The sequence below is a fragment of the Spea bombifrons genome, chromosome 5, assembly GCF_027358695.1.
Source record: "Spea bombifrons isolate aSpeBom1 chromosome 5, aSpeBom1.2.pri, whole genome shotgun sequence".
Classification (NCBI taxonomy): Eukaryota; Metazoa; Chordata; class Amphibia; order Anura; family Pelobatidae; genus Spea; species Spea bombifrons.
This window is the reverse complement of record NC_071091.1, coordinates 52,013,800-52,135,695: the sequence shown is the minus strand read 5'-3', so window position 1 is coordinate 52,135,695 and position 121,896 is coordinate 52,013,800. Positions and strand designations below refer to the sequence as shown.

General features: G+C 39.1%; 3 protein-coding genes across 6 annotated transcripts in view; 1 reads left to right on the top strand and 2 right to left on the bottom strand.

Moving 5' to 3' along the window:
• Positions 1 to 608: 608 nt before the first annotated feature.
• LOC128496662 (MARVEL domain-containing protein 3-like) lies at positions 609 to 51,062 on the bottom strand. 4 transcript variants are annotated; one of them, XM_053466393.1, is made up of 4 exons: positions 50,915 to 51,062; positions 48,301 to 48,555; positions 46,685 to 46,857; positions 609 to 1,581 (listed from the first exon to the last, which is right to left on the bottom strand). In XM_053466393.1, exons 2-4 carry the CDS (start codon positions 48,480 to 48,482, stop codon positions 896 to 898), a joined length of 1,041 nt encoding a protein of 346 aa, XP_053322368.1. In that variant the 5' UTR covers positions 48,483 to 48,555; positions 50,915 to 51,062; the 3' UTR covers positions 609 to 895. The 4 variants fall into 4 exon arrangements, with proteins under 4 accessions (XP_053322368.1, XP_053322367.1, XP_053322369.1 ...); XM_053466392.1 differs by lacking the exon at positions 609 to 1,581 and adding an exon at positions 38,309 to 39,281; XM_053466394.1 differs by lacking the exon at positions 609 to 1,581 and adding an exon at positions 38,309 to 39,281 and having other exon boundaries at positions 48,301 to 48,552.
• A 23,807-nt stretch (positions 51,063 to 74,869) lies between these two features.
• Positions 74,870 to 100,802, top strand: LOC128496663 (cytochrome c oxidase subunit 4 isoform 1, mitochondrial-like). Its single transcript, XM_053466397.1, has 5 exons — positions 74,870 to 74,927; positions 82,075 to 82,171; positions 85,547 to 85,717; positions 86,387 to 86,521; positions 100,620 to 100,802. The coding sequence occupies exons 2-5, from the start codon at positions 82,075 to 82,077 to the stop codon at positions 100,751 to 100,753; spliced, it is 537 nt and encodes a 178-aa protein (XP_053322372.1). The 5' UTR covers positions 74,870 to 74,927; the 3' UTR covers positions 100,754 to 100,802.
• Positions 100,803 to 117,721: 16,919 nt separating this feature from the next.
• BCL2 (BCL2 apoptosis regulator) overlaps positions 117,722 to 121,896 on the bottom strand; it is a 64,315-nt gene continuing 60,140 nt past the window's right edge. The window contains exon 4 of the mRNA XM_053466680.1: positions 117,722 to 117,898. Within this exon, the coding sequence (XP_053322655.1) occupies positions 117,764 to 117,898 (135 nt within the window). The 3' untranslated portion in view covers positions 117,722 to 117,763. The remainder of the gene's footprint in view (positions 117,899 to 121,896) is intronic.

Genomic DNA, 121,896 nt, shown 5'->3' with positions numbered 1-121,896 from the left:
CATGCAAATATCCCATTTACAATAATGCTTTAGCACCTCCATCTGTCAGACATTTGTAATACATAGGGCCAGTGCTTGACCTAATGGCACCCGAGTCAAAAACACATTGACTAAATCCACCTTTTTGTCACTATTATGTTTTTTCACAATGTGTGTTTACAATTTAATTTATAAATACACTCTCTGCATTACCTTACTGTTTCATCTAAAAGCTACTGTGAGTTTTAAAGTCTGTAGAACATAGTGGTACACTCATGTGCACCAAAAATTCTGCCCTTAGAAAGAAAGACATCAGGGATAAAAGAGGGGGCACATGGATATGGGTCCCAGTAGGATGATTTGCCCCTAGTAAAGGGATCCAAGGGGTGCCACCATTTCGGCCTGGTCTCTGTAGGAAGAACACATGACTGCTAGCATCTCCCTTGTTGCTGAGACTAGCTGTGGTTACACACTTTATGTTCACAGTGTGCATTGTTTTAAGAAACTGAACATACACAACTAGCAGAGATTGTGGACATTCTTGTAGATCTTTTATGGTAAGTAATTCTTATGACATAAATATACATAGCGTCATGACTGGAGTTCTCATTCAGAGCTCAACAAGAAAATTATTTTTTACTGACTTTATTTGAAAAAGACATACATTTCACACTATGTAAAAATAGTTTATATATTTACAAGTATTTACACATGATTACATATGGGTATTAAAAAACCTTTACCTATAAGCAGCTAAAAATGTTGTAAGCCTCAATTAAAAGAAATGTTATTCTATGATATTGTATATGTATATGAGATTGTATAACACACACATATAATAAAATGAGAAATTCTTTCATGTAACACCGGCAGTATGGATATAACGCAAAATGACACAATTGTTTGTTATAGTGTATTATACCAGTGTGCTGGGATGAAACCTATGAGAATCTAATTCTTCCCGTGATCGGACCCTGGGTTCATTTTGGTTGCAGGGTTCAGGAGGACATTCATAATGCAGATGATTTTCCTTAAAGTCGCGCACAGTTCTGATATAGAGACCACACAATACTGTGCTAGGAAGGTACAAGCAAGCAGCAATCAGGCCAAATATAGCAACAGCTGCATCCCCTCCCTGCACCTCACAGTTCATCCAGGTGTAGCCACGGCCCGCATAAACTCTCTCTCTAGCCTTGCAGATTTCGGTGGCGTTTACCTGCTTAATAAAGTGCAGATAAAGTCCGACTGCAACAACGTACGCCAGGAACGCAAGAGCGTCAAAAATCAGTTCTGCAAAGAGGATTCGCACAGAGACACTGTGTAATGGTTTAGCCCCCAAAATCAGGAATAAAATAGTGAATGCACACAGCAGCATGCTGAAAGCCACTCCGCCATAAACTCCTGGTGCCCTCAGCTGAGTGTATTGCATGTCCATCTCCCGCACTTGCTGTAGCTCATTGCCTTCAAAAGGACTGTATGCGGAATCGATACTGAACGTACTAAAGCCAGCTGCGGATGTGTATCCAGTAATAACTGCGTAAGATGCTACAACACAGATCAACACCAACACCCCGGCGGTGATTTCCACAAACTGCAAGACTCCTGCAAGAAGAAAACAAAAGATGGTTAATATTTTTTTTTGCTAACTGAAAAACATGAGACAAAAAAGTAAGAAAGAAAATGAAGGGAAGAAAAGATTTGTTTTAAGAACATGTGGTAGTACACGAGTGCAGTTTTAGGTTAGATGGTAAAGTCTTATCGCTAGAAATACTGCTTGACATAAATGGGTAAACAGTGACAGCAAGAACTGAACAAGGAAACAAAAAGAAAAGGAAAACTGGGATATCCACAATGTGCCTTATGTGATGAAAAGCTTATAATCAGAATATAAGCTGGACCTAGCATTCAGAAATGTCACATCTACACACCAGCGCCATTCACAGAAACATGGACTATGACGGCACTTAAAACCCTTAAGCCCATCTAGCCAGGCCATGCATTTCTGGGCTGCAACATCTTACAAAGAAGAACCACTTTTAAGATATATTTTATAATACGACATACAGATGAAATTTCACTCAAAAATACACAAACCTAGTTTATATCTCAAATGCATGTTAAAAGGGTAAATGTTATTGTGACAGAATGATCTGTCATACAGGGGCCCAAGGTAGTCAGAGATGGCTCCAGCCTGGCTGCCAAAAGGGCAGGAACTCCATTGTTTAATTAATCCCATCAATAGGATTGCTGACTGGGGATTAAAGGTTGGGTTGAATACATGTCTCTGTTAATTTATGTTAATGAAGTTCTGTGGCTATATCAGTCTATGTTTTACTACAATAAACTGTTCATTCCTGCTGTACTCAGTTCAAGGTAGTTGTGTCTACTTATTGGGTACACATAGCAGGGTTCCAAGGTGCGCATGCTGGCTGGTGCTGGAAGTGATTCCGGGGACAAGAGGAGGATACATGTGGGTGATCTCTGGGAGTTACTACAGCTCTCTTGGTGAACCCGTTACAGTTATCAATATAAGGGGTCTTTTAATTTTGACTTTGGCATTCTTGGCAAGCCGTTACAACAAAGCTGTCTGTATCCATGACAGTGGCCCTTATCACCGTATTTGCTTGATTATAAGACGACCCTGAATATAAGACCACCCTGTAGGAAAAACGTTTTACCAGTAAATGTTAATTCATGTAAACTATGTAAACTAATTGTTTTTAATAAAAGCTATGATTGAGAAGAATTTTTTGTTTTTAATTCCTTTTATTTTCCTGCCCCCGTTATCCACATCTGCCCCCAGGCTTGTCACTCTGCCCCATATGCCACTGTGCCCCATGATATGCCTTTTAACCCTCTATATGCCATTGTGCCCCATGAGATGCCTTTTGACCCCCTATGTGCCACTCTGCCTCTAGAAATGCCTTATACCCCTATATGCCACTCTGGCATTTAGGAGGTTAAAAGGCATATTATGGGGCAGAGTGGCATATAGGGAGGTTTAAAGCATTTCAGGAGGCAGAGTGACATTAAGGGGGTTAAAAGGCATTTCTTAGAGCAATCTGCCTACAGAAATGCCTTATGCCTCCCATTTAACCCCTCCCCCAAAAAACTTACCGGTGCTTCTGACTCCCTCTGCAGCCGGAAGAAGGTGCGGTTAGCAGCGGGGGTTGCCGTGCGGATCGCAAGGGAGCGGTATCCGGGGTCTTTAACAGACCTCTGGCTCCCTTGAGTGATTTTAAGCCGGGTTCAAGGGAGATCCTTGAACCAGCTTAAAATCACTCAATCACCGTCCGAGGTCCGGGACGTACCTCCTGGGGCAGACCACATCTGCTTGCGGCAGGTTCCTGGTCCCGGTCACCAGCGCGGGCAGCGTGTTCTTCACTCCCGCGTCCATGCGGGGAGCCGGGGAACACGTCGGCGACGCGGTCCGGGTCCCCATGAAGGGGGCGGCTCTCTGGCATGCCTCCCTAAGTTCTCCTCCTCCTGCTAACTGTATGCAGGAGGGAGGGGGAGGAGTAGGGACAGAGGCTTCCCATGGAGGGGCGGCACCTCTGGTGCCGTCCCATAGGAAAGAGGTGGTTGGGGCGGTACGGAGGGTGGAGATCCAGACGTGACGTCGGACGCCACATCTGGAATCTCTATAAAAACCCCAAGCTCCCTTATGTCGGTGCTCAGATATTCTGAGACGCTCTGTACCCTACACAGCGTCCCCAGTTCTGTGCTCCTTAACCTGTTTGCATCCTGTTTAACCCTATCTGTTGCCTGACCATTGCCTGTGACCTGACTACGCTATATTTGATTGCTGCCTGAACCTGATCTCTGCCTGTGACCTGATTACGCTATTGATTGCCGCTTGAACCTGATCCCTGCCTGTGACCTGACTACGTTATTTGTGTGCTGCCTCTACCTGATTTATTTTCATCGTGCCCTATCTCCACTACTCTGGACTGTTTCTCTTACCTCCTGTAGTCCTGCATTCTGGGCTCCTTCTACCCTGCTAATACAGACACCAGCAAGTGTCTGACATCTATAGACATTCACATTTTAATTATAATCTACCCAATATCCATCACCAATTAAAATTATGCACTCGCTAGCATAATGTATAATTGCAGAAATTATATCCACCCCGCATATACCATTCATGGATCGAGAAGAGATGTACACAATCAACCCTAAAACCCTATACAAGGGCAATAGTCTTATCTGGGACCCTCCTATAAACTTAAGCCATCTTAGTATCTTTTACTTCTAGATATCAATGCTACTTCTCAAGATATTTAAAATGTATCAATACTGTAGCATGACAATACATGTATTTAACAATAACATTTCAAATTAATGAAGAAAATGTCAATTTTTCATTCAGCCCTGCTGGGGCCAAAGTTTTCAGTTGTACAATCCAAAATGTCTCTCGCTGTAATAAGGTTTTACCTCTATCACCCCCTCTTCGGGATTCGGGGACATGGTCAATCGCTATAAAGCGAAGAGAAGACAACGGATGTTTCTTATCAAGGAAATGTTTAGCCACAGGTTTGTCAGAGACCCCATCCCTATATGCTACTCTGATGCTTGACCGGTGTCCTCTGATTCTTTCTCCCAGTGTGCTTTCCGTCTTGCCGATATAAGCCAATCCACACGGACATGATATTTTGTATATCACATATGTCATTTTACAGGTGATTCTGTGTCTAATTTTAAAGGCTTTCCCTGTGTGTGGATGGGCAAATGTCTTGCTTGGTGTCATATGACTACATGTCACGCATCCCAGGCATCTTACACTGCCATAGTTATCATGTTTCTTATTTTTAGTGGTGTAACTGTTCACTGGATCTACAGGGACCAACAAATCACGCACATTTTTATTCCGCCTATAGCTAATCACTGGTTTCTGACGAAACAAATATGTATATGTATAGATAGATAGATAGATAGATAGATAGATAGAGAGTCTTCTATATCTACTTATTTGTTATTTCATTTTTTTACTCTGTTAAATTATACCTATTATTACTTTATAAAAGTTATGAGCAGATGTCAGATTGTTGTGACTTGGGTTTTTATGTTTGCTATTCCTTCTCTTTTCCATCTTCTTACTTACCTTTATATTCAAATGCTTCCTCTGACACAACCCCCTCCAGCCAGTCAAGCACACTTTTATAACATGTTTACAAATAAAATAGGGAACAAATTGTGGTTTAGTTGAAAAATGTTAATAGAACATGATTATTTTATTGGTTACTCTAAGCCACATAATATTATTTAGCCATAGCAAAATTAATGTCCATTCCCAAGTTATTGTAATGTGCCATTATGTTTCCTAAACTGCAATCATTATCCACACCTTTCTTCAGCATTATCTAAATTAAAGAACTACATGAGAAGTAACTTTGATATAGAGAGTCATGTTTATGTAAAACCAGCGATTTGTAAAGCTTTATGGTAGACTTTTGGATTTTATGCATTTTATTTGTAAGAATAATGCCATCTATTGGCTGCAGGGGCTAATATTTATACATATCTTCAGCAGGGTATGATATTAATATATATATCGGCAGCATGGTCTAATATTTATATATATATCAGCAGCAGCATATAATTTTAATATACATATATCTTCAGCAGTGTATAATATTAATATATATCGGCAGCAGGGTATGATATTAAGGAATGAAAAATAACTGCCAGTTCAGCTGTTATTTTTAAATCATATTTCAATCAAGGTCTTTACTTCAAAGAGATAAATACATATTTTGTAGTTAAAAATGCATGTCTAACGCATATATATATATATATATATATATATATATATATATATATATACATATATATATATATATATATCCCTGTCCCCCCATGTGCCCCCCCCCCCAAATATGAAAGCTGGAAACGACACTGATTTGAAAAGTTAAATGCTAGACTCCTGTCAGTAGCCACTGGTTAAATAATTCTTCTAATGACTGCCAGGATACCCGAAGCTTTACATAACATTCACTGCATCTTATCAGGTCCCATGGATTTGTGTGTTTTTACTTTGTAGATTTTACTATTCCGTTATGAACACACATGTTTTACATGTCTCCCTATTCCTCTTTTATAACGTCCCTTCATCTTCCTCTGAAGAAATCGCAGAAGTATTTTTTAAGGCAGTTGGCTAGATCTTCATCCTCATTTATATAACTCCCTTCATTTGTCTTTACTCTAATTATCCTTTACTGACATTTTCTCATTTTGCTCATATATATATATATATATATATATATATATATATATATATATATATATATAACCTTTCTTTTTAAACCTAATATTTATCTAAAAAAAATCACACTTTCTTATTAATCTGTCAATGTTCTCCTTGGTGTTTGTTTTAGCACATACAATAACAAGTTTGGACCCCCTAAAACATAGCTTTTTTTATTTTACATTTTAAAAACCAGTTACAGTTTGGTGTAAACATTCAGTGCTACTATGGCAGCTATTATGATGTCATCGGTAAGCTTGGGAGTCAAGGCACTGTGATGACATTGTGCCATTCTGTTTTTGGCACCGTTATAACTCTTGTGTGAGAGAGCTGGAGCTATTTCAGAAGATCCCTACTGCTATGGATTCTTTAAAAACAGAGGGGAGTTCAGTGGTTGACCCATTTTGGGAGTTTCTGGACCCCACAGACAATATCCGTGAGTTGTTTCTGAAGCTGAATCACCTGTTTTTCTGGGGAAAGTTAACCCACGTGGAGGTGAAGTGGAATCGGAGGATGATTACGGCTGCTGGGCTTTGTCGCTATGACAAAAGCAGAAATTTGTGCACTATACATCTTAGTGAGCCCCTGCTGAGTTTGAGGCCGAGGAGAGATCTGGAGCAAACTCTGCTTCATGAGATGATCCACGCCCTTCTGATGATCACAGAGAAGGATGCTTCCCATGGACCAGAGTTCCACAGCCACATGGACCGAATAAACAATCTAACTGGAGCCAAGATTTCTATCTACCATGACTTTTACGAGGAAATGGCTCAGTGCAGAAGGTCCAGGCAGCGCTGTGACAAGAACTCAATCCAGAAAAATAGGAAGAGGATTTCTCGTGAAGAAAGCAGTGGCCACGGAGGGCCAGCCAAGAGGCCTCGTATAGTTTAACTAATTATTAATACTAATAGATAATAATACGAATTTGATAACATCATATATATGTATCAATAAATGATGATTGAAACCATAAAATATCTGTGTTTTCTGCTACAGTCGTCATAATTTCCACAGGATGAAGAACGTGATGATTTTGTTAGTATTATGATGCACATCTACTCCTGTTTATAGACAAATGTTTCACAAATATATTAATCTTACTACTAGAAACCTATTAGACATCTCTCCACCTATCACTCAGTCGCATCACTAATATGTGAATGGAAACCACAGTTTTGATGTCATATCATTTACAATATTTTTACAAAATGTGGTGTAGCAATGCATCATCATGACAAATCTGTGTCATACCTCACATGACATCACGTGATTTCCTATTATGTGAAATCTATGTAACCTTAGAGTTGCTAGGTCCTCTATGACAGGTGAAAACTCAAATGCGCATGTTCTTGTTTTTTCATCTTATACCCGTGCTTGTGATATTTAAAGAATAAAGCTAAACGAAATTGGGCGGACTTAGATTTTTTTCTTACTACCATATCCAGTATGTAGAAGAGATGGGTATCCACAAGACAAGCTCCTCAACTCTAAGAGCAGCAGAACATCAGCCACTGAAAGTGTTTGGCAATCAGCAGCACTGTGATCAGCAATTGGCAACAATGTATTTCATGGCAGTATGCATCAATCCTTCTATATAACGGTTCACTCACAGAGAATGATGTGGAGGATAGTATCTCGTGATATGCAGCATAAGGAAAAAACTACAAAGCTTGCAACTGGGGAAGTTCGTAAAACACAATATTTATTAGAATATGCTGTACAGCATGTACTCATTGTACAGGGATTATCTTTTTTGTGCAGATCATGCACAGCGTCCACAAGAAATCACCAAAATGTGTTCATTTGCATCTCCATATTATGTAAATACCCCACACGTAGGTCAGTGAATGATATTTGGAAGCTACAGGGCGCACGAGATAACATGCTCATCTTACTATGGGGCGGCACACAGCATAGGGAAGGGTAGAAACACATAAAATAAAGAATTAAATGCCATAACATACTGAATAAAATACAACTTATGTAAAAACGACACATTAATAAATCTGCAAGTCTTTCCCTCTTTTAGTTCACCCCGTTACTCCCATCACCAGCCACTTCTTTCAGAGACCTTTTCCCCAAAGGAGGAGTATTTTAATACCAAGTACTTGAGCGCCTACCCAGCTTGTGGCCGGATATCCTCAGGGAAGTCCCGGTAGACCCCCTGGTCCTTGTTACAATTCCCAATACCGTTTCAGTATAAAACGTCACGGTGATGAGTTACTATTAATGCGCTCTCATGTTCTAGATTTATTATTTTCCTTTGCCAGTCAGATATGTCAGGAATCTCCTCTGCTGCACAGTCTGTGTGCCTTATTAATAGATATAACATGGTCATTGAATTTCTGGCCCCTGGTTGTGTATGATACACTGGATTTGCTCGATTATAAGACGACCTGATAATAAGACAACCCCACAAAATTTGAATATCAATCTAGGAAAAAAGAAAAAGCCTGAATATAAGACTACCCTAGACCTTAGATTGTAAGCTCGTTTGAGCAGGGCCCTCCTCACCTGTTGCCTCTGTAAGTCAAATTGTTATGTTACATACTACTTGTTATATCCTGTCTACCCATTGTACAGCGCTATGGAATATGATGGTGCCACTAAAGAAAACAATAAATTATAATATTGAAATTTTTTTTACTAGTAAATATGAATTTACATGTAAACTATTTTTTCATATTTACTAAAAACTATTATTGAGAAAAATGCATTTCTTGCTTTTATTTCCTTTTTCTATGCCAATGTGCCAGCAAGTTATCCACACCTGCCCCCAGTTATGCACATCTGCCCTAGGCTTGCCACCCTGCCCCAGATATGCCACTCTGCCCCCCAGATATGCCACTCTGCCCCTAGATATACCTTAAACCCCCTTTATGCCACTCTGCCCCTAGATATGCCTTATACCTCCTAATATCCCACTCTTTCCCCCAGATATGCCAGTTTGCCACCACTATGCCTCTTTTCCCCCCAGATATGCCTTATACCCCCTGACATGCCACTTTCCCCCCCAGACTTACCAATCCGTGACCGAAAGTTTTTCTGGTACCTAAATAATAGATCCACTACACTTCTCTCTTGTTATGATGCGTTAGTGTGTAGTGGGGAGTTGAAGATGCGTTCAATACCAAGAAATTACACAATTATTCTAGACTCGATGACCGAATAATTGGAATTTTAATAAAGACAAGGCGAATATTTGCTTGACTTTCTTTACTGTCACCTTAGCAGCAAAGTTAAAAATAGAACATTGGTAACCAATCATAAAACAGTCCAACAGTATAAACTTGGATGCAGCCCCTCCTACTTCCTCTTTCTGCAATCTGCGAACCATGGAACGGAAGACGAAACAGGTAAGAACCATCTGAAGAAACTTGATCGGAGCATCAAATTGAAACCCTGGACATCAGGTAAAACTGGAACCAGGAGATCCCACACAATGGTTTAGACTGAAAAAAGAAGAGAGACACGTGACAGCATCCGAATGCCATAAGCATAAAATAATCAATATACCAAGAAAAATAAAATATATATATATATATATATATATAAATATAGCGAAGGTATAAACATTTCACCAATAAGTAATAATACAGGCAAAATATATTTAAGAACACTGAAGAAAAAAGGGTGGGAGGGAGGGAAATATTCGCCTCCTGTCTTTATTAAAATTCCAATTATTCGGTCATCGAGTCTAGAATAATTGTGTAATTTTATTGCAAGACAGGAGGCTCATATTTGCTTTTTTAACGTCGGGCCAATAAAGGCAATACAGCCGAAGATAAGGGCCGAAAATAAAAGGACCGAAAAGTGGATGCGCGTGACCAATCAGCTGTGTGGAGAATGTCGGAGAGAGAAGCTCCGGCGAAGAAAGCACCCGAGGCCGCTGCACCTCGGACAGAATGAGCCCCAAAATGAAGATCAATACCCGCCAGCGTGAGAAGCCAACGAATCCATCTCGCCAAAGTAGGAGAAGAAACCGGAAGAAAAGGATTAGAATAAGAAATTAAAAGTTGAGAAGCTGAAACGGGACGCAGAGGACGAGTAACAGCAAGGTAAGTCTGAAGACATCTAGCGATACAAAGTTTGGGATCCTCGGAGAGGTAAGGATAAGAAATAGAAGTCGAAGAAGTTTTCGTACGTCTACGAATAGAAAAAATGACTCCTTCAGGAGAAAAAGAAATTGCTCCAACCTCCAAAGCCCTAACATCTGACACACGACGAAAAGAGAGTAAACAAAGTAACAAGGTAAGTTTTGCCGATAATTGACGTAAAGTCAAAGAATCATTATCGGGCCATTGACGCAAAAAATCAAGGAGAATGGAAACATCCCAGAAGGAATCGTATTTAGCAGTCGGAGGTCGTCGTAAACGAATACCTCTGAGAAGACGACAAACTAAAGGATCCTTTCCAATGGGCCCTTCCTTGGATCCGACATGACCACTGGAAATGGCCGAACGGGACAAATTAATAGAACTATAAGATTTACCAGAAGAAAACATGTCTGCCAAAAAATTTAATATGAAAGCTACAGGGGCAGAATGGGGATCAGTCTGTCGTCCCACACACCAAGCAGACCAGGACTTCCATGCGGCTCTATAAGCCTGGTGTGTACCCGGAGCCCAAGAGTCTCTGAGCAAGTCTCTAGCGTCCTGCGATAATCCCTGGACAGGGTGAAATCCCCGGAAATCGTCCAAGCAACCAAGGAGAGACGGCCTTCGATAATCAGAGGATGGGATTGACCTTCTGGTCCCCTGAGAAGAGATGGGAAAAGAGGGAGAGCTAGAGGATCCTGGATCGACATTTCCAGAAGAGCTGGAAACCAAGGCTGGGAGCGCCACAATGGAGTCACTAGGACGAGAGATATTCGCGTCCTGAGGAGGTGTTGGATGACTCTGGGAATGAGAGAAAAAGGAGGGAAAGCATAAGCTCCCGATGGTGGCCAAATTTGTAAGAAAGCATCCGTAGCTAGAGCATCCGGATCTGGAAGCCAACTGAAAAAATTTGGAGTCTGATGGTTTATGCGGGATGCAAAAAGATCCAGCGTAAGAGGACCTCTGAGGGAATCGAGGGAACGAAAGACACTTCTGTGGAGCATCCAATCGCTGGCATCTCGCCAATTCCTGGAAAACCAATCTGCGGTTTGGTTCTCCACTCCCGGAACATATTCTGCCAACAGGGATATGTTTCTTTCGAAACAAAATTGATAAATTTGTTTCGTAATCTCCGTCAGACCTTTGGAACGAGTTCCTCCCAAACGATTTATGTAGCGGACTGCTGAAAAATTGTCCATAAGTAAGAGAAGACAGCAGTCCGAGCGGTCTTTTGCCAGACTGCGAATGGCGAAGGATCCTGCGATCAGTTCTAGATGATTTATGTGTAAAGTACTCTCCTCTCGAGACCATCGACCTCCCGTGGCCTCCGTGAATGATCTCGCTCCCCAACCTAGCATGCTGGCGTCGGATTCTAGAACGAAATCCGGTTGAGCGCCGAAAATCGCCCGGCCGTTCCAGGCTTGCATGTGGAACAGCCACCACTGGAGTTCTTGACGTACCTCTGTAGTGAGATGAACCGGTTGGTCGTAAGATGGTATCCGTCTGAGGTAGGATGCTTTCAGTCGTTGGAGCGCTCTGTAGTACAAAGGACCCGGGAAGATCGCTTGGATCGAAGAAGAGAGGAGGCCCACCATACGAGAAAGTCTCCGTAAGGGGCAAAAATCGATGCGCAAAAGAGCGCGAATCTCCTTCTTGATGTTGGCAATCTTGGATTTTGGAAGGCAAAGAAGAGCGGACACAGAATCGATGTCGAATCCTAGGAAACAAATTTTTTGAGTCGGAATCAACTCTGATTTCTGCATGTTGACCAGGAAACCCAAAAGATGAAGAGTCTCTATGACAAATGAGGTTTGGGATTGGAGAAGTCCTGGATGTTGGGAAAACAGGAGGATATCGTCTAAATAGATTATGGATCTTATGCCCCTGGATCTGAAGAAAGCCATTACTGGCTTGAGGAGCTTGGTAAAGCACCAAGGGGCTGAACTGAGGCCGAAAGGAAGGCAATTGAATTGCCATAATTGATGATTCCAATGGAACTGAAGGAATTGGCGGTGATGAGGATGAATGGGGACCGACAGATATGCATCCTTCAGATCGAGACGAGTGAACCAGTCGTCTGTTTTCATGAGGTCTCTCAATAGATGAATGCCCTCCATCTTGAAATGATGGTAGGCCACGAACTTGTTGAGAGCCCGTAAGTTGATAACCGGGCGGAGATCGCCTGTGCGTTTCTTGACCAGAAAAATTGAGCTGACAAAAACGGGAGGACCGAAGACTCGTTCTATGGCCCCTTTGTCTAGCAGCAACGATAACTCGTTGTCTATGAGGTCGGAAGCAGAAGTGGGTCTGAAAACCGGAGCAGGAGGCTGATCTTGTAGGGGAGGAGAAACAAAATCTATTAGATAACCCCTTACCGTATGAAGAACCCAAGGATCCGAAGTGATCTCCTGCCAATAATGGTAGGAACGGGATATTCTGCCTGCTACCTGTGGAAGAGAAGCATGATGATGAGACACAGTACTTACCGGAATTGAAGCGGCCTCTGGAAGATGGTGTAGAACCTCTCCCTCTGTAGCCACCACGGGTGTAGGAAGCACGTGGACGGTATGATCCTCTGTAGAAAGAGGTATTCTGTTGCTGGAAATTCCTGGAGCCTGTGGGTGTGAAGCGGCTGGAGACACGGCCCCTCTGTCGTCCAGCCCTGGCGGAAAAACGGGTGTCTGGGTTGAAGACCTTGCGCATGGAAGACTTGGCTTTTGTCCATGATGTCATGACAGAAACATATCTGTTTAATTCTTTCACGAAAGTATCGCCAAATAAGAGTCCATTGGCAGAAGAGCCCAACTCTTTGGAGCCTAGTTCCGCTAGGCGAGGATCCATTCTGAGCAGTGCCGCCTTTCTACGTTCGGTGGAAATAGCCACATTTGCATTGCCTAGCAGGCAAACGACCCTGAGGGCCCAGTCTCTGATAAGTCGAGGATCTAGTATAGAATCTTGAAGAAGGGCACGGTCCGCCAAAGATAAAATTTGAGTAATGGGACCCACTATATCCAACAGTTTATCCTGCGTGGATTTCAGGCCTTGTTCCAATCCTTTACGTGGGTCACGACCTCTCTGGGAGAGGAGAGAAACCACATTCTGGTCAAATTCAGGAGTGACCGTTACTTTTCCCGGAATGATCGGGCGAGGACATTCTGCTCTTAATTTGTTACGCACCTCCTTATCTAATGGTTTGCGTAGCCATCGTTGTAGGTATAAACTCAGGTGTTCTGGAGGTGCCCATTCTGTAGCCTTAGGATGGCGCATGTTGGATGGCTCAAATAAAATAACCCCTGCAGGGTCATGCACTGGAGTATCAGCAGAAGCGGTTTGGCATAATAAAGACGTCTCATTAGTAGACTTCTGCTGGGGCTCACCCACGGTCGACTCACGTATATATTGTGAGTGACGATCTCTGGACGTAGCCAGAAAATCTGAGTGCTGCGAGTCATCCGAAGATGTCGCTTTCCATTCATCGAGGAGTTGAAGAACACCCCCGGAATTAACGTCCTCGAGCTCTAATGATTGAGATCTGTCCTGAAGCAACTTGGGACGTTTTGCAGGACCTTTGCCTTTGCCGGCAGTTATACTATTCCCTTTCCAGGGACGTTTTGATGTATGGGATACTTCAGATTTTTCTGAATCACCATCAGATATTTCCTGCGGTAGAGAGGGATCTAATGGAGCAGGAGCAGGAGCAGCATGTGCCATTTTAGCTATGAGAGACTCCATGGAGGAAGAGAATTTGGCTTCTAACCATGACAAAATAAAGTCCTGAGAAGGACTAGGATCCTCAGACATAATGTAGAATTAACTAAAGAGTCACAGACTTCCAAATAAAAACAAATTTATAATAAGCAAAATATACTGCTGTGATACGGCAATGAAAGGGTTGTTACAGGATGAGCCTGTCGATAATGTCAGGGAAACACTGAGCAAAATTCCAGTATAGAAAAACAAAGTCTCACCGGAGTAAACTTTTTTTTTTTTTTTTTTTTTTTAAATTGAAGAGAGCCTATACACTGAGGCACTGTCCGGAAGGTAAATAACTCCTCCGGTAGCTGAAACGAGGCGTAGGAGCTCAATAACAGCGCTGAACACGAGGAGAAGAACCTGCACGTCTGAATCCTAAACTACAACTGCGCGGCAACGTTGCCGAGTAAAGAGAAAAACAAAATGGCGCCCGAAGTCTCGCGAGACGAGAACGAGCTGAGAAGATGGCGGCCGCAATAGAAAAAACGGCAAACGGTACAAACGGTAATACCAAAGGAAAAAGGAGTAGACGAGAAAGAAAAACACACTGCTGAGGAGCCAGAGACAAGCTCCCAGCAAAGGATAAAGGTAAGGAAGGACCAAGAGGGGCAAATAATAAAGAAACGAAATGAGGAAAAACGGGAAAGTGTAAAATAAGTGTCTCACAAAAATATATATAGACAAAGGGAGGAAACCCATAATAAAATAGACAGACAAAAAACGGGATATAAGCAGAATAATAAAACGGAATATACAATTAATCCAATAAATCTGAATCACACAGAAATATAATGTAATAGGGCTGACCTGACTTCATGGTGAGCAGCAAAGAAAGAGGAAGTAGGAGGGGCTGCATCCAAGTTTATACTGTTGGACTGTTTTATGATTGGTTACCAATGTTCTATTTTTAACTTTGCTGCTAAGGTGACAGTAAAGAAAGTCAAGCAAATATGAGCCTCCTGTCTTGCAATAAAATTCTAACTAACATGGGTCACCACCACTAATGGTCATGAAGTAATTACCTAGCGGAGAGGAGGACAGCATACTGCACAGCACATTTTTACACGCAACTAAATAAATAACATGAGATGTTGTACAATTGATATAGTGTTTCATTTGAATTCTTTTTGGATCTACAACATTTATCTACCACAACAAAAGGGCAACAATTACAAATGTTATGGCCACATGAAAACAGGCCAGGAGCTGACGCTTTATAAGGATTACCTGTAAAAAAGTGGGAGAGATCATGTCAGCCAAAATTCAAGCTGTTGGCGGTGCAAAGGGAGTTCCTTTTTCAATAACCTGCTATAAGTAGCGTCCAATTTTATCTCCCCAAGGTGTCTTTTTTAATAGTTTTGATTGGTTAAACTCCTTGCTACATCGTGTAGAAAATATAACAGCACCTGACATTGTATCAGATAAGTAAACAAGCCTCTGATTTGCATTAGGAAGATCATCCCAGGATTTTTGATCAGCTAGATCAACAGCCTTCATTATATCGCTATTCCTATAGCCTCTGGACAAAAGTATGCATTCTAGATCATTAGCCTACATTTAATACATTGATTTGTCACTGCAGTGTGTGTGCATGTGTGTTAGTGTCAAGTATATGCGTGTGTGCGTTAGGGTTGGTTGTGGTAGTGTGAGTGTCTGTGTACATGCACTGTGCAAATGTCTGACTGTGTGTGTCTTGGTGTCAGGGTCCGCAACTCCGGACCCGACATAGCTACTCACCCGAGTACCCGCGGGTACTGATTCCCGCGACACGTCTCCGGCTTCTTCCTCCTCTGCCAGCATGCCTGCCACTAGGCGCGCGCACGCCTTCAACAAACTTTATGTGTCCTCAAATGGAGACGCCGGGGACCGCGCACGGATGATGTCACGGTTGGGGGCAAGGTTCCCCCAGGCGGCAAGTTTAAAATCCAGCATAGCTCAGAGCTCAGTGATTGTTTTCCTATTGAGCTTCCTGTGCGGTTTTCTTGATCTCCTAGTGTTATCTTGTGTACCGAACCTGGCTTTTCCTCGACTCTGCTGCCCTCCGTTACCCGACCCTTGGCTACTAAACTGCGTTCCCGATTTTCCTGGTTTCCTGACTCTGGCTTCCGATTTTGACCTCGTTGCTCTCCATTATCCTGACCTGTTAGTGTGAGTGCCCCTCCCAAAGTCAGACTTTGGATCCACCCTTGCTCCAGCCAAGAATATTCTCTTGCCTACCCACCCACCTTATACTCCCCTATATGTATATGCTTGGCCCCCAGACTTACCAATGATCCCCAGACTTGCCCCCCATGCTTCAGACTCCCTGGTGTCTAGTGGGCCAACCGGTGAACGTTTGGGTTAAGCGCGTCTCTGCTGCTACCCGGCACTCCCACCAGGGCTTTGACAGAGTACCGGCAGATCAAGTCACGCTGGCACTCAGTTATTGTCAGGGTCCGTTCTCCAGACCCTGACGCAGTGACTCACCGGAGTACCCGCGGCTCGCGGGTACCAGGTCCTGCACGGCAGCTCCGGTCCTCCCTGTCTCCTCTGCATCCCTCATGGCACCAGCATGCGCGCCCTCACTCAACTTTATGCGTCCCCACTCGGAAACGGCTGAACGCGCTTCAGTGACGTCACACCAGGGTGTGTGGCGTTCTTCAAGCGGCAAGTTTAAAACTGAGCAATAAGCTATGCCCAATTATTGTGCTACCTATACTTACCTTGTTCCTTTGCGATATTTCGTGTTCCTGTGTACCAGACCCTGCTATTTCGTAGCGCTAAAGGTGAAAAAAAGTTGAAAACCAGTGTAAGGAGCAAAGATAAAGTAATAACAAAGTATCTAAGCCAAGGTCCACTAAGGGGCGCTCGTGTATTCCATTCGATATAAATGGGAAAAAAATAAAAACGAAAACAGAAAAAATATATAGTGTAGGTGTACAGATCAATGTAATCCACCCAATGTATCCCGAATTTTCCACTCACAATATTGCTGTGTTGGTAAATGCGTAACAAAGGTCAACCTCAGGATCCACGTATGAAGTTTATGTTAGGAGACAAAAGAGAGAACCAAGGGGATCCCATAGTGTGGTACTGTTTCAAACGTAGGGAACGCAAAAGTTAGAAATGTACTTACACTTAGAAAAGTTTGTATATGCCCGTAATCCCTGGTCACAGTGTGGTCCCGGTGTGGTCCCGGTTGTGTGTTCCTCAGCCCCGGGAGTGTGCAGTGTGTATCAGACAGTGACTATGGCTGTCCACACCATCGATATAGTAAAAAATCTATTTTTTATTTCTAATTAACAATAAGCTGAATCTATATAGGATACAGTAAATAGCTTAAAGACCAAAAGAAAAGTTATTTTTTAAAACCATGTATAGGTCCTGGTAAAATGTAATAGAATAGTCCAAAAAAGTAACTCAACGCGTTTCGCCAGTTCCGGCTTCATCAGGAGTGTCGATCGTGGTCTTTGGAAGTTCTTTTATGTGTGTACGGCGCCATCTTTGTGCCGTCTGTGTCCCTGCGTCTGACGTCAGTACGCTCTACTTCCAGGATTCATTCATTTTTCGTACGGCGATTCTTCTCAATGTGGAAGTGGTCATTGGTGAGTGTTTCAGCATTTTTTATTTAGCGGGACAGAGAGAGCCGATCGTGGATTTTTAGCAATGTGTGCCGTAAGGCAAATATGAAGAATAGACAGGAAAAAGGACTGCTGATCCCTATATGTGAAGACAGTGTGTAAATAAATAAATGAATCGCTCGGAATTAAACAAGTTCCGTTCTACATGTACTGTCATTTATATATCTGTAGGATTCCGCTGTAAATATATTTATTGAGTGTTTTTATGTGGTATTGACTCATGAATACAAATGAATAAAAAATAATGAATAAAACATAATAACAAAAAAAAAAAAATTGCTTTATGAACATGATGATCATTATTGTGTAGGCAAAAAGGCACTAAGACAGGCAAGGGTGTAGTGCCAAATGAGGGTTTAAATATCCCTCCAACAATACAGATCCTCCTACCCTCCTAAATAGGGGGAGGAGGAAAAAATGATAAATGTCACTTTAAGAGTGACATGAATATTCATTAGCTTAGCCGTTCGCGCATGCGCATACGGCTCTCACGACGTCAAGATCCCTCAAACTCCCCGCAACGGAACGAGCAGGGAGCCGACCGCGCGGGCTGCGTCTTGGCGTCCATGCCGGCGGCAGCGCAACGGAAGCGGTCACAATACGTAAGGCCCGTTATATGTCCTAGGAAGTGATCTGTTTTTTTAGGGAGAGGGCCACACATCTTGCAATGTCCACATTTGTGGAAGCCCTTTGGTTTAGTGGCTAAAAATGTATGTGGATTAGTGTTGATATTTTGTTTGGGTAGTACACTGGGGGCAAGTATCGTCTTTAGGGAACCAGTTTTTTTGAAAATAATTTGAGGTTTGTTGGGCAAAACTCTACCAAGAATCTCATCGTTTTTCAATATATGCCAATGTTTGTCCAAAATCTTTTTGATTTGGTTGGCTTGCGTGTTATATTTTGTAAAGAATGAGAAGCTGTAGTCCTTCTGTATATTTAGATTTTTACTTTTATGTTCAAGGAGTTGTTGTCTATTGATTTCTTGCACTTGTTGTAGGCCACTCTTTAGTTTTTCTGTTGGATATTGTTTTTCGATGAATTTTTTCGTTATCTCATCTGCTTTTATCCTGAAATCCTCATCTTTTGAGCAATTCCTTCTGATTCTCATGAGTTGCCCTTTAGGTATGTTATTAAGCCACTGTGGGTGGTGGCAACTGGCGTAGTGGATGTACCCTTTCTTATCGGTGGGTTTTGTATAGTTTCTTGACATGATCTTATTATTTTCTACAAATAGTTCCACATCCAGGAATTCAATCTGTGTGTTTTGAATGTTAGAGGTAAACCTAAGGTTAAAATGATTGTTATTTATATGTTGTATGAAATTCTGTAGTCCTTCCTCTGTTCCCTTCCAGATGATGAGGATATCGTCTATATATCTCCTCCAGAGCACCAGGTCTGCACCGTGAGGACTATTATTCCATACTGATTCATTCTCCCACTCAGCTACAAACAGGTTCGCGTAGCTGGGTGCAAACCTGGTGCCCATTGCTGTGCCACATAATTGTAGGTAAAAATTATCCTCAAACCAAAAATAGTTATATTTGAGGATATAATCTATACATTCAAGGATGAAGGATTTTTGTTTAGGGTCCATGTTCATATCTCTAGACAGGGTGTTATCTATTTCCTCTATACCTTGTTCGTGGTTTATGACAGTATACAAGGAGGATACATCCATGGTGGCCCATAGCCATCATGGGGACCACTGTATATCTTTAAGGATATGTAGTAAGTGTGTGGTGTCTTTTAAGTATGCTGGGATCTTGGGGACATATTTTTGTAGGAAATGATCTACATATTCCGACGTATTACATGTTAGGGAGTCCAGCCCGCTGATGATAGGTCTGCCGGGAAGTTCCTTAAGGTTCTTGTGTATTTTAGGGAGGAAATAGAACACTGGTAGTTTGGGATGTTGTCTTTTTAAATAATTATACTCTTTTTTATTTAGAATTCCCGAATTTAGACCTTCCTCTAGTATCCCATATAGTGTTCTACTAAAATCGTTAGTTGGGTCCTTGCTTAATTTTTTATATGTGGTAGTCTCCTCCAATATTCTATTGGCTTCTTTAATGTAATATGTCCGGTCCATAATAAACGTGGCTCCCCCTTTATCAGCTTGTTTAACTACTATATCGTGTTTCTCCTTAATGTTACGTATGGCCAGCTGTTCGTCTTTGCTGAGGTTAAATGATTTGTGTTTTTGTGTCAGTTTTTCCATGTCCTTTATAACTAAGTCCGTAAAGACCCCAATATTTAGATTTAGGTTTAAGGTTGGTGTGGGAGAATTGATCCTGGGTTATTTTGTTCATAGTGCCTCTGTCGTCGGTTGATTTCTCTGATTTACAGAAAAATCTCTTAACAGTTAATTTTCTTAGGTATTTCTGAGTGTCTAAAAATAATTCAAATTGATTAGGACCTTTGGCCGGAGCAAATTTGAAGCCTTTCTAAGAAGGCAGATTTCATTTTGTTCTAATTGTATCTGAGATATGTTTATGATTCCTTCTTCCTCTGGTATTAGTGTCTGCTGGCATTTATTCTCCTTTCCTCTACCCCTCTGACCTCTTGTTCTCTTTGATACCTTCTCTTTTTCCATGGACTTTGTTCTAATGGGATATAACGGTTCCTTAGTTCTATTGCTTCCCTCCGTGATGGGATATCTTTTCTATTTGTGCCACCCTTTCGGGATGGCTCCCTGTCTGAAAAAGCTTGCTCTTGCTCTATGTTTCTATTTGGTCTAGTGAGGCTTTCCTCTGGTTCTGATTGTGAGGGTGGGGTGGGGGCAGATCTATATTGTTCATGTTGTATTTTCTGTCGTGCAGGTGAGGTAGGAACGGTTCTAAAGTGTTCATGTTGTGTTCTGGGACGTATAGGTGAGTGAAAATTGGTTCTATAGTTTTCATACTGTGTCTTCCTATTAAATTGAGTTTTTGTGTTGTATTTGGGTATTTCCTGACGCTGCTTATGTTCATCATATATCCTGTGTACCAGACCTGTCTATTCTTTGACGCTGCTTAACTACCGTCATATCCTGTGTACCAGACATTGTTTACGTCCCGTGATTGCCTGTATACCAAAACCGGCTTGCTACCGACTCCACTTTTTGGGCCTTGCCTGCTTCATACCTCGCTCTGAATTCTGTGTCCTACATACCAGACTCCACTATTTCCCTACTCCTGCCGTGCCCCTGACAGTTATAGAAGCCCCGGCAGAAGTGCTGGGCAGCAACGGAGGTTGTCTGCGCACATCGTGCAGACGTCTACTGGCTGCCAGGGAGGAGGATCCAGGTTCCCTGCAGCACTGAATCTTAGTCTTATAGTCAGACCTCTATTTGAAGAAGGATTATAAAATTACCTTGAATATAAGACGATGGGTATTTTTCAGAGAATTTGCTCTGAAGAAAACCTTGTCTTATAATCGAGCAAATATGGTATGTATCGAATCCCAATTAAGTTTTATTGGCAAAAGCAAAGGGCTGTTGTGAATCATGAAAATTAATTTGAGAGGAATTTTTTTTTTTATTACTTTATTACTTTTTATTACTTTATATAGTGGTGTCAGATTCTGCTTCGCTGTGAAAAGGGTAGACAGGACAAAACCTCAGGTCCTGTGCCTCTAGGGGGCCCGATGCGACCCCTGCGACCCCAGCCAGAGAAAAAGCTGCAGGAGCAGTGACAGGTAAGCGGGGACGGGAGGTGGGATGTATGTATATGTGTTTGTATATATTGTGAGATAGGTCTGGGATCGCCCCTCGCTGAGGTCCAGGGACAAGTGCCTGTTTTCATTCAAACCAGGCAAACAGCAGTAAGTTCGTGCAATCTGACAAAGGGTCAGGTATATTAGAAAGGTTGCAAAGACAAAAGAAATATAACAACACAGCAACAAAAGAAATACCTTGCCTGTCCGACACTTACTATACAAGGGATGTCCCTCACTACCAGCTGGAGAGCTTCTCTCTGCCTACTTAACATAATATGTCCAGCAACCTTTACTCACATGTCTCTCCCACAGACCGGCTTTCTGTGTCCACAGCCAGAGAGCTACCTGCCCTCCTGGCTTCCCTTTTATATCCACCCTCTCATTTACCTAAATTAATCACCTAGCAGGTGGAAGACTCTGGTGTTACTTCACATAGGAAAGGAGAAACATACCTCCCTTCCACCACCAATCCTACATGAATGTCACAATATGTACAGTATTAGACATTAATGGCTGTGTGTTGAGTAAATTTAAGAGGACAGCAAATTTACACTGTTATACAGGCTGTACACTAGTTTAAATTGTTGCAGAGAGGGGTGTACTCACTTTTGTGAGTGTGTGAGCATTGATGTGTACTTGTGTGTGTGTGTGTGTGTGTGTGTGAGCATCGATGTGTACTTGTGTGTGTGAAAGCATAGATGTGTACTTGTGTGTGTGTGAGCATGGATGTGTACTTGTCTGTGTGTGAGCATGGATGTGTACTTGTGTGTGTGTGTGTGAAACCATGGATATGTACCTGTGTGTGCTAGAGAGCATGGTTGTGTAATTGTGTGTGAGCATGGATGTGTAAGTGGGATATGATCGGGTGTGTGTTAGTGAGTTTCTATGTATAAGAATCCCATATGTTTGTGTCAATTATAAGGCAAATATTAGGTATATAGAAGGTATACATTGCTGTTTCAAAGTCTTGCATTATTTTCACAGTTATGCTGGCTTGTAAAGGTAATCACAAAAACATAATAAATGGACTGGATTGTTTATATTTTTGGAAAGCAGACAATTTGGGGTATTTCACTAGGAGCACTTAGCTGTAGTTTTACAGCCATTATATTATTGTTTTTTTTTTCAAAAACTCTTGCACAGGGATTATGGTTTTTTTGTGCAGATCTTGCACAGTCAGCACAAGAAATCACCAAAATGCGTTCAGTTCTTTTGGAGACCTTTTTTCCCCAAAGGAGAAGTAATTTAATACCAAGATCTTGAGGGCTGTTAGACCTCCTGGTTCTTGTTACAATTTACAATACCATTTCATCATAAGACGTCACAGTGATGAGTTGCTTTTAATGTCCTCTCATGCTCTAGATTGATTATTACCGTTTGCTAGTAAGATGTAACAGACATTTCTTCTGCTGTACAGTTTGTGTATCTTATTAGGAGATATAACATGGTCATTTGTGGCCCCTGGTTTATATAATTATCCAAGGTGTTGTTCCCATCCTAACATTGAACGGCTGGAGTGATTGGCCAGAGATCCTTATTCAATGACAAAAAAAAATGTGCAATTAAAAGGGGGCAAGATGAGAAGTTGAGTGGTATATCTGCAAAAAAGAATAGAGGTGGTGTAACCCACCACAGTGAGTGGAGCAAATAAGCAAATAAGGAGATATAGCTTACCCCTTTGGGGTTAAAGGATGGGGGTACATCCAGATCAGAATCCGGGATGTACATAAAAGAAACAAATAATAGTGCAAACTGTGTGCGACACAAATTAATGCAATAAAAGTAATGGGCTAGAACACTCACATGAGTGGAGCCAATGTGACTGGCTCCAATCGCAATCGCTATGTGTGATTTGGGATCACACACCCATCTGTTGGTGAAGATCTAATCCAGAGCCCCCACTCTGGTGTGGATTACGCTGTGCTTCCCCTTTAATACCAGTGTAAATGTAGCTAGCAGCAGGAAAAATAATGGATCCAGTAGGGGATGAGTCTTTAAATGGTACTGTGCAAAACTGAGCAATATGTGCAGAGGATGCAGTATGTGCCAGTAATGCTAAATGTGCAAAATATGCAAACCGCAGTATTTATTTTAAACACAATATAACAAATAAAAACACATAATCCAAATGCAACGCTCAAGTGAAAAATAGTCCCCCCTGTGATCCTCCAATAACGTGTTTCGCCTTGGGGCTTACTCAGATTGGTGGGAATTTGTCCAGGAATTTGGCTACTGAGGCACGGCAGATATGGCATGGGGAACGATGTCACTTTCACTTTTAGATGAACAAAGCAATTTAAAAAAACAAAAAACAAATATATATTCTAAATGAATGACAAGAATATATTTTAGAAACAAAGGATTCAACAGGAGCAATTCAAATTCTTCTAAAATATGAATTTCCATGAAATTTTTAAATCACTATACAATAAAGAGAAAAAGCAACAATAATCAATATAACCATCAGAACCAACTAGAAAGTTACAAATCAATAATAAATAAATGAAAAGTTAAATGAATGCAAATACAGTGTAACAACAAAAACAATATACTCAGTGAACATTTAAACCTGGGAATTAATCTGAATATTAATTTTATTGTAGTTTTGTGTTAGTTTATTTGGAGAATTAAGACCCAGCGGGCCAACAAAGTACTTCTCTTACAATCCCAGCCAACTCATCACAGACGATGATAGAATAGGATGTTAGGAAGGTGAGGTCATTTTATACCATTCTGATGTACGATTACAGGTTCCTGATCATGAACTGCCTTGTGACCTCATATATCAATACAAGAAAAACATACATCAGTACCTATAGCAAATATTACTTCATAACAAAAGCCTGACAGCCCCCACACCTCGGAACGATTGCCGAGCAAATGCTAGGATTAATTGACAATAAGAATATCGCGCATATATTATGCATTTGCAAGAAGGACATCAGAAAAGCTTAAAATGACTAATCAGCTATCACATGTATTAAAGAGTTAATTTGCCAAAATTCCACTAGATAGATACGAAAGCAGCCTTACATGATGCAAACCTGGGCAACTGTATTTACATCTTCTAGGTTAATCCTACTGGACCAACGTTAATAAAAGTTTGATGATAGTAGAACATACAAATGGTTCTTATCAGTCTTAATGTGTAAACTATATATAGATCACACACTCGTTTCATTAGTCAAAGCGAAGGGCTGTTGTGAGTAATGGCATTTTATTAGAGAGCTTTTATAACCCTAGTGAGCTTCCTTTCCCCATACATTCAGGGCTGGCCCAAGGCATTAAGCCGCCTGGGGCGAAGTTTAAAATGCCACCCCCCCCCATTATCTACCCTTCCTCTGCCCCCCCCCATGATCTACCTTATCTCTCCCTCACTATTATCTACCCTATCCCCACCCACATTGTACTTACCTTTCAGCACTCCTGCGGCGAATCTCCCTGCTTGGTCTCGGTGCCGGCTTGTAATGCCGAGTGCCAGAAATGATGTCATCTTCCGGCGCTCAGCATTACAAGCAAAGACCGAGCTAGAGGGCTCGCAGAGGAGAGAGCGGCGCCAAGCGGGTACTGACAACTTGGTAAGCGAAAACCACTCGGCGCCCCTCTCTCTTTTTTTTAAAAAAAAAAAGGGCTTGGGGTGGCAAAGTTGATGCCTGGAGCAGTTGCCCCACTCTGCTTCACTGAAGGGCCGGCCCTTCATACATTCATATACCCATATATTCTGTTCATATATTCATAGGACACTTGTATGCATCAGGTATGTGAAGGTACAGTCACTACATTCTGGGGACATTATATTTATTTATATAGTGCCTGCAGATTCTGTAGCGCTGTTACAATCAGTGGAATAAATTTAAAATCACATAAAAAAAGAAGAGGACCTTACTCTTGCATTACTGCACACATACTGGTAAATAAATCTTCCTTTATGACCTTACATGTATGAAGAGTTTATGAAGAAGGGTCACATTCTTCTTCTGCACTACCATGGATTTCTTTTTGCAATGCTTTGTTCCACCACTTTTACTGTAGTGGTTCATTTGTCTGACACTCTCATGTGCCAAATGCATGTGGCACAAACTGGTCATGGAAGGCTTCCATCCAGAATGTAAATAATATTCTCATCTATATAGTAGTTAGGAGTGGGTGTGCAAGACCAAAATAGGCAAGGTGAGAAATTAGTGGAACCAGGAGGACAGAGCTACTGTAGATGCTCCCAGGCACGGTCATCAGATGTGCCATTATGTTTCCTAAACTGCAATCATTATTCACACCTTTCTTCAGCATTATCTAAATTAAAGAACTACATGTGAGATTAGCTTTGATATAGAGAGTCATGTTTATGTAAAACCAGCTATTTGTATAGCTTTATGGTAGACTTTTGGATTTTTCCAATCCATTTTATTTGTAAGAATAATGCCATCTATTGGCTGCAGGGGCTAATATTTATACATATCTTCAGCAGGGTATGATATTAATATATATCAGCAGCAGGTGCTAATATTTATATATATATCAGCAGCAGCGTATAATATTAATATATATATCGGCAGCAGGGTCTAATATTAAGGAATGAAAAATAACTGCCAGTTCAGTTGTTATTTTTAAATCATATCTCAATCAAGGTCTTTACTTCAAAGAGATAAGTACATATTTTGTATGTAAAAATGCATGTCTAATGCATATATATATATATATATACAAACCAAAGGGAGCGGCTGCACACTCAGAGAATTTATTAATATACACAGGCTTTTATTTGCCCAGGTGCTCCAAAAATAGCCAGATATATGAAACCAAAGAAAAAATGGGCACTCACGGGTCTTTGCAGTAAAGTGCATTAAGCACAATTTTATTTCAACCAGCACAGCCAACGTTTCGGACCACCTCCGGTCCTTTCTCAAGGCAAGTGCTGTGTGGCAAAGTGAAACAATTTATGCAGTGCAGTGATTAATGTGATAAACAACAGGAGTGGCTTACCCCACCTCTCAAACGATCATCATGTGGGAATGAAGACTGGAATCACCAGAACAGCATGTGCATATCCCCAGTTAAACATGGTGTGTACCTAGTAAAACATCCCCATGCAACACGCGGAACCTATAACCGTTCCGTTCAATACATTGAATTTCCTTTGGTCATGTGAAATAATATAAATAAAAGAAAAACTTCTCAGTGAAATAGCAATTAAATAGTGCATATAGAATGAAAATGTGTATGTTTAAAAAATACATAGTACCATACCCCAAGAATCTGTAATGGACAAAATTTAGCGAAGGCAGAGACTTCTGCAGGCTGCAAAGAAGTATTATGCATGCAATAAATAAAAACGGAACATATAGGGATTTCATAAGTGCCGCAAGCAAAAGTCCATAAAAAGGTATGATGCTCCATTTCATCGAGTATCCAAAAATGAGGAAAAAGAAACATGTTCATTTAGTCCCATTGGTGTGAGGGTGTTGAGAGTCTTGATCCAAAAGGTCTCGCGTTGAAGCAATAGCTTAGCCCTGTCACCTCCTCTTCTCAAGGGGGGGACCATATCAATGGCTACAAAGCGTAAAGAGCTCAAGTGATGTTTCTCACTCAAAAAATGTTTAGCCACTGGCTTATCAGTTGTTCCATCTCGGAACGCTGTATTGATAGCTGATCGGTGTCCCCGAATTCTGTCCCGTAGTGTCAAGTCCGTTTTTCCAATATAGCAGAGGCCACACGGGCATGTGATTTTATATACAACAAACTCTGATTTACAAGTGATATGATGATTAATGTCAAACTGCTTATTCGTATGTGGATGTTGAAATGATTTCGTTTGAGTCATGTGGCCGCAGGTAACGCAACCACTGCATTTATAGCACCCTTTTCGAGCCGGAAGTTTAGCCAACCAATTAGTGTCATAACAGTGAATAGGATCAGAGGAAACTACCATGTCTCTAATGCTTTTGCCTTTCGAATAGCTCATCTTCGGTCGCCTTTTAAATGATAAAGGAAGGCTTCTATCGTTTGTTACCAGATTCCAGTTGGATTTGATGCCATCTGAGATATCCTTTGAAGCCATGGTATATCGCATATTGTATGTCAATCTATCAGAGTTTTTTTGTCCGATAATATTAGTAGAGATATTATCCTGGCCCATGGTCTTTCTAGCTCTAGTTAAACATTTTCTTAGTAAATTCTGCTCATATCCACGATGTAGGAATTTGCTCTCCATCTCACTTAATTGTTGTTCCGTGTTGTCAATATTGGAATTATTTCGCAATACCCGCAGGAATTGTGCATAGGGGATGGCCTTAAACACATGTGGAGGATGACAGCTTTGTCTGTGGAGTAATGTATTTCGATCAGTAGGTTTTTTAAATAATGAAAAATTTAGTTGACGTTCAGAGATGGAGATCCTCAAATCAAGAAAATTAATAAAATCCATATTGCATTCTGATGTCATCAGAATAGGCGTGGGGAGTGAATTAATTTGGTCAACGGTCTCCAGAAATGACTGTTTGGTGCCCTTCCAAATTATGAGGCAGTCATCGATGTAGCGTTTGTACAACAAGGCTTGATCACCCAAGATATCCATCAAGTAGTCTTCTTCAAAACGATGCATATATGCATTAGCATAAGAGGGTGCCATAGATGCTCCCATAGCTGTTCCAGTGCGCTGTACGTAGAATTTATGTTCAAATTTAAAGTAATTCAAAGAAAGAGTAAGGTGTAAAAGTTCCAACAAAAACTCAACTGGCGGACCCTTGTACAGTGGATTATTGGTGATAAGTTGCTTGACAGCTTGCATGCCCAGGTCATGGGGAATCACTGTGTATAAACTGGTAACGTCCATCGTCGCCAGTTGAATTTCACCTTCTGGTAGAGATGTATTTTTGAGTATTTGTATTAATGCTTGGCTATCACGCAAGTGACTCCTGGTGTTTTGGATCGCATCTTGTAGATGGTAATCTATCCATTTACCTAATGGCTCAAGAAGTCCACCTTTTGCAGATACTATGGGTCGGCCTGGTGGCTTATGTGCATTCTTGTGAAGTTTTGGTAACGTATACAGTACTGGAATACGAGGAAAGTCTTGAGTCAGAAAATTGGCTTCATCTGGAGTCAAATAACCAGCTTCTTGCCCTCGCTGAATCACTATTTTAATCATAGCTGAAAATTTCTCCGTTGGATTATACGTGAGTGTCTCATATGTTTCTGGATTCGAGAGTTGGCTTATAATTTCATCCCTGTAATCTGTATAGTTAAGGACCGCAATCCCACCACCCTTGTCAGCGGGGCGAATTACAATCTCTGGGTCAGTGGATAAAGTAGTCAATGCCTGTTTTTGTGAAATGGTTAAATTAAAATGAGTTTTACGTTGATTCCAGGGGTAATTCTCCAATTGAGTTTCTTGAACCCTCTGGAATGTGGTGAGAGAAATATTATTTGAAATAGGATCAAAAGTGCTTCTGAGTTTGAACGGATGATTCAAAATATCAGTCGTAATTTTTTTCTTATGAAAAAATTCTTTCAATCGTAGTTGTCGTCCAAATTTATACTGTTCAACCTGCCAGTCAAATTTCTTGATATAGTTAGTAGGTATGAAATTCAGACCATATGACAGCACTTCACGTTCACTTGTAGAAAGGGAGCGATTAGAAAGATTAAAGACAGGAATTATCTCCTCGTGGATGGTTTTGTCTTTATTGGTTGATTGCCTTTTTTGCCCTCGCCTAGGTTTCCTTCTGGAGGTTCTCCTAGGGTATCCTGGCGTGTTTTTCTGGTACTCTTTATATATCCCTGTCCTTCGCCTAAAAAAGAGGTTGGAGTAATAGTGGTATTTTCTAGTCCACGGCTCGCTTGGTTCTTCTTATTAGTACCCTCTGTGTCTGAGGCTGAGGTTGAATCAACAGAACTCTGATCCACCGTGAATTGGTTTGGTCTCCTAATTTTATATGGGTATTGACGAAATCTTCGAGCTGGTGAAGGATTCTCCATTTTATTCCCTAACCAACGATATACTCTGTGTCTATCATAATCTTCATTCACTTTGGAAAGCTTCTGTCTTTTAAACCTTAGTAGATCACTGCGATAGGAATCCAGTTGTTGTTGTAGAGTGGTTATGGTAGTTGCATCAAATTTGGTGATAATATCCATTTGTGCGGTCTCAAAGTCTAAGAGTTGTTTACGAACTTGCTGTAATTCCTCTTGTACATCCTCCATGATGATTACCATCAAATCTAGGGAACATTTGTTAAGTAATGCTATCCATTTTCTACACACCTCAGGTTTATGTCGTCCGAGTGTGGGAACATTGTGTATCCGAAATCCCCTTGGAATCCTCTTTGCTCGATAATAATCCGACAAAAAAAGACCATGCATATCCAGATCTATTTCTCTCTTTTTTAGTCTGTTTAGCTCTTGTGACACATCTTTTTCTGTAGTTGTGGAAGGGTAATCCGTATTAGTAGTCTGCCATAGTACCCTAGCCACCTGTTCTTCAGTAATTAATAGAGTCTCTGCATAGTCAAGATGAGCTCCAGCCCGTTGTTCAAAATCTTCCATCATGTGGTATGGTCCAGGTCGTAGAGGTAGAGTAAAGGGTCTCCAGAGGTGCTGTTTATCTTTAAGCCAAAAAAAGAGAGAAATAGATCTGGATATGCATGGTCTTTTTTTGTCGGATTATTATCGAGCAAAGAGGATTCCAAGGGGATTTCGGATACACAATGTTCCCACACTCGGACGACATAAACCTGAGGTGTGTAGAAAATGGATAGCATTACTTAACAAATGTTCCCTAGATTTGATGGTAATCATCATGGAGGATGTACAAGAGGAATTACAGCAAGTTCGTAAACAACTCTTAGACTTTGAGACCGCACAAATGGATATTATCACCAAATTTGATGCAACTACCATAACCACTCTACAACAACAACTGGATTCCTATCGCAGTGATCTACTAAGGTTTAAAAGACAGAAGCTTTCCAAAGTGAATGAAGATTATGATAGACACAGAGTATATCGTTGGTTAGGGAATAAAATGGAGAATCCTTCACCAGCTCGAAGATTTCGTCAATACCCATATAAAATTAGGAGACCAAACCAATTCACGGTGGATCAGAGTTCTGTTGATTCAACCTCAGCCTCAGACACAGAGGGTACTAATAAGAAGAACCAAGCGAGCCGTGGACTAGAAAATACCACTATTACTCCAACCTCTTTTTTAGGCGAAGGACAGGGATATATAAAGAGTACCAGAAAAACACGCCAGGATACCCTAGGAGAACCTCCAGAAGGAAACCTAGGCGAGGGCAAAAAAGGCAATCAACCAATAAAGACAAAACCATCCACGAGGAGATAATTCCTGTCTTTAATCTTTCTAATCGCTCCCTTTCTACAAGTGAACGTGAAGTGCTGTCATATGGTCTGAATTTCATACCTACTAACTATATCAAGAAATTTGACTGGCAGGTTGAACAGTATAAATTTGGACGACAACTACGATTGAAAGAATTTTTTCATAAGAAAAAAATTACGACTGATATTTTGAATCATCCGTTCAAACTCAGAAGCACTTTTGATCCTATTTCAAATAATATTTCTCTCACCACATTCCAGAGGGTTCAAGAAACTCAATTGGAGAATTACCCCTGGAATCAACGTAAAACTCATTTTAATTTAACCATTTCACAAAAACAGGCATTGACTACTTTATCCACTGACCCAGAGATTGTAATTCGCCCCGCTGACAAGGGTGGTGGGATTGCGGTCCTTAACTATACAGATTACAGGGATGAAATTATAAGCCAACTCTCGAATCCAGAAACATATGAGACACTCACGTATAATCCAACGGAGAAATTTTCAGCTATGATTAAAATAGTGATTCAGCGAGGGCAAGAAGCTGGTTATTTGACTCCAGATGAAGCCAATTTTCTGACTCAAGACTTTCCTCGTATTCCAGTACTGTATACGTTACCAAAACTTCACAAGAATGCACATAAGCCACCAGGCCGACCCATAGTATCTGCAAAAGGTGGACTTCTTGAGCCATTAGGTAAATGGATAGATTACCATCTACAAGATGCGATCCAAAACACCAGGAGTCACTTGCGTGATAGCCAAGCATTAATACAAATACTCAAAAATACATCTCTACCAGAAGGTGAAATTCAACTGGCGACGATGGACGTTACCAGTTTATACACAGTGATTCCCCATGACCTGGGCATGCAAGCTGTCAAGCAACTTATCACCAATAATCCACTGTACAAGGGTCCGCCAGTTGAGTTTTTGTTGGAACTTTTACACCTTACTCTTTCTTTGAATTACTTTAAATTTGAACATAAATTCTACGTACAGCGCACTGGAACAGCTATGGGAGCATCTATGGCACCCTCTTATGCTAATGCATATATGCATCGTTTTGAAGAAGACTACTTGATGGATATCTTGGGTGATCAAGCCTTGTTGTACAAACGCTACATCGATGACTGCCTCATAATTTGGAAGGGCACCAAACAGTCATTTCTGGAGACCGTTGACCAAATTAATTCACTCCCCACGCCTATTCTGATGACATCAGAATGCAATATGGATTTTATTAATTTTCTTGATTTGAGGATCTCCATCTCTGAACGTCAACTAAATTTTTCATTATTTAAAAAACCTACTGATCGAAATACATTACTCCACAGACAAAGCTGTCATCCTCCACATGTGTTTAAGGCCATCCCCTATGCACAATTCCTGCGGGTATTGCGAAATAATTCTAATATTGACAACACGGAACAACAATTAAGTGAGATGGAGAGCAAATTCCTACATCGTGGATATGAGCAGAATTTACTAAGAAAATGTTTAACTAGAGCTAGAAAGACCATGGGCCAGGATAATATCTCTACTAATATTATCGGACAAAAAAACTCTGATAGATTGACATACAATATGCGATATACCATGGCTTCAAAGGATATCTCAGATGGCATCAAATCCAACTGGAATCTGGTAACAAACGATAGAAGCCTTCCTTTATCATTTAAAAAGCGACCGAAGATGAGCTATTCGAAAGGCAAAAGCATTAGAGACATGGTAGTTTCCTCTGATCCTATTCACTGTTATGACACTAATTGGTTGGCTAAACTTCCGGCTCGAAAAGGGTGCTATAAATGCAGTGGTTGCGTTACCTGCGGCCACATGACTCAAACGAAATCATTTCAACATCCACATACGAATAAGCAGTTTGACATTAATCATCATATCACTTGTAAATCAGAGTTTGTTGTATATAAAATCACATGCCCGTGTGGCCTCTGCTATATTGGAAAAACGGACTTGACACTACGGGACAGAATTCGGGGACACCGATCAGCTATCAATACAGCGTTCCGAGATGGAACAACTGATAAGCCAGTGGCTAAACATTTTTTGAGTGAGAAACATCACTTGAGCTCTTTACGCTTTGTAGCCATTGATATGGTCCCCCCCTTGAGAAGAGGAGGTGACAGGGCTAAGCTATTGCTTCAACGCGAGACCTTTTGGATCAAGACTCTCAACACCCTCACACCAATGGGACTAAATGAACATGTTTCTTTTTCCTCATTTTTGGATACTCGATGAAATGGAGCATCATACCTTTTTATGGACTTTTGCTTGCGGCACTTATGAAATCCCTATGTGTTCCGTTTTTATTTATTGCATGCATAATACTTCTTTGCAGCCTGCAGAAGTCTCTGCCTTCGCTAAATTTTGTCCATTACAGATTCTTGGGGTATGGTACTATGTATTTTTTAAACATACACATTTTCATTCTATATGCACTATTTAATTGCTATTTCACTGAGAAGTTTTTCTTTTATTTATATTATTTCACATGACCAAAGGAAATTCAATGTATTGAACGGAACGGTTATAGGTTCCGCGTGTTGCATGGGGATGTTTTACTAGGTACACACCATGTTTAACTGGGGATATGCACATGCTGTTCTGGTGATTCCAGTCTTCATTCCCACATGATGATCGTTTGAGAGGTGGGGTAAGCCACTCCTGTTGTTTATCACATTAATCACTGCACTGCATAAATTGTTTCACTTTGCCACACAGCACTTGCCTTGAGAAAGGACCGGAGGTGGTCCGAAACGTTGGCTGTGCTGGTTGAAATAAAATTGTGCTTAATGCACTTTACTGCAAAGACCCGTGAGTGCCCATTTTTTCTTTGGTTTCATATATATATATATATATATATATATGTATATATATATATATATATATACATAGTGTACATGTAGCATTTTATAATTGCCCCTCCTACTTTCATCCCTGTCCCCCCATGTGCCCCCCCCAAATATGAAAGCTGGAGGCGACATTGATTTGAAAAGGTAAATGCTAGACAGGTTATAACAACAGCTTCTCCTTGGTCTATTATCTTAGTGACCCAGTCAAAAAATAAATTAGGTTACTTTCACAAAAAGAAGCAGTAAACCCGAACTGTTTCTGACCTTGCAAACCATGTACATTGAGAGAATTAAAATCCTATCCTTTAACATGGTTTCCATTCATTTCCCAAATAATGATGTTCTGGTGTATAGTTGACCAAGTCTTCCCTGCAGCCCTTTTGTAAAGTGGTTCTACAGTTGTCAACTACTCCTGTCAGTAGCCACTGGTTAAATAATTCTTCTGACATTTTCTCCTTTTCCTCATATTATATCTAAAAAAATCACCCTTTCTTATTAACCTGTCAATGTTTTTAGCACATATAACAACAACTTTGGACCCCTTAAACCTAGCTTTTTATTTTTATTTTAAAAAAAACTGCTTACAGTTTGGTGTAAACATTCAGTGCTACTATGGCAGCTACTATGATGTCATCGGTAAGCTTGGGAATCAAGGCACTGTGATGACATTGTGCTATTCTGTTGTTGGCACCGTTATAACTCTTGTGTGAGAGAGCTGTAGCTATTTCAGAAGATCCCTACTGTTATGGATGCTTTAAAAACAGAGGGGAGTTCAGTGGTTGACCCATTTTGGGAGTTTCTGGACCCCAAGGACAATATCCGTGAGTTGTTTTTGAAGCTGAATCACCTGTTTTTCTGGGGAAAGTTAACCCACGTGGAGGTGAAGTGGAATCGGAGGATGATTACGGCTGCTGGGCTTTGTCGTTATGACAAAAGCAGAAATTTGTGTACCATACACCTTAGTGAACCCCTGCTGAGTTTGAGGCCGAGGAGAGATCTGGAGGAAACGCTTCTTCATGAGATGATCCACGCCCTTCTGATGATCACAGAGAAGGATGCTTCCCATGGACCAGAGTTCCACAGCCACATGGACCGAATAAACAACCTAACTGGAGCCAAGATTTCTATCTACCATGACTTTTACGAGGAAATGGCTCAGTGCAGAAGGTCCAGGCAGCGCTGTGACAAGAACCAGCAAAATAGGAAGAGGATTTCTCGTGAAGAAAGCAGTGGCCACGGAGGGCCAACTAAGAGGCCTCGTATAGATAATTAATAATTAATAATAATTGATAAGAATTTAATAACATCACATCTATGTATCAATAAATGATGATTGCATTGATAAAATATCTGTGTTTTCTGCTACAGTCGTCACAATTTCCACAGGATGAAGAACATGATGATTTTGTATTATGATGCACAGCTACTCCTGGTTGTAGACAAATGTTTCACCAATGTACTTATTTAATTACTGTGAACCAGAATCCGTATTATGTGATATATTTTATCGTCAGAGTTGCACGGTCTTGTGCCTTAGTTCTTGATGACAGGTTTATTTCCTTCGCAAACTTGAGTGCCATTGTGGCAAACAACGGTTGAATGGTCCAAACAATGTATGGTACCAACAAAGGTTCAGTTAGGGTTTGCCGTTATAAAGAATCTACAGTTTTGTTTGTAGATTTTTGCGCCTTAACTCTTCAGCAATTTTCCTCTTTAGTAAATTTGAAAACTCAAAAGCACTTGTTTTAGTTTTTCATCTTAAAATATCTGCGCATGTAATATGTAGAGAATAATGCTATACACAACCTAATGGGGTTTCTTGTATTAAAAAAATGTACTGCAGTGTGTTTGTGAAAATGGGGGAAAAAAATACTGGCACTTTTTATCTGGCGGTAAATATCTGCAGAAGCAGATGCTTAAAAATAATCTTTGTTAACAAATTTAAATTTTTTTAATCCTTTTTATATATTTTTGTTATGCGGTTATGGATTTTTCTTACTACTATAGCCAGTATGTAGAGAGGATAGGTATTCATAATACAAGCTCTGCACAACCCCCGCACCCCAACAGATTATCAGCCACTGAAAGTATTTGGTAATCAACAGCAATCGGCAACAACGTATTTTATGGTAAAATGTATCGATCCTTCTATACAATGCTTCACTCACACACAGTTACCCCTCTCTCCTTTAGTTTTATGGCACGAATTATATTTTGGTTTGTTTCAGAAAAATGAAGACTTTTTTTTTTTTTTTAGTATGAAAATAATTTTAAAAAGTCTTATCAATTAAGGAAACAAAATACATTTTCTACATAGAAGCTATAATAACTATACAGTGCTAGGGCAAGTGGCAAATGTGTGTGTTTATATACAGTATATATACACTAAAGAACTTGTCTTAATTTTAATATATTTTGGTAGGTATAGTAAGAGTTTCACAAATGATAATCTTCCCCAAAAGCATGTGTGTTTGTTAGCATGTATGTGTACGTGTGTTAGCATGAGTGTGTAGTTGTAAATGTGTGGTAGTATAAATGTCCATATGTAAACTGGACTGGAAAGTCTCGGTCAGTTGCATTCCCGTTCATTTGATTTGATTGGATGCTTTAAGCTTTAAACTGTCTAACAGACACAGGCACTACACACATGCATACACTCTGACTTCACGTTGCATCCTGTCTCACAAGTCTCTACGTGCCAAATAGGCTTGAAGATCCTGGCGCATTAACATTGAGCCTTGAGTTTTCCCTACAGAAAATCATTCAGCCCCTACACTATCTCTGATACACATGTACCAAATGATGGGAAGTGACCAGAAGACTTGTGCACGGCAAGCCAAAATGATTCAGATTAAATGTTTGTTTTGTTTTTGTTGCATTCTTTCTCAGATAACTACTTTAGTTTTTACATTTGAGAAAAAAAACATTTGGGGGGAGTTTTTTTAAGTTCTTTATAATTTATTTTACGTTCTTTTTTTATGAAGGGTAAACACCCTGCTGCGCAGTAACAACACTTAAAGAATACAATCCACACTGAGGTGATATCTTAAAAATCTTAGGGTTCACTTGCTAGTGGTGATTTATCGTTATTATTACTTAGTGCTGTGCAGGAACAGTGTTTTAAGATGCAACCTCTAGAAACATCTCCCAAACTCCATCCGTAAGAAGAGAAAGCAGATGTCCATTTACTGAAATGTCTTACATTATAAGGGTGCCAATACATTTTATAAATATACATTAATGAGTACAAGTTATAAAGGGGGCTATGATTGTACAAGCGCAATCATCCAGTAAAGTAGGTGGAACATCAGTATCAAAGGCTCATCTCTGAAGGAATTTGGGTTTTGGGTTGTAACTTTTCTTGTACTCCTATAAGAGCCCTAAAATCAAACCAATGAAACTTTATTGAGTGTGGTCTATTAATCGTTCTGACCAAGCTGATCATTTAACAGATTACATGGTTACATTGGTACAGTTTCCTTGACTGATTAGGCCTACATGCCACTGCCCACCACCCACATTTTCCTACTAAATGATGACACCAGACACTGGAAGTTTTGGGTAGGGAGTTGGGCACAGCTTTATTATTTCACTTCCTAGGCCCGTTGCCAATACTTTCCAAACACCCTGCCAGCTGCCAACCCTTCAAACACTGTGAACACCCCACCAAGCACACTTCCGGACCAACAGCTCTCTGTGCTACAACTCTGCGCTGGCCAGGCAACTTTGACTGTGACTAAAGTACAACAGATACACAACAACAAGCAAGACTTATCTGCAAACATGTCCTATGGAATCTGCCCAATACTGTTGTGGCAAAACACCTCTTAATAGTAGATGAAAGTTGAGTGAGCCTGTGTGGGCTCATGTCCAATTACTTGGTCGTTAAGAGAAGAGAACCTGAGCCGCAATGACAAAGTTAGTTAAAATACTTCCTCCTCTAATCTTATTGAGGCACACTCTGGCTCACTTTGAAATAACGTAATTGGATGTATTTATAGTTATTTTGAATATTTTAGCTTTAATGTATTTAATGTTTTTCATTTTATGTACTAACATTACATCTGCTTTTTGTAAAGTTTTAATCACATGATTTCATGCAAATATCCCATTTACAATAATGCTTTAGCACCTCCATCTATCAGACATTTGTAATACATAGGGCCAGTGCTTGACCTAATGGCACCCGAGTCAAAAACACATTGACTAAATCCACCTTTTTGTCACTATTATGTTTTTTCACAATGTGTGTTTACAATTTAATTTATAAATACACTCTCTGCATTACCTTACTGTTTCATCTAAAAGCTACTGTGAGTTTTAAAGTCTGTAGAACATAGTGGTACACTCATGTGCACCAAAAATTCTGCCCTTAGAAAGAAAGACATCAGGGATAAAAGAGGGGGCACATGGATATGGGTCCCAGTAGGATGATTTGCCCCTAGTAAAGGGATCCAAGGGGTGCCACCATTTTGGCCTGGTCTCTGTAGGAAGAACACATGACTGCTAGCATCTCCCTTGTTGCTGAGACTAGCTGTGGTTACACACTTTATGTTCACAGTGTGCATTGTTTTAAGAAACTGAACATACACAACTAGCAGAGATTGTGGACATTCTTGTAGATCTTTTATGGTAAGTAATTCTTATGACATAAATATACATAGCGTCATGACTGGAGTTCTCATTCAGAGCTCAACAAGAAAATTATTTTTTACTGACTTTATTTGAAAAAGACATACATTTCACACTATGTAAAAATAGTTTATATATTTACAAGTATTTACACATGATTACATATGGGTATTAAAAAACCTTTACCTATAAGCAGCTAAAAATGTTGTAAGCCTCAATTAAAAGAAATGTTATTCTATGATATTGTATATGTATATGAGATTGTATAACACACACATATAATAAAATGAGAAATTCTTTCATGTAACACCGGCAGTATGGATATAACGCAAAATGACACAATTGTTTGTTATAGTGTATTATACCAGTGTGCTGGGATGAAACCTATGAGAATCTAATTCTTCCCGTGATCGGACCCTGGGTTCATTTTGGTTGCAGGGTTCAGGAGGACATTCAAAATGCAGATGATTTTTCTTAAAGTCGCGCACAGTTCTGATATAGAGACCACACAATACTGTGCTAGGAAGGTACAAGCAAGCAGCAATCAGGCCAAATATAGCAACAGCTGCATCCCCTCCCTGCACCTCACAGTTCATCCAGGTGTAGCCACGGCCCGCATAAACTCTCTCTCTAGCCTTGCAGATTTCGGTGGCGTTTACCTGCTTAATAAAGTGCAGATAAAGTCCGACTGCAACAACATACGCCAGGAACGCAAGAGCGTCAAAAATCAGTTCTGCAAAGAGGATTCGCACAGAGACACTGTGTAATGGTTTAGCCCCCAAAATCAGGAATAAAATAGTGAATGCACACAGCAGCATGCTGAAAGCCACTCCGCCATAAACTCCTGGTGCCCTCAGCTGAGTGTATTGCATGTCCATCTCCCGCACTTGCTGTAGCTCATTGCCTTCAAAAGGACTGTATGCGGAATCGATACTGAACGTACTAAAGCCAGCTGCGGATGTGTATCCAGTAATAACTGCGTAAGATGCTACAACACAGATCAACACCAACACCCCAGCGGTGATTTCCACAAACTGCAAGACTCCTGCAAGAAGAAAACAAAAGATGGTTAATATTTTTTTTTCTAACTGAAAAACATGAGACAAAAAAGTAAGAAAGAAAATGAAGGGAAGAAAAGATTTGTTTTAAGAACATGTGGTAGTACACGAGTGCAGTTTTAGGTTAGATGGTAAAGTCTTATCGCTAGAAATACTGCTTGACATAAATGGGTAAACAATGACAGCAAGAACTGAACAAGGAAACAAAAAGAAAAGGAAAACTGGGATATCCGCAATGTGCCTTATGTGATGAAAAGCTTATAATCAGAATATAAGCTGGACCTAGCATTCAGAAATGTCACATCTACACACCAGCGCCATTCACAGAAACATGGACTATGACGGCACTTAAAACCCTTCAGCCCATCTAGTCAGGCCATGCGTTTCTGGGCTGCAACATCTTACAAAGAACCATATTTTGATATTTTATAATACGACGTACAGATAAAATATCTCACTCAAAAATACACAAACCTAGTTTATATCTCAAATGCATGTTAAAAGGATAAATGTTATCAATACAAGGGGTCTGTTCATTTTCACTTTGGCATTCTTGGCAAGCAGTTACAACAAAGCTGTGTGTATTCGTGACAGTGGTCCTTATTAAATGGTGATATGTCACTAAAATAATACATATGACACACTGTGTACATCAGGTGTAGTGCTTTCTAGTGACAAAGCAAAAACAAAATTGCATATTTGTGAATATACACATTGGTTTGAGAATGCAGGAGTATTCCACCTTAGTTGAGTTTGGTCAGTCCAGTCAACCTTCCACTCAATAGACCACTCTTCGTAACCAAGACTCAGTTTTTTTAAGTGATTGTTGCTTCAGTAAACTCCAAGAATTTCAGGGACATTGGTCCATCTGCATTCCTAGGTTTAGAATAAGGGGATCTGGGTTTCTACGTTTCTATATATTAACCATACCTAGGAACTTCTGGAGGAGAGAGAGGGGGCGATGAGCGGTCGCTCATGAAGTTTTCAGCAACCGCTCGGTCCTTCTCAGTCTCCTCCGGGAGACCTCTAGTTTGTTCGCGGTGACGGCATGTCATGCTGAGCGCCGGAATATGGCGTCATATGAGACATAGGCCTTACGCTCCCACTGCAGGACTTTTGGAAGGTAAGTGAAAGGGGGAGGGTAGATGAAATGATTGCGTGAATGAATTATGTGAATGAAAGTGTGAATTAGTGAGTGACTGTAAAATTGTGTGTAACATAGATGTATAATTGATTTGTGGAAAGGCAAAGATGGCACAAGCAGGGTGTTTATGGGACAAAGATGGCATAGGACAAAGTTTGGGGACAAAGTTGACTCATGCTGGACTGTTTGGGGACAAAGCTGGCAAGTCCTATGTGTGTTATCTGGGTGCTGGTAAGGTTCTATGTGGGCAGTGTGGACGCCAGGGCTGGCTTTGGTTTGTGTAATTTAGGGGGTTTTATCTATACCTTTAATACTGAGTTTACATGTGATTTCCAGTTGATCTATACCTGCAATGCTGGGCTTGTGTGTTCTGCGGATCTATACCTGCAGCGCTAGATTTTCATACATTATTATTGTATTACCTGCAAATACAGGATTTGTATGTCTGATTCTTTGCCTTCAGTTCACATATGAATTTTAATTGATCTATACATGCAAAGCTGGGTTTGTGTGTTAATGTGTTGATCTATACCTGCTATGCTATCTTTCAATACATTATTTATGTATACCTGCAAATATAAGGTTTGCATGTCTTACTAAGTTGCAAGTGCTGTTTTATGTGTTGTTTATTTTGTCTCTACCTATTTGTTGGTGTAGGAGTAAAAGGGAGTGATTGCATGCTAGGGAGCGTGGAGCGGGGCTCAAGGAAATGCTTGTGTAGGGTCCAATTTTTTTCAATATAAAATGTATTGGCAGCAGGGGCTAATATTTATATATATATATATTGGCAGCAGGATCATATATATTGTACAGCAGAGGCTAATATTAATATATATCAGCAGCAGGGGCTAATATTAAATAAACTGCCAGTTCAGCTACGCACACACAGACGCATATACATACACATATACACTGCCCTTACACACATATACACCGGTCAGGCATAACATTATGACCACCTGCCTAATAGGTCTCCCTTTTGCCACGAAAACATCTCTGACCCGTCAAGGCAGGGACTCCACTAGACCTCCGAAGGAGGCAGATCCTTTAAGTCCTGTAAGTTGGGAGGTGGGCCTCCACTGATCGAACTTGTTTGTCCACAGCTCCTCCATTGGATTGAGAACTGGGGAATTTGGAGGCCAAGTCAACGCCTTGAACTCGTTGTGTTCCTCTAACCATTCTTGAGCTATTTTTTGCTTTGTGGCAGGACGCATTATTCTGTTGAAAGAGGCCACTGCTCGCTTGCCTTCTTCCCATAGTGCACCCTGGTGCCCTGTGTTTTCCATGTAAGCGATGCACACGCACCCTGCTATCCACGTAAAAGAAAATGGGATTCATCAGGCCAGGCCACTTTCTTATGGCACCCTGACTGGACTGCGGCTACACAGTCCCATACGCAACAGAGATATCAGCCATGACATACTGATAGTATGGTGGTGAAAGCACTAACCGGGAGGCTCAGTGATCACATCTGTGTCAAATATTAAAACACATTCTGAGATTCTGGCCTCTCACCCTGAGGTTAGAGTGCAAGCACATTTGTATAAACAAGCTAGAACAAATGCAGCTTCATGAAAACATTTTACTATGCAATAACTAGAATAGTGTCCCCATCAGATTTGTACGCTTCTTCTGTAGGTGGATACTAAAGTAGAGAGTAAATGCGTATCAGTCAGCGAGTATGTGTACCTTCCCAGTATGCATACAAGAAGGCATTTACCATTACCCAAGGGAAGACAGTATAGATGGGATCCGAAGGGTCTGAAATTCTTTATATAAACCGATAAGCAGAGGTCATTATATAAAGGACTACAGCATACACTAATGTTGTACAACTTTTTAATATGGAGGCTTCCATACCATTCCAGTTGTTAACTTGTTTTACTTACAACAAGCTACTGCCTACCACAGTATGCAAGAACACACACAACTGCACCTACTTTATAATGACGAAACACAAAGTTCCTATGTGCTTTTCAGGCAGAATTAAAGTTAAATTGAGAACTATTTGTGTAAAAAATATAAATATTAGGGCTGCTAGGGGAAAGGCATGTGAATCACACCCCATGCAGTGGCCTGGCGCATAACACTCAGGTAAATTAGTTTAAAAGTGGAAGTCCTTCTTTGGGACCCAAATCCATCTCTCCATGTTATTTTATCTCTTTAAATTGCCCCTCTCTCCCATTAATTGGAGCACCATCCATTTACCACAAATTTGCATTTAAATACATAAATTGTTTCTGTACAACTAAAACAATATTTTTATTGGTTAAAACATACATAAAACATTGGCACAACACCAAAGTTACTAAAATTGACATGTACACAGAAAATGAGTAGGCAAAATAGCCAATACTTGTAAAATATCCAAATGCACAACTATGATTATCATCAAACAGAAATCAAACTGTGAGATCAGAACAACAGAGAATGTAATTGGATCTCAAATTTTGAGGTAGAGATACAGAATGACATATTGGTGAAAACGCTTATATTTAAACATCAGGACATAATAAAAGCTTGTGATGAACTGATAAACTATTAGATCCCTCAGTTGAGGTATGGTAAATAAATCCTCACAAGGTATGGCTAGCACATAGTAATCCAGATCTTCTGGGGTACAATTCCAATGCTAATGTCTTTTGCTGGCTGCATCATGGTTCTCTACAGATTGTATGCCATAGCTAATTATCAGACACACAAATCATGCAAGTGGCACGTTTACAGTCCCCAACTGTACCACTTCCAGACTTGTGATACATAGCCAAGCTTCATATTAACACAGTAAACTTCATATTAATACCCATATATTTTCATCACACAATCAAGCAAAGTGAAGCGAAATTAAATACTGCAAAGTTTGTGTCATTACAGCAGGACATTGTGGTTTATTCACTAAAACCAATAGCTTTTTGTAAGTATAAGGCATTCTTCCATGTTTCTATGCAGTCCCTTTCGGGACAGGAATGCATAGTGCACCTTTAAAGTACTGCATATGTGGATTGGCTTTACTAATGAGCCTCTTAGGAAGAATTAACTCCAGCTCATTCCCGAATAGCAGCTAGTGATGCTAAGTGTCATGATGTAACGTCACATCCTGCTGCTCAACCACATAAGCTTCGTATTTTACAAGGGAGATGCAAAGGTTTTTTTTTTAAAAAACAAAAAAACCTGCAGAACCAGTCAGCAGGGAGACCATTTATCTCCTAAACTGGCCCGGCACCTGAAAGTAGCAAACCCTTCCATTTGCCACCTAGGATGATGCTATAAACCCTAGGGCGGTACTTGCTAACAATTTCGATAAAAGTAAGAGTTATGTTTAAGAAGCGATTCTGGTACAAAGTTTGCATAAAGTGGCCATTTCAAATTAATGAACCCCTTTCTACTGGCATTCCTGTCAATCCAGCCATTCGCAAAGATTCTGAATTTAGAGGACTAGTTTTAGCGGCGTCATTCTTAAACATGAGCCCCACCACCACAGCACTTGCCGTGTACGATACAACCAGCATAGCAGCAAATACGCACACAGCAACTTCTGTCCCAAGTATTTCACAGCTCACAGAGTTATAGCCGTGACGATTGTAGAGAGACTCCCTTTTTTTGCACAACTCTGAGCCATTGATCTGCTTGATAAAGTGAATGTACAAACCAATGCATATAATATATATTAGCGCAGACATCACATTCAGGACTTCTTCAGCTAGCAGTACCTTCTTGTTCCGCCTGACACTTGCCATGCAATTGGCAACCAGGAATGACAAGGTCATACTGAGCAGGAGAAGGCTGATGCCAACAGCAAAGTAAACAGTGGGCATCTTCATCCTACTGTACTCCATATCCAGCTGTGTTATTTGGCTCACTTCGTCCCCCTGAAATCCACTCATGGCATAGCCCATGCTGTAATAGTAAGAATTGGCAAATCCCCCAATGCTGGAAAACCCGGCTGAAGCACTTTGGGTAGAAGACGCACATATCAAGACCAGTAGATTTAGAAATATCTCCACCAACTGCAGCATACCTGTGGAAACCCAAAAGCAACAAAGGCAATTATATGAGAACTACCAGCAGACTGACATGCTACAGGAAATATAGTTTGTATTTTTCTATTTTATGGATTTTTACACGTACGGGAACAGATCTCTAAATAGAGATTCTGTTAATAGCACCACAGATCAAAAGTGATATACAGGCACGGAATGGGCAAATGCCCAGTGTGCCCACTATCCATCACTCCCCATACTCACCCGATCTGCTACTCCAGCAGCAGATCAAGTGGTGCAGTGTGTGGTAAACCCCTGGGCATGTCTGGCACCACGCTGTGTTAGTATAAAAATGTAGTTCATGCATTCATGTTCAGACACACGCATCTAGCCATTGGCTGTAGTTACGTTATCGGACGGCCACCGCCCTTAGAGTGCTAAGAAAGCTTTCCTATAATACATAAATGCTTTTGGATTACTATGAGATGGCCTAGCTACTCAAAAGTATCAAATCGCAGATTACAATTGACAAACACCAAGAACACACAAAAAAGGAACTACACAATAGCAATAGCTATACAGCTTAAAATAAATGGTGTATTAAATACCAACATAAGCTTTCCATCAGAGCTGAAATCTTACTTTGTTTCAAACAGAATCTCCGGGTCACACGGCTTTTCTGAGTTTAGTCATGCTCACTACTCTCCCAGGTACTGCACACTCACGCCTGCTCTCATTTTGCACCCCTTTAAAGTCTAAACCGTGATGAGTCATGCCCCCCTGCCACTTTTCTTGCTACACACTATTATATGCCTCCTATAAAGACCAGGAAAAATGAAACTCTAGATAGTCATTCCTGAGATGTTCCTAGTCATGACAACTATGTGTTTGCTGACATTCTTTACGATTACATTACCAGTGTGGATTTTTGAAATAACATTGGTTCTGGAAAGTTTGTTTTATGGTACCAACTGCAAAACGAATTCCACGTTAATTTTGAAATATAGTTTCCATTTAGACATTCCGAGTAGTAGGTCAGGAGACATGCAATGACCAGGGACAATATTCTCAATCAAGATAATCTACCTTAGAGAAAGATGTCAGCCTCACTAAGGCATATTAAAAAAATGAAAAAAAGGAACCATAACTGAACTTCTCTCTATGCCAAAACTTTTGTCACGGATCCCCCCTGGAATTTTTTTTTATGTAGATGAGCTAGCTAGGCCTTGATTGTTTCACATGTAAGCCAATCATTTTGCATATTTACAAAAACTCCTATTTTACAGAATTTTTTTTTATTCTTGACTGGATTATGACAGGCACAAATAATTTTTTGTGGGTTTTCTTTTTTTTTTTTTTTTTTTTTACAGAGTTATGCAAATGAAAACCATACTTTTATCATTAGCTTTGCCATTGTATTAAAAAAAGAACATGAATAAACATAAACAATAATTTTTAACATGGGATCAAATGGCAGTATCCCAAAGTCTTCTTCTGACAACCAACCAGTCCCCTTTTGGCTCTTCTTTGGATCTCCATTTTTCTGGTGTATACTGAGGTCCTTCTAATGCACAACTGCAGGACATTGTAAAGCCACTAATAAATTTAGGGGGGGGGTATGTTTTTGGTGGTAAATTATACATATGAGCTGTAATCAAAAATCCAAACAAATATCAAACATGAGTGTAATCCCTTTTGCACATGCCACAAAGCCCACACTTTGCTTTAAATGGTAACTTCACAGCAATGAGACTTCAGAAGGATTGCATAGGATATAAACAACTCTGGTCATGGGATCAAGTCAATCATATATCCCCAATTTTTTAAGGGTCTAAACTGGGACACCTTTGTTGGGGGTGCGGTCATCAGCATGGAGGTGCACCCGCCAATACTCGGGTTTAGAGGGTTGTGAGATGGCCATTTGGGAGCTGTGAGGTCTTTGCTGTAACTGTACATACACCCATTGGTTTGAAAGCTCCCTCCTCTGACTGGAGGATCTCCCCAACCGGCAATTAATGCCCACTACCCACAACAGTAAGACAGTGGGGCAGACATGAGTTTGAGCAGTACACAAATGCTAACATGAGCAAAAGAAGGCATAATTTAAAGATTGTGCTTTGTTAGAAAGTGTTTGCCATCTAGCAAAATTTGTAAGCTTGTTTTTTTCAATGCAAGTGAGGGTGGCTATTAGCACGAATTGTCAGGGGAAAAAACCCTGCTCTGCCTCGGGCATGAGTTAAGATATTTATTGTCTGAACGTAGGTACCTCTTATGGAACACAGTCTTGAGCACTTGTCGGAGAACGATTGCTTCTCAGTGTAGGTTCTTTGTGAGGGAGGGCCATGGTGCTGGGATGCTCTTGATGGTCCTAACTGCTGTTCTGAGGACGAAGCAGGAGCCCGAGCATACTGGCCATGTACTGGCCTATTTGACAATGATCTAGAATTGCATGGAATGAACACGTATGAATGACTAGGTTTAATATAATATATAACATTCTTATATAATGTTGCAACAGGCCACATAGCCAAAAAACAAGATTAAAGCTCAACATGAAACATGATCAAGACAGACCCAAAGAGAGGCAAAAAGTAAAGCATGGCAGTAAAAACCCTTCTTTATTTATGCAAATAAAGATGAGGGTATACTAAAATTGCTCAATTGGCAGTACAGACATGTACACAGCGTGTTACCCAATAGCCACCTAATGCATTACGACCCGATAGTCAGTGATGACCTGTGACTATGTGCTAAGCGCATGAGATGCATTAGGTGGTACCACTCTGTGTTCGTGTCTGTACTGCCAGTTGAGCAATTAATAAAATAAGAGGGTTTTGTTTTACTGCCATCCAGTGAGCCCGCTGTCCTTTACTTTTGTTTTTTTGTTTTTTTAATCTAATTGCAGCCTGCCACAGGCCAGAACATCATCCTACCATGCATGCCACCTCTTTCCTTACCCTAGTCCCATGTACTGTACCAGTACTGTTCTACATATTCTGAATACTGTAAATATTGTTTTCACTATGTCTCCATCATAGCTGTAGATGATTCTAGTAAGTGTAGGAGTGAATATATACCCTGCACCGCTGTTATAAGTTCTAGGTATCGATGTAATAGAAGTATACCAGTATGGGGGCCAGCATCCTCTCCATAGGCTGGTCCCATCCAGCAGCACCTCCCAGAAGCTAGGTCTGCAGGGAGCCTAGATTTACTAACACAGACAGATGTTCTAAAATTCCCCATAGAATTTGTTATATTTTATGCTCACGATCTCTGCCAAAAGTAGTGAAGCAACTCTGTCTGTTTCTCATAATACACAATAGATGCTAACAAATGGAAATACAGGAGCCAATCTATTTCCAACTATGTCATTTTGCTTTTTTGGATACTCACATATGTATCTTGAATATAGAGACATTTGCAAATTGGAAAGCCTGACAATAAATTCAGTGCAAACACAGAATACTGCAAAACCTCCAAAAGGCCAGTAAATATAACAAAAATCTGCATATACACGGTCGCAAACCATGTGTGTGATCATCTTTCAGGATGTTAGATGTTTATAATGTATTTTCCAAGATGAACATTGTGTTCTACTTAAAAAGTTTCTTATTTAAAAACACATATCCTGTTTTGTATTGATGCAATAGTTTTTCACACTAACACAGGGTTTGACCCAGTCAGGTTAATGGAAAAGCATACTAGTTGTGATTACTTAAGTGTCAAGAAATATATAGTGTAAATAATGGGAAAAACTGTAATTCAAACAGCTCTGATTTGCAGCTCCTTGAACATACAATTTTTTTTCTTGAAAAACTTACATTTAATTATATATTTGAAAAGTCTATAATTGCCTTGTTAATTAAGAACAATATATTGTACCTGTCATTTGATGTATGTGATCTCCTTTCAGGCCTCTCTCGGCGAGGTCGTTCTCTGTAATCATCTTGGTCTCTAGCAGGGAGTCCATGGTTCTTTGAATACTCCCTGTTGGACCTGTCATGGCTGGACCTCTGGGAAGGTGGTATCCTCTCGCTCTGCACACTTCTTTCAGATCGGGACATTTCTATTTTTCACATGTGCGTAGTAAGTAAGCTCACTGGAACTGTAGAAACAGCACTCAAATCCCTCTTACTGCTGAATTAAAAATAAACAAGTCTTGTGAGTTACATCTGCAACTCAACAGTAATTAGCAAAACATACTAATACCAGATGGGGAGCTGTAATTTGCATCATCTGGTGCTTTATACAGCACAAAGGCAGAAAACTAAAATGTAGCATCATCTCATACCGATAGTTCCCATGCATAATTAAAGACGCTGTAGGTTATTATAACATCTGCATATGTATATGTACACTGTATATTAAAATATTAAAAATATTATGGTTGCTACTGATCTCCAGGGTTGTCTTTAATACAGGGACATATCAACACATTTTTGACAATGCTATGCTTCCAACTTTGTGGGAACAGTTTGGGGAAGGCCCTTTTCTATTCCAGCATGATGGTGCCCCAGTGCACAAACCAAGGTCCATAAAGACATGGTTGGATGAGTTTGGTGTGGAAGAACTTGACTGGCCGCACAGAGCCCTGACCTCAACCTCATTGAACACCTTTGGGATGAACTGGAACAGAGATTGCGAGCCGGTGCTTCTCAATGACTAACGTCACAAATGCTATACTGGATGAATGGGCAAAAATTCCCACAGAAACATTCTAAAATCTTGTGGAAAGCCTTCCCAGAACAGTGGAAGCTGTTATAGCTACAAAGGGGGGGGGGGCAACTTCATAATAATGTCTATGTATTTAGAATGCAACAAAGTCCCTGTTGGTTGTAAGTCAGATGTCCCAAAAACTTTCTTCCATATAGTGTATGTCATGTGCATGGAAAATAGCAGGAGGGGGGTCATGGAAAAATGGGGAAAATGCATACAGAATTTCCCTGTGCATTTGCAGGGGGAACATTACAAAAATTAAAAGGGGCATTTCAGCTATAATATCTACAAGTAGATATGAAAGTTGTAGTGTCCCTTTAAATAATCGTAAATAGATGCAATTCGACGATAAGGCTTACAGAGTGACAAATATGAAGATCAGATGAGAGTTGGGGTATAAGGTTATTTTGAAATGAATTCTACATTTCCAAACATGAATCATAAAATCATAATTCTAGCCATAAAAGAAAAACAAATAAATTCTGCTCTTTCTCCTAGCAAGGAAAAACACTCCAACAACCAGGTGGCTAGCCGAGGTTAATTTAACCCCTTAAGGACAATGGGCGATCCCTAAACCCATTAAAAACAATGCATTTTGAGCCCATACATGTACGGGCTTTGTCGTTAAGGGGTTAAAACACACAGGAATCATTGTGTAGCTCTAGATTAAAAATTTGTAAGCAGTGCTTGTGACAGAATGACCGGTCATACAGGGCCCCAAGGTAGTCAGAGATGGCTCCAGCATGGCTGCCAAACAAAGATAGCACAGGTAGGAATGCCATTGTTTAACTATTTCCATCAATTAAACGTTGAGTTGTATAAATGTTAATTTATGTTAATGCAGTTCTGTGCATATATGAGTCTATGTTTTACAACAATAAAATGTTCATTCCTGCTGTACTCAATTCAAGGTAGTTGTGTCTACTTATTGGGTACACATAGCAGGGTTCCAAGGTGCGCATGCTGACTGGTGCTGGAAGTGATTCCGGGGACAAGAGGAGGATACATGTGGGTGATCTCTGGGAGTTACTACAGCTCTCTTGGTGAACCCGTTACAGTGTGTTTTAGCTTCATTCATGTTTTGCCTTCAACTCAGAATACAGCAAGATCTGATATCTCAAACCGTGTAATGAACTGTTAAATGCCACCTACGATTATCATTCCTTATTTACTGTCAATCAATGACTGAAAATTCCTAGCACTATAATTAAATACAGTTTCACATGTTTTAGACAAGCAGGGCACTATCATCAGGGGTAGAATAGGTTGATTTGTTTTCCCTACTAGAACATTCTTGTCACAAACATCCCATATCTTACACATTCTCCCCTAAATGAAATCATTACTATTACCATTAGACTTTAGTCCACAGCATGATCTCCATTACTAACTACTACTAGCAACACTGCCAAACACTTGAATTTGATGGCAGATAACTATCACATGTAAAGACTTCAGCCTTAATCTCATATTATATTCATGTATGTTTAAATTCCCTCAATGTTTTAACTGCTACCACTTCCACCGGGTGGTTGCTCCACTGATCTACTCCTCTCTCAGCAAACTAAAGGCACACAAACCAACAGTCTAGGCACAGTCCTCTTTAACATAAAACATACAAACACCCAAAGATCTATGAGTTGTATCGCATTAAACATTCACGCCATAACAGACCATGCAGGATAGCCCAAGGTATTAAACAAAGCCTCATTATTACTTTTCTGGAGTTTAATGATATGAAGATGTTTTTTTCCCAGTGCTAAATATAAAACAAGCTCACCTTGTCCCGTTGCTATCCAGGGGAAGCAGCCTTATTACCTCTTTCTTATCGGGCTGATTCACCTGAAACCAGAAGTGAGAAGCAGATGAAGGGGAACAGGTGGGACAGGTCTTGCAAGTATTGCAGAGGAGGCGGCTGACTTTAGTAGCTTGTTGAAAGTCTTTTCTCATTTCGCAGTATAAAGTTGTACACAGACACCTCCTACAACACACCTAGTTTCAGGTAAAGGTATGCAGTGTGCAATCAAAACAGGGCAGGTAGACCCAGTGCTTTACAAGACAATAATGTAGGCAAGTTTCACTTTGGCAACATAGAAATCCTACACTAGAAGTAAAACTCTGGCTTTATAAGAGAAATGCTGTAAATATTCATCTGAAAATATTTTTCCCTTTATTTTGTACTTTTTAACTTTAAATTTGTTCTTCTGAATGGAATAAAACTCAGAAGTCTCTTTTTATTTATTTCTTAAAAAACAAGTTTGCTAGATTCTCACTTACATGGCCTTCAGCTTACCAGAAGCGATGCCAACATTTAGTATTGAGGAACAGACTCAGTCCACCATTCCTAGAGCAATGAAACCCTTTCCAGAAATGTTTTTTTGTTCTCAAAACATTAGGCCCACAATGTAAATTTATAAACATTCTCTGCTGTTTCCATACATATTATTGTCTTTTTAATCACATCACACATGAGTCTTATACTTAATTAACAGTATCATATCCGACTGAGCCGGATAATCAGACTAATGAAACTCTATGAAAGAAAGGACCTCATTAGCATTGCCACAAATAATTGGGGGTGTGGTGCTTGAGCAGGGAAAGCCACCCAAAATAACGACTCTCAAGACTGGCAAGAACAGCCCCCAAGTCTGCCAAAATTACATTAACAGGTCAGGCACGTCACACAAAAACAGTCAGGAGATGACCAATGACGTGTCCGGCACGTCATTTAATTAAACAAGCTTTAGAAAAAAATTACTTTTTCTAACTTTTAGTTGAAAAATCTTTTACTCATCTATAAAAGGTAATGAAAAACCTGCTAAATAGATTCTACTGTTCTTCCTGAGTTTAGAAATACCCAATGTTTTTATGTTTTTTTGCTTTTTTCTGCACGTTCTGGGGCAATAAGTAGAGGTTGTGTTTTGCTATTTCAAAACCATTTTTTCCAAATCTGGTAATTCTTCCCCCCATGTGCCATTTCGGGTATCTTTGAAGCCCGCCAATGCAATTTACCCCATCAAACCATATATTTTTTTAAACTAGACACTCCAGGGTATTTCAGATGCTAGTATTTTAACTCCTTCCATGCACTAATTCTACCACCAGTCTTTGTCAAACTTTGTGGTAGTCATTTTTTTGCATTTTTTTCACACACATTATACTTCAGGTATGAATTAACAGGTTCTGGTATATGTCACTATCATAAAACACCCCAATATGTGTTCAGCAACATCTCCTGAGTACAGCGATACCTCACATGAATGATTTTGCCTGGCTGTTTGGGGGGAAAAAAGGGCCACATTTGGGGCATGCACATTTTTCAATGTTGAACTTTGGCATTCGGTGATCCACTGCCCATGCCCTATTGGGTACATCTTTGAGCCGAGCCATTTCAATATGCCCTATCAAACCACATATTTTTGAAAACTAGACACCCCAGGGTATTTTAAATGCCGGTATTTTAACTCTTTGCATGCACACATTTTACCACCAGCATTTTTTAAAAGTTTGCAGTAGTATTTTTGTGTGGGAATTTTTCCCCACACATCTACTTTAGGTATAAATTTACAGCTCCTGGTATATGCCGTTGTCACACGACACCCCAATATCTGTTCAGCAACATCTCTTAAGTACAGTCATACCCCACATGCATGAGTTTGTCGTTTTTTGGGGGAACTAAAAGGCCGCATTTGGGACAGTATTTTAACTCTTTCCATTTGAGAATTGTTTTAAGCTAATGTGCTAATTTTAGGACTTTTTTAATATATATATTTTTTTTTATTTTTTTTCCCTTTATTTATTTATTTTTTTTACATTTTTTGGAACTTGAAGGGTCCCCTGATGGTGACATCAGTGGGAAATTATTTTTACATTTTACTGGGTTTTTTTAAACAATTTTGTTCTTATTATTATTATTTTATTTTTTCATTTATTTTTACTAATCACACTGTGATTAGAAAGCTGGGCTCCATTGACTTGCATGGTTGAATGCAGTACCTGTATTCAACCTGCAAGTGGAGCCAGAGTTCTCTAGAGGGTCTGGAGACCCTCTAGCAAACTTTTTCAACTTCATTGTTTTTTTTTACATGGTGGCCGCCATCTTGCGTTTGGCTCTCCGAGAAAGCCAAGGAGAGATCTGGAGCAAACGCTTCTTCATGAGATGATCCACGCCCTTCTTATGATCACAAAGAATGATGCTTCCCATGGACCAGAGTTCCACAGCCACATGGAACGAATAAACAATCAAACTGGAGCCAAAACTTCTTAAACAGCAATAGAAAGGTGGTCTTCACCAGACCTACTTATGTGAGTATATAATTAAATAATTCTACGCACTGTGGTCTTACGTTTATTTTTTTGTAGCCAGCTGGTTTAACCCCTTAATGACAATTGACGGTCCTGGCACGTCAATTGTCGTCAACCCTTCATTTTTGGGTGACGTGCCGTTTTCTATATATAGAAAACGGCAAAAAAAACACGAATATCAACGAATATCACTTGGAACTGGTAGATTAGACACTGTTTTCCACCCTCAAAACCTACTATTTTTTTGACCTGTGTAATGAGAAACCAGGTCGCTGAGAGGAATGCGTTTTTCTCTTATTTTAAGTATTTGTATGTATATGGAGTGAATGATTTGAGGAAAAATCGATTGTTGCAGGTGATTTTCATTATAAGGAATAATAAAATCAGATAGAATAGAAGAAAGGCCCCTTGATGGCTATTAGATTGATGTCCATGAATTTTAAAGGGATTAAATTCCCCACAGGAAAGAGGCAGTCTATATAAATTACTAAAAGATGAATAGCATAGAGATAGGATTTATACAAGACACTTATTGGATTATCCCAGCAAAAAAACTGTGGAAGTTTAGTAACTATCCTACAATCTTTAGAACCAATATGGAGGGGAACAAGAAAAAGGGGTGGCAATTATTATTTCTAGTAATATCAAATTTGAACACGTGTACGATGAGGTTGATAAAGACGGAAGGTTTATTATATTGATAGTATAATACATTGATAAATTTTTTTTTTTTTTTTTTTTTTAATTACATACATAGAAAACATACATAAGGGACAAGACAAAACCCCCCAAAAAAAAAAAAAAGACATTTTTATCCATGTTCTGTGTATTAGCTTTTCAAATTTTCTAGCGAGTATTACTCATCTTTCACGGGTCTTAATTACCTTCAGTAACAAACTTTATTCTGTCTTCCCAAAGAGTGAAAATGTGAGAGTCCCAACGAGTTTGTATCAAAATTCCCTTTTCCATATTACACTGATATATTAATTGAGCTTTTATCTTAGCCCATAAAATTGGCTCCGCAGAACGCCAATTTCTGGCGATTACTATTTTTATTGCGGTCAGCACATGTACAAGGAATTGGTTGCCTTTTTTTCCATCATTAGGTAAGTTTAAATGTAATAATGCTCTTTCAGGGGTAAGTTCCCAATCTGATCCAAATTTATTTACTAAAGCATATGAAATCTTTTGCCATAATTTTTTTATAGGGTTACAGTTCCACCATATGTGGAGCATGTCTCCCTTCTCTGCACCACATCTCCAACAATTTGAGAGATTATTGGGGAACATTTTTGCCAAAACAGAGGGAACCAAATACCACCTATTCATAAGTTTAAATTGGAGCTCATTTAAATTTAGACAATGTATGGAGTCGCTTTTTTCCAGTCTTCTTTATTTATTATCATATCTAGATCCGTTTCCCATTTTGCTAAAGCAGGAAAATTATATTCAATTCTACATAACTTAATCAGCTTTAAAGATTTTGCCAAAAGGTTCCTATTTTGTTCTCCTTCCACTAGTTGTTTAAGTGGATTATATACCTGCATATTCCAATTCTGACGCTGATTTTTTTGGAGGAGACTTTTTACCCTAAGGTATCTAAAACATTCTCCTATTGGGAGATTAAATTCAGCTTGTAATTGCTGGAACGTCTTAATTGTGTCTCCCTTGATTAGATCTTGAATTGTATTTATGCCGCTCTGTTTCCAAGTAAAAAGGTTTAAATTTTCTATCATATATTCTAAATTAGAGATAGGAAGACTAGTTGGTATCATATCCTCTAGTCCCAGTTTTGATTTAATCTCATGCCAGTTTCTTACTATATGCTGCAATGCTAAACTAGTTCCTGTTGCAGTAATTCAGTGGCTTTCCTGGAGGAGATCCAGAACAGATATTGTAGGTCCCCATTTATATTATTACCCAGTAGTTCCCCTTTATACCAGATTTCCTGTCTTGCGTTATTCGCTTGTGTTAAGATAGCCTGCATGAATAATGCCGCTTGTGCATATTCTCTTATCAGGGGGACTGCCAATCCACCTTGATTTCTATTTTTTATAATAACTTGAAATTTCAATCTAGGTTTTTTTTCTCCCCATATAAATTTATTAATCAATCGTTGGATTAGTTCTAGCCAGCTCACCGGAACCATATGTGGGACCATCCTGAAGATAAACTTAGGCAAAGTATATGAATTAACCGCATTTATTCTCCCCCACCATGGGATATATAGTCCTGTCCATTTTTTAAAAGACACGTTCATATCTCTGATTAGGGGGAGGAGATTAATCTCCATCCAAGATTTAGGTACAGAGTTAATTCTTATTCCCAAGTAAGTAAAGTTATCTTTAACCCATTTGAATCCCACTGTCTCAATACATTGTTTTTGTGTATAATCCAAATTAAAGGGTAAAGCCATTGACTTATCAATATTCAACTTATAGTTAGAGACCCAGCTATATTGATCTATCCATTTCATAATATGTTTTATGGAGTTTACTGGGTCCCTAATTGTCAGTAGCACATCGTCTGCATATAGTTTAATTTTTTGCATACTCCCTTTTTCACAGCCCTTCACATTCTGATCCGCCCTGATGTCTCTAGCTAGGGGTTCTAGAGATAAAACATATAATAGCGGAGAAAGAGGACAGCCCTGACGAGTGCCATTCGAGAAGGGGAACCACTTTGATATGATTCCAGGACCTACTACTTTGCCCATTGGTTTAGTGTATAGAGCCATTATTGCATGGTATATTCGTCCTCGAAATCCAAAGGCTTTCAATACTCCTGCCATAAATCTCCAACTGACCCTATCGAAAGCCTTCTCGGCATCTAACGAGAGGGTCAGTTGTGGAATATTTGTTTTAAGATTTTCCTCAAAAATACCAGCAATTGCTCTTATATGACTAGTAGCTAACCGATTCTTAATAAAACCTACTTGGTCTGTATGGACTAGTTGTGGTAGTACTACACTTAATCTAAGGGCCAATATTGCCGCATATATCTTAGCATCTGTATTGAGGAGAGATATCGGTCTATAGCTAGCTATCTCTTCTGGTTTTTTATTTGATTTTAAAATTGGTGTTATATTCCCTCTTAAAAGTTCTTCTGGAAGGGATCCTCTAACTATACTTTCATTAAATAACCTTACTAAATATGGGGAGAGTTCCTCTATATATAACTTATAGAAACTAGAGTCAAAACCATCAGGACCTGGTGATTTTTTTTGTTTCAGCTCTCGAATTCTATTCTGGACCTCCTCCAGAGTAATTTGAGCATTTAAACCTGTCAAAGCTTCTTCCGAGATCTTAGGAAAGAATCTCGTTGAAAAATAATCTTGGATATCTGTTTCTGTTGCATTATCCGGTAAATTATATAAAGCTTTGTAATAATCATTAAAAGCTTGTGCTATTTCATTCGGGTCCATCAAGATATTGCCTTTATATGATATTTTAGAAATAATTCTTTTTTCTCTTCTTTTTTTTAACAAATTCGTGAGCATTTTATCTGCTTTATTTCCCTTGTAATATCTTTTAGAATTTATTGCCATCAAGACTTTATTGGTCTGTTCCATAAGTTTTATATTTATCTTGGTCTTTATAATTTCAATTTTCTCAGTAATTAATTTAGAGGGGGTCTGTTTGTTGATTTTATTTAGCTGAAATAAAGTTATATATAAATCCGATAATTTGGCTTCTGTATTTTTTTTAATATGTGCCGCTAATTTAACAAAATGTCCACTTATTACTGCTTTGTATGTACACCATAAGTTGGATGCAGACATATTGTTTACATCATTTTCTTTAAAGAATAATTGAGTTATTTCTTTTATGTATTCTACATCTGCATTTTCCTTAATAGGTTGTAATTCAACCTCCATTCTGAAGACAATTTTTTCACAGAGTCTTCTATGTCCATAGTTACCAAGTTATGGTCAGACCACGTAATTTCATGGATTTTAGTATTTTTAACTTTTGATGTCAACCCGATATCTCCCACAATTAAGTCTATACGGGAATAAGCACAATGCGTTTTAGAGAAACAAGTAAAATCTCTTTCGGTTGTGTGTAATATACGCCAAATATCATATAAACTATGTCTATTTAGTAGGGATTGAAATCTATTTGCTTGTAGAATAACACTACGCTCTTTATTTAACTTTTTGAACGACTTTTTATCTAAATGGGGGTCTAGCACACAATTAAAATCTCCCATCCATATTAATGGGCCTTGTTTTATTTTTAAAGTTTTCTCCAGAATGTTTGTTAAATAAATTACAGGAGAGCTATTAGGAGCATATATGTTGAGTAATGTTAGTGTCATATTATTTATCTCTACTATAGCTATGATATAGCGGCCATCTAGATCTATATCCATATGTTTAATTTTTACGTCTATATCTTTAGAGAATAAAATTGCTACCCCCCTTTTTTTTTTGTTTTCAAGGATGCCTCTACGCATAGGGGATAGTTCTGATTTTTTATATTGATTTTATCTATTGTTCGCCAGTGTGTCTCTTGTAAAAAGACAACATTTATCTTCTCTTTCCACATTCTCTGGAGAGCTAAAGATCTCTTTTGTGGAGAATTAAGCCCTTGAGTATTAATCGTGCCGAATCTAATTAGACCCATTAGAGATTTTATACTTAATCTTTCTATCTCGCTTCATACAGAACTTGGATTGTATAAAATTAAAATAAACATGAATAAAAAAAATACAACAATTACACAACATATAAAACACATATATTTTTAGGTAGAGTGACACCATGTCACACATCCTATTTCTACAATCACCCCCTATGTTGCAGAAATGGTTTGCCATCTCACAAATGGCAATTTGGAGCCCTGGGCTAAAAGGAGAAAAAAAAAAAAAAAAAGGTGTATATATACAGAATATTAATTATTGGATATAGGTATAAATAATTAAAAACTATACAACTCAATTCTTATCCCCAATGTATATCTACTATTAATAATCCTAGGTGACCAGTTTCAGTGTCTTATCTATTCTTGTGTCCATAATCTATATCTGTCAGGTCTAAACTTATATAATATAATGATATCCAAAAGAGATAATAGTGTCCAAAGTTCAAGAATATTAAGAATTATCCATCTTATCCATTAATGATTAACAATATTACCTAATATCACCATACTGTGAAATATATTGTAATCCAAATTCCATATAGTCATTTCATTTTATATAGTGATATCCCAAAATTAGATATATAATATATAGAGAGAAAAAAAAAAAAAAAAAGGGAAATTATACATATAATAGCACATCCCCTATGTGTATCTATTTAATAATCCTTAGTAATCATTTTTCAATGTCTTATCCTCTTTTATATCCGTAGCCTATAACTGTCATTACTAAACTTATAATATATAGTAGTGTTTAATATTTAAAAATATAATGATATCCGAGTTTTAAAAAATATTAAATGTTGTCCATCTTATCTATTACCAATTAACAGTGTTACCTAATACCCTAAAGACCTAGGGAAAGAATATTGAGAATTATCAATCTTATCTGTTAGTAATTGACAATATTACCTAATATCACCATGCTGTGAAGTATATTTTAGATTACCTACTCATATATATTATTAATTTATATCTAAATCCATAGTCATTTTGTTTTATATAGTGATATTAAAGAAGAAAAAAAAAAAAAGAAAAAAAAAAAGGACAATTATACATATAATAACACATCCCCTATGTGTATCTATTTAATAATCCTTAGTGGTCGTTTTTCAGTGTCTTATCTTCTTTTATATCCATAACCTATAGCTATCGTTGCTAGACTTATAATATGTAGTAGTGTTTAATATTTAGAAATATAGTGGTATCCGAAAATTAAAAAATATGAAATGTTGTCCATCTTATCTATTACCAATTAACAGTGTTACCTAATACCCTATAACACCTAAAGAAATAATAGTATCCAAAGTTCAAGAATATTGAAAATTATCAATCTTATCTATTAGTAATTGACAATATTACCTAATATCACCATATTGTGAAGTGTATTGTAGATTACTTGCTCATATATATTATTAGTTTATATCTAAATCCATATTCTATATAGTGATTTTGTTTTAAATAGTGATATCCAAAGAGAGAGAGAAAAAATAAATAAATAAATAAATAAATAAGTAAATCCTCCATCGTTAGGAGTTAGCTGCTGCTATTAATTTATGTTCTAGTAGCCACTTTTTCAGATTCTCAGGCGAATCAAACATCCATGTTTTATACTCGTAAGTTAGAATTATTTTCACTGGGAACGCCCATCGATAGCGAATTTGCTTTTGTCTTAAGATTTCAGTTAAATGTATATATTGGCGTCTCTTCATTCGTGTATAGTAGGATAAGTCCGGAAAAATTTTTATATTTTTAAAAGGTTCTTGTGGTGTTACTTCTCTGTGTGCTCTCAGTATTTTTTCCTTTATGCGCGAATCTGTGCAACAGATTAGAACATCTCGAGGAGTCTCTAGTGGTAAATTTGATGGTTTCATCGTCCTATGGCACCGTTCCCACATTGGGGTCTGATCTTCTTGATGGACTCCAATTTTTGACAGATATTCTTTGAGATATTTTTCCAGATGCTCTTTAGAGACGGTTTCCGCTATCCCTCTAATCCTCAGATTTAATCGTCGTGATTGATCCTCTAGATCTGCCATTTTTTCTTCAATGATATCAATTTTCATATTGTATTGTTTAATGTTATCCTGGTGCATTAAGTCCATCATTATTAAATTTTCAATTTTCTCTTCATTTACTTTGACTCTAGTGGCAAGCGCCAAAAAATCAGTTCTCAAATCTTGAATCTGTAGGTGTATTTCTTGTTTTATCCTCTCAAACTGTTTGTCAAGTGCAGTATTCAAGTATTCCTGTATTTGTGGGATCGGATCTAGGAGAGGTAACGTCATACTGTGTTGCTCTTCTTCACCCGAACTCGATCTATTCATTGCAACTTCTGCATCTGGTCTTTCTTTTTCAAGTTTAGAAGTTTGAGGGGAGAAAAAGGATAATCTTTTATCCGTTCTATCCTTCCTATCCTCTCTTTTGTCTCTTCTTGTAGGTTTCTCAGCCACTTTTTTTGAGGCCATCATGGAGAGAAGAAAAAAGAAAAAAAAAATTATTTTCCCTTTTTTTTCCTTTTCCTTCCCTTCCTTTTCCCTCCTTCTCCCTAAATTCTCTTTTTCTTTTTTCCTTTTCCCCCTCCTATCTCTCCTTTTTCATTAGGGTATATCTCTAGATCTAAATATCTTTATGTTCTCTCTTTATATACCAGGATCACTTTTTTCAAAAATCTTTAGAACCAAATAATTTAAGTTATTGTTTCATAAATATAGATGTATATCTACTAAAATATTCTCTTGTATTATAAACAGAAGCTTCTTTAAGAACGGATTTTTTTATAGCTTATTCTTTCCAAAAATTAGTAATAATTCATTTTATAAAGTTTGTAAATATTTAGTTAGCCAAAGACGCAGATTATCAAGAATATGGGACTTCCAAGATCTTTAGTTCATATCATTTAGTTGATCAAGCACATATATTGTGAGAGCAAAAAGAGAAAAATAAAGAAAAAATAAAAATAAATTCATGGACTTATCTGAGAAGATGTACAGTTTCCAAAAGTCTGCAATTCATGGTGATTCTGAAGTATATATATTCAGTCGGGTCGGGACTTTTTAGAGTTAATAAAGTCAGCCATATATATAGATCGGCATTTTTTTTTTTTTTTTTCCCCGGATTAATCTTCTTTTGTTGATCTCAAGCGTCGAGAGAAACCGTTTAGACGGCAGTCGCTTAATTTCTCCATACAATAACCAGTCTGATTGTAATCATTATGATATGTGATGCCGGCATAGAACCGGTATAATGCCAATATAGTGCCGGCACAGTGCCGGTATGATGCCAATACGGTACCGGTATGATGTTGATATAATACCGGTATGTGTAGTGTTAGTATATTGCCGGTGCCGGTGCGGTGTCGGCGTAGTGCCGGTAATGCCGGTAAGATTGCCGGTAAGATTACCGGTATGGTGCCGGGATGGTCCCGGGATGGTGCCGGGATGGTGCCGGGAAGGTATCAGGGGCAGCAAGCCGTCGGAGGAGAGACTCAAGGTTTTCGCGCCCAGGGCTCCAGAACGCCGCGCGCGAGCACGCTTACGTGCTACGTCATCGCTCCACCCCCCAAAACAGTATACATTGATAAATCTATATGCCCCTAACTATCATCCTACCAGATATATTCGCTCATTAATAGATAAATAGACTTATTATCAACAGGTATTTTAATCATGGGAGGTGATTTCAAGTGTATTGTGAATGCTAAATTAGATCAGACTGGTAGGGAGAGTCTCAGGGGTAAAAGATCTTTAACATCGGAAATACAAGACCTTATGGATAGAAATATGCTATTTGACAGTTGGCGAATACAACATCCTAATGAGCATGACTACACTTTTTTTTCAAATGTACATCAGACATATTTAGACATAGATTTTTTTTAATGAGACAACAGTTATTACATGGTTTAAAATATAAAATTAGAAACAACTGGAGGCTTAACATATACCTACTAAGGAAAGATTCAGACGTGGAGGATTTGAGACAGAAAGCAAGACAATTTCTGGAGATTAATGATGACGGACAAACCCCAGATTTAAATCTATGGTGCACATTTAAAAGTGTAATGAGACGGATGCTGATAAAATTAGGAACAATACAGAAAAAACAAAAAACTGAAGATATCTATAATCTGTATATTAAACTAGCTAAGCTAGAACACGAACATAAAGCTACCCTAGAAGATAGTTTAGGTGAACAAATAAAATATATAAGAGAACAGATAACAAAAGAACTATATGAGAAAATAAACAAGGCAATTGACATTTTAAGACAGAAGTTTTACAATTCAAACAATAAAACAATAAAACTTTTGACGAATTTAAAAAAATATATAAATTCCTCTGTAGAAATCCAAACATTCTTAAATAAACTTAACCTCCCTTCTCTTTGTCCGAAATTAAACAAACAATTAGAAATTTTAAACCAGGAAAGGCTCCTGGACCAGACGGATATCCACCATATTTCTATTTAAGATTTGAGGAAATCCTGTCGCTGGTATTAATACGGATCTTTAATAAAATCTCAGCAAATAATCCATTCCTAAAAGAGATGCTACAGGGAAAGATCCTTCTCAAATCACTAATTATAGACCTATCTCCCTATTGAATCTGGATGTAAAAATCGACTCTAGTATTATAGCGGAGAGATTAAAAACATGTTTACCCAGATTAATACATGAAGACCAATGGGGATTTGTACAAGCAAGAAGCACTGCTGATAATACCAGAAGGATCTTTAACATACTGCATCATATTGAAAAAGAGAAAAGTAGCTCGGTTGTAATGGCTTTAAATGCAGAAAAAGCTTTTGATCGGGTCAATTGGAGATTCCTGGATCAGGTTCTGATGTCCTTCAGTATTAAAGTAGAAACTAGGGATGGAATTATGGCTTTTTAATCCAAAATGGCACTTGACAAGGATGTCCCCTCGCCCCACTTGTATAAATTATGACAATGGAGACCCCAGCAGCAATAATCAGACAGGCATTAGGCATCACCGGGATAACTATACAGGGACACCCGACAAAAATTATTTGATATGCATATGATGTCTTGCTGACTCTCAAACCCTCAAAAATGCAACTGTTGAACAATTATCTTACTCTGAAAGAGCTAAACAGCTTAAAATACTATACTCTTTCAACTGGGACAGCACGAAGGTTGATTAACTAAGAATAAAACTGCTAAGAGATTGGAACATAAATTAAACTATTCTGAATTATTGGAAAAATTTGGTAAACAGATTGATAGCTGGGAAGGATTAGAAATCTCTTGGTTGGGTAGAATGAACACAATCAACTCATATTTGGTTCTGAAACTTAGTGTCAGGGTCCATCCAGGCTGTGGAGCTATATATCTCTGTTTTTCCATGCCTTGCCTCAGTTCCCATGTTTTGCTGTGGTCCACTCCTGGATTTCTGTATGCTCTGTCCTGTACCTCTGATTCCTGGATTCCAGTCTGCTCTTTGCTTCAGCTCCTGTTTCCTTTATAAGGTGTGTCCCACCCGTTTGTTATGTTGGTCTCAGTCTGCAGTCTAAAGGTTTGTCCTTCTCGGTTCTGTGTTTGGATTCAATATTTAGTTTATCAGTACTTTCATATGCTGGGCTTAGCGTTAGGACCCACCGTCATTGGAGTACTTTGGCGTAGTGGTGGGCTAAGCATACTATGGCCATAAGATGTGACAGAATCTCCAATTGTTATCTTTTAGTCCTAGGCTAGTTCCTGTATCCATGTGCGTCTGTCTCTTATGTACCTTTGCCCTTCTTCCCTGAATCATTTGAGGATTCTGGTTCCTCTCTCCTCTCCCCATGTCCCAGTTAATATGTCCTATCCTTGCTTAAAGGAGAAGCGCCCGAGGATTCTGGCTCCTCACTCCTTCCCCTGTGTTCCTTGCCTTGTTCCCTGTCCTTTGTTGTGCCCTTTGCTTCCCTACTCTTAGCCTGTAGCATCCTGCACATGATTCCAGTGCTATGTTTCATGCCTGCTTCAGGGTGCCTGCAGGATATCTCCAAGTTCTGTTTGTTTTGTCAGATCCAAGTTTTGTTCGGATTTCCACATCCAGCCAAGTTTCATTCTGCTCTGTTCTGGACTACATCCGCTGCTATGTCAGGGTGCTGGTATGTGGCTGCTCAACCCTAGGTGCTCAACACCCAGGTGAGTGCGGTCGCCCTGCACCAGGCCCTGTCCAACTCCGCTACTGCATACTGAACTCCTGAACACAATCTTTGGGCGCTCTGGGTCTTTAGTCGTCTGTATGGACCCGGTTTCCTGACACTTAGCTATCAATTTAGAACAATACCATTTAGGATTGCTTACTTATTATTAAAGCAGTTCCAGGTTTTATTTTCTAAATACATGTGGCAAAATAAAAAACTAGAATTTCTTTGGAGTCCCTAAAAAGACACACAAGCGAGGGAGGAATATCCTTTTCAAATATACCTTTGATACACAACACATGTAATGATAGTGTCACGCACAGCGTAAGGTAGAACCTGTAATCAGGTAGAACAGCGTGTGCAAGTCCAATAGACAGAACACCAGAGTCCAATACAGAATAGCCAATGAGCAAGCCAGGGTCAGGAAGCCAGAAGTCAGGATCGTTGCAGGGTAAGCCGAGGTCAGGAAGCCAGAAGTCAGGATAGTCGTGAGGTAAGCCAGAGTCAGATGCCAGGAATCGGTAACAGGAACAAGCCGGGTCGGTAACGGGAAATCAACAGGAACGCGTACTGAGATGACACTATGCAAGATAGGTACAACCATCAGAAGGCAAGGCTGGAAGGTTTCTGAGGCTCTTAAATAGAAAGAGGAAGTGCAGACTTCAATTAGCATTTTCCCGCAACAAATTCAAAATGCCGTTACGTCACTTCCGGTCCGCGGCCATCTTGGGGTTGGCGAGATCTCAAATTTCTAAAAGGACCGGTAGTACCGGCTGGCGCCACTAGGTGAAAGTGCGGAAGAGCGTGTACACGTGGCAGGACCGGACCAGGTTCCAGTAGGCGGCGGCTGCCGCGTGGAGTTGCGGGGTCTTCCCCGTCCTCGCGGCGGCAGAAGCTGTCTTGCGGAGGTGGGAGGTCTTCTTCTCCTCCGCGGCGGTTGAAGCTGCTGTGGTAGGGCGGGGGGTCTCCCCCTTCTCCGCGGCGGCTGTTGCGGTAAGGTGGAGGGTCTCCCCCTCTTCCGTGGCGGCTGTGGCTGTTGCGGTAAGGTGGGGGGTCTCCCCCTCTTACGTGGCGGCTGATGCTGCTGTGATGAAGCCGGCGGTCTCCCTCTTCTCCGCGGCGGCTGAAGATCCGCGGACCCGGAGGAACCGGCAGCCAGGTATGTTAAAGATAGGACATTTCTTGGCCTATAAAAATGCAAACATTAGAAATCCTAGTTGGTATGCCATCGAAAAAAGTGATTCTAAATTACCTGACCCTTCATATATCTTATGGCTTAACAACATACAGATCAAAAAAGTAAACACCCATAACCCAATTTTTAACTCTATTATACAGTGTGTTACTGATTTTAAGAAGAAATTTCATTTATATAAAGGAATAATACGCTTTGCCCCCCTAGATAGTATCAGGCTATTTATTGAGGAAATCAATTTTTATATATCTCAGATATATTATTTCAAGACAAATTAAGACCATTTGCAGAAATCCAGAATCAATTTAACCTTGGCTCAGAAGAAGTCTTCTGTTCCCTAAGGATAAAGAATTTCTTAACGGGGAAAGATATTCTTAGCAGGTAAGTAATTTTAGATTTCCTAAACAACTATAATGGGAAAAAAGGCCTATCAAAACCAATCAAACTATTGTGGTCCCAGCTAGACCATCAAAAAGATAAGTCTTGGATAGAATGGGAACAAGACATAAACCTCAATTTTGAATTTCAAGACTTGATAAAAGGAATAAAAATAGTCAAGACATTTATACATGGTATTAATATATGGGAAAGCCATTACAAAATTATATACAGATGGTACCTTGTTCCCACTAGACTAGAATCAGCTAATCAAACATCTCCACATGTTGGAGATATGTTATAGAACAAGGAATCATGCTACACATGTGGTGGGATTGCAAATAAAAACTATATGATCTGAAACTGGGAATTGCTGAGCTGATTAAGAAGGTACTCCAAATAAACATTAGACTCTCAAGCCAGCTTTTCCTCTTCCATATTGGGTTCCCAACATTAAATGAAGAGAAAAAATATTTAATAGTTCATATTGCACATATATTGGGGGGCAAACTATGTCTAGCTAGAGATTGAAAAAACACAGTCCTAATTAGTCGACAAGAAACTATAAATCAAATAGAAACACAAAACAATTTAGAATATGGATTTTATTTTGATAATAAAATGTGCCAAATTATAATAAACTCTGGGTTCCTGGGACCATATATATTAAAAACATAAATAAGACAAACTATGTGTAAAAGGTCCATAATATGAATAGAATCTAACATAGAATATCTCCAACATTTATAAATAAGAGATAATTAAAAACGGAAAGTATGAATGGATGGAGATCAATGTACTAGATTTGATGTTTTTCTTGTTTTTTGTCTGCTTCTTGAATTGTATCAATTTATACATGAGATCATATGTAATGTCTTCTTTTTGTTATAAAATAAAAAAATGTTCCACCACAGTCTAAAACTAAAATATGGTAATATGGTACCATAAAATAATATGGTATCGATAATTACTGAAAATGTAATTCATCACACATCCAATTCAGCAGGATGAAATATAACATTTAAACATTTCACAAAGCTGCCACAAGATGTCACAAACACGCCCAACACACACATAATCTGTCATCAAAACGACAAGGTTTATGTAGTTTATGTAGAATATACAGATAATGTTAATTGCATTAGTGGTCCAGGTCCAAAATTCCAGGCATGTTTCCTACATCAACAGAACCAAAAAGAGCTCACATTGAGATTATGCTGGTAAGCGCTCTTTATTCTTGGTTTAAAAATATATAATTGGCTAAATACCAGAAAAGATGACGCATAAGTACCAGTGCTTAATAGTTTCTGTGTCCTTATTAACCAAGTCAAACTTCTAAAGAACCAATAGCAAACCCATAACCTAATTTTAACGCCTTAAGGACCAGGCTGTTTTACTATCCTTTGTGACAAGGCTGTTTTAACTCGTTTTTGGTGGTTGTGTTTAGCTGTAATTTCCTTCTCTCTTATTTAGTGTACCCACACAAGAAGGGCTTTCTTCAGGTACCATTCGTTTGATCATATCATCTAATTTCCTAAAAAAAAGTGCTTTTTCTCACTTTTATTTGAAAAAATATTTTACTCAGCTACAAGAGCTAATGAAAAACTTGCTAAATAGATTCTACTATTTGTATTGAGTTTAGAAATACCCAATGTTTTTATGTTTTTTGCACGTTATAGGGCAATTAGTACAAGTAGCGTTTTGCTATTTCAAAATAATTTTTTTCCAAATCTTGTCATTTTGCACCCATGTGCTATTTAGCAGATCTTTGAAGCCGGCGAATGCAATTTATCACATCAAACTATATATTTTTGAAAGCTAGACTATGTCACGAACCAGGTCCATACAGACGACTGTAAAGACCCAGAGCGCCCAAAGATTGTGTTCAGGAGTTACAGTGCAGTAGCGGAGTTGGACAGGGCCTGGTGCAGGGCAACAGCACTTTCACGGTGGGCATCTAGGGTTGTTCATCAATGTCTATGATTCACGTGTATCCCAACACAGTAAAGTAAGCCACCCACTACACACCCATGTAAGGTACAGGCATACTCTCCTGGACACTCTGCAGTCATACTTTCTTGACATTCCCCCTTTATGCCAAAGACTGAGTTCCACTGCCCCATGTAGAAACATAAACGTTTGACTGCAGATTTGGCCCATCTAGTCTGTCCATCTGTCCTGATCTAAAGACTCAGACCTTAATCAGTGATTGGTTCTGTCTTAGAGTCAGGATAACATGCATGTTTAAATTTCCTCACTGTTTTGGCCTCTACCACTTCTTCCCACCTTTTACCAGGCCATTTTCTGTATAATCTTTGAATGGTTGTTCCTGAGGTGTGGCTATATAATTTAGAGCAAGAATGCTTCACATTTTCAGCAGAGAGAAGGAAGACAAAAAAAAGTCAAGGTAGTTAACAGAAAGAGGGAATGAGAGAAGATGGAAGTGAGAAAAAGAAAATAGGAAGAGGAATGTAAAGAATGGAAGAGACGAGAAAAAGAAGAGGAGCGGGATGAGTTAAAACAAGAGAAGAAAAAGTTAAACCGATAAAGACATAAACTAGTAAAACACACTTGCACACTCTAACACACAAACATGGATACTAACACACACACCCAGACACTGACACAGAAACACACTGATTCACACACATCCAGACATTCAAACTAACACACAGATAAGGCAACACCGTCAAGCCTGAGATTTGTCTTGTGTAGATTTTGTCAACAGATAAGGTGCAAAATACGTGTATGTGTCACAACTGCAGGTACTGGGTAAGGTAAAACTGTCTGCTTGCAGATGGCTGTCTGCAAAAGCCTTGGCCTTCTTCTTAGGAGCCATCACCTGGCATAGAGCAGGGAACTGGCAAAGGACAGCAGACTGGCAGACAGCAGCGGGGTCTAGGGAGACCGGCAGACAGCAGCGGAGTCTGGGGAGATTGGCAGACAGCAGCAGAGCCTCGCTGTCCGGGACTCAGAACTTTTATGCTGGGATCTGTCTCGACAGGTGGCTGTTACACCTATCTACCAGCCTCTCATTAAAACTTCCTTACACTATGAAGCCTCTGACCCTCTAGTTTTAGATTATGACCTCCTATTCTATTTCTTCTTTTTAAATTATACTTCCCTCCTGTACTTTGTTAAACATTTTTAAGTATTTAAATATTGTACAGTGTTTTACCCTCTAAACCCTTCACTATTTTAGTACCCCTCCTCTGAGCTTTCTCCAATATGTCAGTCAATAGATGTACTCCTGGTGAATTTGTTGCCAATGGAGTGTGCAACACATAGAAGGGGAACTTAAAAGCTTCAAATATGCACAAGAGTCTAGGTGCCTCCCTGCACGTACACACACGTCATGTGAGCTAAATATTTTGTTAGCTTCCTGAAGTATTGCATATTTGGTATTGTCCTCCTCCTGTACTGCTTTTCTCCTGTGTGATGACTTTGTACAATTCTTCATATTCATTGCTGTGTTGTATTTTTATATAGCATAACTTCTATAACATACAAAAAAAGAAAGAAGGCTTATGTAATATTGTGTCATTACATTTTATAATAATTATATTCTTACTGCCCTGCAGATGCCTGTTTCTGTCTGCCAGCATATCTGTCATTCTCCAATAGAAATTCCCAATATATCTTTCCAAAGCAGTGGCATCTTCGGAGGGGGGGGCAGAGTGGGCCATGGCCCCCCTACATCATGCTGTGCCCCCCCCGTGTGCCCTCCCCACTGAAATGCCATCTTTTTATATTTTTTTGAAGCCGTGATTGACACTAAGGAGAGAGAAGGACGCCAAGTGTCGCTCAAGAATAAGTTTTCAGCAACCGCTTGGCGCCTCTCTCTCCTCGGGGAGACCTCTGTCTTGGTCGCGGTGCCGGCATTTCATGCTGTGCGCTGGAATATGACTTCATATTCTGGGGCTCAGTAGTGAAGCAACGTGCACCGCGGCAGAGAATCGAGATAGAGGCCTCGTGCTCACCCCGCAGGACCTCTACAAGGTAAGTGAACTTCAAGGGGGGGAAGAGGGTAGATAGGGAGAGGGGGTAGATAGTGAGAAGGGGGGATAGGGAAGATGGTGAGAAGGAGGGAAACAGGGGTAGATAGTGAGAAAAGGGTGTAGTAAAAATATTGAAATAAAGAGAGCGTGAGTGAGAGAATAAATGAATTAGTGTGTATGCATTAATGAATATGTGTAAATAATTTGTGGGAAAGAGTGAGAGCATGCATGTGTGAATAAATTGTGTGAATTAGTGACTGTAAAAGTGTTTGTGTGTATCATAGATGTATAATAGATTTGTGGAAAAGCAAAGATGGCACAATCAGGGTGTTTATGGGACAAATATGGCACAGGTAGGCTGTTTGGGGATAAAGATGTCATACACTGGGCTGTTTGGGGACAAGGATGGCAAGTACTATGTGTATAATTTGGGTGCTGGTCAGGATCTATGTGGACTCCAGGACTGGCTTTGGGGTGTGCGACCTGTGAGCTATGCCTGTAATTTAGGGGGTTTATCTATACCTTTAATGCTAAGTTTTATGTGAATTCCAATTGATCTATACCTGCAAAGCTGGGTTTTTGTGTTATTATGTGGATCTTTATCTGCTATGCTATGTTTCCATACAATATTTAAATACCTGCAAATACAGGGTTTGTATGTCTTATTCAGTTGACCAATATCTGCAGTGCTGTTTCCATGTATTGTTTATTTGATCTATACCCTCAATGCTGAGTCTACATGAGACATTATCCTGAGACATTATCCTGTTCCAAAAACGTCTGCAAAAGTAATCTTAAGAATGGAATATATAAAGTATTCTATAGTATATACTGTATACACTATATGGACAAACGTATTGACATCTGACCATTAAAAGAACAGGGACTTTTATGACATTGCATTAATATGTAGTTGGTCCCCTCTTTGCAGCTAATACAGCTTCCACTTTTCTGGGAAGGCTTTCCAAAACATTTTGGGGTGCTTCCATGGGAATGTTTGCCTATTCATCCAATGAGGCACTGATGTTGGACAAAAAGGCCTGGCTCGCAATCTCCGTTCCAGTTCATCAGAAAAGTGTTCGGTGGGGCTGGGGTCAGGGCTCTGTTCATCCAGTCAAGTTCTTCCTCACTAAACTCTTCCTGGAATAGAAAGGGGCTTCCCTAAACTGTTCCCACAAGGTTGGAAGCATGGCATTGTCCAAAATGTCTTGGTATGCAGAAGCATTAAGATTTTCCTTCACTGGAAGTAAGGGGCCTAGCCCAACACCTAAAAAAAAGCTCCATACCATTATCCCTCCTCCACCAAACTTTACAGTTGGCACAGTGCAGTCAGGCAGGTAATGTTCTGTTGGCATCAGCCAAACTCAGACGTTTCTACTGCTCCAGAGTCCAGTGATGGCATACTTTACACCAATCAATCCTACACATGGCATTGAACGGTTTGATGAGAGGCTTGCATGTAGCTATGGAAACCCATTCCTGCCGCACAGTTTTTGTGCTGATATTAATGCATGTGGAAGTTTGGAACTCTTCAGCTACGGAACCAGCAGAGCATTGGCGACTTTTATGCACCATGCGCCTCAGCACTGAGTCTGATTAAAACCTGATTTCAATAATTAACAAGTGTGTCCCAATACTTTTGTACTGCAATATGTAGGAAGTATAAATTCAAAGGACAGAATAAATGACCTAGTCAAACATCCCACATCCCACAAAGGCAGCACTTTACATGTCTCATATAAGCAACATGTGAAATGTCCAGTATATGTGTCCTGAAACAAAACGGTTTTACACTTACAAGCCTTTATTTGTAAACAAAAGGTCTCCAAAACAAATACATTGATTATAAAACAAAACACTTAGGTTATGGGTAGTTTTAAGAAATGTATTTAATTATTCTAAAAGCCTTAAAAGTGACAGTTCTTCTTTAACTTTTGTATTTACAGGAGGACAAAGGTTTGACTTCCATAGGGGAAAATTGCTTTTAAATTGATGTGGGGTTATTTCCATATATTTGCTAGTCTTTATTTAAATTTCTCAAAGGGGAATCCCCATTAAAAATACATGTTTTAATTACAATGTATACTGTAATGTAATGTAGCATTGAGGTTTCGTTTCACTTAAAATTGTTTATCTGCTGATCCATGGGTCGCCACTGTAAGCAGTCACGTGATACAAAGTTCCCCTTTTATCTCTATCATGTAAATATCACATGCCCTATAATGTTAGCTCTTATAACAACTACAACTTCCTGAAACTCACCACGAGACTTCATATCCAGCAATTATTGATGACCAAGGCACAGCAAAAGAATATTAAGCCTGTTGTATTATTCATGTGTTAAAACACGCCTGCTTTACACAGATGCAAAGTAATTACACGTAGATGCAGACAGTGAGCGGGTTGTCACACACGTTGAGGTACAGAATATATTGCAATGCGGTTACTGTGTTAGGCGTGCTGTCACTTTGTAGTAAATTATTTACATAAGTCCATGGAATTCACAAATTGTTCAGTCCTAGGGAATTTACTTTGTGTCAATGGAGCATGCTACCCTAGATGATTAAAATAGCTGTCTGGCTTTAAGAGATGTCTGCATGGACATTACTTATAATAAATATTTAGAAATGTAGAAAAAAAAATATTTTGTTATATGATATTTATATAGTCTACTCCCAAGGTCTATCATACTAAATGAACTATTGTAGTAAAGTAGAATATGTTGCATTTGACTTCCAAGGCATTTGGTATCTTAGAAATAGATTTACTAAATATTGTGTTTTAGTCACTGAATTTGGCAGCTAAAACTTGTTAAAACTCAGCTTAAGCTTGGTCCATATAGGATGTGCTGTAAAAAGGTGAAGTAGCTGGGTACTCTTATATGTTTTCAGCCACAGTGCACCTAAAGGGACACTCCAGCCATCCAATGGCAGTGTGGGCCCTTAACATTTTTGTGGTGTTCCTTTTGGAAGTGCTTGGAGGGTTCTTCAGAATCCACCCATACACATTTCCTCCGTTACTCAGCCCAGCTACTTTCCATGCAGAAGCTGCGTTTAGCCGAACACATCTCCCTGCTCGTAATATACTTACAGCTCCATAGCTGGCTTGGTGAATGCTGCAAGCGTACCCATTGATTTCAGGGGATGCCCTTTCCTGACACTGATTGGCTGCTTCAGACCACATAGTAGGATGGCAGATGCAGGGCTGCAGCTTCTCACACGTTAATATGCATTTTTCTATATCAGGAGTGGCAGGTACAGTCATCTGTCCCTTTAGACTGCCTTGAGTCTTACATTCTTAGATGTCAGATCTCTCAGAAGGCCATATTGCTTATAGTGGTTTATGTATTCACTATCAGTGTTGCGAGTTTAGCTGAAACCTACCAATGTATAGCCAAGGGCCAACCCCCGAGGGGCTCTACAAATTGGACAGAGCTGGCCCTGAACAATAATTTGGTGATATGTTACGTTTTATTATGCATTATTTAGGACCATGTCAGTCCCTTCATCATGCAAGAAATTTGCTAGGTCTGGTTATTCACAATGCTTATTTGATGGGCTGGCTTCCTCTGATCTAAACTCCTCTCTAATTCATGGTTTAATAATATGAATAAATCAACAAACCCATATTTACCTAACTTCAGAAAGAATAATACATTTATGGCACTAGCTTTGTAAAACACAACCATTGTGCCTCGTCTTGGTATATCTCACTTGTGCGGGGAGTCTTTAGTCAAAGCTGATACATTTTAAAGGGCCAACATAGATAAAAATGTAAAAAAAACATATGCTTTTTAAGGATCTCAAAGGTATCTTCTTCATAACTGGGGACACATGGCACAGTTGTGAGCAAAGTTCTGATAGGCTACATCATGTTTGTCCATGTAATAGTGTACGGTTAGCCTGCTTTGAAAACACTGACTAGATCAAGTAATGGATGAGATTTCTTTTGTGTTTTCATGGGTTTAGTAAAAGAAGCCTATCAGAGCCAGTAGGCCTCATGTGTAACCCGTAACTGATAAACTTTGTTTTTATTGAGATTTTGCCACCCTAGGCAAAACATAATTTTGCCGCCCCTGACTCCACCCCCACAAACCCATCCCCTTTTGTCACACCCACTTACACTCCACCTCTTTTAATGCTTCTTATGCTGAGCCGAGCCCAACCGAGTTTCAGCAGACAGCAGCTCAGCATGAGCCTCCCACCAACATCTATGCGCAGGAGCGTAATTACAATAGGGGCTCCGCGCAAGCGTGTCGCGGTGCTCCTATAAAGTCCTCCTAACTGGCTGACTCGCTCCCACTCCTCCCCATAGTGACTGCGAGCCGTGGCTGCGCGGCTGTCCTTCTAACGAATGACCGCACGTCCGCGGCCGGCGGTTCGTGGCTGCCGGCGCCCCCTCCAAGTAGGCGCCCTAGGTGGCTCAGGCCCTGGAGACAGTACCAGTTTGCCTCACAGCTTTCCTATTACGTTCATTGCATGTTCTGGGATTTTATCCAGCAAGGTATGAGTGAATCAACCAGCTCTGATAAGCAGGTATCTCTCTAGCCTATGCAGAAAGCACTCATAAACAATTCTCTCCCCAAGTGCTACTAACAAAAAAGTTCATATGTTTACTTAAAACAACCCAGTCTACACTGTTACAGAATGTTGTCATTGTAAACAATACTTAGCAGTAATACGGATTGACCAGAAAAACTTTAAAAAATTAAAATAAATAAATAAAATGTGGAAGTAAAAAAATTGTGTATTTCTGCAAAATAATAAAAAAAATTCAACTGGATTGTAGTATGTGGGATTTTTGGTCGCATTTTGCAAATATTAAATATTCATAATAAGTGGTAACATGAGCCCCGCATTTCACATTCCCCTGCGACTCCAAGGGTTAAGGAGATAAATCCGATGCATGTAAATATCTATGTCTGTATGGTCACTATGCATCTTGTGTGCCTCAGTATCATCCTTTCAGTGTCATTTCCTATTGTAGAAGAGGGCGGTTTGGCTGAGAGCCAACAACACCTACTTTGTGTTCAGGCTGTTATAAATAAGGACTAGCATATACTTCTGAGCACCATTCAGAGCACACAACAGAGCACGTACTTTGTTCATAGCAGAAGCAAAGGTAAGACATCACTACATCAATTACAGTCTTCCTGGTTTGATAGTGATCAATAAAGAAATACCCCCAAATTTCCTCAGGCAATAGGGAATATGTAATATATAATAATGGGCTTTATTAGTTCTGTAATATAAGGTTATTTCATATTACATGTTTGGTGAAAAATATTAGATGTTTTCTGCGGTGGGATAAATTTGCATTGTTATTATACCCTACAGGCAATGTGTAATATAATGTATTGTTAATGTTTAGATATCTAACAGTTATACTTTTATATGTTATATATGTTATTAGCAATGTATGGTACATTGTAACTTATATGATAAGTAATGTAAAATGTTTTTATATGTGGCTTCATGTAATTTACACTTGTTAAACTATTAAGTTCAAGATCTTTGCAAAGTGGTACTAGTTTGCAATCAAAGGCATCATTCACTTGGTTGGTATAGGGGTATCACCACTTTTACCATTTTGCATAAGATTTTCTTTTTATACATAACCCATGATAGTTGCATTTATATTTGTTATAGCAAATTCATTTTTAAATGTAGAGACGGGGAATTATTTCTGAAAGTATTTTGCTATATATTTGCTGAATTGAAAATTTAAAGTGGGATACATATAAACCAAGTGATGAAATAAGGAGATAATCCACTCATGAGGGTGAAATCTCTCTTGAAGGGACACTTATCCCTGGCAGTATCACTAATTAAGAATGCACATTAAAGTACTGTGGAAGGAAAGCACTCCCATTGAAATTCATAGGATCGCTTTTCATGCATGCCCATGAGGGTCCCATTAGATCCTGATAGGACCCCGATATCACGTGTCAGGAGATGTCGGCTGAACACATCCCCTGAATGGCAAATAGCTGGTGGGCAAGGAAAGGGGAAAATGCATATCAGAGGATTCTGCAGATATGATGGCAGAAGTGTCCCTTTTATTTACACAGTATTCCACGTTAATCTGTAATGGATTGGTTATTCCCCTAGAGGTTATATTGTTATATAATAGTATATCGTAGAGACATCTGAACACTATTGTAAGGGAGACTTTGATCTGAGGAATTTTTTTTTTATCTCCCAGATTCCATAAACTATTTTGCATCACATATAATATTGTATTATGACTGCTGGTCTGGTCGTAAGAGATTTGCTGTCATATCTCTCATATTTCATTGAACTGGTTTTTTTTAGATACAATACACAGCCCTGGTATTTCTAACCTTTGTAAATATTTTTATGTGTACCGAGTCTGATTAGACTTATTTTATGACCGTTCCTGGTTGTCATGGGAGGCAGTGAATACGTGACCGTACGCACAGCAGCAATGAGGTTAACTTAAAAGCAAAACTTCCTAGTATGCAAAGTTTCTCTTTCAGGTGTATCAGACTGACGCCTCAAGGCATCATGCACTATTTCTTCATTCATGGATGTGGTTTTACATGGAATAAAGGAAATATGCAATGCATGTATTCTTTTATTATTATTATTATTATTATTATATTAACTGATTATCATATAGGGTACTTATAGATGTGTTTAGATAATATTTATGTCAAGATAATTTAATTTAAAATAGATGTTTACATTGATTCTTTCTTGTGAAAGCATTTTAAATCTCTATTGAAGGTGTAATTCCGTAACAGTAAATTGTACAGTGCTAGGGCTGGGAGATATGTTTTACCATTTGTTTCTGGTGCTCCACAAAACAGATGATATATTACTACCACTCATATTAGACAACCAGGAACAAAGATAAAGGTGGTTGCAAAGCCCCTTGAACTCAAGGCCCTAGAGGAGCCTGTAACTGCTGTAAACCCTGTCGCTGCATATTGAAGGGCAGTATTATTAGTGGCAGTGGATGGCTTCTGTGTCCAGTTCAGCCTTGATCAGGTGAATCCAAACTAGAGAATCTGCCTTGTTTCAGTCATCTGTCTACACTTTTTTTGAAAACAGCATTTTTAGCTCTGTCATTTATAAGTGTAACAAACCCTGTAGCATGGGGGCCATAAATGTCACAGTTAGGGGTCTTAAGCACAGTCCTCTAAGGCAAACAGTCAGGAACACCAGCTTGTAGCAAAACAGCACTTTATTTTTAACTGTTTAAACGCAACACCCCAAAACAAAATCATAAAAAGAAACACTTGGCTCCCAATCGGAACCCTCTCTGACTAAACTATGCTGGCCCAGATTGACCAGCCTTATCACCCACTAACTTGACCTCCCCGCCAGACCCCAGCTAAGCCAGGCTCTGGAAAACCTTCCCCAGACAGCACACAGATGATCTATGGTATTGCCTCACTTGGCTCAGGGATGGTCTTCTTCAGGGCCTCTCCTTGCCCTAGGAGCGCAGGGAACTTCCTCTTCCCCCAACAGTCTCTCTCTGCTCATCCTGCTCCAGGGGTTTTTAATGCCCAGCACCTGTGCCTGATGCAGCCTGACTTCTAGCCTCCTGGAAAAGCCAGCATGGATTTTCCACAGAATGGGGAAACGGAGCATTGGCCCACCCTGCTCTCCAATTGCTCCACCCCAGGGACCCATATTTATGATCTGGAGAGCACCTGTACCAAAATGCCAAACTAAGCATCTCCCTGGGATTTACAGCGTCACATAAGCAAAAAGCCTTACAATCTAAATGACATATGTTCTGATCTTCAGGGCTGTGACCTACTGTATACAGTGTTTGTCTCTGCTAGGCAATAGCACAATGTAGGTTGATCTATCAAGATGCGCTGCAACCTCCTGATATGCACTACCGTTCAAAAGTTCACTCAGAAACTTCCTTGTTTTTGAAAGAAAAGCAATCTTTGTCCATTAAAATAACATCAAATGGATCAGAATTACAGTGCCGATGTTGTTAATGTTGTAAATGACTATTGTAGTTGGGAACGGCAGATTTTAATGGAATATGTTCAGAGGTGTACAGTGGCCATTTATCAGCAGCCATCACTCCTGTGTGCACTGTGTGTCAGATAATCCAAGATTAAATTTAAAAGGCTAATTGATTGTTGGAAAACACTTTTGGAATTATGTTAGCAAAGCTAGAAATCCCTTTGTTTTCCCTTTGTTTTCCATCAAAACAGCTAAGTGGCCCCAAGTGACTTAGCACTTAGCTGTATCATGTGACTTCAACATGACCCTGTGGGCACATCAGTAACCTTGAGGAACATACAGCAGAGTCCTCTGCATTACTGTAGGCCAGCAGAGGAAAATGATTTATAAGCTTGGTAGGAAGCCTGTCTCTAAACTTTCATTGAGGCGAGGTTGAGGTAAAGGAAGGTGTGTCTTCTGTAATTAGAACAACATATCTTCCATAAACTCTATCTGGCCTCCTGACTAGCTGCTAGCCAGGGTGAGCCAAAATGGCTGTCTAGGGTCCTTGCTTGACATTGCCACCAGGTTCCTCCTCTTTTAGCATGTCAAGGGCATGGGGGCTACCAGAAATGTAGTTTGCCTACAACCCTTGATTTATTAGTGGCACAGGTCTAGAAACTGGCTTACAAAATTTTAAGAGTGTAATAAATACCATGGCAGGAAGGTTAAAATTTATCACAAAAATCCTCTTTAAACACCATCATATTTTACCACTATTAACTATCTTACTCTCTTATCAGTATATATCTTATCCTTTACTATCTTTATCCTTATTTTGCATGTACACCGTTTATAAGAGATTTCTACATGACATTATGATTACATTTCTACTTTTTTTGTTCATAATGGAAAGAGGTAGGGAAGTCTGGTAGTGTCTATAGGGATCAGGAACTCAATTTCTGTTTTTCACGAAATATCATGCTGCTTCTTTATGCTATAATGCTTTTATACAAATGTACATAAATTACAATTTCATTACGCTACTTACGTTGCAGGAAAATAGATCATACATCTCTCCCAACTCAAAATGTATTTTTAATAAACATATATATATATATATGCCTATATATTTTACAGTACTATGCAATAGACGGTTGCAAAAAGCAAATACAATGAATGACAGATGTCCCAACCTTTTACTTGTAACTAAGAGCACAATTAGAATAGTAAGGCAAACCAGCTCTGTCAATATAAACTGTCACCTGCATGTTAATGATCAACGCCGCATATACAGACTGCAATTTATCAATGCATATTAACTTTTATGATCTTATGATACCTTATGTGCATGTCGTCTCAACCTACAGATAGGTCACTCATATCTTTAAGAGCAATAGGGATAAGCAGGTATTGCCACCGACATATTACACTGGCACTGAAATACTACATGCCTATATATCATTTAGAAGAGAATAATACCGTCTTCGCTTTCCCCAATTTGGACATCTCCTTTATATCTACCCAGAACTTGCCTTACACAATGATTTTGTGTCACAATCACATAAAATTAATTTTGACTCTTGTTTCTTCAGCCTAGCCCTGCCCTGCAAATACATGCCGCAAATGCTATAACTGTTATTTATGTGTTTAGTTTTATGTACTTATTTCAGCAGCAGTCCAAAATCTATATTTATAAGCTTGTTAGGGGTTTGCCTCCCTTTTTTTCCATTTAGCTCTGTTTTTTTGAATCCATAGAAATCCATAAACGGTACGGTACGGTCACGTATTCACTGCCTCCCATGACAACCAGGACAGTCATAAAAAAACCCCTCTATTAAAATAGAAAAAACACATTTCACTTACTACGGTATTTCTTCTACAGAGTAGGTGCCACTGATAAACATTAACCCAAATAATGTTCAGCAACATTCCCTCATTGCTTTTATGTTCTAAAAGCCACATCCATCCCATACATTCCTACATTCCTATATTATTATATTCCTATTATAATTGTCTAACATCTAGTGGTAGGGGTGAAAGATATTGGGGGATGTGTTTTTTTTTTCCTGTGATCAGAGAAAGTGATCAGAGATCTCATCACTTTGGATAGACCCTTCTGGGTCTCTATGCTTCTCTGTATTTCCGGTGGGTGTCAGCACTGACAATTGCCCAAAACAAATGCCAGATTGCATGACTGGCCATTGAAACCGTAAGGGTATACCAGCACTCACCAGTGATGCTGGCTTCTGCTGACAGAGGGAAGTCCAGGCCTGTTTTATTGGACTTATCAATATGTCCATAAGGGAGCGAAGTGGGTAATCTGGCTTGGCATTTGGTCCACCCGCTCCCCGGCCATATCCCGCCACTCTTAAGTCTGATGTGAGCACACACCCTGTCTCTACCAGTAGGCTCCAAACTGATCCAGTACAATACTATGGCCAAACTTATTAGTTATGCTTTAAGAGTTCATAGGCAGTTTCTTGACACTCCCTAAGTTACTAGTAAATGCCCAGAAGAGCCTCCCTCCAAATCTGCATTTGCAGAAAACAACTTCTAGATAATATTTAGCTCAGATCAAACACTCATTATTCATACACGTCTGTCAATATAAATCTCAGTGTGTTATTGACTAGTTATGTAACCAGTATAGTACATTTTAGTTGTTTACTACTGACTAACATGAAATGGCAGGACACCCTGAATACTCGTGATTAAAAAGGAATTAACAGTTTAACTTAGCTAATACAAAATGACTAAATATACCTCAACCAATCATCTCTTTCTTATAATAGATATGCACTTGGCGTGGAAGTCTAGCCATTATATGGTAGTTTAAGAACAATACTTTTGTAACTCCCATGGGGTGCTTTGATGTGGTAGTTGAGTTTATGTGCTTTGGCCAAAAAACAGTACTAAACTCCCATATTTTATTAATGTACTTATGTGCAGGATTTGAGTTATATGCTGGTATCCTATGTAGTTGTTATGTCATGAAATTGCGGTGTATATGACTTGTCCTTTTATAACTCCGACCAGTGTGACCACAAAAGTGTTCTCCAGTGTGCCACACTGGGCCATAATCTCCATGGAGCAAGCAGGGCACTACAATCATATTTTTCACATGTAAATCCCAGCTTTTACAAGGTCCCCATAATAACTTTTATTTCAGACTGCTTCTATAAACCATTGTGGTTTTTTGAGATTACTCACTTAAAACAGGGAATTTAATGAAAACAAAGCCAGTTTATTGAACCTCAAACTGGACATTGTTGGTACATTAGTCAAAATGTGGTAATTTGCATCAGGGCTAACAGTTTGACAATTCTGCTTCTCTTCCTCTGTGATTTTATAATGCGTTCCCATACATTTCTGCCCTCAAAACAAAATACTCCCCTACTCAATCTGTACATTCTTAGCGTCAAGGGTTTCCTCCTTAATTATGACAGACTTCATTTGGTTTGCCCTATACCTCTGGGACTCGCTTCCACCAAACCTCAAGCTTTCACCCTCTCTCTCTCAAAACCCACTTCTGTAGTTAGATCTTACCTGCCACTAATACAACCCCTTGCGAGCAGGGCCCTCTTCGCCTAATGTATTTTGCAGGTTTGTCCTAGTCTGTCAATTCTAGTTTTTTCATTCCCCTTGAATATATGTTGTGTAAGAAGAACTGTGTACATTGTTGGAGCTATATAAATAAAAAATAACAATACATTTAAAATTATAATATTGGCATGTTCATCATATGCCTAAGAAATCCAGTCATGTCTACCATATTATGACATCTATTTGATAACGGTGATACCTTTATTGGCTTACTGATGTATAATGGATTGCAAGCTTTCAAGACTATCTAGGTCTCTTCTCACCTGTGTATTTAAAAGGAAACACGTTAATGCATATAATACCTATAAATGTGCATGATGTCATTCTGCCATCCAGCTCTTTTACGTGCAGGAGATGTGTTCTGACACTTGATATCTTTACCACCTGCCAGCTCCAGCACTGGTGGAAACAAACACTATGTGCTGGGGTCTATTGAAACCCCATTCATGTGCGCAGAAAACACTCCTGTTGAGTTAAATACATGCCTTTTTCCATCTTTAAATAATGCATATGAAAGTTCTTACAAAATACTTTCATATGCATCATTTGTTTAGGGGGCTGCCTGGGACACCAGAGTGTTCATCGGAATTTATCACGTCTATTAAACAAAACAGGGTACCCAATAAATTGCCATTCTTTCACACACGGAGACACATGCTGTATTAGTGTACGTTTACCAATTCATATGGCACAGACTAACAATATATATTGATGGATTTTAATTTTTCCAGATGTTATCCACTGTTGCACGTTCCGTAAAAGGAAGCAGGTCCATTGCCTGGAGAAGCTTGTCTACCACTAGCACCCTGCCTGCTACTAAAGGATATGGTAAGATGTGACAAATTTACTAAGTTTAATCATTTAATGAGATCATCTTCTTAACTGTCCGCCTCGAACGGGAAAATTCTACCCGTCTACGTGTCATACTATGATGATACAGTGCCTATAGGAATTAAAGTGTTCTGTGGTTTTCTCCTCTTAAAAGGTATTATTAAAAAATGTATTATTCTTACAAAAATTATGCAAATAAATTAAACTGAAATTAAATATTAGTCATAACATTATAACAATACATTATTACAAACTATATCTGACTAAGCTGCTGTAGTAAACCAAAATAAAACACAAAAATAGAACCTTACTTACTAGAATTACTCTATTTAAAACATTTGCATGCAAATATATATATATGTCATATTACTGGGATATATCTGTGTTGGCGATCATGGAAGCCCAGTAAGAAATCCTACTCCTTGACAGCAGCCCCTACCAACACAGTACGTGAGAGGACAGACATTTCAGCTCGTGGATGTCAGGCAATCCATCGATTTGGGAAGGGGTGAGAATAGTGAGAATGTTCTATGTGTATTCCAGCTCTTGTAGAACACTTTCTAGGTCTAGTACCATTATTCAAGCTTTCGGTATCTGCAACTGCACATCCCCTTGATTATTCTGATTGTTGACAGGACTGCCAAGAGGTTCATGGGGTATTTGCCTTCTGAATGTATCTAATTAACAAATTAAATCACATCTAAAGCTTTTACTCGTTTTTGTATTATTTCACATTGTATTATTGTTCTATAATATTTCCATCCCGTTGTTCATGAATGTTCCTTGCAGTTATATATGAAAAGGAACAGGTAAGTAATTTTCTTTTGACGTATCGGTCACTTATAATGAAATACTGGCTGACTTGGCTGCGCTGCCATGCTCTATAGAGAGATTCTATGGAGACCACTCAACAGAGCTATACATACAGTAAATACATACAGGCAGTGCCAGACTCAGGATTAAAATCAGCCTAGAGACTTTAAGGCCAATATCCAGTTGTGTGTGTAGCTACCCAATGGATTAATGTGGCAGATAGCTAAATTTACATTCTTGACCAGCGGTATTCTCACCTAGGGGAAAAGTCGTGGGTGCCCTATTAGGCTGATCAGGCTCCGTGTAGCAACACTTCTCCATAGTTTCCTTCTAAAAGGCACCACACCTCCTTAAAAAGTGTAGCACCAGTATATGACATTGTATCCTGATGCTCAGTAGTAAAGATGGCAGCATGTAGGGCACAGCAGGTGGTGCTGCCGTAGGCCTAAACCAAATATAAATATGCCACTTGTCTGGCTGTTTGTTGTATAGCACGCTAAGAGACCAGCAGTAAAGATGAGTGAGCAGCACCATTGGGCTCTGACATGGTTTGCCAGATCGCCAATCCTAAAAGTTAAGAGCAAGACAAAAGAAACCTGTAAGCCAGGCTGATATGTTTTGGGGAACAAAGAATATGTAAAATCGTGTTTTATGATGTGCACTAAACAATTGTCTAGGTAGCATCCTTCACAGCAGGATATGAAATCTTTGATCTATGGTGCCATGCCATAAGAACCTTTGCATCACCAATCTAGTATGTTGTATTTCACAAACACCACAGCTAACATTGCAAGACAAAACCATAAAAGCTGCTGGTTAAAAGCTGCGTTGTTTTCATGTCCCCTGCTGTCTTCTGACAACCATTGCTGCCTTGAAGAAGAAAAACAAATAAATGAATAGTCCCAAGGTAGCCTAAAATCAATTTCTAGTTTAGTGAGATAAAGTTGTAATAATTACAGCAGCTTCAGATTTTAGCATTATCTCTTATATACCACAATTATATATAAGCTTATGGTTCTGAGAGAATGTGAGAGCTACTCAGTAATTTGCTAACCTAAATGCACATGTGCCCAAAGCAGTACACCTTCGTTTGAAGGCATGGTTAGAGGCAGAGAGGGGGCACGATTAAAGATGAGGCAGGACTTTTTTTGCGTTATGTGTTATATATATATTTTGTTTTGTGGAAACAATATAAAAAGTTAAAAAATGTTTTTTAATTTAACAAAATTGTCAACTTTAAACAATGCTGGACATGGGGTGAGGAGGCTCCCTGGTAATGGCACTTCATGATACACTTTTCTAGTCATGCAGCGTGCGGTGGGGCATATCCAGCCAGCGGCCTCTCATTCCAGCATCCAAGAAAGATGTCGACTAGCATTTGCCAGGTGTGATAGTGGGCCAGAGTGAAAGGAATATTGTTCCTATAAATTATTGACTTATATAAAGTGCAGTTGTGTGTCACATCACCTTACAATACCCCAAAGCAAACAGTTTATACTGTAGTATTTCCATCTCCATACAATGGGATCATAAGGCTTTAAAAATATAAATTAAAATAACAAAAAAACATAAGAATTGTTTCTCTTGTTTACAAAATAAAGGATCATTTTAATCTATCGAGTCCAATTGTCCATTGAATCCCAGACTGTACCATAATGCTTCCTCTTATGAAACGATCAGTTGTTGCACTCTTGCCAGCGAGGATCATAGTTTATGGAGCCTGTATATCATTATCATGATTACCTTAGATAATTGGATATATTTGGCTGAGTCACAGGGATTTCTAGTAATATTAAATGATTTTATTCATAGGGAGCTTATCAGAGGATGCTAACTTAAATGACAACTGTCACCCATAGATATTTAACCATAACTGTTCATTCAGTATAGTGTTTGAGAAAAATACCCTCCTCTCCCAAACTCTACTCCTTTCTACTACGAGATCTTTGCAAAAGGCTACCAGATTAAAAAATGGAGAATGAAGGAATAATCATTCGAATTCAGAGAACAGAGTTAGTATTATATACATTTCAAGGACTCATTCATTTTCAATGTTGGGCTTTGCAATTGTTGGTAAAAATTAAGGATGAGACCAAATTCTGTGTAAAGATATGGGTTTTTTTTACAAGTTGTGTTTATTATCCATATAAAGAGTAATAAACTCAAGGAATTATCATAAACCTAGCTGTCTACACGCAACTGCCACAGTTATTGCAAATGTAAAAGTTAATTGTTAAAAACAAGACAAAGGTTACAAATTTTACAGCTGCACCTTTGGTATAAAAAATAGCCAGAACAGTTGTCACATCCATTACTAGATTGATGTACATTCCTTGGAAAACTATGGGTCCCTGATACTAAGTAAAGCATGGTGTCCCATAGCATTTCCCTTTTTTCTACCCCTATTTTCAGGTTTCATTACATGTTGAGGAAAATATGTTGACAAGTCTCTTCCACTGTATATAAAGTAAAGGATAGTCACCAGATTGCTCGTACTAATATTCTCACAAAGAAACCGTTTTTGTCTATCACCCCTAATGACTTGTATGTTACCCTCAGGTGTTCCCAGTAACGCTCCTGTTGATTTTACCAAACCTATGTATTGTGACCGCCGTGAGTACCCGCTACCCGACGTACCATTTATAACTGAACTGACCCCGGAGCAGAAAGCACTGAAGGTGAAGGAAACTGGGCCCTGGAACCAGCTAACCAAAGAAGAGAAACTGGCATGTAAGTAAAGCAAGATCTGCTATTACTTTCATGCCAAGTACTTTCCAACGCACCTGAGAGCTGACGCTGAGACTCTTTATATTGTACTGATTTGCTAATGGTGGCAACCGAGTGGCTTTTGTAACAATACTAAATACAATTGGAAAAGGAAAATCATAAATTATAGTAGTGTGTGAAGTGTTGTGACCCTGCAAATGTTCTCGCTCACCTTAAGATTGGTTGTAAATCAAAGCACAACTTTAGAATTCCCACATATAAATATTAATTTAGCATTAACTGGACGCATTTTATATGCCATACTTTATTCAAATAGGTGATATTGTGAGTGATTCCATGAACATTTCACTGCTGCCATAACATATTTTACAGAAATACAATTAAAATGATATGTTCTTTTGGTCTGGAACTATACTGGTGTGGCATGCTCCATTACTGTATTATTTATGTTGTATTCTTTTTTGCAATATTCATGAAAGTTTAGCGCCCACTAGTGGAGATTTTACACTAACATAATTTCTAAAAGGTAATGGCAAACAGATATCAAACAGTATATGAAATATGCTGTATCAGTTACCAGGAGTCACCCTTAGCATACATATGAACATATTTCAACGTAGATGAGAAGTTTTGTTATGTAGAGCGTTCTTCTAATGCCATTGCATTTTGCAGTATATCGGGTGAGCTTCTGTCAGTCTTACGAGGAGATGAACGCCGGATCAGGAGCAGAGTGGAAAACGATCGTAGGGGGTGTGATGTACTTCCTGGCATTCAGTGGATTGTACCTCTGGTGGCACCGCACATATGGTTAGTTGTGACCGATATAAGAAATGTGAAAACTCTATGAGTGTAGCGGTTGAAAGCAGGGTTGACTTTCAAAGCCAAAGGTATCTGGGCAAATAATTTGGGACCATCACTCGCCATTGCATAGATAAAGATTCCTTGCTTGCCCACTGGTGATGTCCGAGCAGCACTGAGTATTGATGGGAGCCAAGGAGAACACTAAATTATCTAGTTGATTATGGGGAAAGATATGGATGTCCCCCAATTACAACCCTTTTCAGGTGCCCCTAAAAAGGAATAAGATTGTCAAGCTGGTTTGACCTTGCTGAAATCCAGCCCTGATTAAAAGGATGGTATCAATTTTTATTTTCATTATTAGCCTTCCTTTAGAAAGAAAATAAGATAGGTATTGCTCAAGTGAGATCTGGTAAGGAGTGTATGAGGTCACCCCCACATATATATATCAGATAATATATGTAATGTAATCATATAGTATCAGATATTAAAAACCGTATGGTGTAGAATATGTAAGCATACATTATGCATTATTGCTGGAAACAATAATTTTACCAATGAAAAAGTATGAAATGGTCAGAACAGCTCATTGTCATGTTTACTTCACACAGGCCCTGATGCAGGCAGAGATCTTTATTTCTAATATGCAGTGCTATTGTGTCTGATATAATGTGATGTGCATATGACACCTAGTACATAAGCAGTGTTCTCGTAAGACTGCCCCACGTTGTTACTGCTTGAAGAGCAGAGCTAGAGACAGGGTCTTCACAGTCTGAAATTAATGGAAGAAAAGATCTTCCTCGAGTTAAAAATGCACAAATATACTTTAACAACCAGTGGTCCTAAATTTTGTGGTTCTTCTACAGCCTGATTAGTGTCCCGGTATGATACGCTCACTAGTAGGGTTTAAATGGTTAATCGTCTGTACAACATATCAATAGATCAGAAAGTATGACATTCATTTTGTTTAGTACTCACTGTCCTGTAGAATATTAAACAATGTTTTAGACACGTTCCCTACTAGATCTGTTCCAAGAAATACCCCTTTTCATTATCACATAGAATGTACCTAGACTATGTGGTTACTTATGTTCTGAAATGTTCCTAACAAGTTGCAAAATGTGTGAAGATGTTTTCCATTTTGCAAGTGTGATGTTAGATTACATAGTTTTGAATATGTATTAGTTATTTAACACTTATCACACACCTACAAATGTCCCTTTAACAGCATAAATGATGATATTCTTCCCCACTGTGACCTACATTAAGTTATGTAACTGAAACGTCAAACCTCTAGCGTAGATGTTTAATTTATTAAGCCAATTTGCTGATGTGTGTTTGGACACTAGAGGGCAACAAAGATTACATCTTGACTTTTCCAAGGCGGCGCTCAGATTTAGAGAATCCATTATCAAAGTGCTCCATTTTCCTAATTATTATAAGAAGGGATTATACATTGTGTTTAATATGCTGCTCACATTCTTCTCAGGGTATATTTTCTAACGCTATGACCTTGCTAATGAAAACCATAGATTGATAAAGCTACGATACATACTCTTATCTGACTCGTCCCGTTACTACATGCTGTAATAATCAAAACCTACTTTTTATGATGACATTTTATAACTGAATGGCTCAGCCATGAACAGTGTGGCTGAAACATCTAAACCATATAATTAAGAGGGGTATCCACATTCATTTGGTCAAATAGTGTGGGTGTCTGATTCCAAACAAGGTCAGATCTCCAGATGGGGAACTTGCTTTGTGATGACCTTAAAATGATCTGTGTTTTGCCACTTTTTTATTTCTGGATTTGATGATGCTATGTCCACATGACTTGCATAGACAAGTCATTAAACATCTTCACTTCTCTAAAATGCTTATTTTGTAAGCATACTATGCGGGCACTCTTTGATGGACTGGAAAAATAGTTTCTACACTTTTCATTGCAGGCATCTGTACTCTGGCTATAACTGGAGGTGGTACTCTCTGTGCCACATTACAGATGCAGATAGCCTTATTGGGTGATCAGGCTCCCCAGTATGCCACTGCTCATTAGTCTGGTTTGGGAGATCTCCTTTGTAGCTGTCCTTTTTATACTATAGAGTTATATGTCTTGTTGGCACACCCTACGTACTATATTTGCCCAAGCATGTCCTTCTGAGGTGAACCATTTGAATATTACATGCTTGATGTAGGTTCTAGGGACAGTGCCCTGAGTCTGGTCTAGGGCAACACCCTACATGAATGCATTCCTGACCTACAGTCAAGGGCAAGGTGGCATTGACCCCTCTGAAAGATGGTCTGATCGATCAAAGTTTATTTTTCAAAGTGGTGGGAAAACGGGGGAAAAATCCATTGCAGCTGGGGAGTTTTTGGATTTGATTCTTCTCAATATATTGTGATCCTGCACCCACACAGGGTACCAAGTCCTTGCAAACAGCACGGTCCTCTAGGGTATTAAAGCCACAGTCTTGGTGAATTAATCAGCCACAGTTTATTATTAATCCACATCCACAGTTGTTAACAGAATCATGCATCCCTACAAACTAAAGACTGGCTCATCTGAGCTATTACTAACATATATGTCCCTTACTAAGCAGGGTCTAAACTAAACAAAATGTAGGTTCACCAACCTTTTAGATTGCCTCTTTAGTGCATAGCCAGCAGGCCCGGACTGGGACAAAAAATAGGCCCGGGCATTTAAGCCTGAGCAGCCCATATTTATTTATTTATTTATTGTTAAAGCCCACCCGTACCATCTTTGCATTTAATCATTCACACAAATCATTGACACATTCATTAATGCAGTCTCACAAATCATTCAAGCAATTCATCCTCACATGAATTAATTAATTGTCATACGCATTCACACAATTCATCCACACATTTATTCATTCATTCTCATACGCATTCACACTACCCCCTCTCTTCATCTTATCTGCCCCTTCTCACTATGTTCCCCCTTTTCACTATGTAACCCCCTTCCCCACTTCTCAATATGTACCGCCTCTATCTATCCCCTCTCCCCCTTTCTCACTATCTAACCCCCCTCTGCCTCTTCTCACTGCACCCCCCTCCCTCACCCTACTTACCTTGTTGCCAGAGCAAGCAGCAACTGCGACCACGCCTGTGCCAGGGCAGAATTGACTTAGGAGCTGATGGAGCTGCAGCTCCAGGCCCCCACCTTAAAATAGGCCCAGTCAGGACTGGACTGACTGGTCCTATATGGCCGCATTAACGCAGAGCCCCTTAAGCCCGCCGCAACTACCCCCTCCTAACTATCTACCCTCTCCCTCTTTGAAGTTCACTTACCTTTCAGGAGTCCTGTGGTGGGGGTGCAAGGCCTCTGTCTCCCAGCTCTGCCACTGTATGGAACAGTATAGAGTGATGGGAGTTATGATGTACTTTTAGAGCATAATTAGATCATGAAAAAAGACATTGGAAATGGTACAGCATAACACCCATCACTCTCACGCATTTACCAATCCACACATACACCAATCCACACGTATACACCAATCCACACGTATACACCAATCCACACGTATACCGATCCACACACATACCAATCCACACACATACCAATCCACACATATATACACCAATCCACACACATATACACCAATCCACACACATATACACCAATCCACACATATATACCAATCCACACATATATACCAATCCACACATATATACCAATCCACACATATACACCAATCCTCACACATACCAATCCACACACATACACCAATCCACACATATATACCAATCCACACACATATACCAATCCACACACATATACCAATCCACACACATATACCAATCCACACGTATATCAATCCACACATATACACCAATCCTCACATATATACCAATCCACACACATACACTAATCCACACGTATACCAATCCACACATATATACCAATCCACACACATATACCAATCCACACACATATACCAATCCACACACATATACCAATCCACACACATATACCAATCCACACACATACACCAATCCACACACATACACCAATCCACACACATACACCAATCCACACACATATACCAATCCACACACATATACCAATCCACACACATATACCAATCCACACACATATACCAAGCCACACATATACCAATCCACACACATATACCAATCCACACATATATACCAAGCCACACACATATACCAATCCACACACATATACCAAGCCACACATATACCAAGCCACACATATACACCAATCCACTCTCACTTAATGCTTTCCTACCTTTCCTTTCTTCTTTCAGCTTCTTTTCCTCTTCTTCAGTTCTTCTGTCTTCTCTGTCTTCTTCCGGGTCAGAGGGCACGGACAGCGGTGGGCGCGGCTTCAGTGCTGTGCGCCGGGATCTGACAACAAACCCCGGCGCACAGCAGCTGTTGCCGCGTGGATCACAAGGGAGCGGTATCGGAGGTCTGCCCTAAGGGGCCGGGAAGCCCCCACCAGGGCCGGCCTTAGGGGTCTGCGGCCGTACAGGGTTTAAATTAAAACATCGGGGGTTTTTTTTCAACTTAAAAAAACTTTATTTAACATGGAGGATGTTAAATAAAGTAAAAAAAAAAAACCCCGATGTTTTAATTTAAACTCTGTGCGGCCGCAGACCCGTAAGGCCGGCCTTGGTGGGGACTTCCCGGCCCCTTAGAGTGGCGGACCCGGTCGCAGTTGCGGCGGGCTTAAGGGGCAGGTGCCCCTTATGCCCTGCGTTAATGCGGCCGTAGGTAGGGTAGGGGCCTGGAGCTACAGCTCCATCAGCCCCTAAGTCAGTGCGGCCCTGCCGTGGCCCGGCCCACCGGGCAAATGCCCGGTGTGCCCGATGGCCAGTCCGGGCCTGATAGCCAGCCTTGCTGCTTCCAGGCCTCAAACAAAAACTCTCCTTTCTGTTAATCACGGAAGGCTTTATTGCAGTCATTGCAGCTAATCACTTGCAACTGATCAGTGCTTTGGAGTCAGCCTGAACTCCTGGCCTGGATTCTCTTACACTCCAGGTGTATGGAAACTGCGGGGTAGAGCACCGGCCCACCCTACCCTCCGTATGTTCCACCCCAGGGGCCCATGTATACTCTTAGCGGTATGTGGCACAACACATACTACCCTCTGGGGCTACATATCATACCAAATCCTCCAAAACCTAGGGTGGATGTATACGCCTTCAGCAACCACACACTGCACCTTATCACAATATATATAGGGAGAGAAAGAGATATTGGGATACCATCCAAACTTTTAGTTTTGGCCTAATTGTACGAAACCTAAATAGTTATTACATTAACCTTTGGAGTAAGTTATGGTGGGTAAGGGTGATGGAAAACCCTTCCACTAAAATTAAGGGGGTAGTAGAAGCATTATTAAACACTCATCTACAGACACCAGACAAGCCAGAAGGCTTGTTTTTCCCTCAGAAATCTCATGGTGCTGCCACAACCACAAGGGATTCTGGGTAGGCGCATGCAAATAAGGTTACAAATTATCACCTTTTGCCTTATACAGTGGATATTATTTTCAATAATAGTTTCTCTGGAACACATCAAATACTACACTCTTCCTGCAGTCTGTCTAGATAAAGGGCATAGAGAGATGTGTGCCTCCCCTTTCAGTCTGCAAGAGCAGTGACTAAGGAAACCGTGGTATGACATCATATTGCAGCACATTTGCTCACTGCTACCAAGGAGTCACAAGGACAAGGAAATGTTTGCATAATTTCCTACTCTTTTCCACAGCAGATATGGGAACTATTGGAAATGTAAATCAGAATTTAAAAAAGTAGCTAAAGAAACTAGCAAAATATGCAGAAGGCTTTACAAAAGAATAAACAGGTATCAACCTTTATGTGGTTATTACAGTTCAAATTGCGTGGGACAATTGCTTCTTTTTTATTGCTGTATTCTGTTTTTATTCTTGTAAATGAGGTATGCTAATCTTATCACCAAGGTAGTATCTGCACACGTCTAAATAACATGCACATTCCAAGGCGAAAATAAATGTCAGGTGCTATACAATATGTTTAAACAATGCCTTAAATTATATGTAATGGCTATGTATGGGCTATGTAATTACACTTACGTATATAGTGCCAACAGATTCCGTAGTAGTAAAGTAAAGTAAAGTAAAGTAGTAGTAAAGTAAAGTAGTAAATCTAGAATCACACGCAATAACAAACTGGTACATAAGGAGAAGAGGGCCCCGCTCCTGGGCGTCTAGTCAGTTGAGGGGGAAGTGAAACAGGAGAGTTTGATTGTTCTGCATAGACGTGCTATGTATGGTTAGGTCAGGCGAAACACAGAAAGACAAAAAAATAAAGAATGTGATTGTTCAACAAAGCAAACACCTTGGCACATAGTGTCATAAAACATTGCCATGTTTTTGGTTAAAGCTAACAAAACAAGGTGAGTGTGTTATGTATAAGACATGGAAATGACGGGATGATTGGAGTAGTACTGACTTGGCTGGAATATGGATGGACAATCGGATTTCTTCGCAAATGTTGAAAATATGTCCAACCCATTAGTCCCACTTCTTGTATTCCCTAATAGTGGTATATTTTGAGCACTGTAAAATAGGGAAGTATGCTCATCATTACAATAAATGGAGGCTAAAATAAGAAATTCCTTTATATTAGGGTTTTAAACTGAAATCTACAACCACTCAGCAACAAAGAACATTATTGTTTTGTTCACAAAGCAAATACCTTGGCACACACCGCCATGAAAACATTGCCATGTTTATGGTTAAGTTAATACAACACATACATGTTAAAACAATATTACAATTCCATTAAAACTTACAGAATGTGCCCAGATATTGTTAATAAATAAAATGCAAGCCGTGCAAGGCATAACCTCTCTAATACCATATGGATAAAACCAGCTAAAATGAGGTGTACTAAGTTATGACGATTCAAGTGAAATATTTATATTTTTTTTATTTTCTGTAGCATGTATCATGCAATGACAGTTATGAACATAGGTTCCATAGAATAACATGAAAAACTTATTTTGGTGTGAAAAATCTCAAAATCTTTAGCTAATTCTACCACATATTCCAAATGTGTATGCAGAAGTCATGCTTTAAACAACTGAACTCAAATGCTTTAAATTATACTCTTCAATTTATGTGACAGGGAATAATTAATCAATTGCTTTAAAACATACAGCTAGAAATAAGGAATAATATAGTGTATGATGTCAAAAAGGAATTCAACTCATTCTGCTGTCTCGTTGTATATGTAATATTTTGTTGGGATCACACAATCAGTTATTTCATGGCGCACTTGTAGTTTAGAACAGAAATATTTTCACCGTATATGTAACAGGATTTGTTAAGGCTACATGTGATGACTTTCTGCAGTGATTACCACTTTGCCGTAATCAGCAAACATTAGCATAAGAATATGCTGTAATAACACTGTGCTGTAGGCTGTTGACTGTTTATATTATATTATATCATACCCCTTCCCAGAAGGGCTTAATATTTTAATTGTATAAATAAAGGTGTTGCCACGCTCCGTCTTCCAACCATTGACATCTCTCCAACAAACCTATAAGAAACATAAGGAAACTTTGGTCCCAGATTGGTGTTACACTAAACAGATCCCAAAGTTCATAAGGTGCAGTGGAAGGCAGATGTAATATATATACCTTAAACACTGTATGGTTATGGGTGCAGCAGGGAAAGGTAAGACAGAGCAGTGGGACTGCTAATACAATTTTAACCACATCTACACCCTGCTGAAGCTAAGTAATTGTCAGGGAACAGGAGAGTAACAATCATGGTTGCAGGGGTTGCAGCTGCGACTGGGCTCGCACCTCTAGGAGGCCCCTATAAAATTCTCTTTCCCTCACACTCTTTCCCTGCACGCTGTCTGATGCAGCATGCAGGAAGTGACATCACATCCATTTCCAGCATGTTTAATTAGTCTGCAAGGATGGAGGGGGGTACAGGGAAGCTTCTCTGCGGCTTAGATGGCATAGACAAGCTGTTTGGGGACAAAGCTGGCACTGACTAGCTGTTTGGTGGCAACGCTGGCACTGTGCGACGTGTTGCTTGGTGAAGTCAGGAAGGGGGCCCAGGGAATGAGAAGCACCATGGAACAAATCACAAGCACCTAATATTCTGCTCATTATGTTCCATTGTCCTGGCATGTTAACTACAATTCATGATAACTTGTGAGCAAAAACAGTGTGTGATTTCACACATCCTTACACTGCTCAAAGTCTGAGACAAGCTGAGTGTTCTTTGGAATAAAGCATTACTGATGGAAACACGAGGCCCAGGACCTTGCTCATTTCAATGGCATGCCTTTTGGACTGAGCATTTCTACAGTTGCTTAAGCATTTCTCATTTGCTTATCTACAAATGTTCTAAATCTATTGTTCAGCATCTTATAAAACATAAAAATATATATTATAGAAAGGAAGAAAGAAGACATTTAACTGTTGTGTGACTCTCTTTTTTAGTCATCAAAATTCACCAAAATTTTAAACCTACAGCAAGGGGAATTATTATATTTTTGTTACTGACGTTAAAATAACAAAACACAGTGAACTGTACAAGGAAGTCAGTAAGGAGAGGTCAGCTGAGGTGTTCCATAAAATGTGTCTTGTATGTCCCCGCTGCTTCCCTGGGAAACTGATTTAAGGCTGCTGTTTCTATGAATTACTTTCCCTTGTTAAAGCAAGCCGCTTTTTGTCAGTTAAACTGACAGCAGAGATAAAAAAAGGGCTGGTGTTAGTGTCTGCGTTGCACAAGAAACCACCCTTGTCACCAATGAAAGCCTTAACACCTGCCAACAACTTAATTTTTTTCAACAAATTTCCTTTATAACTGCCAAAATTACATATTATCCCCATCTTTTTGTTCTTCCTGTTCATTTCTGTCCCATACCTTCTGGCCTCTTTAAAGTGACATCTGGCTGTTCCAGAGGTTTTAACTCTCAGTTACATGAAAGTGTGGGCAGGCGACACAAACTATACACACTTTGGAGGGATAATGACGGGAAAGCATGTATAAACTGGTTAAAAAAATAAAGGAATAAATGCAAAGGTAGAACATAGTATACATACTATACAGAATGTGCTGTGTGAAGAAGAAATAATGTATCAGTATACGTTGCAGAATGCTTACATGTTTTTATGCCTACAGAAAGAGTGATGGGGATCTGACATTATAACTGAACATAAATATCAGGGAAAATGCTGATGAACACTGTTCATGAATTCATAACTACCTAGATTTAGCAAGAAGAAAACAAATGAGCGTCAATTTATGAAATGACCAAACGTATGTGGACACTTATAAAGGAGTGATGGTCAAGTGTCCACATACGTTTGGTCAAGTGTCCAAACGTATGTGGACACTTGACCATCACTCCTTTATAAGATTGTTGGAGATCCCAATCTAAAACCATGGCCATTAATATGGCGTTACCCCCCTTTGCGGCTAAAACAGCCTCCGCTCTAGTTGGGAATGTTTTCCACAATATCTGGGAGTGTGTCTTTGGACACTTTCCACAAAGTTGGAAGCATTCAATTGTCTAAAATGTAGCATTAACATTAACCTTCACTTGTACGAAGAGGCCTAGCTCAAACCCCCAAAACAGCTGTGGCCCATTATCCCTCTGCCACCAAATGTTATACTAGGTACTATGCATTAAGGTAGGTAGTGTTCCCCTGTCATCCTCCAAACTCAGATTTGTCCTTCAGACTTCCAGATAGTGAAGCGTAATTCATCACTCCAGAGTGCAGTTGGCGGTGTGCCTTACACCACTTCAGCCTACACTTGGTATTGCACATAGTGTTTATTGGATTGTGTGCAGCAGCACAGCCATGGAAACCCATTTCATGAAACTCACGACTTACAGCGCTTGTGCTGATGTGGCCAAAAGGCAATTTTGGAGGAATTCTGTAGTTAGCGATGCCATACAGGACAGGTGATTTTTATGCGCTGAGTGCTTACGCACTCTGTGAGCGTGGTCTACCGCTTTGTGGGCGTGCTGTTGTTACTGACTCACAATAAAACCACTTACAGTTGACATCAGCAGGACCGCTCCACTGACATCAGCAGGACCGCCCACTGACATCAGCAGGACCGCCCACTGACATCAATGGGCAATCCTGGCCACATCCTGCAAGGAATATAATTAATAAGTAATTATTAAGTAAGTAATTTTTTGTTTTAACATAACTTGGCAAAAATGTTATTTATTAAGTTAAAGTAAATGTAAGTTCATCACTAAATAGTTTAAATCAGTCTGGTAATTATTGGAAGGAAGTGATCTCTTCTGTGTTTTAAGCCTGTCTATTGTTTGAATTTGACTGAAAAGGAATCATATTGAAAGGAATATAGGAATGTGCTTAACCTGCCAAACTACATACAGCTCTTGTAATTATGAATTCTTTATTATCTGTAATTTATTTATTACCCTCAGAAAGGAGACTTGTTTATAGTTTACAAAGTGTAAATACTCAGATCTCCTGCAAACCGCTAATTTGTAATTCACATCAGAAAAAACAGAATTTTCTAGAAATCTTTTATTTTTAAATAGAGATCGATCATTCAATTAAAAACTAGCCATGATGTTATAGTGCCTCTGGATAAAGCTGTTGGTTTCCTAAATAAACCCAAAAGATGATATGCAGATAAACTCCTTAATCATTAATGCACCATAATGCCAACGAGTTAAGCACTGGAAAAAAAACTGATCTGCTCCATTAGTGCAGCTGAAAACACCATCTGGTTTGTTGTCTCAATGAGAACTATCTCAGCATTTCTTAAAGAACCACTATAATATACAAAAAAAAATCTAAGTGGAATAAATATAATAATAATAATAATAAAATACTGCAAAGAGCTAAAAAAAACAAAGACAAAATAATTAACTGTTAATGAAGACAACATTTAAGTATGTGGAAAAATTTGGCACTTTAGACTACAAATCTAGTTTTATAGCTAAATAGCTCTCAGGTTGTTTTCTGGAATGCGTGCTTTATTATTTGATCCTTGCAGAGGAATGTTATCTTTTGCTTTGTAAGCTTCATTAACAGTGTTAGACTCAGGTACGTGAGGCTGAAAACTGCAAGCCCTGTGGTCATTAAAATCTTATACACAAATGATATGAAATATATCTTGGCTGCGACATGTAACTTACTTATGATAATAAAATTCCATACCGGATTATACCCATTCTGGAAATGGTGGTGGCTGTAACTTGGATGTGACAACCTGCTCTGACTCTTTGTGAGGCTGAGCAGCAGGGAAGGGCTCTCACCTTCTGGCCCGGGAGCATTTACTGCCTCCCAGTAGCTATCATATACACTCACAAACACACATACACTTACTGTAATTCACACATCCCCTCTGACACACATACTTACACTAAAACATACCCACTCCGGCATACCCCACTCTATCAATCAAACTTCACTCTCTCACACATTCCATTCCTACCTTCCGCCTCTTAGAGTGGCCTGGCCCAGGCAGAACCCGCTAAGTTCCGCCTCTTAGAGTGGCCTGGCCCAAGCAGAACCCGCTAAGCTCCGCCTCTAAGAGTGGCCTGGCCCAGGCAGAACCCGCTAAGCTCCGCCTCTAAGAGTGGCCTGGCCCAGGCAGAACCCGCTAACTTCCGCCTCTTAGAGTGGCCTGGCCCAGGCAGAACCCGCTAAGTTCCGCCTCTTAGAGTGGCCTGGCCCAGGCAGAACCCGCTAACTTCCGCCTCTTAGAGTGGCCTGGCCCAGGCAGAACCCGCTAAGTTCCGCTTCTTAGAGTGGCCTGGCCCAGGCTTTGATTGCCCCCTGCCCTGGGGGCTAGCTAAGTGGGATTTCCAGTCATTTAAATGTTGAGAGAAAATATGCAATAAATGTAAACTTCAACAGGTTGATTATATACTCAAACCTGCCAACTGTCCTAGGTTTACCAAGATTTCTTGTAATTTCATAACCTGGCTCCCAGCAGAATCTGTTCATTGGGGAGTAGAAGTATCAGAACCCAAAGTAACCTGTCAAACTATTTTGGTGTAACCACAAAAATCTATTAGCGCCGTTTTATCTTTTTGTTACTTCAGTTTTAGGCCACTTTTCCTTTGCTGTTTTGCGTGCAAATCAGTGATTCTTTATTGTATTCATTAGTTTACATATTAGGTCACTTGTTGAGAAAGTGAATCCATCAAACATAAAGCCACCTTCCACTTGAATAAATTCATTTTAATGCTTTACACGCTTGTCCCAAACATTTAACAGATTCATTTGAATTTTACTTGTTTCCGAGGGATTGTAACTGTTTTTAAGTTGTTTAAAACCTTGATAATTAATAATTCTATGCAAGACAGATGTGACAAAGTCGATTAAGTGTGTGGATATACAGTGAATGTTACTCAAAAAAGGCAGTATGGGAAACCGTAGTACAATATAAATCTCTTTTAAACTGTAATAATCTGCTTTTCGATGTGGCCTTAATTCTACTAAGCAGTACACAAAGAACTAAATATCCATGTTGGTGCACTTATTCCGTATTAAACAAAAATGTCCTTTAGTCTGCATGGGTCTACTTTAGTGACAACTATAGATAAATCTTTTTGCGAATGCAGCTCTGTTGTTCTTCCCTTTTCAGAAACCACTTTACTACAGAATTACCCTAATTTTACATTCGTTCATACTTTGTATAGTTCCTCACTTGTACTCACTAGTTTGAAAGCAACCAAATCACACAGAATGTTTAGATGCAATTATGCTGTAGCTTGGTGGCAATTTTAGTTTATTTTCTGCTACTGACAACAAATTGAAGAGAGTGAAATTGTGAAGTTTTTTATCCTTATTTCATTCTCATTGTTGCTAATATAGTGTAGTTATACGGAAGAGACTTTGAAATGTTGTAGAAAGATTATCAAAATGCATTGTTTTCAATGGGTTTAGGGACCGCCCATTGTCCTTATGGGGTTAATGTGAAGTATTGATTTTCGTAACACCATCAAGCTCCACATAACAATTTGGAAGCAAAAGGAGGAGGAGAGCCTTGCCCAAAAGAGGTTACTGTCTAGAAGGAGGTGGGGGTATATTACACAAGGGGTGAAGGTGCAAGTGTTTGAGTTAGATCATCCACACAAATTTGACTTACTAAATAATATCACAAGACATAGGTAAAAAGGGACTGAAGAGTAAGATGGCATGATGGAAGTCACCAGTCCGCAGGTGAGGCTTGGAAAGGTGAAGAAGTATGTTTTGAAGAACTGTGGAAATTGATAAATTGGAGTATGTATCCCTTAGAATTCCCTACCCTTAGTTATCCAACTCTCCTCTTGTCTTCACACAATTCGCATTGAGGGAGACTGTCAAATTAATGTTAGTGATGAGGGATGGAAATGGGAGTTTAAGAGAGGTTAGATCTTGGGAATATTCAGTTAGAAACAGAGCTAAGGCAATTAATGAAACAATCACAAAGTTAGTGATAGAGGTCAGAGGAAGGAAGGTAGATCTGAGTGTCTTCCACATCCAGGTTGGCAAAGGGCAAAACTAGTTTGCCAAGTGAGTCGGTGTAAAGTGAGAACAGAAGGTGTTTATAATTCAGCCTTGGGTTAAGCCAAATGAGAGGGGATGAGTTACCTGAAAAGAGGTGCAGTTAGATTGACAACCAAGAAAGAACAGTGTCACAGAGACCAAGATGGTGAAGGGTTTGAAAAAGAAGTAGATGGTCCACAGTGTCGAAGGTGGCAGAAAGGTCCAAAAGGAGTAGCACAGATTTGTTAGTCTTCCATTTTGCAGTGAGTCAATTATTAGTTGCTTTATTAAAAGTAGTTTCAGTGTCGACAGTAGAATCAAGTTAGAACTTGGAATCGAGAAATAGCTGGATATTGTCAAGATGTTCAAGAAGCTTGAAGATGAGAGTGTGCAGAAATGTAATTCCTAGTGTGAGGCTGTTAACCCCAGAGAGATGATTAGCATAGCATTTGGGTACAGGTGCTATGCAGATCATACATATGGGTCCCTGGGGTGGAGCACTGAGATTATATGAATATGTTGGAATTGGGTCGCCTTTATTCTTCAGACTATAACTTTTGTGTGTTTTTCTTCTCAGTGTATGGCCCTGTTCCTATAACCCTCTCCAAGGAATGGATAGAAGTGCAGTCCAAGAGAATGATTGACATGAGAGTGAATCCTGTCACTGGCTTCTCATCTAAATGGGACTATGAGAACAAATGTTGGAAATAGTACTTTGTGTATAATCTTTCTATATTCAATAAAAATGATATTTCTGTAAGTCATATTCGAATTTGTTATTAAAAATACGTGATATTCATCAATGTGCCGATCAAAAAAAGAAGCAAAACTACCTTTACAAGTAAGCATTATTATTTTAGGCATTATCAACTCTCGACAGTGTTCGAATCATTAATTAACATGGGGAAAAAAACGAATTTTTCTCCTTGACAGTGCTGTATGCAGTAGTGTAAGTTAACACTGAAAGCAAAGTGTTCTTATGTCATTTTGTGCCAATAAACATCTCTTATCTGTGGATCTGGAGGTTGCCATTTTTGTCAATCATGATATTTTGGTTGACTTTTCCTGCTCAGACAGCAAATTGAGCTGATACTTAATGGAAATGCCACTCAATTCCTTGCTGTCCAGCTGGGGGATTAACACTAAACCAGAGACAATACGATATGGAGTCAGGGTGTTTATCTAGTACATTGGGCTAGGATAAAACAGCTACAAATGGCTTATATGCAGCTACCTTATAATATAATATAAACACTTTTTTGGTAAAAAAAAAAAAAAAAAAAACTGATGCTAGTAATAAAAAATGGTCTTCCTTTAACTGGCTGATTTATAGTACTGTGCAAATGATTTAGGCAGTTGTAAAATACTTTAAAGTAAGGATACTAGCAAAAAAAGACATGTTTGTTGTGGGAAATAATGAGAATGAAACTGTCCATATATGTCTATTTTATCAGATCATTGCAGTCCATAGGATGATAGTTATTCAGTTATCTTTGATACAGTTGTCTCCAGTGTTTTATTACTACCTACTAGAGCCCTGCGCGGGACTGCTTTTTTAATCCCGCTCCCGCTGATTTTTTGCCCAATTCCGCCCGCTCCCGCAATGTGTGTTCCACTCCCACCCGCTCCCGCCACATTTGTGGCCAATCCTGCCCGCTCCCGCCACATTTGTGGCCAATCACGCCCACCTCCTTACCTGAACTGCAGATTTCCTGCGCAGTCCCGCAAGGCTGCCCTCGAGTTGCTCCCTCACAGTGTCTCTTCTCTTGCTCCGCCCAGGAACAAGGCGGAGTCATGGGAAGTGATGTCACATCACGTGACTCCGTTTTGTTCCTGGACGGAGCAAGAGAGGAGACACTGTAAGGGAGCAGCGAGAAGGCAGCCTTGCGGGACTGCGCGGGATTACCAGGACCTGCAGGTAGAGTGCCTGACCGCTCGCAACCCCAGCAAGACCGCCCGTGCCCGCAAGTTTTTTGCCTCCCAATGCAGCCCTCTACTACCTACCCTTCTGCTGTAAGCAAGGTGCAGTTCCATCTGCTTCAGGAGTTGAATGCAACTGGTAGGCAGTGGAATGTCACAAAGATAAACAAACTGTAAGGGCTTCAGCATTTAAACAGAGCAGTCATCAGCCAATATCTTTACCCCAGATTCGATTTTGTTGTTTGTATATGTGTGTGGTTTTTTAACCCCTCCACGACAATGCCCGTACATGTACGGGCTCATAATGCATTGTCATTAATGGGTTTAAGGACAATCCATTGTCCTTAAGGGGTTAAACACGCTTAGAAGCTACTTAATTAATTGACCAATAGCAGGGTTATCATAGAGAATTTTCATGACTTCTTTCATTAGTATTCTTCCTTATAGGGTATATGCAGTGTGTGGTAGACTTACATAGGGCCTTGCAATTATAATAAGAATTTTGCGTGGTTTCTTTGAAATCCAGAATGTTAAAAGACTAAAATAATTCCAATCAATGCTATTTAATTACGTTTAAAACAATGAATTTGAAGTTATCTTTAAGCTGCACTAGTTGTGTATATGGTATGCATTTGGCAATGAAATGTCCGCCTTCGCTTGTGAAGTACAATGCCGTATCTTTTTCCAAGTATATTTATGTATGTAGCCCTCTCTCCTGTTCAAATTTGTTCTGTGATGATGCACAGTATCTCCAAAAAAAAGCTTGTCAGATCAGGTTGATTTTATGTTAACCATGTACCGCTCTGACGTGCAAAATGTATCGGACAAAGATTTAACTGGGTAAACTTATCTTGAACTCCAGTTGCTGAGCAACCTTCATTGCATTTATAACCCCAGATTTCTAGATCATCAAAACTACTACAGCCTTCTAGCTAATACAATACACTCATTACAGGACAGGAGACACCACTTAGAGACCCTGTAACTGGGCATCAGGGACAAAGGTCTGATTGTTTTCAGAATACTGAGGGATCTGGAAATGAGTAAGGGTCCAAGTCAATAAAAAAAACACCTGAATATGAAGTAATTAAAATGGGACATCCATAACAGCATAAATGTAATCTAACCTTTATATTCACCTGGACGCAAATTTATTATTAATATAACTAAATTACTAGATTGCTAATAACATGACGTAAAATCACAACACACTCCTCAGTAAACACTCCTCCCAATATCAATAACACTGACTGATACAATACACTCCTCCTCTTTCTTGGTAAGAACAATGTATAAAAGTCCAGCAAGTGTAAGGCCAGATATCAACAAGGTAAAATTCCAGAATGGAATCCCTCACGAACAGCGGGAAAAACAAAACTTGTATTCAGATATCCACATGATGATGTGAGAACATTGCAAACAAAGATCAGGAAACATGTCTTCATACTGAGAGGAAACAAAATACGGTAAATATGGTAAGGCTAGGTTTCCACTTGTTTTTTTTTTGCCCACAGTTACAATGCAGAGGATGGACCCAGTATCTGTGTGTCCTACGAGAAATAGGCTGAAAACAAACAGTTTCACACAAAACAAAGTCCTGGACTGGTTCATATTGAATTTTACACCATTTGGAACAAACATGCCATTACAAACAAACATACCCGACGCATCAACTGGATCCTGCGTGCCAAAAGCAACAGCAAACAATTTGCACCATCTTTGGGGCCAATCTTCCCAGAGGAGCAGACATTCGGAATAAAGCATGCCTTACAAACCACAGAAAAGAGACAAAAGGGTCTACCAAGTAAATGACATCAGGAGAGGGCAGATACTTGCCATTTATCCTAATCCCTTTTAGCTGGGTGAAACTTCTAACTTGTAAAGGCTGGAAAAACTGCCTAAGGTCAAAAAAAGCAATTTCCACAGAAAGGCTAAAACGCCAGAAAAAACTCCAGAAAAAACGCCAAAACGCAGGTAAATGCAGTGGCAGTTTTCTTGACGTTTTTCCTGGCGTTTTTCATCAAGAAAAAAACGCAGGACAAAAACCCAAGTGGAAACCTAGCCTCATACAGGTATAGACACACAGTTTTCCAACAAACTGATAACAGATACACACAATCAGTATGGTAATTAAATAATGTATATCACATTCATTTTAATCCCAGTGGGTAAAAAAATAGCGTAGGGAACCAGGATTGTGTGTCCCACCATGAGGTGAGAAGCACCAATTCCAACTGAACCCGACACTAATGGAGTAGCGTGCGAGGGATGAGGCAAAAATGGCGGAAACGTGTCTGGAAGGGGGCCACGCTATCAGGTCCAGGTCTGGTCTTCAGCTGAAGAAAACGGGGAAGCTGGGTATTCAGGCGTGTGATTTATATACCTCACTGCAGAGATGGTGTCCATGTGCAAAATGACAGAACATTTGGATGAATTCTGAGCGAGACTGTGAATAACAAAAGCACCTGCCAGTAGCTCCACGCAGTTTATGTGTAATCTTTGTTCCTGTATTGACCATCTCCCTCCGGTGGAGAGGTTCCTGCATTGTGCTCCCCAACCGAACAGGCTGTCATCCAAATCTACGACCAAGTCTGGAGCAGTGCCAAAGAGTGCACTGCCATTCCACCCATTGATGTGATAGTCACCAGAGTCACCAGTTGAGTTCCTCTGATGCCTCACAATCTATCGGAACAACATGATCTTAAGATCCTGATGTAGATAGCGTGTCTTTAACCGATGAAGCACCTGATAATGATGTGGACTGGAGAAAATCGGATAGAAACAGACAGTAAGCCTATCACCCGAGTGAGATGGTGGACAGTAATCTGTGGTCGATTCAACACCTGTCTGACTTCTTTCTTTATCGTCTTCACTTTGGTTGCAGGAAGGTGTAAAGAACCCTGGACCGAGTCTATTGTGAAGCCTAAGGACTCCATCAACTGCGACACCCCAGTGGACCTTATGTCCGTTCGGGGCTAGATCCAAAGGGCTATCTGCCTAATAGGCAACGCCAACACGGCCCTGGCTACGGAGAAACTTAAAGCCATCCTCTTCAAGATCGAGGCCAAGCTGGTAGAGATGGCCCTCAGGCAAAAGGCATGCTATTCAGTGATACTGTGCATGCGTAGTGGCCAAAAAACCCAGCACAAAAGGGCAGCAAGTGAACAGGGGGCTTAAATATGATTAGAAAAGATCCAAAAAGGAACAATAAACATAAGAATGGATGCCTAGAAGGGGATACAACCAACCCCAGGAGGCAAGGATAGACCAAAAAGGGTGAGTCACAACGAAAATGAAAAGAAATACCGTAATATAGTCTGACAGTTAAAAACAGTAAAGGTCATGTAAATAGAATAATAATAAATCAATAGACCAAGTAAATACAATGGGATAGTAAGACAAAAATGATGCGGTACTTAACTGAGGAAAGCAGCAAGAAAGAGGAGGAGTGTATTGTTACAGTCAGTGTTATGGATATTGGGAGAAGAGTTTACTGGGCAGTGTGATTGGTTTACAAAATAATTCCTTCTTGCTGCTGAGGGAATTAAAGCGTTATGTATAATATGAGCCTCTGTGTCTATAAATTCAATATACATAATTTGTGTTCATACAGACGATGAACCATATATTTCATACAAAAACATTGAATAAGATGGCCCATTTCAATTAAATCAATTTATATACTATATATATACAAGGGTGCAAACATATATAACTGTGAAAATCTATCACAGTTGTTTATTGTCACATATTGTAATGCATTAAACATCAACCCTGACAGTCTCAATTTTTAACTTGTCTATAAGAGGGATCCATTGATTTCCATTAGTGCTAACACTGGCTACATATCCCATCCATCTAGAGGAAAATTATGGCTGGAGCAACCAGTTTGACATTAATGGACCATGATATATCACCTCCACCCCTTCACAACTTCGAAACATGCATTTGCACTATTAAGGCCTAAAATACCTCCTACATACTAATGATCATTAACAAAAAGAATAAATATTAATCTTCTAAAATACCCGTGAAGTGTTTGTCCTTGAAATCCAGGGAACTGACACATAATTTAAAGCCCGTGACAGGATGCGCTTGACAGATTGGAGCGCTGGGACTTCTTTGCTAGTTTAATTGGGTAAATCTCTGTTGCATAAACAAAAACTTATCAGACTAGTCAGTTAGTTTAGATTCATACTGGACATCATAGAAACACTACTTATAACTCATTGGCTATTGGGGAACCTTTCTTCTTGTACAGATCATCTAGTGCAGATTCCATTCATCTTTTCATTTCATTCATATTTTACTGAAAACAAACGTCTACTGAATAAGTTAAGTGTAAGTATGCGTAAAAGGGACTTAGTCAGGTGGTTGATCAGTAATTTAGTTATATGGTTGGGGCGGTAATCTTGTCACTGCCATATGCTAAATCTAAAATCCCTAGGATTGCATTGAGTTCATTTAGTTTAATGGTTACCAGAATCAGCACAATATCAAGCACAATGGGGGTGATTGTATAATGGAGCAGAATCGTCAAGATCAAACCAAATCTGAGACAAAGGGAATATGTTAAAGTACGTAAATCATCTCTGTGTCAGTATAGTAAGAGGTGTTAAGTCTACTTACCACAACCTACCAACAGAACTAACGTGTTCCTTGTTGATGGGAATGAAAATGGGTTAAGATTCATTTTATTTTTATTGGTTGGATGGAAAAATCCTGAAATATTTCATTAGATGATATTGTATAATTATTACCCATAGCTTTTTGTATCAGCTACAATTTACTTAAGCTTACCTAAATATTTAACTAGTATGCACAAATAATTCTCTGCGTGGCTCTAATTATACCAAACATCAGGAGAGGTTTCTGGTAAATGTCTCATTTAACGTATTTAACACATGTCCATGTACTGGATGTGATGTAATATACTCAGTTTGGATGGGATTCTTGTATTTTTTGTAAACACAAACCATATTGTAGCATAAACATAATGATGCAGTGCAGCTGCAAGTCTTCTCCAATACGTCAGAATGGCAAACTGCTTGTATTCCCAGTCTACTTTTTGTGACTGCATTTGTTATACACTACAGCAAGTCAATGGGTGCAAAAAACACAAATGCACATGAAGAATAAACAGTATAGGCTATATACCTTTAATTTTAGGCACCAGTGTGCCTTTACAAAACAGAGCAAAAACAACTGGTATACTCTTGCCTGTTTCGTTTCGCTTTATAATGGATAATGTGTAATTATTTATGTGTATTCAGTCTGTTTGCTAAATATCTACTTTATGCATGTGCCTGTATGTTGATATTTTTAGGTCAGTACAGCACAGCCTTTACACCTTACTTTGTGCCTCTGGGTCAGATTAAATAATATTGCTTGATAGGTTTTTTTTTTTAGTGCTTTAGTCCCACTGTGCTCACTTTGTGAATCAGAGAGGTGTGTGCAGCTACTGGCAAAACAAACAAGGTAGCAGGCATCAGAGATATTTAGATATTAGAAAAGAGCAGACCCATCAACCCTCCTGCCTCATAGTGAAAATGGGGAGATAATAAATTGTCAGATTATGAGAGTGTTATAACGTTGTCAACAGTGGTGTTTTCTGTCCTAGGCCAACTAGGTCTACTGTGGTAGGTATATAATACACTTCTTGACATTGTAGGTTCTGGGGGTCAACCCCATTTAAATACATCACTACTTTCTCACTGAAAAACAGGCTGTATTACAAATTGCGAAAATGTACAATCATATGAAATAACCATACCTGGGAACCTTCTGGCTCCGGCTACCTGGGGCTTCCCCTTTGTGGGATGCAGGTAGGAGGTCTCACGGACATCGGTGGGTAGTCCCGCTGATGCTATTGTTAATTGGGGAGTGCTGCAACAACGCTCCCGCGACCCCAGACTTTCCCAGTACTGACCAAGAGAAGTAGCTAGGTATGGAAATAACCCATGAGACACATATTTTAGGTAAATATATTTTCATTTTGAAACTGACAATACCGATAAACTAAATGAAACCTATTATTATTATTATTTCATTAAATATTTGTTTATTTATTCTCGCTTCTTCAGAGGAGCATACCATCTTAGCTGCTAGAACTTCTGTGTCATTGATGAAACCACCACACTACCTCTCACACCTTTCTCTATGCCTTATGTTTGTCACCCATTCCCTCAAGATAGTAAGCTTGCGAGCGGGGCTCTCTCCACCGAATGTATCGGTTTGTCATAGTCTGTCAATTCTCGTCTTGTCATACCTCATGAATATATGTATTGTATTAAGTGCTGCATAAATTGTTGGCGCTATATAAATAAAAGATAATAATAACAAGTGGGTAAGGCTTCCTTCAGAGAGCCACCATAGCAAATACAAGGCATTTCTAAACAAACCAGTTCTGTTGGGGCGAATGAATTATCTCTTGTAGATTACATAAAAATACATTTCCCAGTTGTAAACCGGAAAGTGCGTCCTCTATAAACAAAAACAAATGACTAATAATCTCTGGGAACTTGTGTGTGATATTATGTTCAGTACTAATAAAAGGATGTCCAAAGTGTCCATAATTCTAAGTGGAGGTCAGAAGCTGCAACCTCTAATAATTATACATAGTGTATTTTGTTGCGGCATTGTCTATCTAGTCTGTCCTTTTTAAATCTATTTTTGCTTATTAGTTCTCTGGGATAGCTTTACACCCCAGCTTTCTATAATTATTTTACTATGTTGGCTGTGCAATTTATCTACCCTATCAGTTAAGTAAAATGTTCACGTTACCCCTCAGTCTTCAATCTTCTAAAGCTAAAGTTCTAACACTCTTTTTTCATTGAAAATGCTTTTATCATGGACTTTATTTAATCCCTTCATATATTTGAATGTTTATGTCTTGTCTCTTTCACTTTGCCCTTATCCTGATACAGAGGCGTAACAAATTTTTGCACCAAATGTAAACACACACATACTCACTAACACACACTCCATCTCACCCCACGTACACATTCATGCTCACACACACAAACATTTAAATACTTAAATGGAGTCAACATGATAAAGTAGGAGAGTTTATTTAAAAGGAGAAATACTACCGCAACAAGAGGATGCGGTCTTAAGCTAGAGGGGCAAAGGTAACATCAAGAAATATCACTTTACAGGGTAGTGGACGCATCGAATAGTCTTCCAGCAGAAGTGGAAGGTGGTTAAACAAGCATGGGATAGGCATAAGGCTAAGCTAGATATAAGATAAGGTCAGGGACAAAGTACACATCCATACATATATATGCAAAAACATATACATACATCCCACCTCCCTTCCTTCACCTCTAGTTATGCCAGTGTCCTAATACATTATGCTCTTTTAGTAAGACCACATAGATTTCAATTGCCCTCCCTTGAATCTAGCATCCTCATGACATTTCCTGCAGCTTGACTTCCACATCTTGTTCCCTCAAGTATATTTACATATAGACCCAATATATACATGTACTGCTTTACCCTCATCTATTATTTTAGTTACAGTGTGAAGAACACAATCTCCCATGGTGCAGTTTAGATAACCTTGTTTTTTTCTTTCAATAAGGATTTCATTAATTTTCTCACTTCTGAAGTAAGCCTTGCAGCCCTTTAATTCTCATACCCTTTTACTACATGAGCAATTTTTCAGTCAACCGGAACTCCTCCTGATAATTGATTAAACAGTTTAGTGAGTGTCCCTGCAAGCACAGGCCTAACTACTTTTAATATCCGTGGATGTAACTCTTTAGGACCAATGGAGTTGCACATTTTTATATGTCATTCCCACTAAAAAAAAATAGACATTTAATGCGTTTTAATAAATAACTACATTTGTGCATAACCAAAAATCAGATGATCTTAGGTTATAGGGTTATTTCTTATACAAATAATACCTACATACAGCACCAATCAGTGGCAGATGATGGTAACAGGGTGACAGAAATTAAGTTAGGTGCTTCATTCTTGAAACGATGGTGGAGAAAGATAGTTTAGAGGTGACCTTGCCTTCCTAGCCATGAAGCTTTATACCTTGTTACAATAACATTTAGGGTAATACGTTTCCTTTTCTTGATCTCTACTAGGATAAATCTATAGATCGCATGTACCTACTACATCATACAAGAGTTCCAGAGAGACCCTCTAGTAGGTCATGTCATTAAAATACATGTTCCTGGAACTCATATTTCACTCATGCTTAATGTGAATATATATTTAGAATAAAGTTTATTATGTGTAATTGTTCCTTTCAATGGTTCATTCTTTCCAAAACTGGATGTAAAATGGAACAGAAATAACTATTTAGCAAGCCTGCTAAATACTAGACGTGTGCATTCAAATTTGTAAGAATTTACCAATTTTGTCATTTCGTACGAATCTCCAAAAACAAGAAGGGACCCCCAAACTGACAAACACATTTTTTTTTTTTTTTTAATCTGTGTCTTTCCTATAATGCTATTATTTGTTTTTAGAATCTTTCATCCCTAAAGAACCAGATTGGCTTTCTATTGCTTTTACTGATATGCTTTGACCAAATATGTTGCGGCTTCAGAATTATGTTTTAGTTGCTCATGCCTTACTATACATGGAAACTTCCCAGGGTAGGCTACCTGAAGCTTCCTTCTAAGGGAGTGACTGTGAAAGGGCAGGGCTAGCTGTGTGGCTACCCCCAACCAGCCCTTAGTGTGTTGGGAGAAGGTATGGCCGAACAACACTTCCCTACCTGTAGAAAGAAGGAACCTGGTTGGAGACCCCAGGGGCAATCCCGGAGAATTTCCAGGCATGTGCATTAATTCCAGTAAATTTTCACAAGATGAGGTGATCCCTACCAGGGGAAATGTTAGCATAAATTATTTTTGGAATCAAGAATGTTTAACGCACAACCCGACAGACCAAACAAGGTGAGGTGGATAAATCTTGCAATTTCTGTTCTTGTTAAAAATAACCAGTTGTGATGTTATGTGTGAGCAACAACAATTTTCACTTGTAATAGGCTAAGCTTGCAAGCTTTGGACAAAACATAGTACTAAAACATCATATTTATGTCATTCTGTAGGTCTGAAGAACTAGTATTTTTTTGTTTGTTAAATGCAATTTAGTTTTTTTATTTATTTTTGCAGCCACTCATTAACAATGAGACTAAGCAGTTCTAACATATATTGTACCTCAAAGCTCCTGTTGTCTTGCTTTGGCATATAATACAAAAACATGAGGAATAACAAACACAATTTTAATGTAACATTTGCTTATTTAAAATGTATCAAGCACAAAAAAGAAAACCCCCCACAAAACTACACATTACAATAAAAATAAATCACAAAGCGCATAAATGTGAGAAACTTGAGATCTCCCTTTACATGTAAAATGCAAAACATTGCTACATTATACATACAATACAAAAAATAGAATAAGTATATAAACACATAAGCACAGAAAGAAAGATAATGACATAGAAGACTACAGGGTTTATTCAATAAAGAGGGAGTCGGCAGGTCTCATCCCATTGACTTCACTAGCCTTTATGAAGAGCCAACACTGTTCAAGAACAGCTTTAGCCTTTCCTTCATATAAATGATGCATGGTGAATCCAGGTAGTATAAACCAGAACTCTCCTGCTAGCCCACACTTTAATAAACCCTAAGGTGAATGAAGAGAACACATTTACAGTTACTACTGGTCTGTATACTTTGCGTACACTTGAACCTGCATATTCTTTCACTCTTTTCCCTGTAAAGTTGAAGAAGGTCATACATATACTTAAACCTTTTGAATGCCAGAGGGGTAATCGTTGCTGCAATGTGTTGCACACCCCTTTGGCACTGAAAGATTTAAGACTTGACATAAGGCACACAACCTTGTAAAGGCACTGACTTTTAAATCTGAGTGGGATATTTATTATACTATTTTTTAATTGACCTGAACCTTTCAGTGTTAATATTTTTTTAAGCGATAACCTACGGTCACTGTCATGGCTGAACTGCAATGTGATGCCTCTTTATTGCTAGTTCAACGTTTGAGTAAATATTTCAGGACATCAAGATATATTAAAATGGACCTGTCATTTACAAACAGCTTTAAATTAATTGACTCAGTACGACCATGACATTTATTGCACACAATCGGTTGTATCTCCTCCTGTCTCCATTCCCGTTATACTGCAAGATCGAAAAAAAAGAAAAAAGGTGACCATTCAGGAAGACTGCATCCGGTGCATGCTGGCAAACACTATGGGAATGTGCTAATATCTGCAATATAGAATGTTAAATAGAACATATAGAAAACCAATGGAAAAAGAAAAGCAAAATATGTTATCTTTAAAACGTTGTAATCCATATTTATTAATATGAAATTGTTTTTAAGTGACAGGTCCACTTTAAGGCTTTCTGCATTACAAAAGAACATATTAAGGCGGAAACGTAAATTAAACCCATTAATCCTAAATGAAATGATTAAGATAGCTTTGTACCATTTGCTAATCAGGTTAAAACAGTACAACGTAAAAAAGCTACTCACTCTATTAGATGGCTAATTTGGCCTTGGGATGAAACTCTGTTATAAGGATAAGTTAATAATGACTAACCAATTGTAAGGCAGACTTCATATTATGTAAAGAAATCACCTTCTTTGAAGTGCCAGGCAACTAGCTACTAGAATAAGATCTAGACATGGCTTGGCTCTACTGTATACCCCAATACTAGAGATGTTGGACTGTGTAGCATGGGGAGTCAATATCACCCTTTTTGGTCTACCTGGACAACACCTTCAATGATATATTCCATTAAGGTGATTATTTTTATCACATGGTATTATTCTATATTGTCTGAGTGTTGAATATTTTTCTTTCTTACTATATATAGCCTAGAATTCATATATCCAAATTTTATCCTGCTCTAATCTCAAGTCTTTGACCCAAATATTGTTCTACTCCAAAATTATTAGCTGTTTTTCATCACCATTTGGAAATGGGTTTTATACATTTCTGTCTCAATAAATTAATAATGAAACGACTTAACATTCTGCACTAAGAGCCAGCTTTGGCATTGGATACTAAGCTTGTGAGAAAGCTGTTGATCATCAGAGACTCTGATACTTGTCATGGGTTTGATGCAGAATGCATAGTTAAAAGAAGAAATATGTCAGTTAAAATTTGGACTATAACGCGCTACAAAAATGCAGGAAGCAGGTATACATTGTCAGGTTGCAAACAAAGATAAACTGAAAGAAGACAAACAATATAAATCATAAAACAAAGGCTTATCTAACAAATTCAATGAGGATATTAACAGTGTGATACATTAAGGTATTATATATTACAGAAAAAAAAACATACACGTAAATACATGAAAGTACCATTTAACAAAAGAAAAACCAAACAAGCAGTTAGTATACAATTATAAATGGATGTGATTTTGATTTAGTCGTGCTGGAATAATATCACCATACACAATTCTTGATGTATTGCCCTACAGATTGAAGCATAGGTATGGATTTAAATATTGTGCCAAACTTCATATATCTATATTACCAATGCAGGGCTGGATATTTCAGGATAACCATCTTAAGTCCAGGCTTAAACACACACATAGGGGGCATACTTGTTATACAAGTATGATTTTAACCATCCCCATACACTTTAAATATTAGCATAGTGGAGTTATACTCCAACAAGAGCAAAGGCCTCACAACAAGTCTACATAATATACCATCTTCCATCTGTGATGGCGTGTATTCAATGAAAAAAAGACAACCTAGATATGGAGTGACCACAATAACTTTCAAAGTGTAATTCTACATTATAAGAATCAATTTGTTATTATAATGTAAATAACTGAAAGTTATTATATATTACTAAAGGTCATATCATGATATTATTTATATATCAGTAGGTGTTCCACTGCAAATCTATGCAAGTTGGAAAGCCATCTAGTCTTTGAATTTAGGACTAAATAATTTGACATGACACACGTTACAATAACCCAGCAGTTTTATGACCTCTTGAAATGGACAGCCATTTTTATTAGGGATGTGTGTGTGGGGGGGTGCATTCTAAATTAAAACATTGCCTATTGCCCTACTTTTGTTTATATTAGGAAAAGCTGAGCCTGGAGGTCAATGAATGGTTTTGGTCTACAATACACAGAATATTTTAGTTGATTTTCAATGATAGACTTAATAAAAAATGTTTCACTGAAAGTGACGTATTAAGTTACAGCATTAGCTATAAAACAATATCAATTCAGTGACATGTAATTGAGAAAAAAAAATGCCTTCAACATAGTCCTTTATGGATGTTGTAATAAGGACTGGAGTTCCTGTAAAAGAGACTGGGCATTCAAATTTACTGGTCACATTTTACTGACAACTCGATCCAGACATACTCATGTCCCACCTAGTTTTCGTAACGCTTGAAAACTTTGCCCTGTCCTTCTACACAATGCCCCCAAAGCCTTTTACTTTCATTCAAAGTGACTATGTGTGTTTCTGCCTGTACTCTGTGCCTATGGGCTCTTGGGATGCAATCCTGCCCTTCGTTTTAATTATTCTCTATTTAATAAGATGGTTTCCTGTGGATCAGCAATGTAAAGTTCTTCATATTAATGACTGTAAGCAGCATTTCTCAGATGACTCTAAAGAATATTCATCAATATAAACATAAATTTTATTGGTCATTTAGCAGCATGTTGTACAAATTCTCTGCCATATAAAAGTAACAAAATAAAGAATACTTTTTAGATTGATATATTTTAAATGATAAATAACTCTTTAAGTTATTTGTCACCGATGTAAGGAAGCTGCCAAGATTCCAGTCCTTGCAGCATGTCATAATAAAAAATGGGCTACATCGGGAAGGACCAGCCAATTACGCGACAGTTAACAATCTGATGCTGTAAATGTACACTGCAGCAAAAGGCATTGCCATAGGGTAATTGAGTAGCGAGAGAAAGTGGCCTATTGGTCAGAGTTTTATGTCAGATTACATAAAATCCTAGTCTGTTTAAGCATTGCCTGTGATAACATCTCATGCTACATATGTTTAAATCCCACAGGTGGGAGAAGAAATAAAAAAACATAGCTTCCAGCAACCTTGACTAATATTCTATAACTCTACCAATCAGTTCCACTCCGAGTGTTAAGAAACATAGGGGTTATGTACAAAATGATGTCCGGGGCAAAGTTTGAAAAGAGGTCTCATCACCATAGCAACCAATCGAATGGTTCAATCCTTGCTATGGTGAGAAGACCAATGTTCAAGTTTGCACTAGAATTCGTTTTTTGTTTTTTTATACAAAGCCCCTCATTACGAGTTTTCCAGAATGCACACGTATTTTTAAAATTACTTACAAATACAAATGTATTAAGCTTAATGAAATATTATCACAATGTGAAGCAACATAAAATAATGAGATGTCTACTCATATGATGCAGCATTTCGTCCACAGAGCTAAAACAAGGTCCGCCAAGTTTCTAGTTAGTTACACTTACACTGCCAACACCGTTACATCATGACTACATGCTAATTACTGTATTAATGTATATTTTACATATAAGTATAGTGCTCTCCTTACTACTGTGTTGCATGCAGTCAGTTCTGAGCAAGTCTTCTAAATTGTTTTGCTTATGCTTCCGGCTACAATATATTCCAGATTCTGGTCACTACATAGTGTACAGAATGCATGCATGTTTATACTATCAAACATCTCTTTTCTTACCTACAAGGGTAATTATAAGCATAATGTAAATTCAAATATAACATCACAAACTTTGAGTTGTATTCGTATCTGCCTGTCTTGCCCAGGAGAAGCATACTGTACAAAGCTAGGACATTTTCCAGAAGAAAAATGTAGGTGACCTGGTCTGTGAGCTGCTTATGTGGCAGACTTGCTAAGAGTTATGTGTAGTATGATATTAACATAACGGTTATGACCAGTAACGTAACAGAAATGTACAGATACGTTTCTTCTCTAATTAAAAAGCATAATGTTTACTGTAAGCAGTCAGCATATCGGTCCCAAAATTCAAAAATGATTTGGGTTCTGCCATCACCATGCTGATTCCTGCTCTGACAGTCTTCGTAAATTAAGTTATCCCACAAAGGTGCTTTTTGGAGCACTATTACAGACTGCAGACAAGTCCTAGAAACACTAAAAGCTACTTTGACCTTTTTATGCTAGACAAATTTATTTTTTTATATATTTTTTTTTTATTTTTTTAAAAAAATATTTGTGTTGCAATCATAGCAACAAAAATATGTTGCAATATCAAGCAATAAATCCCTGCAAGGGCTAATATTGGCAAAATAATTAAAAAAGGGTAACAAACCAGGAGGATGTATATCGTGTCTACCATACAGTAGGGAAAACAAAATTGACATTTATAACCAGTTAACCACGATGCAAGCTTTACTATCTCTACAGAGTATGTATTCTGTATGGTACAAAAAGACTAGCAAATAAAATACATAAATATGAAGGAGGCAAAGAAATAAGGTAATTAAGGTTTTCGGACAAGATGTATATTTTACAAAGAAACTGAAAAATTATAATGATATATGTAAAGTTTATTTACAGTTTTGGCCAGATGTATCAAGATAATACTGTTTTGTGTGGCCATTACTAGAAAATGTGATCAAGTGATCAAGCAGGATTGGTTAAACATCTAAAGGATCAAAATGATTTAAACATTTATAGACTGTTTGCTGGATGTAAGTCATCCTTAATGTTTTAACTGTGTGATTCAAATATTAGGGTCCGCTGCCCTCCAAGACAAAAAAAAAAAAAACTTTGGTAGTAATTATTTTTACTTCAGCTATGATAGAGATCAAATTGTAACGCATGGCCTAAAATAGCTCCCAAAAGGCTTTTTTTGCAGAGATTTTTCTTGAGCGCATTTTCCGCTTAAACTCACTAGTTTAATTATCTTAAATGTAATTGTTTAATTATGAGAATCACTGCTATTGCACAAAACATTTTTACAAAATTCTCAATTTGGTTGTTAACAATATTATGTTAGCTGGGGTATGTTAAGGAGCCTTAAGGGTCTTCTAAGGACAGCTCACCTGAAATTCATAACTTCCATCATATTTACCACACTGTACTTTTAAGTATCCAATCAGGTCTGAGCTGCCCATCGGCCACACCAGGCACATGTCTGCTGGGCTGCTGCTCAACAAGACCTTCAACTCACTGGTTCATCTACTCAGGTGGCCAGTGTACTCCTTTATTGGCTGCACACTGCAAAATTATTCACAGCTGATATAAAAATGGAGCTTGTGTCTGTGTATCCAGCAGATGGCCGCGTGCTGGTGATTTATTGGCCACAGGCCTTAAAGTGCCAGGGCTGATTTTCACTGCTAGTCCATTCCTGGACCCAATGCAGCTGTCATATAAGCATAGGATAGGAAAAGAATTCACAAAGAAACTGTTGGCCACACATGTAGAGTATAAACAAAGAGCTTAAAACCGTTAAATTGCATTGTAAATACTTGGTAGTAACACTCTGGTAATAGCGGTTTACCTAATAAACAATGGTTAAATCCAATAGTATTGTTAGTTTTAATGTATGCGTAAAGCAAGTAGCTACAAATTACAAGTGCTGCATGTAAATTGTTAGGTTGGTGAGTCTTATCATGAAATGCAAAGAACTAATAAATAAAACTTCAATAAAAGAAAATATTTCTAGAGGAAATTAACCTCCTTTGGCAGTAATAGCTTCCATTGGTCCACTAGTCTTACACCTTTAACTGTCCCCTGCTTTATGAATGAATCCACCGCATTCCCTGAAACATGTTCACTTGTGTCCAAAATATGCTCCTAGGGTGATGCAAGCTCCAACAACGGCAAGACTCAATATCGTCTTGATGGAGAGCCAGGAGGGGTCAAACGGAGGTCTAACATTGCTTCCGTACAATTCCACAAAAGTCTCCTGCAAAGACAAAGAAAAAAATATGCATTATTAAATGTGTTTCCATTTCTTTTGTATTTTTTATTTCCAGTTGGGTGTCCAAACACTAGTGTGTCATTATAACATCACAAGGGTTTCCCTAGTTTTCAAAGAAATTTCTGGGGGGCCCTTGTGTAAGCAGGGCCCTCTTCACCTGTTGCCTCTATAAGTCAAATTGTTAGGTTATATATTATTTGTTATGCCACGCTTATCCATTGTACATCACTGTGGAATATGATGGTGCTGTATCAAACAATACATAATAATATTAAAACTATTTTTTCCAGTCAATACTCATTCCCTATTGATAAATTCACCCAAACTGGTAGGAATAGAGTAATATTATTGGTAATATAGAAATTATTTTTATTGTATAGGCCAGGGGTCTTCATCCACTAGTTGCCACTGAGTAGCTTATGCCACCAAACCACTAGATATACCAATTCACTTCATATGAATTAATATATGAGTAGAAGAAACTTTAACCCTTAAAACACAAGCCATATAGATGATATCCAGCAGGCGAAGCGGGCTTCCCCATACAAAGCGATCACAAAATGCAATTCGTAGATCACTTTTCTGTGGCATAGTGGGACTTTTTATAGCGTAGTCAATGTTTTTTTTTACTCTGGTCAGGGGACTTGGACAACAGTCTACTAAGTCTAAAGTCATTCTGGGGCTAACCAAAGCCACTGCTACAAAGAGATATAACTCAATGTAACCTACCTTGGGATGTTCCCAGGTATTGTAGTAGTAAATATGTGCATTAGTCTTTAGTCCAGCTTTCATGAATGTGCTGCTGACATATAATGCCAATTCACACGTACTCAAGTTTTAGTAAATAGACCCTACTGTGTCTAAACCCTAGGATCTTTTCAGCCCAAGCTCACTGAGAAAATACCCCGAGATCATGGAAAAGGGGGATACAACATTCTAAGTGGGACATGATGAGGTATGAATCTGGAGTTTTGTTTTAGACTTTTTGTGAAAAAGCCAATGGAAAGTTCTCTTCACTGACAGCAGCAATGCGTTACATGTGATTAAAGTAAAGAGTAAACACTACGATTATAGCTCTGAGGCAAAGAGCAATATAGAAGATCGTGTATATAAATGTGTGCATCTGCTTCCTTATGACATCAGATGGATTGCCCTGGGCAGTATCTTCATGTAGTCAGAAGTCTGACAAAGGCTGCAGAGAAACATAGCACAAACTACAGAATATCCTTCAGAATGAGTACAGCTGGCACATTTAAAAAGGAACACACGCAATATGCAGAGTGCCACATTAACCCTATCAACAGACAGCACCAGACAGCCTTATGGCCCTGAGAGACTTATGAGTAGCCATAGGCACACTAGTAGCTAAAACCAGCAGCATACACAAAACACAGCAATCTGCTCCTGTCCCCACTCAAAACTAATAATAACTAATAAAGATGTATTGCTGAATCTGCTAATGGCTGGTAATGGTGAATTGAAATTAGAGGCTGAGTACATTGGTATAAATGGATTTTTTACATTTAAATGTTTTGTGCATGGTGTCCCATAATCATAATTAGATTCAGCCCTGATATGTTTTTTTTCTAGGATACCATGCTACAGCCACAAAATAGTAACAGCTGAAACTCACTTTCACTTGCATTGTCACTTTGCATTTACTTTTACTTTCTCAGACATCCTGGTTAGGTCAACTTCCGAGTCTTGTTTGAACAGACTGCTACTATTTATCTTAAAAGCAGCTTTAAATAAACACATACCTATTCCATAAACTCACTGGTAAGAAACAATTCAATGATTATTTTTTTTCCTTGTATGAACTGAAATGAAACATTTAGTTTAAAGGCATACTCACTCTCTTTTCGAAGGAAGGGAATTATGTTAGCTTTGCTATACCCCATTTCCCTGGATGCATGTCCAGCTCTCTGTGCATGCACTTAAAGGGGAAGAGACATATTTACCTCTGCTCAATCTATCCGCATCTGCCATCCTCACTATAGAGTGCCGGGATATGGCGTTAAGGGTGTGCAGCGGCTTTCAATACAGTCTGCCCAGCTGGCACAGCCTTCATACAGTCCTCTATGGTGTAAATGGCCAGGTTGGAGAGATCTCCTAGTAACTGCTCTATTGAGCAGCCGCACACTAGGGGAATGATTTCTATGACCCTTGGTTTTGCAACAGCGGGACTGCCGTTCCCATGGACCTGCTACACTAGAATGCATCACTGTTTAGGGGTGCATCTTCATTCACATGCTCTCAATGATTTTCTCACTTCAGCACTGAAGTGGAAGAGCTTCACCCCGTCGAAAACCTTTGAGCAGAGAATGCGAGCCAGGCCTTCTCGTCCAACATCAGTGCCTGGCCTTACAAATGCTCTACCGGATGAATGGGTTAATAGCTGCTAAGGGGGGACCAACTGCATATCAATGTCTATGGTTTTAGAATGCATTGTCATAAAAGTCCCCATTGGTGTAACGGTTAGGTGTCCCAATACTTTTGTCCATAGAGTGTATATAAGTTTTATATATATATGTGTGTGTGTGTGTGTGTATACACAGTATGTGTATATATAAATATATATTATAGACTGTATAAAAGATCAAAGAGTTCCTAAACGTTTCCCCTAAAATATGCAGTTTTTACTGCTGTTCAAATCTGCGAAGTAAACGTGTTCATGGATGATTTAATCTGTGAAACGTTTAGAGCATATGGATATAATTCTACAAAACCAGCCAATGGAGAATGGTATATTGATCTGTGCTAGCCAAAATGAAAACCCAGACATGAAGTAACACAGAGATTCCAGAACACCAAGTCTGAGCTAATATATGCTTGAGAATGGCCAGGATTGCATAAGGATCCTTACAAAAATGTGACTTTCACCCCAGCAGAAACACTGACCGTGGCATTTAGCCTGCTTTGGTTTGCATAATCACTTGTGATTGGCCTTGGCACGTCTGGCATATCTGGATTATGTTAAAAGACTATATATTTAAAACTTGCTAATTAACCTTTTCACCATAAATTTGATACATATGAATATCTTTTTTACATCATATGGGGTTTTGATACAGGCTTGAATTTTGAGGATTTGTTTTATTTTATGAAAACAAAGCTGTGCCATTACCTGTGGAATACCCGGACAGTACGGATAAAGCAATACTTAGATGTCTCTTAAACATAGGTTCTTCAAACTTGGGGTTGAGTGCTCATGAGTTGATGAGTGGGCTCTCACTCTCACTATCCTGAGCCCTGTATTGTACAATAGCATTTACAGGTTAACTCTAGCATAACTTTCAACAGTCCAAGTTTTTGTAGGATGGTCCCGATTTACACGTCCCAAGTTATACAGTACCACTATGAACACTACGTTAAACAAATAGGAGATTTGTCATTTTATTCCTTCTCCTGAACATTAAAAAAGATACAGCATGAAACATTTTCATTTGCTTTGTTTTTGTGTCATATTACAATTATTTCTGAGAAAAGGATTACTAGGATTTATGTTTCCAATGTTGGATTTAGTTAAATTCAGCAGAGTAGATGGAACAGCATCTTTAAAGGCTTCTGACCTTTAGCACGCTTGAGCACCTGCATATTTGGCAGCTGTCAACCTGTATTAAGTCTAGTAGCTTCTGGCAAATCATAAAACAAACTCCCATATTTCAGACGTCGATAGATATATAGTTAACACGTTCAGTGCCAGTGGAATTGGCACCGCATTGCCTAGTACACCCCCTAAGCCTCAATCACAGCAAGTGTATGCATATGTTGTTCCAAGTAGTGTGCAAGCATTGTCTTTCCTGGGCAGTCACAACAGTGCATGTGTATGAATACATGAGCGTGTTCGCTGTTCTACCAGCTCCAAAGGAATCAAGATAGCTGGTGTCATAAGACCAGATGCTGTAATGCTTTATCTTTTCCGAGTTTACACATGCATAGCAGAGACAAGTTGAATGGAGAGGCAGCCTCCTAGGCAAAAT

Excerpts from the sequence above, each read along its gene's own strand:
- LOC128496662 (XM_053466393.1), bottom strand. The coding sequence starts at position 48,482 with ATGTCCCGATCTGAAAGAAGTGTGCAGAGCGAGAGGATACCACCTTCC. Across the intron at positions 46,858-48,300 it reads TCACATACATCAAATGACAG|ATCATTGTCAAATAGGCCAG; the intron begins GTACAATATATT and ends ATGCAATTCTAG. Across the intron at positions 1,582-46,684 it reads AAGACTGTGTTCCATAAGAG|GAGTCTTGCAGTTTGTGGAA; the intron begins GTACCTACGTTC and ends TTCTTCTTGCAG.
- LOC128496663 (XM_053466397.1), top strand. The coding sequence starts at position 82,075 with ATGTTATCCACTGTTGCACGTTCCGTAAAAGGAAGCAGGTCCATTGCC. Across the intron at positions 82,172-85,546 it reads GCCTGCTACTAAAGGATATG|GTGTTCCCAGTAACGCTCCT; the intron begins GTAAGATGTGAC and ends TGTTACCCTCAG. Across the intron at positions 85,718-86,386 it reads CAAAGAAGAGAAACTGGCAT|TATATCGGGTGAGCTTCTGT; the intron begins GTAAGTAAAGCA and ends TGCATTTTGCAG.